Source organism: Artemia sp. Qi Xiang Cuo, chromosome 5, assembly GCF_049724085.1.
Source record: "Artemia sp. Qi Xiang Cuo chromosome 5, ASM4972408v1, whole genome shotgun sequence".
NCBI lineage: Eukaryota > Metazoa > Arthropoda > Branchiopoda > Anostraca > Artemiidae > Artemia > Artemia sp. Qi Xiang Cuo.
In genome coordinates, this window is record NC_142798.1 from 69,492,269 (window position 1) to 69,636,447 (window position 144,179).

At 34.9% G+C, this 144,179-nt stretch overlaps 3 protein-coding genes and 1 pseudogene across 4 annotated transcripts in view; 1 reads left to right on the forward strand and 3 right to left on the reverse strand.

The window, feature by feature from the left end:
• The window catches only part of LOC148952446 (chitinase domain-containing protein 1-like), a 47,894-nt gene extending 36,237 nt beyond the window's left edge, over positions 1 to 11,657 (reverse strand). The window contains exons 1-3 of the mRNA XM_089089884.1: positions 11,552 to 11,657; positions 8,250 to 8,396; positions 2,923 to 3,097 (exon numbers count right to left, since the gene is read on the reverse strand). Coding sequence (XP_088946010.1) covers positions 2,923 to 3,097; positions 8,250 to 8,396; positions 11,552 to 11,641 — 412 coding nt within the window. The 5' untranslated portion in view covers positions 11,642 to 11,657. The remainder of the gene's footprint in view (positions 1 to 2,922; positions 3,098 to 8,249; positions 8,397 to 11,551) is intronic.
• Positions 11,658 to 15,593: 3,936 nt separating this feature from the next.
• On the forward strand, positions 15,594 to 26,116 carry LOC148952447 (uncharacterized; annotated as a pseudogene).
• Positions 26,117 to 62,263: 36,147 nt separating this feature from the next.
• On the reverse strand, positions 62,264 to 113,688 carry LOC148952448 (carboxypeptidase B-like). Its single transcript, XM_089089886.1, has 9 exons — positions 113,570 to 113,688; positions 110,285 to 110,488; positions 107,599 to 107,695; positions 91,568 to 91,715; positions 75,437 to 75,594; positions 71,794 to 71,881; positions 68,936 to 69,138; positions 65,319 to 65,403; positions 62,264 to 62,493 (listed from the first exon to the last, which is right to left on the reverse strand). The coding sequence occupies exons 1-9, from the start codon at positions 113,632 to 113,634 to the stop codon at positions 62,303 to 62,305; spliced, it is 1,239 nt and encodes a 412-aa protein (XP_088946012.1). The 5' UTR covers positions 113,635 to 113,688; the 3' UTR covers positions 62,264 to 62,302.
• A 19,920-nt stretch (positions 113,689 to 133,608) lies between these two features.
• LOC148952449 (protein FAM151B) overlaps positions 133,609 to 144,179 on the reverse strand; it is a 52,920-nt gene continuing 42,349 nt past the window's right edge. For both annotated transcript variants that reach the window (XM_089089889.1, XM_089089888.1), the window contains exons 6-7: positions 139,062 to 139,177; positions 133,609 to 133,729 (exon numbers count right to left, since the gene is read on the reverse strand). In XM_089089889.1, coding sequence (XP_088946015.1) covers positions 133,666 to 133,729; positions 139,062 to 139,177 — 180 coding nt within the window. In that variant the 3' untranslated portion in view covers positions 133,609 to 133,665. The remainder of the gene's footprint in view (positions 133,730 to 139,061; positions 139,178 to 144,179) is intronic.

Here is a 144,179-nt window from a genome sequence, read left to right on the forward strand (position 1 = left end):
TATATAAAGATTAAAATAACATGGTTAATAGCTACATAGAATACTGTCACACTGTGCACTGCTATATTTGGGAAAAATGATTTAATTAGAAAAGGTTATTGACTTTAAAAACAAGGGGAATTAAGAGACAAAAAAAAGGATAACGGGTTATTTCCTATTCCCTGCTTCTATTGTGCCACTCGACACACAAGGGCATGAAAGATTTCCTGTACTTCTAACGGGTTTACACGAAAGGGCAAATAACAGGACCTTTCTGCGTGCATTAGCGGTGATTTTGGGGGCGGGTGAGAATATGAGGAGGAGGGAGAATACCATGTACCCAAGAATCAGCAAAAGTGTTAAACCCAAATCTTCTGCACAAAGCATCCCTCGTTCGTTACCCTATTCGAAATATTACACATTTAGAGGTCATGGTAATAAAATTTAAGAGATAATTAATGGAAAATTCGAGCAGAAAATATATCTGGTTAAAAAATAAAAGTTTAAAAGAAGTTTTTGTTTTAGTTTTTCCTATCAATTCTTCTTGGATTAAATTCTTCTTTTAAAAGTGCCCATGTCTTTATTCTTCTAATTTTAAATTCTTCTTTCGGATTACCTTATATTCACCCTAGTCGAGAGTCAGTCGGTTATTGGGTGCTAAAATTCCAAAAAAGGTCACGAATCGGCTAAGTCAATTTGGTGGTATGCAAATAATCTTTACAAATGATCTCGAAACGTTTAAGAACGCCTAGTTAAATAATATATGCATAACATCCGAAGAGCGGTGGCCCCCTTCATCACCTTGTAGAGGTGGCCATAGCATAATTTTTCAACAAAAGGGTAAGGAGGAGTGTTACTCATACTCAGTAAGGTAGCATCAGACGGATTAGGGCTGGGATAAGTTTTTAGTTGTTGTGCTCAGTCAACTTTCTTAATTCACAGATAAGAGAAGAAAAGCAGAGACAAAATAAGGGTATTTTAGTTACAAATTAATCATTACTCCATTACTCATTGGCTTACTATTTTAAGTATTTAAATAAACAAAACAATATCAAGTTTTCATTTGCAAATACTTGATTACCATTATTTTTACTGCAATATAAAAAATAGGACAAAAGGGCTGTCCTAGCCAAGTGGTTGGCCCATTGAACTTGTAATCCTATTTAATTCAGGAAGGGGTTCAAATTCTAGTGTCGCTGATTATCTAGTTTGAGACAGGGGCCAGTGGTGTAACAATGCAAACTCAGGCAGAGTCGATCCAGATCCAAATTTGTAACTACGTGGAACATTGGCTTAAGGAGAAAAAGTCTTTTATAAGTTTTTAATGTTCAGGAAGTGAAGTAGTCAGCATACTCTCGCCTTTTTGATGTAGCTGCACAAAAAATAACTCAAGATCGTTCAAGCTTCAAATAAATTACATTCTATCATTACTCTCCTTTCCATGGCCTTTGGACTCTTTAGATAGCCACTTTACTGACTATTACTTTAGATAGACTATTACTGAATGACAGAAACGATGACTTACGGACAATTACTGAATGACAGAAACGATTATTTACGGACTATTACTGAATGACAGAAACGATGACTTACGGACTATTACTGAATTACAGAAACGATGACTTACAGACTATTACTGAATGACAAAAACGATGACTTACGGACAATTACTGAATGATAGAAACGATGACTTACGGACTATTACTGAATGACAGAAACGATGACTTACGGACTATTACTGAATGACAGAAACGATGACTTACGGATTATTACTGAATGACAGAAACGATGACTTACGGACCATTACTGAATGACAGAAACGATGAATTACGGACTATTACTGAATGACAGAAACGATGATTTACGGACTATTACTGAATGACAGAAACGATGACTTACGGACTATTACTGAATGACAGAAACAATGATTCACGGACTATTACTGAATGGCAGAAACGATGACTTACGGACTATTACTGAATGACAGAAACGATGACTTACGGACTATTACTGAATGACAGAAACGATGACTTACAGACTATTACTGAATGACAGAAACGATGATTTACGGACTATTACTGAATGACAGAAACGATGACTTACGGACTATTACTGAATGACATAAACGATGACTTACTGACTATTACTGAATGGCAGAAATGATGACTTACAGACTATTACTGAATGACAGAAACGATGATTTACAGACTATTACTGAAAGACAGAAACGATGACTTACGGACTATTACTGAATGACAGAAACGATGACTTACGGAATGACAGAAACGATGACTTACGGACTATTACTGAATGACAGAAACGATGACTTACGAACTATTACTGAATGACAGAAACGATAACTTAGGGACTATTACTAAATGACAGAAACGATGGTTTACGGACTATTACTGAATGACAGAAACGATGACTTACGGAATATTACTGAATGACAGAAACGATGACTTACGGATTATTAATGAATGACAGAAACGATGACGTACGGACTATTACTGAATGACAGAAACGATGATTTACGGACTATTACTGAATGACAGAAACGATGACTTACGGACTATTACTGAATGGCAGAAACGATGACTTACGGACTATTACTGAATGACAGAAACGATGACTTACGGACTATTACTGAATGACAGAAACGATGATTTACGGACTATTACTGAATGACAGAAACGATGACTTACGGACTATTAATGAATTACAGAAACGATGACTTACGGACTATTACTGAATGAAAGAAACGATGACTTACGGACTATTACTGAATGACAGAAACGATGACTTACGGACTAATACTGAATGACAGAAACGATGACTTACGGACTATTACTGAATGACAGAAACGATGACTTACGGACTATTACTGAATGACAGAAACGATGACTCAGGGACTAATACTGAATGACAGATACAATGACTTACTTTTTGGTTTAGGACTGTTTTGTCTAACATCCCTAATCCAGCTTTGATCAACATCATGAGTCCCAGTGATTTCATAGCCAAAACCAGATTTCGGCCTCACTTGTAGCCAGACTGGAGACACCAATGAAAGCTTCGAACCAAAGATTTTGGCGATGTCATAGCCATGATTATTCCACTAGCAAGAATAAAATAACGGCAAAATTAGTAAATACAAAAAATGTTATAGCTGCGTTGTCTAGAGGTCACAATAATCACGCTTTTGAAATTCAGTTGAGAACTTCTCTCAACTCGATATGTTCTTATGTATAGACACAAAAGTAAGTAAAACCAAAGAATGACAGTAATGAAAAATGATTGGTTTTCAATTATTGAATAATTTTTAATTATTGAAATTAAAACATTTGGGTATAGAATATGAAGTACATTAGAAGTTGATTCGACAAAGTTCACACCAAGAGAGAGACAGAGAGACGTTTATAATAAAAGAAAAAATTAAAGCATCAGCTTAACGACTACCCCAAGAGAAAAAACTTATTTTATGGGAGGGTAAATTACACACACCGCTACGATAAAACATGGTTCCAAATAGCTAGGATTTCCCCTTTGGCAACACAAACCTTATAAATAAACGATCATACTAATGCATTGCGATAATACTTGAGAGCTAAAGCCCAAACAAATGAAAAAACAGAGGTAAAAATCATACTTACTAAAAAGAATTTCTTTAATTAATTTCCTAAACAATAGATAGTCTTTTTATATTCCGGTCAATATGGTTCCAAGTTCTGATCATCCTTACGAATGACATAGAACGCTGACCACACTGAAACGGTCAATGGGGTATTAACACCTTTATACACTATGCATCATAGTCATAAACTGAGGATTTTAAGTACACTAAGTTCTCAAAACATGTATGGCGCATATTGCGTTGAAGCCCAAATATGAAATTTAATTAGATAGTGACCTGAAATAGCTAAAGTAGTAGGATGGCGTAAGCAAAATAGTCTAAATACTGAAAAGTAAAAAAAAGAGGAAAAGTCCTGGACTTTTCTCCCAACACTGATCAGTATATCAAAACCCCAGCTGGGAAGACATCTTCCTTCTCTATTTTCCTTGCATTGCTGACATTGAGTTTCAATCTTTCTCTGATGTTAAGGTGTGATATTGAGCTAGCAGTAAGTATTTAATATCACAACCGAAGCAAAGAAATTTCAGAGTGATTGGCAAGGCTCAAGTATTAAACCGCATATTTGAAATTTTGATTTATTTTTAAATTTAAGCCCTTAATTAAATTTAAGCCAAAATTATGGTGTTACATTAATAGCCTCCTAGTGGGTTGGCAAGGGGCCGACAATCCTTCAGATTTTCGAATTTCCACTGTTTCAGGTTTCAGTTAGTTGTTTACTGCTGTGAAGGAGACGTTGTTTATTATTCCATGCATATATACAAAGTTGGACCCAGAAACAACTTGATTGAAAGTCCAGAGCTATTTCAGAGAATAGTAGACAGTTCTCCTGATGGGGACCAAAGTAGAGACTTTCGAATCAGTTGTCCAAGCAGTGTAGACATAGAAGGTAAACGTTTGATGGTAGTGTTATTGTTCTCAAGTCTTCTTGTTTAAAACAAATCGTTAGGCATTGCGGATTTAAAGGAACAAATAGTTTTTGAAATTTTGATTTCTGCTAAAAGCAAAAAAAAAAAAAAAAAAAAAAAACAGAAACAGACTTTCAAAAAGATGTCATGAACTGTATAGGCCTATAAGTTTATTGCCGTCATTTGGACACTATAAACGTGGTGAAATGAGTTTTGACAATCTTGCTCGTTCTGGACAGCCTTTGTCGTCTGGAGACAACGAAATAATTAAAATAATCTTCCAAAAAATTAATTTAGATCATTGCTTCACAATCGAAAAAATTTCAAACGAGATTGGAGTCAGTAAGAACTTATCCCAACAGATTTTGAATAAAAACGTCCATATTAGACGTATTCCAGCAAAGTTTGTTCCTTCCTTGCTTACAGAGGATCACCCTGCTATTTTTCTGAATTCCAGCATGACTTAAAAATTAGATTGAAAATTTTAACCAAAGTCATTGCAAAGGATGAGAGTCGGTGTTGCCAGTATGGTTCCAAGACCAAGTAAGGTTCTAGTCAGTGAAAAACCCCCCAGCTCTCCCAAACCGAAGAAAATAAAATAAGTGGACTCGAATGTTAAAATATTGATCATTGTATCTTTTTATGTTGGTGGAAACGTCCATTGGGAATTTGTGCCCTCTGAACAAATTATTAACCAACACTTTTATTTGGAATTTTTAAGGTCTTTGGAAGGATGTTGAAAGGAAGTAGCCTAACTGCTATTTTGGCTCTTGGATTACTGACCTCTCTACCCCCCTCCCCCAGCAATGTGCAATATAGAAAGTGTAGTGTATGATGTTACACCTAGCTTTATATAAAAAATCATATTTCAAAAGTATCACCTTACTTCAACTTGATTTCTTAGAAAAAGTGGATAGGTACAAAGGACAAAAACTGATTATTAGACCTACCTAAAACTAAAAACAGTTAAAAAAAATGTTTTTTTTTATATTTTAGAAACTTATCTGTATCTTTCAATGGACTAAGAAATGAATAAAACATGATTTCTCCCTGCCGCCATGAAAATCAGAATTTGATGAGACTAAAATCCGTTTTAATGTTTGCATTGGAGGACATGGTGGTGTAAGATCCTTGAATAGTCATATAGGCTATATATGTAAAAAATGTCCCACAATTTCATTTCTTGTCTTAGAAAATTGTTGTTTTTTCCTGATAGCAGAAAAAAATTTACTTTCTGGTGCATTTGGGGATTAAGGATTGTTTAGAAAAAGGCTTGAGCATAAAAGTCATTTAGTCAGAGAAAACTGGAGAGCCTAATATGGTTACCCTATTTCCGCCTTAGTGTATGGAGGCAATAATCAAATTCTTGGTAGAATATGTTTTACAAACTCCTTCTACTAAGGGCCTAAGCCTTGTAAACTGATGCAACTAACAAAATCCCATAGATTTTGTTAAAAAATTATCACCAAAATGCATATCTTGTTTTTTTTATTCTTTTCATCTGAGAAATGTGTCTATAAATCCTTTTATTCTCTTGACGAATCATCTATTCTGTAATGTAAAAGTTCCTACTGAAAGAATTACAAAAATTCTCCCTAGAGCAATTTACGCCCATAACCAACAAAAGAAGTTTAAACATGCTTCTTTAAAAAGCTTGTAGTTTTCTGTATATAATGTGTACAAGTCATAACCGAAAACAAGGCTCTATTAGATTCGTTAGGCCATCTAAAGGAGCACAGGAAACTATCTCGGACATCGCTACCCACCATTTTCACTGGATAGCAGTGACACTGCTATCCAGCAGTGTGTTTAAAAAAAGGTCTTTTTTAACTTTAATAAAAATACAGACTGAATTTTCTTTTTTTTTACATTTAATACATTGGGTTAAACATAAAAGTAGATATGACCACATTTTACACAAGGCTCTCATAACTACAACATTGAAAAACAAGTTTGATGTACCAAGGACAGTGAAAATTAAACATGGTTGCTTGAATTGGTTAAGCAGAAACCTAAGGAAACATATCTAAAATAATTAGTGAAAATCAAGAATGCACTTTTTAATCGAAAAGACATCCATATACGGTTTTTGGTAGTAGTACGTACCTAATTTATAAAAAACATGGGCAAAAAAAACAAGCTGAAAATGTATGGCGCAAAAAAGCTTTAGGAGATGTAGCTTTCCTTTGAAGGTCTAGTTGTCTTTGGGAATGGACAAATTGTTACTGTGTTAACTTTTACAAACAAAAAATGCAGTCAAATTTAATTACAGTAATTCATATGTTTATTTATTTTCACAACTCAACATGGCAACATTGATAAAAAATAGGGTACTGCCCAAAAAACTTCAGAATTTCAAAACATAAAGGAAAAATCTTAAAATTTTTTTGTTTCAGAAAGCAAAAATGTTTTATTTTGATTCCCTTGGTACTTTTAAACAAACAAAAATCTGCTTACTTTATAAAGTCTCAATCAAATCAAAAGACATAAAGTTTTAAGTAAAATGACAATTTCAATACAACTTAAATTCCTACTCAACTTAAGTTGGTCTTAAACTTTCTATTTTGGCTACTGCTTTCTATTTTAGTACTACTGCATTATCATAGTTGCTTGCATTTTTTAGCTCCTTTTTAACTTTTACAGAAATTTCAGCTCCAACTGAAACTTATCAGTTACTAATTTCACAAAAATTGATATGGTTTTTGGGGTAGTTTTCAAGAATATGTGCATATAGACATTGAACTAAATGATTTTATAGCGTTTCTTTGATGTTAAATATTACCCTGGGATTAGCCCTTCTTGGGCAATGCTCTCTCCCCAAAATGCTAGATTCTACACTATTGCATGTTTCTTCTATGTTCCCTGCACCCTCCAAAAAAATTATTTTATATGTGTCTGCCAAGTGGTGAAAGTTTTTACAATTTTAGATCCATTCCTCAAAAAATGTATTGTATTTGATAACCTATGACCCCTCAAGGTTGGAAACTCTTTGACTGTTATAGCTTATAACAGCTTAGTGGGTAATAAACCCTTGTCATAGCATATCTCTTGTTAGTGCTACATTTTTTTGCTTGTGATGACCTTACTTCAAAGTTATACAGCATATGAATGTTTCTAAGGCAAGCTCATGCAAAGGCACATTAGAAGAAAATAATCTCGGTAACAAAATTAGTTTCCAGAAAAAGAGGAATTTGGTTTTAAATACCACACTATTAGGCTTTAGCATCATTGGTTTTTCCTACATTTGCTTGGATTTTGAAAAATCCCAGGAAATTAACCTACTAATTTGCAAAAAATAAACAAATAGCTTTGCCAAAATTTTACCTTCCAATGACTTAAAGACTGTTTTTTCCCTATATTTGGTACAGAAGGTTTCTATAATAAATAAATTTACTTTATTGAGAATTTATAAATTATAACCATTTTAGTAACTGGGAAGGGATTCCCCTAGGATTGATTTAAGATCCCTAAAAAATTGGAATTACATTTAAAACCTATTAGCAAATGCAGTCATTTGCAGCCGATATACAGGGGGGGGGGGTCCAGTTGATTTTCCACGTTGGAAAGGGGTCAAAATCTGAAAAAGTAAACTTTTATGTTACATATTTTTTTGCAGAAGGGGCATTTGGATCAATTCAGATATGACTCCCCCCCCCACACACACCCAAAGCCCAACTACAGGCAGGACTATATTGTACATTGATATATGAGGGTATTGTGCCAATACTCACAGGTGTAACATACCCAAGAGTAGTAAGGTTATGAAGTTGTCTACCAGTATCAACAAAGTATGTCTTGTGATACTTTATTATGTCCTTTGGTTTAGAAGAGACAGCAACCAAACTTCTGTCAAAAACATCATCTTTCTGGTAGCCAGACTGAAAGAAAAAAAGGAAAAAATAAAATAATTGTGTGACTGAAAGGCTGTAGGGTGTAAGAGAAGCAAAATTGGATTAAAGCTGTAGTTTCCAAAGTTAGTGCAGCTCCATATTTCAAAAGCAGTCGGAATTTAGGGGTTGAAGGTTTGGTGAGAAACTTAATTTTATTTTTAAACCATAATTCCATACTTAGCTAAAGGAAACTTACACTAAACAAATAACAGTCGTGTCATTACTTAATAGTTATACACAAGTCTCAGCAATCTCACTAAGGTCCTGTCTTTCAAGGATAAACTTGAGTTTTTACCTCTTCTGCTTCATTTCTATCAATGCAGTTTCTCCTTCTCTTTACAAATTAAAATAGAAAACCAAAATTTCACACAATTCTGCAGTGCTATTTAGTTGTCTAATGCCTAATGTGATCACTTCCCTGAGTGAGCCTTTTTCCAGACTAAAACATTTAAGCTTTTAATAGGGCAGACTATGTAAAGAAAGAAGGGAAATTGCATTTAGAGCTTTTATTTAGTTCTGACAAATGATGAAAACAAAGCTGGTAGTCTTATTCTAAGTCTGAAAGTCTGATAACTAACATTAAAATTTCCAAAGTTAGATAAAAGATAAGAAGAAACAATACTGTAGAGTAGGCTTAATATGCTGGGAGCCATTGCTCTTACCCTAGTGTGAAGCTGAATGTGTCCAACAGTAGTTACAAAATAACATAGCTGTTTAGTATCTGCTTGACAAAAGCCATCAAAGAATGTGCCAAATAAACAGATTTGAATGCAAAGCTACTACTACTACTACTACAGACAACTCACTGACGCACCAACAACTCACTGCAGCCTGAGGTCAACACAGCTATGCTTGCTCCTCCTTCATCCCAATCTATCTAAAACCTCTTTAACCCCTCCAAAGAAGTTCCAATTTCCCTTGGATCTTTCCTTATAACCACCTCCTACCATATTTGGGGACAACTTACTTTTTGTTTCGCTGACCAGGATGATCTTTGTCAATCTGTCATCCTTCATCTGCAAAATATGTTCTAGCCATCTTAACCTTTCTCTACAAATAGCCCTAGAAAGTAGGATAGAACCACATTTTTTTTTGCAGCTTACTGTTTGAAATACAGTCAGTCAGATTGTATCCAGAACAAGTCTGTAGACATTTTCTCTGGAAAACATATATAAAACATCCTTCTCTGTTTTTAGGAATGTCAAGGTTTCAGAACTATACTTGAACACTGTCTTTTCTTCCTATTCTTCCAAAATTTCTTCAACTATGAAAAAAATACCTGGGCCTTGGCTATTCTATCTTTAACATCTTTACTGCACCCGCCATCTGTGCCAATGATACTACCAATGTATGTGAAGATGCCCCCCCCCCGTGGGATGCCCCTTTGGAGTGGAGGTAGATGCTTAAGAATATCTTTCCAGAAAATAGCTTAGGATCTGTAACCATTCTTGAATGTTTTATTCACCTTACTCAACTAGGCCTAATTTCTAAGACAAACAAAACTCCCCTATCTATAATTTTGGGAAAAAGTTAATATGGGGGGTATCTTGAATGGAAACACTAAAAACTTTTAAGAATCACAAATGGTAAAATTCTACATGAGGGGCTCATGTTATATTTTAAAATAATTGCATTAGGAGAATGCAACCTTAAGGGTTGTATTCAGAGACTAAACCATGCCCTGAGGTGATTTTAGGCTCTTGTCAAAACTCTTTTCCTATTTCCAAGACTTAGAAAATCAGGACTTAGCAATATTATGAGGCTCACAACACTTGCCTTGGCCTTCTATGTACTTTTGATACATTTTTCAGATTTTAATTTTATATCACAAAGTTTAAGCCAGCTGACCTAAGATTAATGCCCTTTCAAAAAACAAGGATTGGAGTTAGGCCTAGATATTTCAAATGATCTTCCACCAAAATATTTACTTGTCTTATTCCCAAGGGTGTACTTCTTCACTTTACTTCTACCCTCTGATGGCTAAATATACATATCAATTTATATATTTTAATTATTAGTTTTCACTGCTCCTCTGCTAAAACTATAGCCCATAGGCCTATTATAAATATAGCCTAGGCCTAGTAAGAGTAGACTAAATAAAGTAGACAGTAGACTTTACTTGTCCTTCCAGGGGTTGATGATGATAACCTGAATCAATAGGTAAATATTTACCAAATCATATTATTGAGTAACAACCAAAGTGAATATAGCCTACCATTCAATGCCTTTTTTATGCTGATTACAAATATAATAATCATTTCTATTGGAAATGAATTTAAGCCCCCCCCCCCTCCTATATATTTGCCAATTAAGGGTATATATTTATACATTGGGGGGGTGGGGGGAAAGTTTAAACTTACCTCCCATTTACATCAGAAATAAAATTTGCTGGCAAATATCTACAAAATCATATTATTGATTTATTACTAAATTTAATACACAATTTGATGCATTTTTTTTATTCTTATTACAAATATAATAATAATTTCTATTCGAAATGAATTTTAGCCCCCCCCCCCGATATAGGCTATACCTAACCTAACCTAACCCTGAATTGGCCTATATAGGGGGGGGGGCTGAAACTCATTTCTGATAGAAATGCTTGTTATATTTGTAATCAGCATAAAACAAGGAATCAAATGGTGTATTCACTTTTGTCCTAGGCTAACTCAATAATATGATTTCGTAGATATTGACCATTTACCCCCCCCCCCGAATGTAGAAATATATAGCCTACCCTGAATTGGCATATATAGGGGGGGGGGGGGATAAAATTCATTTCCAATAGAAATGATTACCTATTATATTTGTAATCAGCATAAAAAAGGCATCAAATGGTATATTCACTTTAGTTGTTATTTAGGAGGAGATTAGTGTTTATGACTGCTTTAAGGTAGCCTACTTTTTAGAATTTATCATAATCACTCTTCAAATGCATGCCTGGTCTTAGCCTTTACTGAATATTGCCTACTGTCTGAATTTATGTGCTAAGAGATCAATCTGCCCACAATTTGAGTTTGACAAAAGATCCCCTTCTGTAAAAAAAAAACAAGGATTATTAGATTTATCACTATCAATTGTGGGAATCCATCTTTGATCTAAACAAGACAATCCCTGACAAGCAGCAAACAGCAGTTTTGTACCAATTCATAAGTGCTTTCTTTCGATTTCTCGCTAGAAGATTCTTTTAGCACCAGAATATTAAAAATAACAGTTGAGAGACCAAGGTGCATTCTAGGTGAACATTGATTTTAAAATTTTGATACTTATAAGACAGTGTTGACAATTATAATATTTGGAAATAATTCCATCAATTTTCGTAATGACTTGGAAAATAGATCTGAAACTTTCAGGCACTAATGGAGAAAGGAAGCAGGAGGGTTAGACAAGAGAAATCCAAATTTAATTTTCAGAAGAGAGTAGGAAAGCTATTTAATTTGTGTCTCCAACCTCTAAAATGTCAATAAGAATATGTTTCACCAGATACATTTCTGATACTCAGTGATGATTCCATCTTCAGAATATTTTCAAATCTGATTTTGAACGTATGCCTGAATACCCTCGTCAAGGCATTTTACCTGCGACAAGTTTGAAAACTGGGAAAGTTCAGGGCGATGAGTATTTTGCTTCATAAATTTCAATTTTCCAAGAAAAGCTGTAATTGCACCTTTTTTTTAATGGGGCTGCCCCCTTGTTACCCCACAGTTACCACACTTACCACTGTTACCACACTTACTTGCTACCACACAGAGGACGGTTGTGGGCAACAGCTGCAGTAAATAAATCAGGAAAAAAAACCTTGTTTGCTGCCAGCCATATTTCTGTCTATGATTTTACAGCTGGGATAAATCAAACGGTGGAGAAAACTGTGTGTGCTTCCTAAAAAACCCTGTTGTGGTTAACGGTTGCGGTTATCCAGAACACGGAAAAAGACCCTCATGTTTGCTACTACACGTACCTTGTCGTGGACAACATGGCTGCAGTAATTCAGAAGGTGGTCTGTTACATTGGAAGAAATTTTTTACAAACATTTCAGATTGACCATCGCTCTTTACTTTCAGTTAAAAAAAAAACTTGTTTTTTTTTATTTAATCTAGATATCAAATCTCATATTCAATGACACTTGGACAGAGACTATCTTCCATTTTTGCTTCGTAAAGTTAGTCCAATGTCATTAAATTTTTCTAACGAAACTGTCAAATCCACGATGTCTGCTTTAAAATTGTCAGATTGTGGTTTACATCTCAATCTTTTCTTCCTGTAAACTCTAAAACTGATTAAAAACTTGAGTAAATCGTTTTAAACATGCACCTCTTTTTAACGAGTATTGTTCATTATGTAAAGGCAATAGTTGAAAGTTTTCATCCTTTCAACGCCAAAATTGTTTAAAGAAGGGCGTATTCAACGTAGAGCTTCTTATTTTCTTGACTACATTAATCTTAAATTGAAGCGACTGGTGCAATTCATCACTCAAATCTTTCTTAACTAGGTGTTGTCGGTAAGTCGACACAATAAACTGACATTACCTTTTGTACGTAACAGCTTTTAAACTTCATAAGACACTATCTGCCTAAATTAATAGGTTATCCAGTCAAGCCAGCGTTTTAGATTTTTAGTATCCAAAACAGATATGTTTTCGTTGACCCTCGCTTACGAATCTTGAACTCCTATTTTTTTTATTTTTATTTTTTTCTTTTTTACGCCAACGTAGACCCCGTCAATTTTTTATTGGACTCCTATGGGTCACCTCGTCCAATTTGGTAATCACTGTTCTAGATCATGAAAAAAGTTTATTGAATGCTTTTTTTTGTGAGATAGAAGTGTGTTTATATGTCCTTTTTTTCTTTTTTCTTGTTATGTTGTTACTCCATTTTAACACCTTGTTTGCTTTGGGGAAATAAAACGACTGATTGATAAGGGTGGAATCTATTATTGCATAATGTTTTAAATTGGCAAGTCTCCGAAAGGAGACTTGCCAATTTCATTTTCAGTCTCTTTTCGGTAGTTGACCTGTTAACACCTATGCTGGGTTAAATTTTTGAAACCCGTTTTGAAAGTTATTATAATTTAAATTTAAGTCATTGACCAGTTTCGAGCTATATTAACTGGATTTATTGTTTCATTATCATGTCAAGGCCCATGAAATTCACATGGCCAGAGTGCAGACTTCGTGCTGCTAGTGGAACAGTGCAGTGCAGTCGGTGTCAACAGTGGTTTCATCCAAAGTGTGCAGGCATTTCTATTGAGGAGAGAAAACAATGTGGTGAGTGGCTATGTTTAAACTGCCAGTCCCCCCGTTCTTTGAATGATGACCCTGAACCACCTTTAACACCCCTTTCTCTACCCCCTGGCTCTAAACCACGCTCTACACCCAAGTCTGCCACAAAACCTACAACCCCAAAATCAGTTTAAAAAAATCAAGCTCCCTAAGTCCCCCTTGTGTTGACTGTGTTAAACATATCAAACAGCTGGCTGATCTCCGAGCTAAATACAATTCCCAGTTAGAGAAGAATTCAGAGCATGAAGTAGCCATAGAAGATTTGAAAAAACAGGTTGACATTTTTCTCAATGACCAAAAAGTTGGTAACGATTTACTCCATGAACGCGATAGTGAAATTAAAAAATTAAGTGAAAATATCAACTCCCATAATTCCCACCGCCTCCTTATGGAAGATGAACTCTACAATCTAGAAAACAATCAAGTGACCCTTAAATCGAAAATCACTAAAATACAAGAGGACTTAAAAAACAGCGTAGCAATTATTACTACACTAGGGGATAAATTATTAGAGTTCAGCAAATCCAGCATTAATTGCAGAGTATCCCATGAGAGCATACAAAAACCTACATGTAGTATGACTACTGATGACGCCCTTGAGTTCGTGAGTAGTCCAGTGACTTCCAGTTTTTCACATAAATTATCAGGTGATAATGAACTAAACAAAAGGATTAACAAGGTTATGGAGAAGTCATTACCAGACGATGACATTATTATTATTTTTGGAAAAACTTACGAAAGTGATGGATAAAAGGGAAACAAATTTAAAAATAAGCAGAAAGGAAAATGTGATCTGCAAGCATTTTGATCATGGTTTCTGCAAGTTTCGCAAACAATGCAAGTTTCTACATATTTGTCGTCATTTATTTCGGGAGTTTGTGTGTCTGATAAGTGTATTTTTGACCATGTTGATCTGTGTTCTGTTTTATCTTGTATTGATAAGTCGTGTACTTTTGCTCATGCATCTTCAGTATTGGAGTGCAGGTTTAAAACCCAACGTTTTTTAGAGCGACGCCGAAAGTATTTACGACTCCCCCCCTCCCCTAGTTCGTGTTACAATCGACTGTCAGTCTTATCCCCCTGCATACCCGATACAGAGCAGTATACCTCAGGAATCCATCCCTCGAAACAATCCTCCGCCCCAAGTACTTACGCGTGCCCAGTCAGTCCAACCCCCACAATCACTTCACTCAATTTGGGGCCATCCCCAAACCCCCCTCACTCATATTCCTCCCAAAAATCCACTTCCTTTCGACTCCGTTCTTCTCCGTGCGTCCAAGAAGTTACCGGCCGGTTCTGGACTCCACCCGTTATTTTCCTAGACAAACCCAACCCCAACCCTCCCCTCTCAGACACCCTCGCCGTGCTTCCCTCCCTCAGCATCAGCTTCCCCCCCCACCCCTCCATATAAAGAACACTCCCAATTTCACTTATTCCCAGATCACCAGGAAACCTTTCTCCCTTCCCTTGCACTTTATCCCCCCTGGCTACCCTTCCAGTATGACTCTGGTTTAAGAGTAAGCAGGCAGAACAATCCCCTTGTAACACCTCCCTGCAGAGTTTCTAAGACTTCAAATAGTTACCGCTGTTTAGAGTCTCCACTGGTACCTGCTCAATTAAATGCAATTATATTTTAAAAAGATGGATTTGATCCCCCTGTCCCTTGTTCTCACTATCCAACTTTAGTCCCCGTCAAGAATTCCACTAGAACCCCTGACCCCATCTGTGATATAAAAAAAGTAAAGTGTAAAAACGGTACCTTAACAAGTCGCTTTCGATTCCCCAAACTCTTGTTGAGCAATGCTGAAAACCTTAACTTTGAAAAACTTAATGCGTTAGACACCCTTTCTAAAATATATAGATTAGATGTAATCGCTATTACTGAAGTTCAGGCTCAAAATTTGCACATGTTAAAGATTAACAATTTTTCTCAATTTATTAAACCCAGACCAGAAAACCATCCTCTGGGTAAGAAAGGTGGTGAAATTCTGTTCTTTGTCCGTAATGATTTATACCCAAGTGAAATCCCAATTCCATGTCTTACTCCATTTGATGAAATTATATGGGTGTGTGTTCGACCTAAAGTCTTGCCACGTCCTTTCAATTTAATTGTCCTGTGTTGTTTTTATTACTCCCATAATCAGAGATTCGTTGACAAAATAAATTTTTTCGAAAAATTACATGCAAGTGCTGACTTTGTACTATCAGAATACCCAAATGCAGGAATTTTCCTGATGGGTGAAGCATACAATTTAAGACTTGATTCTACATGTAACGGTTTTAATTTAAAACAGGTCGTTAATGTCCCTACTACAAAAGGCAATACTACTTTTGATTTAATTTGCACTAATCTTTCGAAGTTTTACAAACCCGTCTCCACTCTCCCCCCTCGAGGGGGTAGTTACCACTTTAGCATTTTCCTATCTCCGCTGGCTAAAGTTAAACAGTCGTTTTCTATAACTGAAACCGCTTATAGACCTCTCACTGACTCAGGACTTTTCAATTTTGGCTCCTGGATTAGAACTGAAAATTGGTCCACTGTGTATCAAACAAATGACGTTGACTACATGGCTTTGTCCCTCCAAAATCTATTGAGGAGTAATTATGAATTCCACTTCCCTGAGAAAAAGTTCAAAACGTGTTCTACAGATAAGCCTTATGTCACTAAGTCTTTTAAAAAACTTATAAGAAAAAAAATCATTTTTTTAAAGCAGGTCGCATTACTGAGGCTAATAGTCTAAAGAAGTTCCTATAGAAAAAAAATTAAGAAAAGCATCTTCTAATTATTATAATAGTAAAGTCAAAGATCTATATTCTAACAAGCCCAAGCAATGGTACAGAAAAATTAAAGAAACGTGCGAAAAAAGTCCTTCCGAAGTTGATTTTCATCTCCCTGAACCCCCTAATAAGACTGCCAATGATTTGAACTTGTACCTTGCTTCCATCGTGCAAAGTCTCCCCCATTTCACTGGCTCAAGTCCAACTATTCCTCCCAAAATTCCTTCCCCTTTATTTCTCCCTCTGATGTTATAAACAAAATTCTTAAGCTTAGAAAATCAAGTATTTGTCCCTTGGACATCCCAGTTGACTTAATTAAAGCCTTTTCGGACAAAATTGCTGAGTCTTTATCAAATATTTTCAACCACATCACAAAATTTGGTAAATTCCCAAGTTGCTGGAAACAAGATTTTACAACACCTGTCCCTAAAAAATGTACCAGTCTGACTTTCGCCAACATTCGCCCCATTACACTCACTTCTGTTTTTTCCAAACTTTATGAAGGTTTCCTCTGTGACTGGTTTCAAGTTAAAAATTGTCCACGTATTGACATTCGGCAGTTTGGTAACTTAAAGAAAACTTCCACCACCCATTACCTTGTCCACGTAATACATACCATCGTAAGTAACCTTGATAAACCAAATGTTTGGCTGAACCTTGTCTTAGTTGATTTCCAAAAGGCTTTTGACCTGGTTGACCACACCATCCTAATTCGTTCACTACTGGTTAACTTTAAACTTGATCATTTTTTCGTAAATATTGTTATATCGTTTCTTTCAAATAGATCTCAAGTTGTTAAATACGAAAATATTTTCTCTAACCCCCTCCCTATATATTGTGGATATCCTCGAGGAACCTTATTGGGACCATTTTTATTTCTAGTCATTATAAACGATATTGGTAGGGACTTCCCCCAAAGGTGGAAATACGTGGATGACTTGTCGATCGTTGAAGTATGTCACAGAAATATTAAAAGTGACTCCCTTGAAATTCTAACCCACATTTCGGATGAAGCCAAGAACCTAAATATGAAAGTAAATTCCACTAAATCAAATATTATGACGATAAATTTCTTGAAATGTACTCCCGCCTTCCTTGACCCTATACCCTCAGATCTTTCTGTGTCTTCCTTTAAATTACTTGGGGTTACAATTTCCTCTAATTTAAAGTGGGATATCCAGGTGAAATATATTGTCCGTAGAGCTAATGCGTCCATGTCTCTCCTTCAGCACTTGAATAAATTTAACGTCCCCCATCCCATTCTTTAAGGATTTATACTTCCTTTGTCTGCCCGCATCTTGAATATGCTTGTCCAGTTTGGCATCCTGGCATCTCCCGTGATGAATCAGATAAAATTGAATCTATTCAAAAAAGAGCCCTAAGAATAATTTTTAAAGAAACTTTGGTACCATATTCCCTCCTTCTAAAAAAGTCCAAGCTGGAAACTCTTGAGCACAGGAGAGGAACGCTGTGCCTCCGTTTTGCAAAAAATGCAATAATAAACCCTCGCACGGAAAACATTTTCCCCAAAAGACACTCCGCATCCAGACACCGCCTGCAACGTTCTGTTTCTGAACCCGTCCCTATTTTGTCCCCCATCCGTAGTTTAACCTCCAGATATGAAAAAACCTTTGTCCCCTTCATTTCTGATCAAATAAACAACTAGTTTTTTTTTTTGTACTGGTGATACCCATGCTTGTGTCTGTTTGGTTCTTCCATTCCCTCCCCTTTTTATACGCAAAAGTACTTTGAAGTAGACCTCTGTTTATCGATACATTAAAAATATCCTCATGATAAATAATTAGCCATGGAAAAATATATCCATGAAGAAAATATAGCTTGGAAAAATGATTCATTTGAAAAATATACCCAAAACAACTTGGAATTTGGCCTCTATTTATCGATATATTAAAAATATCCTCGTGAAAAATAATCACTTACGGAAAAATATATCCATGAAAAAAAATATACCTGGAAAAATCATTCATTTGAAAAATATACCATAAACAACTTGGAAGTACACCTCTGTTTATTGATATATTAAAAATATCCCCAAGAAAAATAATAACCATAGAAAAATATATCAATGAAAAAAAATATATCTTAGAAAAATGATTCATTTGAAAAAATATACCCACAACAACTTGGAAGTGGACCTCTGTTTATAGTTATATTAAAAATATCCTTATGAAAAATAATTACCCAAGGGAAAATGTATCTATGAAAAAAAAATCTTGGAAAAATGATTCATTTGAAAAATATCCCTAAAAAACGTGGAAGAAGACCTCTGTTTATCGATATATTACAAATATCCCCATGAAAATAATTACTTATGGAAAAATTTATCTATGAAAAAAAATTTACCTTGGAATAATGATTCATTTGAAAAATATAACCAAAAAACAATATATGCCCCCAGGGCATATCTTACAACGCCTTCTCCCGGGCCCTGGGGGGTTGTTTTGACACCGGAGTTATTGTTATATGATCCTTGAGCTATTTTTATCAAAATAGCTATCTCAAGATTTTTATCGCATGCATTTGGGAAAAAAGGGCGTGGGGGAGTGGCTGGTTACCCTCTGATATCTCTTGATGCTTAAAATGTGAACTAGAACTTTCAATTTCCAATCAAATGCACCCTTTCTGAAGTTTATATGAGCATTCCTTCCATAAGAACCGTATATGCCCTTAGGGCATAACTTATAACCCTTGCCCTGAAGACTGTGGGGGGAGTGTCCTGCTCAAAGGTGTAATTTCCAGAACTTTCAACTACGTTGAACAAAATGGCTATCTCCAAAATTTTGATTGGATGTGTTTTGGAAAAATGGTGGAAGTGGTAGGGGTGTTAGTTGCCTTCTAATTAGTTTCGACTATTAAAAAGGGCACTAGCCATTTAATTTCCAACCTAATAAGCCTTTTTTGAAGTTGCAACGACAACGCTTTCTATATTAACCTTAAAAGTCCCAGAAAATAATTTACAACCCTTGCCCCGAGGGCTGTCAGAGGTTTGTCATCCTCAAAGACCTAATTTCCATAATTTTCAACTACATTGAAAAAAGGGCTATCTCAAATTTTTGATTGGATGTGTTTGGGGAAATGGTGGGCGTGAGAAAGGGATTAGTTGCCCTCCAATCACTTTTGACTATTGAAAAGGGCAGTAGTCCCTTGAATTTTCAATCGAATGAGCGCTTTTTGAAGTTAAAACCTTACTTACAACCCTTATAACCCTTACCTTATTTTACAACCCTTGCCCTGAGGGCTGTGGAGGGTGTGACCCCCTCAAAAACATAATTTCTATTTGGAAATCATCTACGTAGAACAAAAGGGCTATCTCAAAATTTAGATTGGATGTGTTTGGTAAAATGGTGGGCGTGGAAGGGGTGTTAGTTGCCTTCCAATCACTTTTAGCCCATAAAAAGGGCACTAGAACTCTCGATGTACAAACCAATGAGGCCCCTCCGAAGTTTATGCGACGACCCCTTCCATACAAAGTGCCTCTGAGGAAAAATATAAATAATAATAACAAAAAATAAAACATTGGAGCCGTATGGCCTTTACTATAGGGAACGCTATAGTGTTGCCTCTGATATTAAGAATATCGTCATGAAAAATATCCGAAAAAACTTGGAAGTTGACCTCTGTTTATCGATATATTAAAAATATCCCCATGAAAAATAATTACCCATGGAAAAATATATCCATGAAAAAATATATTTTGAAAAAATGATTCATTCGAAAAATATACCCAAAATAACTTGGAAGTAGACCACTGTTTATCTATATAGTGAAAATATCTTCGTGAAAAATAATTATCCATGGAAAAATATATCTACGAAAAAAACTATACCATGTAAAAATGGTTAATTTGGAAAATATATCCAAAACAACTTAGAAGCAGACCTCTGTTTATCGATATATTAAAAATATCCAAATGAAAAACAATTACCCATGGAAAATATGTCAATCAAAATAATATACCTTTGAAAAATGATTCATTTGAAACATATACTCAAAACAACTTGGAAGTAGACCTCTGTTGATCGATATATTAAGAATATACTCCTGAAAAATAGTTACCCATGGAAAAATATATCCAAGTAAAAAAAACTTCCTAAAAAAAGTTCTACTATAAACATTAATTTTCTAATAGTAAGAATTATGACTAACATATCTTTATCATCCTCATTTCGTATTTCGAAAATATCAAATATTATTTTTTTTTGTTTTAAGTATATTTCGCGTCAGTTTGAGACATAAAAAAAGTTGAAAGAAAATTCCAAAAAAAATCCAAGTAAAAAAAGAAGAAAATTTTTACAATAAACATTGTTTTTCTAATAGTAAAAATCGCTACTAACATATCTATCATTCTCATTTCGTAGCCTTTATCAATATATTAAAAATATCCTCATGAAAAATAATTACCCTTGGAAAAATAAGTCCATGAAAAAACATCCTTAAAAACTGATTAATTTGAAAACTATACCCAAAACAACTTGGAAGTAGACCTCTGTTTATCGATATATTAAGAATATACTCATGAAACATAATTACCCATGGAAAAATATATCCAAGTAAAAAAAAACTTCCTTAGAACAGTTCTACTATAAACATTATTTTTCTAATAGTAAGAGTTATGACTACCATATCTATATCATCCTCATTTCGTATTCCGAAAATATCAAATATGATTTTTGTTTTGTTTTAAGTATATTTCGCGTCAGTTTGAGACATAAAAAAGTTGAAAGAAAATTCCAAAAAAATCCTAGTAAAAAAAAGAAGAAAAGTTTTACTACAAACATTGTTTTTCAAATAGTAAAAATCACGACTAACATATCTATATCCTTCTCATTTCTTAGCCTTTTTCGAAAATTTGTATTTTTTTTTATTTTAAGTATGTTTCAGGTCATTTCAAGACATGTAAAAAAAAGTTGAAAAAAAGTTCAAAAAATTTGGCTGCCGTATCATTGCTTAAAATCTATACGACTTTTTGTAAGAAGAACTGGTAATAGCTCCAATAACATACACACTATGGGCCTCACTACATATGGCCTATGGGCCTCAATAACCATCTCACTACTAGAATTCTAGGATTGTACTGGATTTCTAAGGATTGTTCTGGATTTCTCTTTTAAAATGTTTTCTCGGCACCTACGACTTTATTAGTTTCAGCTTTGTGCATACTCCAATACTAAACTCTTTTTCATATTGGCTAAACTTTTGCTTTGAAGGTGTGAAACTTTTGCTAGGGACTCAAAGAATCCCTAGGCACCAGTCTATTTATAAATGGGAAAAAAAGTCCTTTACCGAGTCATGACGTTTCAAAGGTATTACATCATAGATTTCGAAAAACCATCCTTGTGGGCGATTCTCCTCAACAGTGCGAATGTAGAGAAAATTTGGAGCAGAAGGACTGTCAAGCCATTGGTAGTCTTACACGGAAAGCAGTAGTGAGTCATTGCCGACGGGTAAAGGAAATCAATATCCAAGAAAACGGCATTCGACTTTTCACCGGTGCGTTGTCCAGTCGGGTCGGTTTCAAGGATTTGATCCCCGTGGAAAATATACCCTCCCCGCATTGATCTCTCTACAAATTAATTAAAAAAAAACTTTCCGAAAAATAAGTTTTTCAAAGAAAAGTAAAGGCCATTGTATACTTAAGCTCAGAAAATACAAATACCTGCTAAAATTCAAAATCAAAACGACCAGAAATTACTATTAAAGAATAAATTAAACCCAAAACGAACATTAATTAAATAAACAGTCATAGGAAAAAACATACAAGAAGTAATAATATAAATGAATAAATATATCTTAAGCAAGTAATGCTTATATTGAATATGAAAATCAACTTTAAAACGAAAAAAATATTTTGCTATTGAAGTATAAATAAAACTTAAAATGAATAGAAATTAAATAAACAATCAAACAAACAAACATACAATAGATAATAATGTAAATTAATAAATAAATCTTAAAACGAGTGGAACTTAAATTGAATATTCAAATCAAGCTTGAAACGAACAAAAATCACTACAAACAAGAGTTTGAGTATCGCCTCCTTCTCTCACTGAAAAGTCTAAAACCTACTGCGTCATTGGTGCTTAACTGAATACAAATTTTATTACCAATATTTTATTTTGTACTTAATATTGACAATGAAAATTAAAATTATAGTAAAATTTTGAAATGATGAGCTTTCAGCAATTAATATCATTATACACCAAATATTCGGTTTAATTTATTACCTCTTTCTAAAGTTGTTCAAGACGAATATAGTTTCGCTACAAACAAGAGATTGGATACAGCCCCCTTCCTTAACTGTAAATACAAATCAACAACATATTGCGTCAATGGCGCTCCACTGAAAACGAATCATATTAAAAATATTTTCTTTTCCACTTCTTACAGCGTTGAAAAAAATTAGAATGAAATAAATTCTTGAAATGATGTATCTTTCAACAACTGATATCATTATATATCAAATATTCAATTTGGTGTTGTTTATACTTTCCAAGACTGTTCAAGATGCATATAGTTTTCAGTAAAGCGCCAATGACACAGTAGGTTTTAGGCTTTTAAAGTGAGAGAAGGAGGCGATACCCAAAATCTTGTTTGAAGTGATTTTTCTTCGTTTCATGCTTGATTTGCATATTCAATTTAAGTTTCACTTGTTTTAAGATTTATTTATTCATTTACATTAATATCTATTGATAAAAAAAATCTCAAAGTTCTTATCAGATGGATTTGAAAAAAAGGGCTCGGAGGGGTTGGGGCGCTAGGTGCCCTCCAATCTCTTTTGACTTTTAAAAAGTGAACTAGAACTTTCAATTTTCAATCAAATGAGCCCTCTTTGAAGTTTACACGAGCATAGCTTCCATAAGAACCATATTTGCCCCCAGGGCATAATTTACACCGCCTGTCCCCGCGCTCGGGGGGGGGGGGGGGTGTCATCACCACCGTTTTTGTTATATGATCTTTGAACTATTTTTAACAAAATAGCTATCTCAAAGTTTTTATCGGATGCATTTGGGAAAAAAGGACGTAAGGAGGGGCTGGTTACCCTCCAATATCTTTTGACGCTTAAAAATTGAACTAAATTTTTCAATTTCCAATCAAATGAGCCCAGTCTGAAGTTTATACGAGCATTCCTTCCATAAAAACCATATATGCCCCCATGGCATAACTTATAACCCTTGACCTGAGGGCTGTAGGGAGGTCGTCATCCTCAAAGACCTAATTTCCAGGATTTTCAACCACGTTGAACAAAATGGCTATCTCAAAATTTTCGTTGGATGTGTTTGGGGAAAAGGTGGGCATGAGAGGGGGGTTAGTAGCCCTCCAATCACTTTCGAATATTGAAAAGGGCACTAAACCTTGGAATTTCCAACCGAATGAGCCCTTTTTGAAGTTTCTATGAAAACACTTTTTATAAAAAAAAAAACTTATATGCCCTTAGGACATAACTTACAACCCTTGCCCTGAGGCATGTGGGAGGTTGTCATCCTAAAAGATCTAATTCCCTGAATTTTCAACTGCTTTGAACAAAATGACTATCTCAAAATTTTGATTAGATGTGTTTGGATAAAAGGTGGGCTTGAGAGGGGGTTAGTTGCCCTCCAATCACTTTTGACTATCTAAAGGGGCACCAGCCCTTTGAATTTCCAATCGAATGAGTCTGTTTTGAAGTCTCTACGACAAAGTTTTCTATAAAAACCTTATATGTCCCCAGGCCATTTCTTACAACCCTTGCCCTAAAAAACCAACAAATAGAAAAATCTCAAAAAAAAAAAAAAAAACGAGACTGTGGCAAGTGTATATAAAATGAAAAAAAAATAAAAAAAAAAACGCGTTTTTTTCGCATTTATAAAAACAAGGGGTCTTAAGAAATAAAGAAAAAAAGAAAACAAAAAGATAAAAATAAAAACCAATAAAACCACCACCAAAAAAAAAAAAAACAACAAAAATGTACAAACGGCGCAAACAAATCCACGTAGGGAAAAGATGCTAAAATAGAGTTACTAAGTTTGCGCCGTTTTTACATTTTTGTTGTTTTTTTTTTTGGTGGTGGTTTTATTGTTTTTTATTTTTATCTTGTTTTTTTTTTTTTGTGTCTTTCGTGCTTAATACGCCTTGTTTTTATAAATGCGAAATATCCGCGTTTTTTTGTTTCTTTTTTTTTCCTTTTATCTACAAAGGCCACAGTCTCGTTTGTTTGTTTTTTTTTAGAGATTTTTCTATTTGTTGGTTTTTTTTCATTGCTGGCCGGTTCGGCTTAAGATCTTTCAACCCTTGCCCTGAGGGATGGGGGGGAGTGTCCACCTCAAAAACATAATTTTTATCTAAAAATCAACAACGCTGAACAAAATGGCTATCTCAAAACTTTTATTGGATGTGTTTGGGGAACTGGTGGGCGTGGAAGGGGTGTTAGTTGCCTTCTAATCGTTTTGATCCTTAAAAAGGGTACTAGAACTCTCGATTTTCAATCAAATGAGTCCCCTTTGAAGTTTCTACGAAGACCCCTTCTATATGAAGTACCACTGGGGAAAAAAAATAAATAATAAAACATTGGAGCCGTTTGGCCTTTAGTATAGGCAACGCTATAGCCTTGCATCTGATAGGTGATGATCCACGTTGGCAATCAGAACTTTTTCAGCTCCACTAATTTTAAGCATTAAATCCATCACCAGATGTGTAGTTGAAAAATAATGCCCAATATCCAACCCCAATTCTTCATGAATTTTGTCCGTGTTTTTACAGACAATGTCCGACAACGTCAATACAATACTTGGCAGGTACAGCTGTAGTGCTTGTACGGGTATATGCCCTTACGCGTTAATAAATTATACAATTCTTCATCTGGAAAGTGCTGTTTAAGGAGGGGGAAACTATTAAAATCATGACTTATCTGTACTTGAATCAATTGAGATAAAGATACGGGGAAGAAGCTATAGGAATCTAAGAAACAGATTTTATTCAAGCACATTTTACCATTATCAATTGTTTTCAATTTAAATTCTACGACTAGCAACTTTTCAGATGATTTAGGTATGATGTTATATGAAAAATAACCATCTACCCATGCACCATCTACAACATCACCTTTCTGCAAACGTCCCAACGCTGGTAATATGAATTTCAAATCGTAGTTGGAACTGTGCATGTAAACCAGAAGAAAGTATTGCTGCTTGACATTTAAATTACACGATTTATGCGCAAACCTCCCGAAAATTACTCCCTCTTGATGAAATTTCCTTTCACATATGGTCATGAGTGGGCTTTTACTTACCCCTTATCAATTTTACTCTTACATACCCAGCAAATATCTTTGTTTTTAATAGCCAATTCATATTCTGGTGATAGATTCATTGGATAATGTGTATGGCGCAGCCGTGAAATTAACTGATTTGCTGTTTTAATTAGAGCAACCATAGCTGTGACAACACAATCTTCCCCACCCAATGTGTCAACTAAATCTACCCATAGCATGGTATTACTAGAGTCTCTTTGGGCATGCGCAAAAGGGACTTCAATGGCTTCATGTTCTTACCACGATTCAAATTTGATGGATCGGATACATCCATTTGAATCCCAACTTTTGAATCCCAAGGTGGCATTGTCTCCTGAAACCGTCCCCACGGACTGGTATCCATGACACTTGCAGTGTTTCAAATGATGGTTTAGTTTTAATTCACCACGGAATCTTGAAAGATACATTGGACAGTAATAGCAGGTAACCCTTTTGTCCCTTTACCCTTACTTAAAAACCTGCTAAAATGGGGGATGGGAAAGAAATGTTCAATTGACTTTGGATCTTTGGCAGGTTCGCAGAGAAGCCATACCTAGTGCTTCACTAATTCAATAAACGACGCCCTTACAGAACATATCACCCCTTTCTTATAACTTATTTTCCCTTCCTCATATTCTTCGTCAAATTACAAACTGTAAACCAAATATTTAAATGTTCGTTAGCTCTCTCAAAAATGTCAATCCCCTTTAGTGTTACAGGATATTGCCTTTTAAACAATTTAAATCTACTTTCGGAAATTCTGCCCCCTCCCCGCCGCCATTAACTGCCCAATCGTCCAACATTGTCTTGCTAACATCCTTTGCCTCGGGTTTATGTCCTGAAACAAGGACAGAATATTTTAAACACTCCAGGCCCGTATCAAAACGAAAGTGCTATACAACCCTAGTAAGCTTCAAATTTGCATTATATTTTTTAAAGTTATGTTTCCCACTCCCCCTCCCACCTCTTATAACACATTTTCTTTTAAATTTTGTAATATTTACTTCTAATTCTCTTATAAATAAAACTACTAACCAACTCCCATTTTCAATATAACCCTCCATCCTATTAAAAATTTTACCCAACCAATCCGAAAACACTCCTTCATAATTATGCAAGTTCGGATGAAGCGTCTGAATCATTGTTTGTATTTAACGCGGATACAAATCACCCGTAATTGCATTAAAAAAAACATTTTAACTTTAATTGATGCTTTAATACTATCGCGCCCTCCCACCTCCCGCATATGGTTTTCAAGAAGTGCCCGAATCTAGCTGATATACGAGTGCACTAGGCTAATAGGATCCGTATGGATATTACCGCTTGTAAGAGAATTGAACTAGTCCCCGAACTCAGTCCGATACACATGAATGTTACGCAAAGCAGTATCTTCTAAATACAGTTCAGGTAATACTGGAAGTGAGCCAGCTCCACTTTGTTCTCCTAAATCATTGTCAAGGGTGGGCGTTGTCTCGACCTCACTTGATTGTAAATCTTCAACCCATTCATAGTCTATATCAAGGCCGAGACCCCGCGCGAAGGTATCTAAATTAAACACCAGTGCAACTACACTATCCAGACTCACCTTCACACTCGGAGCCCCCTGGCTTTGACTACTCTCTGGGACCTCTTGTGTACTCATAAATGTCTCAATATTCTCAAAGAGCTTGTAGGTCCCTTGAGATTATGGCGTGTAAACTTAGAAGAATAATAAGAGCATATTAGCTCACTGGAACATATTGCCCTATTATATAGATAATAGTTATAGAAGTCATAGACAGCATAATACTCGCTGGAATGCTTCATTGTATTGTGGGCCATGGAAGGATAACATGAGCCCCTGTACTTATAGACAGCATGGTACTTGGTGGAATGCATCATTGCATTATGATGCATAGAAGGTTACCCTCGGTACCGTAGCCACACTTACTACTGACCATATTTCAAGACCACACTACTGCTATAAATGTAATCCTTTTTGGATGTATAATTTTTTCTAAGTCAAGAAAAACTCATCAAGGGGGAATTATGTTGAGCATGTCCTCAATCCATGGCAGTATTTCTTCACTGTTGTTGTCATCCGCTGGTGGAGCTTCTAGAATCTCATCCAATAGATTGTCCATTAATTGGTCAAAATTCTTCTGAAAAAGAAACGTAAGATTTAGGTAGGAATGGTAGATGGTGCTAACATGGGGTGGGAGCCCTAAAGGAGGGCAGATGGGTCTCCCCCAAATCTAGCGAGTACGCACTTATTAGCTTCTAAATTCCCTTCCAAGCTTGAAAATGATAAAAAAACAACCTTATTTCATAGATATCTCTGAGGTGTGGGCCTTTTAAAACTAGGGGGAGGGGGCAACTCACCTGAAAAGATAAGACTAAAGAGTAAGCACTTAAAAGAATAAAAAGTCCTTCAAGGCCTGAAAAGGTTTTCTGACAGTAGACTAGAAAAATTAGCGAAAATCATCATTGTTAGGCTGAAAAAATAGCGAAAAAATGCCTTTATTGGGCTAAGAACATAGGTTGAAAAACAAGAATGAAAAGAATGCCATAATTTTATATCCCTCTTGTGTGCAATGAAGGTCTTTAAGAATGGAGGCCCTCTTGTGGCGATAAATGTCTGTAGTAGGGCAGAGAATATAAAAGATGTCATTAGAAGCTTGAAAAGAAAAATGATGAAAAAGTGGCTTTATAATGTTGAAAAAAAATTACTTGCATCTTCGAACTGTGCCGACAAGGCCACACCAGGGAGAGCAGGCTTGTGCAGGCAACGCAGGTGGGAGTGTGACTTTAGTGGTGCCATCACGGCGTTGCGCAGACGGATCAGCGCCTTGAGTGCGGGCTTGTGCAGGAAGCGCAGGTGGGAGTGTGACTTGAGTGGTGCCGTCACGGGGCTGCGCAGATATATCAACGCCTTTAGTGCGGGCTTGTGCAGGCAGCGCAGGTTCAAGTACAAGTTCTTTATTAATCAATAAAAAATGTTTTGACAAAACTATCAAATTAATGACCCACAGTGAGAATAACTCGTGTGTGGGTTTATATACACTCAACAATAAATAAATAATACTATATCCAGATACTGGAATAAAAAGATTGCTCTTCAACTCTCCGTAAGGTAACAACAAACAAAATCCGCATAACCAAAATAACCAAATAAATAAAGTGAAATGAGGAGCATCCACCCCAGAAAATAAATCAAATTAATAATTACTGATTAAGTGATTCATTAATCTAATTTTATTATTAACCAACGAATTATTCAAATCTATAAAACTATGAAATTTATTCCAATTTTATATAATACTATGCCTTGGTGAAAAACGGGACCTTTCAGATTTTATTAAAGCCTAACGGACAACAGAACTGCCACGGGTCCAATATGCATGCAAAACCTGATTATAATCCTGAAAAAAATTATTATGCAAATTAAAATACTCAGGCAAAAGACCTTGAACGTGTTTAATCATATAAAGAACAGAATGGAAAGAAGAGAAAAGATCCAGTGGAAGGATATTTAAAATTTGATACATACTTTTTGTTTACGATTTACCAGGGTAAGATAACGGGCTAGGCAGGCAATTTTTCAATAGACGCAGAGCTTTATTTTTTTGACTCTGAAGAGGAAGAATATGAGTTTTAAAAATATTAAAAAAGTGACTTGAGTTAAGGCACCGTCACGGCGTTGTGCAGATGGACCAGCGCCTTGAGTGAGGGCTTGTGCTGGTCTTGAAAAGTGGGCATGGGAGTTGGATGCCCCAGCCATCTCCATTCGTTGCACAGGATTGCTGTCGTTCCCTCTTGCCCTCTTGCTTGGAGAGGGGAGGGTGGGGAACTCCTAGAAAAGAAAATTTATTATAAATCTTATGAAATAACTCTAGCCACCTTAATGGAGGGTCCCATACATGGGAAATATGTGCCGATTTGAAAATTCGATGCGCAACTCCATTTCTCTAGGAGGAACTTCAACTTTCTTAACCTTAGTAAGGCAGAATAATTTGAAGTGACGACTATCATAGGTCGCTTTTTACTATACTATAGTTACGAATTTTTATATAAGTATGTTTAAATGCAATATTTAAACCCTACCCCTTCTTTAACATTTTCAGAAACCAGCATTCGACTTTTAAGCTTTTAAAAATGTTATTATTCATCTAAAGAGCAGATAAATAGGTCCCTCCACCCTTTCCTGGAAAGAAAAACTACAATTTTTAAATAAATATACTTGTGAAAATGGAAAGAACCCTTCTAGGAGGGATAGATTTCCCATAACTCAGGACTGATGACATATCATCAAAGCTTAGGGGCTAGAAATCAACTTATAAAATAATAGGCAATAGCACTCGAGCTATAAACATGCTCTTCATTTGCCTCCCTTATACACAGGTATTTACAAAAAAAGTATTATTCGGCCAAGAATTCGAAATTGAGGCCATTTAAATGTATCCCACCTTAAAATACCTTCTCAAGGCAAGTTTGTCTCATTTTCCTGCCCCCCCCCCCTTCGGATATAGCATAAAAAAGAGTTTTATTTACAAAGTATACTATAATTAAAAGCTAACCAATCACTAAACTCAGAGTTGCATGTAGGAAAGGGTACACTATTTCTTTTGTCAAAGGGACGCATGTTTGCATAATAAATCCATCCCTTTACATTTTACATGAAGGAACAGTTTGTTTCACTTACAACGAAGCAGTTAGAAGCACCCTTTATCTTACGCACAGTCCCCACTCTCCTTCCTCGAATAAATATGTTCCACTTAAAAGGTAAACAATAACATTTTCCGTGTGGAAATATTAATCATAACTAACACCACCCCCCACTGTAAGTCAATAGATTTACTGTATTAACAAACTCGTTAATTTGATGAGGAAAAACAACTTTTTGTGAAACCATCTTGCTTGATAAATCGGACAATAGGGAGGATCTGTCTATTTAAATCACAGTTCATATAATTATTCAGTATGATCATTCCCTATCTCACCCATTATAAAAACCCGGACCGGGATGCGAGTGCTCCGGAGAACGTTTTTGCAGATAGAAACATAGGCGGAATCAGATCTTTTCATGGGTCGACAAGTCAGACTGTGATCTAATCGGAAACAAGTGGAAACCCGCTATTACGAATAATGCACTTTGTTGGAAACAATCGGAAACAGACTAACCTGCATTCCCGCTAATGCAGAAAGAAGTGGGAGGAGCTTTTTGTTCGCACCGAGAACGAAGACCAGGAATGATCTGCGATAAGCTTACTGGATAATTATATGAACTGTGATTTAAATGATTAACGCAGGATGAGCATTTGATGGCTTGCAATAAATAAGATTTAAGCCAACGCATCTGTTTATAGAATTTTAATCCACCTGTCAGCTTGGCAATAAAGAATAGGATTTTAATCCCATTTGTCAGAAATAAGCTTCAATTAGCGGAAAAGTGTATCAAAATTGCAGATTGGGGGAAAAGTACATATTTTAACGCAGTAAATTACATAAATTTCATCCTTGATAGGAGAGGCGAAAAGGGCTTTTAAAGGCGAGTTTCATGTAGAGAATCATACTAATCGAAAAACAAATATGTAAATTTTAATATGGGCGAGGGGGATTGGGGGTGCTACATGGAAAATAGGAGAAAAGAAGAGCTTTAAAATGAGTGTAAGCAAAACGATGTGTGTGTGTGTGTCGAGGGGGCTTAGAAGAGGGGTAAGGTTAGGAAATAGTAGAGACTCACCTTTTGATAATTTGAACTATCCATTATTTTTTTCTTAGAATGTGACCTTCAAAATCTGAACGATACTGATGTAGAATGGCCCTTCTCTGAGCTATTTATAGCGATGTGGGACAAAATTGGCGCGCTGCTAGAGAAACACCTGGGCATCTTCCATGAAAAATCAATATATAGCTGTTGAGGCCTTGCTAGGGGAACACCTGGCCGTCTTACAGGGAAATCAACAGATATACGGCTTCTGTTTTTTCGATGGAAAAACAAAGGGAGGACAACTTACAGGGAAATCAATAGATATGAGACTTCTATTTTAGATGGAAAAACAAAGGGGGGATACCTGAGCGTCTACCAGTGAAATCAATAGAAATAGGGCTTCTATTTTTTCGAGGGCAAAACAATAGGGAGAAGTCTGCCAGTTGGACACAGGGCTTCTTTTGAAATTCTATGCTACTTTTCCTATATTACCTGCAGAAATCCCATGTTATTTTTTCTGTGGATAGCATTAAAGGCGAATATGGATCATGTTCCTTTTAATAGAACCCGTGACCACATTACACTGGTGTTAGTAGCCGCTATTATTACTACTTCTGTATTATATCCACCACACTCCAATTACTCATATAAAAAAATGGGACACCTGGAATTCCGGGAATCTTGGCAGCTGAAAAAAGGGATGCCGTGACGTCAGAGGGCTGCGGTCGGAACCCTATGGAAAAAGGGAGGGCATGCGTTTGAAATCCTGGAAGGGCATGCGTTTGACGCCTTAATGGCACACTACTAATATATTATGCAAAATAACATGGCAAGAAAAGTGATGACAAGAACGTTTTAATTAAGGAATTGGATTCGATTCCAATAAAAAGTAAATTATTTCTGGGTATACTTCATGGGCGATACAAACGACATTTTTGAGGCAGAAATTCAGGGGGTTCTAATCGCTCTGGAGTACCTTTTGCAAGTAATGAAAGATCGGGCCAATATTAAGGGCCTAATCTGTAGCGACTCCCTTGCCCTAATAAATCATAGGCAGCGCAATAGCGCTGCCTAAGTAAAGAACGATGTTGGCCCAATTTATTTATTTATTTTTTTGGGTTTTAGACCAGGGCACTTCGTATCGAAGGAGTGGTCGAAACTTCGAAAAGGGCTCATTCGATTGGAAATTGGAGTGGCTTGTGCCCTTTTTAATAGTCGAAAGTGATTGGAAGGCAACTAACACCTCTTCCACGCCCACAATTTCCGCAAACACATCAAATATAAATTTTGAGATAGCCATTTTGTTCCGCGTAGTTGATTTCCAGATAGAAATTATGCTTTCGAGGAGGACACTCCCCCACAACCCTCAGGGCAAGCATTGTAAGTTATGCCCTGGAGGCATATAAAAATTTTATAGAAAGTGTTGTCGTATAAACTTCAAAAAGCACTCATTCGATTGGAAATTGAAAGGGTTAGTGCCCTTTTTAATGGTCAAGAGTGATTGGGGGGGACACTAGACCCCCTCTCACGCCCACCTTTTCCCCAAACACATTCAATCAAAATTTTTAGATAGTCATTTGGTTCAACGTAGTTGAAAGCTCTGAAAATTAGGTCTTTGAGGATGAACCCCCCCCTCCCCCCACAGCCCTCAGGGCAATAGTTATAAGTTATGCTCTGAGGGCATATAAGGTTTTAATAGAAAGTGTTGTCTTAGAAACTTCGAAAAGGGCTCATTCGATTAGATATTGACATGGCTAGTGCCCTTTTTAATAGTCGAAAGAGATTGGGAGGCAACTAACACCCTTTCCACGCCCACCAAATCCCCAAACACATCCGATCAAAATTTTGCGATAGCCATTTTGTTCAATGTAGTTGAAAGTTTTGGAAATTATATCGTTTTTGGAGGACACTCACCCCCAGAGTCTTCAGGGCAAGAGTTATAATTTATGCCCGGGGGGAATATAAGGTTTTCATTGAAAGCTTTGTGGTAGAAAATTCAAAAAGGGCTCATTCTATCGGAAATTCAAAGGGCTAGTGCTCTTTTTAATAGTCTAAAGTAAATGGAGGAAAACTACCCCCCCCCCCTCTCACGACCACCTTTCCCCAGACAAATCCAATCAAAATTTTTAGACAGCCATTTTGTTCAACATAGTAGACAGTTTTGGAAATTAGGTCTTTCAGGATGAGACACCCCCTCCACAGCCCTCAGGGCAAGGGTTGTAATTTATGCCCTGGGGGCATATAAGATTTTTGTACAAAGTGTTGTCGTAGAGACTTCAAAAAGGGCTTATTCGATTGGAAATTGTTATTGCCCTTTTTATAGTAGAAAGTAATTATAGGACAACTAACCCCCCTCTCATGCCCACCATTTCCCCAAACACATACAATCAGTATTTTGAAATAGCTATTTTTTTTAACGTAGTTCAAAGTTCTGTAAATTAGGTCTTTGAGGATAACAACCCCCACAACCCTCAGGGCAAGAGTTGTAAGTTATGCCCTGGGGGCATATGAAGTTTTCGTAGAAGGAGTTGTCGTAGAAACTTCAAAAAGAGATCATTCGATTGGAAATTGGAAGGGCTAGAGCCCTTTTTTATAGTCAAAAGTGATTGAAAAACAAATAAGCCCCCTCTCACGCCCACCATTTACCCAAACACTTCCAATCAAAATTCTGAGATATTCATTTTTTTCAACGTAGTTGAAAGTTCTGGAAATTAGGTCTTTGAGAATTACAACCCTCCTCGCCACGCCCGTAAGTGCAAGGGTTGTAAGTTATGCCCTGGGGGCATATATGGTTTTTATAGAAAGTGTGATCATATAAAGTTTTAAATGGGGCTCATTAGATATGTAATCAGACGCCCTAGTGCCATTTTTAAGAGTCAAAGTGATCAGAGGGCACCTACCCTCTCCCCCATCACACACGTCATATTGGCGTGTGGAAGAAACTTCAAAAACAAACTTCAAAAATGTCTCATCTGATTGGAAATTGCGAGGGTTAGCCTCCTTTTTACTAGTCGAAAGTGAATGGAGAGCAACTGACCCCCCTCTCAAGCGCACCATTTCCCCAAATACATTCGATCAAATTTTTGAGATGGCCATTTTGTTCAACGTAGTTTTAAGTTCTGGAAATTATGTATTTGAGGATGAAAAACCCCCGATAGCCCCTAAGGCAAATGTTATAAGTTATGCCCTGGGGGAATGTAAGGTTTTTTTTTAAATAGCGTTGTCGTAGAAAGTTCGAAAGGGGCTAATTCAATTGAAAATTGAGAGAGCTAGTTCCCTTTTTAAAAGTCAAAAGTGATTGAAGGGTAATTAACCCCCCTGTCACGCTCACCGTTTCACCAAACACATCGAATCAAAGTTTTCAGATAGCCATTTTTTTCAACGTAGTTGAAAGTTCTGGAAATTAGGTCTTCGAGGACTACACTCCCGCCAGAGCCCTCAGGGCTGAGGTTGTAAGTTATACACTGGGAGCATATAAGGTTTTTATTGAAATTCCTGTCGTAGAAACTTGAAAATGGCTCATTCGGTTGGAAATTCAAAGGGCGAGTGCCATTTTCAAAAGTCGAAAGTGATTGGAGGGCAATTAACCCCCCTCCCATGCCCCCATATCCCCAAAGACATCTAATCGAAAATTTGATATAGTCATTTTTTTCAACGTAGTTGAAAGTGTTTTAAATTTGGTCTTTGAAGATTACAACCCCCCCCCCCCACAGCCCTCAGGGTTGTAAGTTATGCCCTGGGGCATATATGGTTTTTATAGAAAGTGTTGTTATAGAAACTTCAAAAAGGGCTCATTCAATTGGAAATTGAAAGGACTAGTATCCTTTTTAATAGTCGTAAATGATTGAAGGGTAACTAGCCCCCCCCCCCCCTCTTACACCCACCATTTCCCTAAACACTTTCAATCAAAATTTTGAGATGACCGTTTTGTTTAACGTAGTTTCAAGCTCTGAAAATTAGGTTTTTGAGGATGACAACACCCCATAGCCCTCAGGACAAGGGTTCTAAGATGTGCCCTGGGAGCTACAAGGTTTTTACTATTGGGAATTGAGAGGGCTAGTGACCTTATTAATAGTCAAAAGCGATTGGAAAGTGAATGCCCCCCATACCCATCATTTCCCCAAACACTTCCGATCAACATTTTGATATAGTCATTTTATTGAACGTAGTTGAAGGCTCCGGAAATTATGTGTTTGAGTATGACAATCCCCCGCAGCTCTTAGGGCTAAGGTTGTAAGTTATACCCTGTGGGCATAAAATGTCTTATAGAAAGTATTGTCGTAAAAACCTCAAATGGGCTATTTGGATTGGAGATTGAGAGGGATATTGCCCTTTTTAACAGTCAAAAGTACCCAGAGGGAGAACCCCCCCATATCCACCATTTCCCAAAACATATCCGATCAAAATTTTAATATGGTCATTTTGTTCAACGTAGTTGAAAGATCTGGAAATTATATCTTTAAGGATAACCATCCTTTCCCCATAGCCCTCAGGACAAGGGTCGTAAGTTCTACCCTTGGGGCATTTACGTTTTTATAGAAATTTTGTCGTAAAGGCTTCTAAAAGGGCTCATTCGATTGGAAATTGGGATTAATAGTGCCTTTTTTATTAGTCGAAAGGGATTAGAGGGGAAATATCTTAATCCACTCCTATCCTTTACTCAAACACTTTTCCCCAATCCAAATTTTGATATAGCCATTTTGATAATCCTATCAGAAAGATCTGGAAATTATGTCTTTGAGGATAACAAATCCCCCCAGCCCTCAGGGCAAGGGTTGTAAGTTTTGCCCTAGGGACAAATAGGGTTTTTATAGAGAGTTTGGTCATATAAACTTCAAAGTGGGGTCATTGGATTGGTTATAAGACGACGCTCTAGTGCCCTTTTTAAGAGTCAAAAGGATCAGAGGGCAGCTACCCTCTCCCCCCTACACAGACGTCATATTTGGCCCGAAATGCATCTAATAAAAATTCTGAGATAGCCATTTTATTTAAAATAGTCAAAATATCACATAACAAGGCTTTTGGGGTTGAAACAAACCCCAGAGATTAGGGGCAAGGGTTGTAAGTTATGCCTAGAGGATATTAAAGTTTTTTTTTATAGAAGGGATGGTTTTTTAACTTCAGAAGATGCTCCGTTTTTCTCCTCGAAAAAGACTATGTCAATATAAAACGAACAAAAATCAATCAAATAACCTTTTTGCACAAAATAAGTTTTTCAAAAAAAGTAAAGAGCTTCATTAAAGCAAAAATAAACAAAAATAGAATAAAAAAATCTAACAAACATACAGCTACCAAAAATCAGTATCAATAAATAAATGCAACCCAAAACAAGCAGAAATTAAAAAAGTCAAACTCAAAACGAGCAGAAATTAATCTGAGCAGGGTTCAAAACCCTATGCTGTCTAAAAGCCAGAATATAAGTTGTACTTTGCTGAAAAAACTCTTTTAATTGTTTTCACTTTTATAACTTTAAGAAATGAAAAATTAATTAAAATTTTAAGGAATGAATATCAGCATATATATATTAAACTGACAATGCACTTTTTTCAGTAAATTCATTCGATTTTTTTTTCAGTAGAGTACAAATTATATTCTGTTTTTTAGAATGCGTAATGTTTAGAACCCTACTCAGATTAATTTCTACTCGTTTTGAGTTTGACTTATTTTAATTTCTGCTTGCTCTGGGTTTTACTTATTTATTGATGCTGACTTGTGGTAGTTGTATGCTTGATAGGCTATTTGATTCTATTTTTGTTCATTTTTGGTTTAATGGGGTTCTCTACTTTTCTTTGAAAAACTTATTTTGCGGAAAATTTTTTTTGATTCATTCTATTAAGGATAGAAAAACAGATAACAAAGCGTTAAGCGTTAATATGGCGTCTAAGAAGTAATAAAAATGTGAAATTCGCACTTCTATATTAGCTTTCGAGTTTGACTCGACTCAATATGGTTCATTGGAGCTAAGAATCTTTTGATTCAAATGTCCTTTGTGTTTAAAATCATACAAATAACGCAAAATCTAACAGCCGTTACAACTGTCTTCACACTTGCCAATATTATTCGTGAGGTATTAATCGCACTGCAATACCTTTTGAAAGTTGTGAAAGATCGGGCCAGTACTAAGGCCTTAATCTCTAGCGACTCCCTTGCCACAATAAGTTCTATTAAAGATAGAAAAACAGACAACAAAACGGTAATACACCTTCAAAATAAAATAGAAGATCTGAATAAGGTCATAAAAGACCTGAAATTCCTTTGGTCCTCAGCCCATACTGGGATTAAATGAAATGAAATGGCCGATTACGGCGCAATAATTGGTCGGAACCTTCTATTATTGAAGATCGGCCGTTACCACAGAGAGTTTTTGAGCTCAAATCCTTCGTAGCTGAAAGACAAGTCCATCTCCATAGGATCGTGGTAAATTCTAATGTAAATTTACCATTCATTTTATGATGTCTAAGATGTAATAAAAATGTGAAATTCGGGTTCCTATATTGGCTTTTGAGTTTGAATTGGCTAAAGATGGTTCATTGGATCTAGAAATGTTTTGATTCAGATGTCCTTTGTCTTAAAAAAAATACAAATAGCGCAAAATCTAATAGCTGCTACAACTGTCTTCATACTTTCCAAGATTATTCGTATAAGGCCCAGTTATGTATATTTTTTTAGAACTTGGCCCCCTCTCAAGTGTTGCACCCGTAGCAAAATATGTTCCTCCGAACCTAAGAAGTTACAATTTTTCACAAGAACAAACATATTTTAGGGGGTTGGTACACTAGTGATGAGTAGTAACCAAGGTACTATTTTGCGCGAAGCTATAGCAATTTAATGTTATTCTGGACCTTGTATACACCTTTTCAAAGAGATTCAGAGCTCCCTCACATTGCGTTATACTATATTCCATCTTGTACTAGTTAGGGCTTTGCATAACATGTTATGAAGGACAAGTTGTTCTGACGCAATTTACATAGAAGAGATTTCTAGCTCATATATTTTTTGATAACTTCATAGGTGATTTGAATAAAAGGAATTCAAATATTTTGCCTATGAAATAGAAGCTAACTCAATTTGCGAAAAAGATATTCCATTTGCACAACTCTGATCTGATTGAATCATCGCCTGACAATGAGATGCAATCACTCCTAAGCCTTTTTTTATTGCGAGAGGGTTACCCAATTTACATCTTAGTGTTAACTGACAGAGTTCCAAATACGAACATTTTAAAAAGCAGACAAAAAAAATCGGACACTATAATCAGAACTATTTGATTAACATTTAAAAAGGGTGAATGAGATATATGATCTGTATAATACGCAAGTAATTTTTAATAACTACTGTCAATTAAAATTGTATCTAAACTTCCCTTCGTTCCCCCTTTTCCGTGGGCTGGGTGGGGTAGGGTTAATTTTAGAGGCCCAAAGGAGTTGCTAACTCAGATAATTTGTTCTATATTTGAAAAATGCCTAACGACGAATCTGAAATGTTTGATTAACATTTTCAAAAAAAAAGGAGTAATGGGATTTGTGAATTGGAAGAGATGGGGTGCTTATGTACTGCATAATACACAAGTGATGTTTTGGAGAGTATTGTCAATTTAAAATAGTTTTAGAAATGAAAAAATTTAACAACAAATAGTTGAAAAGTGTTTTGATGGAGCTGGGGTGCATGGAGGGTTGAATTGCACGATGGGTTAAGTTAAAGGGAGTACAGTTACATGGAGGTTTAGTTAAATAGGGATCGAATTGCTTGAGTGTTCAGTAGCACGAGGGTTTAGTCGCACGGGGATTCAGTTGTCCGGGGTTTCGGTTATACAGGAGTTCAGTTACATGGGGGGAGGGTTCAGTTGCAGGTGGGTTCAGTGAAATGCGGATTCAGTTACATGGGGATTAATAAAATGTGGTTGAGTTGCATAGTCTCATTGGAAAAAATTGGAGGTCATACTTAAACAGTTGTATTAAGAGCTATTTTTAGGGACATGGTTAATTTTTGAATTGAAGCTATGGTTTTCTGACTGAAGATAAACATTTGAATCAGAAAATGTGAAAATGTACAGAATTGAAACAGAGAAGTGTGTTATGACGATATTTTCTACAATTTCGTCTGAAAAAAAGGAGTTCACGCTTAAAAAGTTCTATTAAGAACTATTTTTATGGAAATGGTTCATTTTTGAACCAAAACCACACTTTTCTAATTGAAAATATACATTATAATCATAGAATCGTGTATTGAAGATATTTTCTATAATTTCGTCTGAAAAGTAGGAGTTCACGCTGAAAAAGCTCTGTTAACAGCTATTTTTATGGAAAAGCTTCATGTCTTTAGCAAAGTTAGCCATAGATAGTTGAAACTTTGAATAAATATCTTCATTTTTAGTCTAATTGTGTAGGTAGTCAAAGAGCATTGAACATTTTTTCTGATTTTGTGTGTTTTTGCAAGAAAATCGCTGGTCATTAGCAAACTTAGCCATAGCTAGTTAAAACTCTGCATAAATATCTTCATTTTTAGCCTAATTGCGTAGGTTCTAAAGGAACATTGAACATTTTTCTGATTTTGCGTGTTTTCGCAAGAAAATAGCTGGTCTTTAGCAAACTTAGCCATAGCTAGTTGAAACTCTGCATTAATATCTTCATTTTTAGCCTAATTGCGTAGCTACTAAAGGAACATTGAACATTTTTTCTGATTTTGTGTGTTTTCGCAAGAAAATAGCTTGTCTTTAGCAAACTTAGCCATAGCTAGTTGAAACTCTACATAAATATCTTCATTTTTATCATAATTGCGTAGGTACTAAAGGAACATTGAACATTTTTCCTGATTTTGTGTGTTTTCGCAAGAAAATAACTGGTCTTTAGCAAACTTAGTCATAGCTAGTTGAAACTCTAAATAAATATCTTCATTTTTAGCCTAATTGCGTAGGTACTAAAGCAACATTGAACATTTTTTTCTGATTTTGTGTGTTTTCGCAAGAAAATAGCTTGCCTTTAGCAAACTTAGCCATAGCTAGTTGAAACTCTGCATAAATATCTTCATTTTTAGCCTAATTGCGAAGGTAGTAAAGGAACATTGAACATTTTTTCTGATTGTGTGTGTTTTTTTGCAAGAAAATAGCTGGTCCGTAGCAAACTTAGCCATAGCTAGTTGAAACTCAACATACATATCTTAATTTTTAGCATAATTGCGTAGCTACTAAAGGAACATAGGAAATTTTTTTATGATTTTGTGTGTTTTCGAAATAAAATATCTGGTCTTTCGCAAAATTATCCATAGCTAGTTTAAACTCTGCATAAATATCTTAATTTTTAGCCTAATTGCGTAGGTACTAAAGGAACATTGAACTTTTTTTCTGATTTTATGTGTTTTTGCAAGAAAATAGCTTGGGTTTAGCAAACTTAGCCACAGCTATTTGAAACTCTGCATAAACATTTTCATTTTTAGCCTACTTGCGTAGCTAAAACAAGAGCATTTTTGTTGTATCTATTGGTATCAATATTCTGTTTTTTAGAGTTTCGGTTACTATTGAGCCTTACGTGCCTGAAATCATGAATTAGAATATTTAATTAGCTGTTTTGGTTTTCAGACATAGTTTTTAGATGTTCATGGGTGTTAGGTTCCTGGAGGGTTTTATGACTCCTTCCTCCAATGAATTCAGATGGTTTTAGGACTCATCCCCCTAGCCATAAATCCATTCAACCTTGAGCGAAGATATAAAAGTTTGATGAAGTATTTTTCTACTTAACAACTACATTAATAACTTCCAAGATGATGGGACTGTATGAAACAGATTTTATCAGTTACCGAGAGTTCAATGACTCCTCCCCGCAATGACTTCCAAGGGTATTATGACTCCTCCACACAATGAATTCAGATTGTTTTAGGACTCATCCCCCTAGCCATAACTCCATTCAACGTTGAGCGAAGATATAAAAGTTTAATGAAGTATTCTTCTACTTAAAAACTACATTAATAACTTCCAAGATGATAGGATTGTATGACACAGAATTTATGAGTTTGAAAAAATCATCTTGTGGTGTTATATTTGAATCTGTATTTTTATTATTGTCTATGGAACTCGAAGAAATTGACTGTTATCATTGGATAGTGAACTATCACATGTTTGAGTATGATAAAAGCTTTTGGAGTACTACATTACGTTATATAAACAGACTGGGATTCTATGATAGAGTGATTACACCACTTAATAATACTGGTCAGGAACTGAGAAATGTTCAAGAGGGAGTCAGTGAAATTTGCAGCTTTTTCGGGGTTGAAGCACTCTACGTAAAGGGTAATGTACCTACAGATAAAGTTTTAATTCAAAAGTGTGACCCTAGGATTCCACTTTTCAATCTAGAAGAGTTTAAGTGTCCTAAATTTGAAGGGGGTTATCACCGTCCTGAAGACGAGGTTAGGTTCTTCGCGCAGTGGATACCTAAGGACATACCTGATCGTGATAAATCCATAAGACATGGTAAAAAAACTATTCTATATCATGGGATCATCGTTTCTGGATGTTTAAGTGTGAACTCTAAGTACTATTTTTATGTAAATATGTGGTGTTTTTTTATTCTCAAAAAAATCTGTTAATATCTTTAAGCAATAAATATCTTTAAGCTTAATCCGTCTTTATTCTTTAGAATAGTTTTATTCATTTCATTAAATTATGAAGAAATTGTAAGTAAGAAACAATAGCTTTCTTGAATTCGCGTCCTGGACACAATACAGATATTTAATTCAAGAAATCATAATAAAATCACAAGTAAGTAATAAAGTCTTTATTGTTTTCACCTATTGGATACAAAATACTGAAATTTCATTCAAGAAATTATGAAGGAATTGTAAATAGGTAACACACTCATTCTTGAGGTAACATCTTGTATACACAATGCAGAAATTTCATTTAAGAAATTATCAAAATTGTAAGTAAGTAGCAAATTCTTTCTTGAATTCGCCTCCTGGGTAAATAAAAAGGACAGTTCATTAAAGAAATTACGAAAAAATTGTAAGTAAGTAGCAAATTCTTTCTTGAATTCACCTGCTGGATAAACAAAAAAAACATTTTGTTCAAGAAATTATGACAAAATTCCAAGTAAGTAACAAACTCTTTATTGTTTTCATGACTTAGATACACGGTGTAGAAATTTAATTCAAGAAATTATGAAAAAATTATATTACCCTATAACCTCGTCTAAATTAACCTTAAAAAAATGAAATAAAGCTATGTCGACTTTGCATATTTTATTCAACATATCCGAGAAAGCGCTGGAGGGGAGCACTCCTTTCGAATTTTGGAGGATGTTTCCCCCATTTTTCGATAATCAGGCAATTTTCTCAAGCTCTTTTCTCAAGGTCATAGCTTTTGACTGACAACACTAACATCAAAACTTCGGTCAGAAATAGAGGTTGTTTCCAAAGATTTAGCTAAAAAACCAGTCTGGTTGAAAACGTGGAGTTTTCGTACCGCTCACTTTTTTGCAATGTGTAGGAACCGGTGGGGAATTCCTGCTCATTTGGAAAGGTGCCAAGGAAAGGCAAGCAAATAGCATGTAGTTTCAAAACGTGTTTAATCGCGTTTCTTGAATGAAGTATCTGTATTGTGTATTCAAGAGGTGAAATCAATAAAGAGCTTGTTACTTACTTACAAATATTTTCACAATTTCTTGAATGAAATTTCCGTATTGTGTATCCAAGAGTAGACTTCAAGAAAGAAATTGTTTCTTACGGAAAATTTTTTCATAATTTTTTGAATTAAATTTCTACATCGTGTAGCTAAGTGAAAATTGTTTGTGATAAAGAGAGAAAGAAAAAAAAGTTACTTACTTGCGATTTTTTCATAATTTCTTGAATGAGGTATCTGTACTGTATATCCAAGAGGTGAAATAATCCCCGCTCATTTGGAAAGGTGCCAAGCAAAAGGCAAGCAAATAGCATGTAGTTTCAAAACGTGTTTAATTACGTTTCTTGAATGAAGTATCTGTACCGTATATTCAAGAGGTGAAATCAATAAAGAGCTTGTTGCTTACTTACAAATATTTTCATAATTTCTTGAATGAAATTTCCGTATTGTGTATCCAAGAGTTGACTTCAAGAAAGAAATTGTTACTTACTGAGAAGTTTTTCATAATTTCTTGAATTAAATTTCTACATCGTGTAGCTAAGTGGAAATTGTTTGTGACAAAGAGAAAACAAAAGTTACTTACTTGCGATTTTTTCATAATTTCTTGAATGAAGTATCTGTACTGTATATCTAAGAGGTGAAATCAAAAAAAAAGAGTTTGTTACTTACTTACAAATATTTTCATAATCTCCTGAATGAAATTTCCGTATTGTGTATCCAAGAGTTGACTTCAAGAAAGAAATTGTTACTTACTGAGAATTTCTTCATAATTTCTTGAATTAAATTTCTACGTCGTATATCTAAGTCGTGAAAACAATTAAGAGTTTGTTACTTACCTAGAATTTTGTCATACTTTCTTGAACGAAATGTCTTTTCGTTTATCCAGCAGGTGAATTCAAGAAAGAATTTGCTACTTACTTACAATTTTTTCATAATTTCTTTAATGTAATTTGTGTATTGTGTATCCAAGAGGTGACTTCAAGAAAGAATTTGTTACTTACTTACAATTTTTTCATAGTTTCTTAAATGAAGTTTCTGCATTGTGAATCCAAGGGGTGACTTCAGGAAAGAGTTTGTTACTTGCTTACAATTTTTCCATAATTTCTTAAATGAAATTTCCGTATTGTGTATCCAAGAGTTGACTTCAAGAACGAAATTGTTACTTTCTGAGAATTTCTTCATAATTTCTTGAATTAAATTTCTACATCGTATATCTAAGTCATGAAATTCTTGAATGAAATTTCCATATTGTCTATCCAAGAGTTGACTTCAAGAAAGAAATTGTTACTTACTGAGAATTTTCTCATAATTTCTTGAATTAAATTTCTCTATCGTGTAGCTAAGTGAAAATTGTTTGTGATAAAGAGAAAAAAAAGTTACTTACTTGCGATTTTTTCATAATTTCTTTAATTAAGTATCTGTACTGTATATCAAAGAGTTGAAATCAATAAAGAGTTTGTTACTTACTTACAAATATTTTCACAATTTCTTGAATGAAATTTCCCTATTGTGTATCCAAGAGTTGACTTCAAGAAAGAAATTGTTACTTACTGAGAATTTCTTCATAATTTCTTGAATTAAATTTCTACATCGTATATCTAAGTCGTGAAAATAATTAAGAGTTTGTTACTTACTTAGAATTTTGTCATAATTTCTTGAACGAAATGTCTTTTTGTTTATCCAGCAGGTGAATTAAAGAAAGAATTTGCTACTTACTTACAATTTTTTCATAATTTCTTTAATGAAATTTCTGTATTGTGTATCCAAGAGGTGACTTCAAGAAAGAATTTGTTACTTACTTACAATTTTTTCATAGTTTCTTAGATGAATTTTCTGCATTGTGTATCCAAGAGGTGCCTTCAAGAAAGAGTTTGTTACTTGGTTAAAATTTATTTTCATAATTTCTTAAATGAAATTTCCGTATTGTGTATCCAAGAGTTGACTTCAAGAAAGAAATTGTTACTTACTGAGAATTTTTTCATAATTTCTTGAATTAAATTTCTACATCGTGTATCTAAGTCATGAAAACAATAAAGAGTTTGTTACTTACTTGGAATTTTGTCATAATTTCTTGAACAAAATGTTTTTTATGTTTATCCAGCAGGTGAATTCAAGAAAGAATTTGCTACTTACTTACAATTTTTTTGTTATTTATTTAATGAACTGTCCTTTTTATTTACCCAGGAGGCGAGTTCAAGAAAGAATTTTCTACTTACTTACAATTTTTGATAATTTCTTAAATGAAATTTCTGCATTGTGTATCCATGAGGTAACTTCAAGAAAGAGTTTGTTGCTTACTTAGAATTTTGTCATAATTTCTTGAATGAAATGTCTTTTTTATTTATCCAGGAAGCGAATTCAAGAAAGCTATTGTTACTTACTTGCAATTTCTTCATAATTTAATGAAATGAATAAAACTATTCTAAAGAACAGAGACGGGTTAAGCTTAAAGATATTTATTGCTTAAACGTATCAACATATTTTTTTGAGAAAAAAAAACACCACATATTTACATAAAAATAGTACTTAGAGTTCACACTTGAACATCCAGAAACGATGATCCCATGATATAGAATAGTTTTTTTTACCATGTCTTATGGATTTATCACGATCAGGTATGTCCTTAGGTATCCACTTTGAGAAGAACCTAACCTCGTCTTCAGGACGGTGATAACCCCCTTCAAATTTAGGACACTTAAACTCTTCTAGATTGAAAAGTGGAATCCTAGGGTCACACTTTTGAATTAAAACTTTATATGTAGGTACATTACCCTTTACGTAGAGTGCTTCAACCCCGAAAAAGCTGCCAATTTCACTGACTTCCTCCTGAACATTTCTCAGTTCCTGACCAGTATTATTAAGTGGCGTAATCACTCTATCGTAGAATCCCAGTCTGTTTATATAGCGTAATGTAGTACTCCACAAGCTTTTATCATACTCAAACGTGTTATAGTTCACTATCCAATGATAACAGTCAATTCTTTCGAGTTCCATAGACAATAATGAAAATACACATTCAAATATAACACCACAAAATGATTTTTTTACATTGATAAATTCTGTGTCATACAGTCCTAAACAGCTAAGTCCTGAAAACCCAAACAGCTAATTAATTATTCTAATTCATGATTTCAGGCACGTAAGGCTCAAGAGTAACCGAAACTCTAAAAAACGGAATATTGATACCAATAGATACAACAAAAATGTTCCTTTAGTAGCTACGCAATTAGGCTAAAAATGAAGATGTTTATGCAGAGTTTCAACTAGCTATGGCTAAGTTTGCTAAAGACTAGCTATTTTCTTGCGAAAACACATAAAATCAGAAAAAATGTTCAATGTTCCTTTAGTACCTACGCAATTAGGCTACAAATTAAGATATTTATGCAGAGTTTCAACTAGCTATGGCTAAGTTTGCTAAATACCAGCTATTTTCTTGCGAAAACACACAAATATGAAAAAAATTTTCAATGTTCCTTTAGTAGCTACTCAATTAGGCTAAAAATTAAGATATTTATGCGGAGTTTCAACTAGCTATGGTTAAGTTTGCTAAAGACCAGCTATTTTCTTGCAAAAACACACAAAATCAGAAAAAATGTTCAATGTTCCTTTAGTACCTTCGCAATTAGGCTAAAAATGAAGATGGCTAAGTTTGCTAAAGACCAGCTATTTTCTTGCGAAAGCACACAAAATCAGAAAAAAATTTTCAATGTTCCTTTAGTAGCTGCGCAATTAGGCTAAAAATTAAGATATTTATGCGGAGTTTCAACTAGCTATGGCTAAGTTTGCTAAAGACCAGCTATTTTCTTGCGAAAACACACAAAATCAGAAAAAATGTTCAATTTTCCTTTAGTAACTACGCAATTAGGCTAAAAATGAAGATATTTATGCAGAGTTTCAACTAGCTATGGCTAAGTTTGCTAAAGACCAGCTATTTTCTTGCGAAAACACACAAAATCAGAAAAAAATGTTCAATGTTCCTTTAGTACCTACGCAATTAGACTAAAAATGAAGATATTTATGCAGAGTTTCAACTAGCTATGGCTTAGTTTGCTAAAGGCCAGCAATTTTCTTGCGAAAACACACAAAATCAGAAAAAAATGTACAATGTTCCTTTAGTACATACGCAATTAGGCTAAAAATTAAGATATTTATTTAGAGTTTCAACTAGCTATGGCTGAGTTTGCTAAAGACATGAACTATTTCCATAAAAATAGCTCTTAATAGAACTTTTTAAGCGTAAACTCCCATTTTTCAGACGAAATTATAGAAAATGTCTTCAATACACGATTCTCTGATTATAATGTATATTTTCAATCAGAAAAGCGTGGTTTTGGTTCAAAAATGAACCATTTCCATATAAATAGCTCTTAATAGAACTTTTTAAGCGTGAACTCCTATTTTTTAGACGAAATTATAGAAAATATCATCAAAACACACTTCTCTGTTTCAATTGTTTACATTTTCACATTATCTGACTAAAATGTTTATCTTCAGTCAGAAAAGCATAGCTTCAATTCTAAAATGAACCATTTCCCTTAAAATAGCTCTTAATAGAACTGTTTAAGTATGACCTCCAATTTTTTCCAATGAGACTATGCAACTCAATCGCATTTAACTAATCTCCATGTAACTGACTCTGAATATAACTGAATCCCCATGCACCTGAGCCCCCCCCCTCCCATGTAACTGAACTCCTGTATAACCGAAGCCCCGTACAACTGAACCCCCGTGCTACTGAACCCTCGTGCTACTGAACCCTCAAGCAACTCGATCCCCATTTAACTAAACCTCCATGTAACTGTACTCCCTTTAACTGAACCCATCGTGCAACACAACCCTCCACGCAACCCATCTCCCTCAAAACACTTTTCAACCATTTCTTGTTAATTTTTTTTATTTCTAAAACTATTTTAAATTGACAATACTCTCCAAAAAAACACTTGTGTATTATACTGTACATAACCACCCCATCTTCTCCAATTCGCAAATCCCATTACTCCTTTTTTTTGCAAATGTTAATCAAACATTTCCGATTCGTCGTTAGGCATTTTTCAAATTTATAACAAATTACCTGAGTTAACAACTCCTTCGGGCCTCTAAAATTGACCCCTCCCCTCCCTTCCCTAGGAAATGGGGGAACGAAGGGAACGTTAGATCCTATTTTAAATTGACAATACTTATCAAACATCACTTGTGTATTATACAGATCATATATCTCATTACCCCTTTTTAAATGTTAATCAAATAATTCTGATTATAGTGTCCGATTTTTTTGTCTGCTTTTCAAAATGTTCGTATTTGGAACTATATCTGTTAACACTAAGATGTAAATTGGGTAACCCTCTCGCAATAAAAAAAGGCTTAGCATCGATTACATCTCATTGTCGGGCGATGATTCAATCAGATCAGAGTTGTGCAAATGGAATATCTTTTTCGCAAATTGAGTTAGCTTCTATTTCATAGGCAAAATATTTGAATTCCTTTTATTCAAATCACCTATGAAGTTATCAAAAAATATATGAACTAGAAATCTGGTCTATGTAAATTGCGTCAGAACAACTTGTCCTTCATAACACGTTATGCAAAGCCCTAACTAGTACAAGATGGAACATAGTATAACGCAATGTGAGGGAGCTCTGAATCTCTTTGAAAAGGTGTATACAAGGTCCAGAATAACATTGAAATTGCTATAGCTTCGCGCAAAATAGTACCTTGGTTACTACTGTGATGGCCTTTAAAGAAAAAAGAAAATAGTGAAAACTCAGGTAAAATTAAGCTAAAGAATATATTATGCCAAATAACATGGCAGGAAAAGTGATTCATGAACGCCTTCATTAAGGAATTGGCTTTCATTCCAATAATAAGTAAATTATTTCTTGGTACGCTTCATGGGTGATACGAACGACATTTTAAAGGCAGAAATTCATGGGGTATTAATCGTTCTGCAGTACCTTTCGAAGGCTGTGAAAGAGCGGGCCAATACTAAGGCCCCAATCTTAGTATTGGCCCGCTAGGCACAAGCAAAAAGTTAGGTTAATTTAGGTTAACTTAGCATGGTGCGCCATGCTAAGTTAACCTAACTTTTTGCCTATCCCTCTTCTCCCTCTGCATGTGTATCTCGGCGGGTTTGCTGCCATCTATAAGTAGAGTTGAAAAAGGTGTAATCACTCTAAGTTAACCTAAATGAAACCAACTTTTTGCATGTCTCTCTATGACAATGTGTTTGAGTGGGTGTGCTGGCATCTATAGCTGGATGTGAAAAAAAACAATATAAGACTCGCTCTCTTGCTGGTTATCGAATAAAAAAAAACAAAAAAAACATGTATTTTTCAAAATCTAGGGAGGGGGGGGAGGAAATTTGTCATTTTTCAATTTATTAAATAAAAATACCAAAAAGGGGGATTTTAATAATAACATTCTTTTAAATTCTAGGTAGGGTCGAAATAAACTAAATATAAACTAAATAATAAACTAAATATAAAAAAAAAAATAAAAATAAAAATAAGAAAAAATTATCTATATAAACATATATAAATTAAAAAAAATTAAAAAAAATATGAAAAATAAAATTAAAAAAAAATATAAAAAATACTAACTAAAACTCTAAACTAAAACTCTAAACTAATATTCTAAAATAAAGCTCTACATTAAAACTTATAAACTAAAACTCTAAATTAAAATTCTTAACTTTAAGCTAAAGCTCTAAACTAATAAGCTAAACTAAAACTCTAAACTGAAAATTAAAAGTAGACTAAAACACTAAACTTAAACTAAACTAAACTAAAAACTAAATTGAAAGTCTAAACTAAAACTATTCCAACACACTAATTTAAAACTAAACTAAAACTCTAAACTAAAAATGCTAAACTAAAACGAAACTAAACTAAAAACCTAAACTGAAACTAAAACTCTGACTAAAACTTTTAAGTAAAACTAGACTAAAACTAAACTACAGCTCTAACTAAAACTCTAAACTAAAATTAAACTAAAACTCTAAATTAGAACGTTAAACTAACACTCTAAACTGAAAATAAACTAAAACTCTAAATTAGAAACGCAAAACGAAAACCAAACTAGACTAAAACTCTAAACTAATATTCCTTAAATAAAACTCTACATTAAATTCTAAACTAAAACTCTAATTTAAAATTCTAATATTTAACTCAAAATAAAAATTCTAAACCAAACTAATTTTATATTGCCAACACTCCTCGATTGGTACTTCTGTATTATGCAGAACACATCCAAAAAGTAAAGCTAGGTCAAGCCACAAGATCATCTTGGCACCTAGGACTCTATTATATATTGCCTCCATCCCTCATTACGTACTTGTGTTTATGTCAAAGTATAATCACCTACGGAACAAGTACTGACAAAACCTATCCTCTCCACACAAAAAAAGTGACCCTTTGTATACCTATGCGAACCTGGCAACTAAAAACCGTAGTTACACAATTCATCCCGGTCACTCGTCGCCTGAACCACGCTCTAGCATAATTTATTGGCTCGGAGCAAAGTATTTTGGCTCGGAGCGATTAAGTAGTATAGCACTTTGCGTGTAGAGGCGCTGAGGTACGCGGGGTCACTTTTGGGGAGTTTTGTCAGTACTTGTTCCGGAGGTGATTATACTTTGGTTTATGTACTTGCATTATACAGAACACAGGCAAGAAGTATAGCTAAGTCAAGTCGCAGAATCTTCTTGTCATCACTAACCGTTACCATAGACTGGTACATATGACGTAATTCTAACATTTATTTCACGTTGCATACGACATACCAACCCCTCAGACTCACCTTAATTGATAAATAATTTTAATATCTTTTACCACTCTCATTCTATCCAAATAAAATGATATTCGTATTATTCCCATCTTGGCTTCATCCTATCATTCAAATCATCAATTAATATCATTCAGACCATAGTTATGCAAATGGAATGACTTTTTGTAAATTTAGATATTCAACTCACAATATGGTGTGCCGTTAGTAGAAACATGTCTGATTGGCCCAGAAATGGGTGTAGCTGCAGAAAGCTGTCTGACAGGTTTTATGCAATTGATACTTCATACAATCCCACTATCTACACGAACGCTTTCATTAAGGAATTTGCTTCGGTTCCAAAAAAAAGTAAAATATTTCTGGGTATGCTACATGGGCGATCCAAGCGATAAATTTGAGGCAGAAATTCATGGGTTATTATTCGCACTGCAGCACCTTTTAGAAGTTGTGAAAGATCGGGCCAATACTAAGGCCCTAATCTGTAGCATCTCCTTTGCCACAATAAATTCTATTAAAGATAGAAAAAAAGAAAACAAAAGGGTAGTGCACCTACAAAATAAAATAGAAGACGTGAAAAATGTCATAAAAGACCTGAAATTCCTTTGGTCCCCAGCCCATATTGGGATCGAAGGAAATGAAATTGCCGATTACGGTGAAATAATTGGTCGGAACCTTCTATCATTTGAAAAAATGACAACAAATGTGTTTCAGTAAGCTAACCCAAAATTCATTTGGTTGTTTTAAAGTATTAACATTTTTAAATAGTATTAACAAGAATTAACATGCTCATAGTATCAAAATAGTATTAACAGGTGTTGAAACAGTTATTTTAAATGCATCCTAACAATTGTTGGATAATTTAATAAATAGGAACTTTTGAAGGAGATAATTATTTAAGAACTTGGGAGGCAACTAAAGTAATTGTTACCTGATCGGTGGTTTGAAGAAATAAATTTATATTTTGAAATTGAAAATAAATCGTTCATTCATCTTCTGTTTTCTTCAGTTTTAGGGTTTTTCTTATCATTGACACTGGAAGACTGATACACTCCTTTCTCTACAAATTTGTTAAAATAGGCAAAAAAAAAAAAAAAAATATAAAACACTTTAATACATTCTAAGACCACACTGGCTATACATGACAAATGAATTTCAGGGAGGAAAGAAAATAACAAAATGAAAAATAAAATAAAAAAAGATGAAAAAATAAGGATTTTGTGAGCCAGTGGCGAACTAAGTTCGCCACTGGCTGACGCAAATTTTCACTCTATGAGGGTTAACATCTCAGGAAATGTAAATTCAAAAATAATCAGTGCATTTGTCATGGTCCAAGGTCTTTTTTAAAATAAGTTTTTAAACTTTCGTTTACTATATGCCGTGATTCCCTCTTTACTAGATTGCAGCTATTGCTGTACTCGATTTTTTAAAACAACCCATATGTATTATAAGGCGTAAGAAATTATAGTAAGGGGAATGTAAATTACGGAAAACAATTACGTGTCGATGTTATGACTGTCGACGTTCTGAAGGTTAACGCTTCCGACGGATTTTCGTTATGTAAACAAATTAAGAAGTTTATATAATAATAATAAATATGTAATAGTTAAGAAACAAATTTCGGCTATACATTTGCACATCAGGAGGGTGGGGGTAAAGCACAGCGTATATTAAACATATAACCTAACCTAGGTACCTGTCCCCCCTAAACCCCAAAAAACTAAAGTTTCAAAACTTTAGATGTTTTGCAAAAATCTTAGATGTTATGACGTGTCGATGTTATTACTGTCGACATTCTGACGGGTAGCGATTAAGACTGTCTATGTACTGACGTGTCGATGTTATGACTGTCAATGTCCTGACAGGTAGCAATTATGACTGTCGATGTCCTGACGCGTCAAAGTTATGAATGTCGATGTTCTGATGTGTCGATGTTCTGACGGATTGTTTGTCGATGTTATGACAGATTTTTAACGATGTCCTGACGGTAGCAGTCCTGACATGTCGGGCATGGGCACCCATAATGGGGAGGGGGGAGGGGGCGCCAGCCCTCCTGGCTGAATGACGGTGTCATATATTTGTATTAATGAAAAAAAACTTTTTCCACAGAATAAGTTTTCAAAGAAAAGTAGAGCTCTATTAAGTCAAAAATGGGCAGAAATAAAGTCAAATAATCTTCCAAGCATAAAACTACCACAAATCACCATCAACAATTAAATGAAACTCAAAACAAACAGAAATTATAATAAATAGCCGAGTCAAACTCAAAACTAGCAAAAATTAACATTACTAGGGCTGACAACCCCCATGCCTTCTCAAGATCAGAACATAACTTAGGCTTTACTGAAAAAAAACAAAAACAAAAAAACAAATGACTGTGGATTATCAGTTTGATATACCTATAAACACAAAACGAAGTGCCGATTAGACCAGGTAAGCCCCCCTAAAATTCAGCCTGTGGGTCCCCATGGTGTCGATGTCCTGACGCCTTTCCAAAACAGGCTATCCGGGTATAATGCATAGTAGAAATAGTAGCAATAGTAGTAATAGCAGTAGTAATAGTATGAAAGGAATTTTAGCGCATATCAGCCTGATGGAACTTGATTGATATTACAAAATATAATCGTATTAATTTCAAGAGCTTTTGTTAATGCATTTATTTCTGGAACTTATAATGATAGAAAAGAAATCATTAAAAACATATATATATATATATATATCGCTTTCAGTTGGGGTGCAAAGGGGACGACCTCCCAGTGCATATATCTTGTAAGATATTGCAGATATGCCTTTTGATAACCTGCTTATCCACTCAAGTTTTAATTTAGTTGAAGTTCCCTTTCAATACTTCCTGAAACTTTCATCTTAGTACTCTTAGCGTTATTAGTAGCTGCAATACAAGTCGTAGTTTAAGCAGTTGTAGCAGTGGTAGTAGTATTGGTAGTAGCGTGCAAGCTTTGCCTTTTAGTCAATTGATCTTTCCCCTTAAGCATTGCCTAAGAGTTCCAAATTAATTCCCTAATCTGTTATTGAGATTAGCCCTTTTGAACGTCTGCATGCACATATCATCTTTTGATTTAGTCCAAATTACCGGTCTAGATTCTCTAAAATTTTCAATTTCATACCCCTAGTATTAATAACACTAGCATCATGGTAGCAGTGGTAGTAGTAGGAACAGTAGTAGCAGTAGTAGCAGTAGTAGTGTTGTTATAGGAGCAGTAGTGACAGTAGCAGCCGCAGTATTAACAGCAGTAGTAGTAGTGACATGTTACCTTTTGGCCAATGGAACCTCCTTCTCATAATGTCCTGGAGGTTTCAGCTTGATACGTTAAGTCCTTCTGAAGGTATTACTGGGAGGCCCCTTTGAGAACCTGTAATTACATAGAATTTTCTGATTTTGTTCAACTTTTTCCTCAAGATTTCTTCAAATTTTAACTTCAATATCCTTAGCCTTGGAAGTCCTCGCTACAAAAGCAGTAATTGTATTGGCAGTACTGATAGTAGTAGTAGTGGTAGTAGTTGTTTTAGTATCTATAAATAATTTTTCAATTTTGACTCTTAAAAAGGGCACTAGAACTTTTGATTTCGAATCAAGCCCAAACAAAACTTTTTCACTTTTGACTCTTAAAAAAGTCACTAGAACTTCCGATTTCTAATCAAGCCCAAACAAATTAAGAGTATTAAGATGATAATACTCTCAGTCTTACAAGTAGCTGCAATTGAAGTAGCAGTTGGAGTAGTTTAGTAGCAGTAGTAGTAGTAGTAGTAGTTGTAGTAATAACAGTACAAGTAGCTGTGATGGTAGTGCTAGTAGTAGCATGCATGTATTACCTTTTGGTCAACGGATCTTCCCCCTTAAACATTCTCTGACAGTTTCAACTTAATACCTAAATCCTTTCTTGAGATGTTCCCTTTTGACAATCTGCATGCACATAGTGTGTTTTGATTTAGTTGAAATTAGCCTTCAATGTTTTGTCAAATTTTGACCTTTATGAACATAGTATTAAGTACTAGTATCATAGTAGTAGTGGTAGTAGTAGGAGCAGTAGTAGCAGTTATAGTGTTGTATTAGTAGTAGTAGCAGTAGCAGCAATAATAGCAGTAGTAATAGGTGCATGTTGTCTTTTGGTTAGTTGAACATTCTCCTCATCATGCCCCTGAATTTTAATCTTGTTATGGTAAGACATTCCAAAAATACTGCTTGTACGCCTGTATGAGTGATCTGTATGCACATAATATCTTTAAATTTAGTTAAACTTTCCCCTCAACGTTTCCTCAGATGTTCATTTCAATATCCTTTGCCATGGTAGAACTGGCTACAGAAGCAGCAGCATCAGTGGTAGTAGCAGAAGTAGTAGCTGTAGCAGGATTATTAGTGGTAGTTGCAGTAGTAGTAGCGTGCTAATATTACCTTTTTGATCATTTTCTTATCACTTCCTGAAAGTTTCAAACTAATAAATACTTAGTCAATCCTGGGTCACGCCCTTTTGACAACCCGTATGCACATATCGTGTATTGACTTAGTTCAATACTGCTCTCAACATTCTCTGAAAGGCTGAATGCCCTGAAAGACCTGAAAACGCTTCGTCCTTTTGGGGAGTAAAGGTTAAACATGCCCATCATTCTAAACAACATATACTGTATGTGAGCAATGGACACATTGCCTCACTTACATCCCTTGCTCTGGGGGCTGAGGGGGTTGACATCCCCAGAGACATTATTACTGGACCTTTCAAAAAAGCTGTACAAATAACTATAGTAAAATCTTGATTCGATGTGTTCTGGGAAATGATAGGCCTGGGGGGGGGGGGCTAGTCACCCCCAATCACTTTTGACTCTTAAAAGGTTACTAGAACCTTCTACTTCCAATGAAATGCTCCTCCTCTAATGTCAAGATGACCACCCCTTTCCATAAAAACCTTTTATGTCCCGGGGCATAGCTTAGAACCCTGGCCCCATGGCTCTGGGAGGTTTTGCAAGCCTTGAAGGCCCTGTTATATGACCTTGGGACTACTTTGAACAAAATAGCTCGCAATCACAAAATTTCTATCAGATGTATTTGGGGAAAAGGGGAGGGGGGGGGGGGGTTGCTTTCCGAACAATTTTGACTGAGCTTCTCACTAGAGCTTCTGATTTCCAATCAAATGACCCCCTTCTAAAATTTATACTACTACCCCTTCCTTGAAAACCTTATATGTTAATAATGAAAAAATATTATAACTTACATCCCTCTTCCTGAGGGATGGGGGGGGGGGGGTGTCACCGACAAAGACATAATTAGTGGATCGTTAAACTAGGCTGACAAAGTGGCTATCTCAAAATTTTGATTGGATCTGTTTAGGGAAATGATGGGTATGGGGGGTTGGTTGCCCTCCAATCACTTTAAATTCTTAAAAAAGGCAGTAGAACTATCAATTTTCAATCGAATAAGCTCCGTTAGAAGTTGCTGCGACAACTCCTTCTATACGAAGTGCTTCGGTCAGAAAAAAAATACATTGTGCCCACATCGCTCTTTCGTTAGGCAGGGCTTTGGTGTTATCTGTGATTTCCGTTCATTTTGGGTTTCATTTATTTATTAATGGTACTTTCCAAACGTAGTTTTACGCTTGGTCAGTGGGTATTATGTCATCCCCGAAAGTAAATGTACTGGACCTTCTGAATAAAATGCCATTCTCAAAATTCTGATTAAATATAATCGAAAAGGAGGGAGAGGGTAACGGAGCGAGGCTAGTCACTGTCTTATCGGTTTTGACTTGTAAAAACGGTCCAATAACTGTCGTTTTTCAATCGAATAAGCCTTCTTTGTTTGGAAAAAAGAAGTTTTTGTGTGTAACCTGATCAATTGAGATCAGTCCAGGAATCCATATTCATTATCGAATGAAAATCAGAGATCACGAACAGGATCACTACTCCAACGAAATTAATGGTACTACTCAGGGTCTCTAAAAAATACTATTACAGTACAAAAAGTGCTACCTCCCAAAAGATATACCGAAACGAGCTTTAAAGAGTACAAATTATTTGAGTACCATAGTTTCTCTTTGGCCCATTATAAAATCAAGGTTTAGTTTTCTATAGCTAGGTGCCCTCAACTGACTTCTGATATGACAGAAAAGAGCAAATTATAAGGGATGTAACTACTAGCAAGATCACCGTGCCTCTGGATGTCCACTTTAAGAGACCCATGATTTCCTAGTAGTAGTGGGGACCCTTTGGATTCTACGACAGACGCTACTCTTTTCTTTTTCACTGTTAATCAAAAAGGAGTTTAATTGCGATTCCCTAAGGGCATGACGCATGTATTATTGATTATGTACACCTGGTTGCTATATAATAGTTTTTTATCTATGCAAAGCCCTAGCAACCGATTCCAACGAGGCCATAGCAACCAATTCCAACAGGACCCTAGCAACTAGCAAGTATGATTGATTATTAATGTTTTACACACACGTTGTTGCTATATTTTAGTTTAGGGGATAATATTGTTTACTTATGCAAAGCCCTAACAATGAGTTCCGAAGGGGCCCTAGTAACCAATAAGTGTTATTTATTATTGATCTATTAGAAACAGTTTGGTTGTTACGTAATAATTTAGGGAGTGTTTTTCTTCTAGATTCCTTTTGCAAGATGTTTTCCTCTCAGGCCTTTCTTCAAGAATCCAGGCCCTAGTGACCAGTTCCCTTGACACCCTAGCAACCAATTCCAACGGGGACCCTAGCAACCAATAGGTATTATTGATTATTCATCTATTGCGCTTACCTGATTGTTACGTAATACTATAGGATATGGTTTTTTCTTCAAGAATTCTTTTTTTCAAGATATTTTCCCTCAAGACACTATTTATGTGGAGACCCCCACCCCCAATTTAACTGAGGATGACGTATTGCGCACACGTCGGGTTAACGTAATACGAGGGGACATTTTTAAGGGGACGAGGAGACTCGTACTTAAGGGGACATTTTTTCTTCACGATTAATTTTTTTTCGATTTATTTTTTCTTCCTTCAGACATTTCCTTCAAGATGATTTTTTCTTCGAGTTTTTTTTCTTCAATAATTTTTTTTCTTCCAGATGTATTTTTCTTCAAGACATTTTCTTTGAGATGGTTTTTTATTCGAGATGTTATTGTTTTTTAAGGCTTTTCATTAAGATGTTTACCCCCCTCAGTGTATTCCCCAGCCGCTTACGTAAGACGTGTTTTGATTCATTGAACCCTTATAATCTGTCATCAAAGGTTTTTTCTGGTGTAGGAATCGAGCGTAATAGCAGAGATTTCCTAATGAAGTGACGCCTTGGTCAACTGAACTGGCAAGCAGTTGTCAACATTATGTTCTCGGAAATAGATTCCATGTAATAGGCTTCCTGATCTTAATGACAATTTCCCCCTATTCCCTTTCTCTGCAAGCTATGGATCGCGTATTCCTATTCGCTAGAAAATATTTCACATGGAAGGGGGAAATCGATTACTGGAAATATGTTTAGGTCAAACATTATTGCCTTACATTTAACTCACACGTGGGTGTTATATCATAGTTATGTAAATTTAAATGAGAGTGATGGTTTGCGATACTATTGTTTATTTGGTCTATTACCCACACCCGCTCTGGAAATTGGAAACTAGCCCCCCCCCCACACACACACCCTTTTTTCCCCAAGCCCATCCGATAAAATTTTATAATAGCCATTTCATCAAAAATAGTTCAAAGGTCAGATATGAAAAATTCCTGTGTAAACAGAACCTGCCAGGGCCCGGAGGCAGGCGTTGTGAGTAATGCTCTAAGGGCATATGTAGTTCTTATGGAAGGGATGCTCGTATAAACTTCGGAGAGGCCTAATTTTATTTGAAATGGAAAGTTCTTGTTCACTTTTAAGACTCAAAAGAGATCCGAGGGCAACTAGCCCCCCCCCCTCTCCTCCACGCCCGAAATAAATCAGATACAAATTTTGAGATAGAAATTTTGTTAAAAATAGTTGAAAGTTCAGATAACAAAAAACTCCGGTGTCGACACAGCCCCCAGGGCCCGGGGGTAGGCGGTGTAAGTTATGCCCTGGGGGCATATATGGTTGATATGGAAGGGATGCTCGAATAAAGTTCCTAGAGGACTCATTTGATTGGAAATTGGTTGGCGCTTTACTGCGTCATTGGTGCTTTACTGAAAACTATATGCATCTTGAATAGTCATGGAAAGTATAAACAACATCAAATTGAATATTTGATGTGTAATCAATTTAATTGTTGAAAGATCCATCAGTTCAAAAATATATTTCACTGTAATTGTATTTTTATTTTCAATACTTTAAGAACTGAAAAGAAAATATTTGTAAAATAATCCGTTTTCAGTTAAGCTCCAATGACGCAGTAGGCTTTCGGTTTTTATTTACAGTTAGGAAAGAAGGCAGTATCCAAACACTTGTTTGTAGGGAAACTAAATTCGTCTTTAACAACTTTAAAAAGAGCTAATAAATTAAACTGAATATTTGATGTATAATAATATTAACTGCTGAAAGCTCATCAGTTCGAAATGTTACAATAATTTTAATGTTTATTTTCAATATTAAGTACAAAAAAATTATTTGTCATATAATTGGTTTTCAGTAAAGCGCCAATGACGCAATAGGTTTTAGACTTTTACAGTGAGAGAAGGAGGTCATACCCAAACTCCTGTCTGTAGTGATTTTAGTTCGTTTCAAGCTTGATGTGCATATTCAATTTTAGTTTCACTCGTTTTAAGATTTATTTATTAACTTACAGTAATGTCTATTTTATGTTTGTTTGCATGGATTGTTTATTTAATTTCTGTTCGTTTTAAGTTTCATTTATACTTCAATAGGAAAATATTTTTTTCGTTTTAAGCCTGATATTCATACTCAATCTAAGCATTACTCGCTTTAAGATCTGTTTATTTATTTATATTATTACTTGCTGTATGTTTTTGCTATGATTTTTTATTTAATTTCTGTTCGTTTTGGGTTTCATTTATTCTTTAATAGTAATTTCTGGTCGTTTTGAGTTTGCATTTTAAAAGGTATTTGTATCTACTGAGCTCAAGTTTAAAATGGCCTTTACTTTTCTTTGAAAAACTTGTTTTTCGGAAAGTTTTTTTTAATTAATATTTTGTAATATCAATCAAGTTCCATCAGGCTGATTTGCGCTAAAATTTCTCTCATACTACTACTACTGTTATTACTACTACTACTACTATTTCTACTATGCATTATACCCTGATAGCCTGTTTTGGGAAGGCGTCAGGACATCGACACTTCAGGACCACTACCGTCAGGACATCGACAAAATCCGTCATAACATTAGCAAGCAATCTGTCAGAACTTCGACATGTCAGGACATCGACAGTCACAATCGCTACCCGTCAGGACATTAACAGTCATAACATCGACAAGTTAGTTCATCGACAGTCACAAGCGCTACCCGTCAGAACTTCAACAGTCATAACATCGACACGTCATAGCATCAAATTTTTTTTCATAACGTAAATCCGTCAGAACCACTAACCGTCATAACGTCGACAGTCATAACATCGACACGTCATAGCATCAAAATTTTTTTCATAACATAAATCCGTCAGAACCACCAACCGTCATAACGTCGACAGTCGTAACATCGACACATCATAATATCAAAAATTTTTTCATAACATCTAAAGTTTTAAAACTTAAGTTTTTGGGGGTTTAGGGGCGAAAGGTACCTAGGTTAGGCTACATATTCAATATATGCTTTGCTTTACCCCCACCCCCCTGATTTTAAAATATATAGCCTAAATTTGTTTCTAAAATATTATATACTTATTACTATTATATAAACTTCTAAATTTTTTTACATAACGAAAATCCGTCTGAACCACTAACCTTCAGAACGTCGACAGTCACAACATCGACAGTTCATAACATCTAGAAATGTTTAGACTTAATGACGTGTCGATGTTAGGACTGTCGACGTTCTGACGGGTAGCGATTGTGATTGTCGATGAACTGACGTGTCGATGTTATGACTGTCAACGTTCTGACGGGTAGCGATTGTGATTGTCGATGAACTGACGTGTCGATGTTATGACTGTTGATGTTCTGACGGGTAGCGATTGTGACAGTCGATGAACTGACGTGTTGATGTTATGACTGTCGATGTTCTAACGTGTAGCGATTCTGACAGTCGCTGTCCTGACGTGTCGATGTTATGACTGTCGATGTCCTGACGTGTCGAAGTTATGACTGTGGATCTCCTGAAGTGTTGATGTTATGACTGTCGATGTCCTGACGTGTCGATGTTGTGAAGGATTTTCCTTGTCGACGAAATGACGTTTAGGGCTTGTGACGGTTAGATGAAACGGTAGCACCCCTCTGTTTTTCGTAATTTACGTTCCTCTTGCTATGATTTCATACGCCTTATAATACATATGGGTCGTTTTAAAAAACGAGTACAGCAATAGCTGCAATCTAGTAAGAGGGAATCACGGCATATAGTAAACGAAAGTTTAAAAACGCATTTAAAAAAAAACCCTGGACCATGACAAACTCATTGATTATTTTTGAAGTTACATTTCCTGATATGTTGACCCCCATAGAGTGAAAAGTAAAATTCTATGGAACAGATGATAGAATGTCTTCCATTTTAGGCTAAAAATTACCATGCATTAAAGGACTGGAGATCCCACTCTGAGACCCACTGAGAGTACAAGGCTGTAATTTACGCTTGGCTTCAAGTTGTTGAAACAGGTTTTAAACTTTTCGGTTACTAAGGGCTAGAGTTCGCTCTTTACTAGGTTGCGGCGGGCAGCCATGAAAAGCTACATAGTTATGAAAACGTACAAGATTTGGAACTCAATTTGATACCATAGTTTTTATTTTTAGCTTAGGATTTGAAGAATATCCTTGTGGGTGTGAGGGGGCCTTCTTCCCTCACCCTCTCTAATGGATGTTTGTAACATTGATTTCTTTTCTTAATTTTTATCGTTCTTTTATTGTTCAGAAGAGATTAAGGCCTAAATAAACCGAAAAGATTTCATGTTGGCTGTTTGCTTCAGAAAGATTCAATTTCTTTAAATTGTCTTTAACAAATCTTATCTTTTTTTTATCTCTGTTGTTTTAATCTTTTATCCATTTTGTTGTCTGTCAAAATATTATTAAGTTGGAAAATCATTAAAAAAATAATTAAACAAAAATTTTTGCATTTGAAAAGATAATGACAGAATTTGCGCACAAATACTCTTAAAACTATCCACAAAAAAACTTGTCAATTAATTTCTGGAAAGCTCTGTTAGTGTTATCGCTGTAAAACTCAACAGCAAACAAAATTCACCAGAAATGTAAATGTTTTCTATTTTTATTTTTATTTTTTATAGCTTATTTTAACAGTTTCGTAGAGAAAGAAGTATATCAGTCTTCCAGTGTCAATGATAGGAAAAAAAAACTAAAAATGAAGAAAAGATGAATTAACGATTTATTTTCAATTTGAAAATTAAAATTTATTTCTTTAAACCACCGATGAAGTTACCAACTACTTTAATTGCCTCCCAAGTTTCAACGGCAGTAGGGATAATGAGTCTAGCTGGCAGCTGGAAACCATAGAAGCCAGTATCTCTTAATTCAAGCGTATATGAGTATTTTACACCAGCACCTCCTTTGGCCCAATCGTCAGATCCACCAGTAGCCATGTCTAAAAATAAAAAACAAATACCAAACCATATTTTCTTAAGTAATAATCGCCGTCAAAAGTTCCTATTTCTTAAATTATCTAACAATTGTTAGGATGAATTTAAAATAACTGTGTTAGCACCTGCTAAGACTATTTTGATACTTTGAGCATGTAAATACTTGTTAATACTAGTTTAAAATGTTAAAACTTTAAAAGAACCAAATGAATTTTGGGTTAGCTTACTGAAACACATTTGTTGTCATTTTTCCAGATCCACACCATAGTCACATCTATTGATAATAAAACTATGATGTAGAAATAAAATATTTTTTCTTGATTTCAAAGTGACCCTTGTACTACAGAAGCGGAAAATGGAAACTGCAAGAAACTGGTTTGGAAAGTTTATATCAACATTAAGTATTGAAAAGCCTTAACGACTTTTTGAAATAAACTGAACCAGTTTTCAGACACAAGTTGTCCCAATAAAGACTAATTTGTATCATCGAACCACTAGGTTCAGAATCGTACCGCGTTTACAATGCTGGTATTGTCTACTAATACACTGTTGTTTTTTTTTATATTTTATTATACTTTATTATTCCTAAAGATAAAAATTTTGAATTTTATTTGATTTTAAATATTTCAAAATCAAAATTTTGAACTTGAAAGATTTTCGAATCTTTTGTCTTGTCTTATTTTAAAAAATTATGCCTAAAATACCCAATTTAATCGGTCAGTAATAAAGATTACGCCTGAAACTTGAACATAGCTCAACTCCAAAAATTAAGCACGAGATACGCTACCAGTGCTGTAATCGTGCATAATTTAATTTTGTCCAAAAGTCTGGCTATACTTTAGCGCTGATATAATTGCTGCACGGATTTCTTTTGTGAGGATTTCTTTAATGATAGTATCAAATTTTTACTCATCCTTTGCAATAATGGAATACCTAGAAATTTGGTTTTTTTTTTGCTATTCTTCGAAATTATATGGTTCGGATGCCAAAAAAAATGCACTTGTGGCTGTCGGAAGATTTGGCAGCGATACAATGATACTACATTTCCCCAAGTTATTCATTCTCTGCACTCAACATTCACCTCTAAACCTATCTTATTTTCTCCGCAAAATGTCATTCCGTTTCATAGTTAATTCTCTGAACAAATGTAAATAATGAATCATTAATTTACTATAGGATTAAAGAAAGGACTTGAAATCTTTGTGGATTTCTTAGGGTTTATTTAAGCAAAATGTTTAAAACAAGTCGCACAGAGGAGGAAAGCTTAAAGCAAAAAATATCTGTGGTGACCACTGAAAACCTGCATTTATTTTCAAATTGTTGTGGAGAACAGTAAAACTTCACAAACGGAAAGTAGAACTTGGAGTTGCAGTGTTTTCAGGGACCAGGAATTCTGAACCTACGATGTCCCTTACTATTATTTTGGGACCAAAGCAAGGATATCTGGAACAGTTGTGCAAAAATGAATCGAAGTGATTTTTACAAAAAAAGGCAAATGAGTACTATCATTACAATTTATATTCGACATCTAAGACCTTAGATGTCAACCTTAGAAGACGTTAGATGTTCTTAAGATCTTGTCGTCATGCACAAAAAGAAGGCCGACCTAGTTTTTAATCTATTATGAATGTAACATATTCCTGTAAAAGCCTATTTGACATTTTCTGTTCTCGACTATTTAAGAAACCGCCAGGAAAACTCAGGGCATTTTGTCTACCACACCAGTGGGATGTCAAAATACAGCCCAAAAATTAGTCTTCCTTTGACTTTTTTCTATTCTCAACTGTTTAAGAAACCACCAGGAAAACTCAGGGCATTTTGTCTACCAGACCAGTGGGATGTCAAAGTACAGCCCAAAAATTAGTCTTCCTTTGACTTTTTCTATTCTCAACTATCTAAGAAACTACCAGGAAAACTCGGGGCATTTTGTCTACTAGACTAGTGGGATGTCAAAATACAGCCCAAAAATTAAACCTTTGACTTTTTCTTCTGAAGTTTAGGCTATGGTAATCCAAAAGACATTATAGCACAACAGTAAATTATTTTACTGAGTGTTAACTTGATACTACTGATAAAAAACGATAAAGCAAATACAGGTAGATCATCTACGTCAAATATTATATACGAATCTTTTTTCTTATAAGAAAAGCAACCATTAAAAATATCATGGCTGAACTCACAATAAACAATAGCTAGTTGTCTTATCTGCCATTTTGTTATCCGTAGCAGTATTAATACTTTCTATGGGGATATTTAAGTTCTTGGGGCTATTTAAAAATAAGAAACACCAGGGAAATCTAGTTTTTTATCTACCACATGATTGGAATTTCAATTTATAACCTAAAAATAAATCTTAACTTTATTTATTCTAAAGTTTAGACAGCGGTAATTCAAAAGATGTTATGTTACAAGACGTAAATTCTTGAAGAGAACCGAAAAGCAAACAGATTTTTGGGGGTTTTACAGTTTTTAATGACGAGTATTTAATTGAATAAACAAGCTTTTTTAAGGATCGAAGATACGGCAAAATAATTTTAAGTAAATTATTCAATTTACTAAATACATTTATGACTGTGAAAAAAAATGTATTTTGACAAAAATAGTACATAATATGATACAGGAGTGTGGATTGAACCCATTGATAGAGCATACAAATAATATTGGTATATATTGGTTTGGCAAAAAATGGCACATAAAACCTCTTGAATTAGCGCAGCTGATTTATTAAATGAAGATGATAAAACATCCTCTGAATGATTTATCTGTCCAGTCAATTCTTATACACTGTTCATGATGGTATCAAAATAACAACAACAGCAGAATTACTTACATAGAGCATTTGTAGAAGTTTCAATGGTATAGCGGGTACCTTCAACGGCTGTAAGGGCATTGACGGCGTCACTAGCAAGCGCAAACTAAAAATAATAATAATAACATTTTATTGGTAATCTAGGTTATAAGATTTTAAATATACAACGCATAACAAATTTAAAAGATATTATTCAGTCAATTTTAAAGAGAGGATAACGCGATCACCTCCCCCCCCCTCCATACCCAAAATCACAAAATTTTTATAATTTATTCTCCAAATTTGAATGTTCTCTCTACAGTTGGTCCAGCTTTACGGAGGTTTACAAATTTGGAATCCCTTAAATCTCACTCTCTACCCCTCCCCCCTAAAAAAGAAATTCTATTTATGTAGGATACATAGAATATTTAAGAAACACATAGAATATATAGTGATAAAAGCAAAGTAAGAGCTAAACTTCATATTACACAAAACTATTTTAATGATTCTTAAGTATGCATCAGCTATTAGAAAGAAAGAGAGGTTGATCATTTTGTAGGTGGGGGGAAACAGATGCCCTAGAGAGTGAATTTTAAAGCCTAAGCATCTTAACTGTCATTGAACCTTCTAATAAATATAGATAGATTTTAAGGGAAGGGGTGAGGTAGAATTGGTATTTAATCCCTCTTGAGCTCCACAAACATTTCTGGTCTACGGATTTATTATTAGTGATGGGAGAGGGAAGGAGGTAATAGCTCTCGCTATAGCGACAAACTTTTTCTATATAACATAAAATATTACATGCATAGGTCTAACGGTAAAAGGATGAAAAAGGCAAGACAGGGCATCATGAGCCTTGCTAGGAAATTTCATAGATTAGGGGTGGGAATTTTGGGGTAGCAAAATATACTAGAAGCTTTGTTTTCAGCGATTTTTAATGGTAATGTTTCTCCTTTCCTTTTTATAAGTAATTTTTCATGTATTTAAACATATATATACAATGTACTTAAGCATAAGAGAACCCTATTGTAGAAGTTACGATGGCTTGAGCTGCACAGAAGATGAAAAGTCACCCAGATTTTCAATCCATGCGAACAATAATGCCCTCTCTGTTCACCTGAAATACTGTAGCAAAAGCACTATTAAGAACTTAGACATCAAAACTACTATTCATCGGAAATCTTGACTAAATATTCAAATTGTCCTAAATAAGAACAACTAATGAAACACAAGGGCTGTTGAATTGGTATCGCAAACTTTCTGAAAGCACTAAGAACTTTCGCATAACGACCGAGGTGCTGAGGAAGGGGTGGCCTCCCTCCTATACGGAATTCATTTTAAGTTTTAATGTCACTTCTTACTTTCAGTTGAAAAAAAAACTTTTCTTTTAATTTATCCCATAGGATTTGGTTTTTATTACTTATTTGTTTTAATTTTTATTTTGTGTTTTTCGGAGGAGCTGGGAGTTGAGTGATCATAGCAGGGTAAGTTAAATCTTAAAGAAATTAATTTGCTTGCTTATTTGAAATAAAGAGTTCTATTCATCTTTATCTTTCTTGATTCTTGCTTGGAGTTCGGCTCAATGTTACTAAAATAAAATTAAAAAAAAAACACCCTTTAAAGGCACTTTAGATTTTTTTGATAACAGGGAGTTTTGTCAATTTTAAATTTGCTTGTTTCTTACTTATAGTTAGGATCTATATTACTTGATTTAAAATTGGGAATAAGGAATTCTCTCAATTTCAGACTTGCTTGGTTTTGAGTTAGAGTTTGACTCCATGAATTTGAGGTCCAATTGACACCCAACACTCCTAGCAAGTTTACACTCAATCTCCCAAACGGTTCGTGGGAATGGTGGACGTGCAAAGCGTCTTATGATTTATCTTCAAATGAAAAGAACTAATTTAGAACTCGGGAGAGGGCTCATTTGATTAAAAATTTAAAATTGTACTGTTGTTGTTAAAGGCCGAAAGCTACTTAAGGGCAGTCAAATTCCCTCTCGGTTCTTTTTCTGCCATCTGGCCTTCCTCTAACTACAGTGTTAACCTTTAACTTACTCTTTTGTATTAACTCTACCATCCAAAACCCTGTGAATTAAACCCAATAAAAATGTAAAATTAAATGCTGTAGGATATTCTATCCCCATATTCTGTCTATGTTTTGGAAGATTGGAAGAATCTTCCAATCTTCCAGGATTTTGCAGGGGGGATTTTCTTTTTTAGAGAAATTTTCAAGGGGTATTCATCATAGAAGGAGATTTTCTGGGGGTGACTTTCTGCGGAGGAATTTTGCCGGGGGTAAATTTCGCTGGAAGGGGGATTTTCCGGGGGGATAAGCCTAGTAACTTTTTTTTTAGTGTCTGTTAGGACTAAAAGATCTACAGTAGCCATGAAATATTTATTCAACTTGAAAAATTATGATATCTAAAAACAAGAATTTTATAAATAAATAAGAAAACATTAATTAGAATTTCTGAAAATTTAAAGTTACTATCATTGTAGCCATCAGACAACGGAATGGGCATCATACATTTTTTCAGCTCTGTTTAACTGACGTATTTTACGAGGACTATTTAAGTATACGCTCTGTCAGAGGCATGAAATCAGAACAATGTAGAGGGGCCCCCGGGAGAATGGGATTTTTAAATGAAATTATAAAGAAAATACCAAGAAGGTATTTTCTCAAAATCCAGAGAGAGGAGGATACTTTTTTGTGCTTTTTTGTCAATAAAAATAACAAAAATATTTTGTTTTAAATCTGGTGGGTAATTTCTCTCTCCACTTTTTATTGGCATCCCTTCACTTTGCTAGGTACAAAAGGACAAAATTTTAATTTAAAAATTTTTTGTTCAGAATATTATTATTTTGAATGTTCTGCAACACTTGCAAAATGTTTTTCTACTATATTCATTATCTAGCTCTGAACCAGGGATATTTATGCTTCTTGTCAAACGTTGGTTATTACTTGCCTTATTTTCCTGAAATATTCAACTATTGATCAAAAAGAATAGCATATCAAATTTAATTGAGAAATTACAAGGAGAGGAGCATCATAAACAAGATTATAAAAAAGCTTATAGAAAATAGTGGAAACTTAAAATTACCTTGCCGAAAAAAGACTATGAACAAATATACAAGCAGCTGAATTTTGTAAAAACTAAAAACCTATGAGGATAAAAAATAAAAGAAAGCAAACTAAAACAAAATAAGGTACTTTCCCATTATGTGGACACCTCTAAAAAGTTAAGTTTGGTTAATGCTAATGAAATAAAATAAAATTTAATGAATATATAGTATTTTATAAACAAATTTGGGTTTTATGTATACACATTAGGGGGTGGGGGGTGTAAAGCATAGCATATATTAAGGACGTAACCTAACCTTACCTAGATACCTTTCCCTCCCCTACACCCCAAAAAATAACAGTTTAAATATAGTTCCCCGAGTGGGAAACCCCTAAATACTTGTTTATACAACATCAGATAGCGTCAAATCGTTGCTTTTGTCGAGTGGACACCTCGGGTTTTCGTGACTGGTTTTTAGAGGTGTCCACACAATGGGAAAGTACCCAAAATAATAACGATTCACAAGCTACTAAATTCAAAGGTCCCAGCTTTTTCTGACATTTTTTTGTATAAACAACTTGGGCTCAGTACTTACCAATTCAGGGTAATCTTCAGGATAATCGCTAGTCCAGCCCCATGGCGTAAGCCAGTACTGACCATAACTGTGGACGGTCAAGTATGCTTGGATTTGATCGGCGTTTGCTAAAATAACGTCACGAACCACTTGGGATTCAACCTCGGAAAACGGGGCACCCCCGTGGTAAGTGTCATAGCATCCATAGCCACTTGAGCCACCCTCTGTAGAAAGTATTGGTCATGAAAGTCAGTTATTCATTGTGTTTTGTATAACATTGGCATATATATATATATATATATATATATATATATATATATATATATATATATATATATATATATATATAACTGCAATGTGTTTCCTTACTCATAGTACTGCAGATGGTGAAAATCTGGCTGTTTGAACTGGTGAAGCGGAAAGTTGCAGAGACATGTGTATCTTGAAAAATTTGAAAACATTTGGAATTTAAATTTAAGGAAAAAGACTGCCATAGGTAGTTATGTAGCTTTTGGTAGTAACTAGTCAAACTAAAAAAAAAAAAAAAAAAAAAAAAAAAAAAAAAAAAAAAAATCTGGATGAAAAATCAGCCAAAAATCAACAAATTGCTTGAATGTTTTCGGAAATTAAGCGTTGACAGATTTAACTTTATTATTTTTGCTTACTTGTTCTCATGGTTTAATGTGACAACGGTGACGTAAACAGGGTACTGTCTTAACAAATTCATAACTTTGAATTAACCAAAAGAAAAAATCATAGAAAGCTATGGTTTTCAGGTATGGAAAAACATAAAGCGGGGCTAGGGGACAAACATTTTTTATGTTGCTGTGCTTGGCACCTTAAGTAGTTTTCGTCATACCGGCCAAAACAATTGTGGCCGGTGTTGCTTTGTAGAACACGACAACACCTAGTTGACCATCACTTTAAGATCTTCTACTTTTCAACAAGAACAAAAATTGCGCCATTGTTAGAAAAATATGGCACAATTTTCGAAATATATGAAACCATCCGGTATTGTTATCTGAAAGCCCCAATGCCTTGCTCTGGTCTATATTGTACTTCCAACTATGAAAAGATATACCAAATTCAAAGCAAAGTGAACTGCCTTTGGTCTTCTAAAATTGATTACACATATAAACTGTCTTTCCATATGTTTTAATTTTAAATCTCTAATTTATTCGACATACAATAGAAAGAACATTTTTTTTCAACAGTAGGCCACTTTCATCGACTAGTGTTGGTCACAAGCAATTTCTTGGCAACGGTAGCACAACTGTTGATCAATAGTATTTCGGCGGAAAAGATTGCAGGTCAATATTAACCAACAGTGCCACGAGCAAACCCCTATCGAAATCAATTGAAAATTTGACTAACCCAGAATAACGGCAGCGTCAATAAGACTGAGCTACTGTGGTGTCAATTCACGAACATTAGAGGGGGTGGGAGCAAAATCTATTTTGCGATATCTAAGGGGGCAAATATATTGCTTTCCCGTTTTTTTTCAATGAAAATAACGAAATGACAATTAAAAAATGTAGGGAGGACAGACCTGATTCTAGGGGCACAGACCCCCTACCCTTCTCCCAGATTGACGTCACTGGTAAACTAACTTGCTAGAAGCTACAAAGTGGTAAGCAGCCTGAAGGCTAGAGAGCATTTTAGAACAGGTCATAGTAGGTTTGGGTTTTTATAAACCTGTTATTCTTGAAGACAAAATTTCTAGTAAAAATTGATAGTAACAATTTTTTTTAATCTTGGAGTAAATGAGCTTCGAGTCCTTACTGAGTAGGTGTTATTATCAAACAACTATTATAAAAAGAATATTTTCAGGGTGTGATTAAAATAGGAAAACTCCAGATATTTCAGCTGAAATCTCTATTTTGTCAGCTAGCTTTGGTAGAGAAAGGAAATATTAAAATAACACCAAAAAATAGGGAAACACAAAAGCCGTGAGAAAATGATAGAAAAAATAATCTGAATAAAAAGGAAACAAAAAAAATCAATAAGGACAAAGAATCAGAAACTTGGAACTAAAAAACTGGACAAATCAGATGCAAAAATTAAAATTGCAACTCTCTCATACAAAGTGCATAAAGTAAACAGATATGAGGAGGTCGAAAGGAATGTATTAAAAAAAAATAGTACCTACTACCCATTTTTTACTACCCATCTTACCAATTTTTTAAGGTATAAAAATTTCAAAATAACAAGTGAGAAAAGTATTAGCTACCAGCTTGAGCCAAAACGAGAAAAATTTAACAGTGTCATCTATATTTTGTCTCCAGTAAATAGCATTAGCGACACGAAAAAAAAAAATACCACAAAAGGCTTAGGTGGGTGGAGGTGGAAATACTCATAGTTTGCCTTTTTTCTGTTTTGGCAGTTCAGTACACAAATATTGCTTTCAATGTAGCTGAGCAAACCTACTTTGCATTTGAAAAAACATAAGCATGTTGAAAACAGCCCTTTTTGAAATTGTCTATATTAAATGATTTTGCTGGTTAAATGTCTGGTTGGATTTAGAACAAAAGGTTCATAGAAGTCAATATGCTGAAATTAAACTTGAAAACTGTTACTTGGTAAGTGTTTGAAAAAAAAAATCTAAATTTAACTGAAGATACCATTAAGCAATTTAAAACCGTTAATTAAAAAAAAATAACTTTATTATATCAGCTAGTCCATTTAGAATTAGGTAAAAATGATGGAAGAGAGGGAGGTAAAAAAGGTAGGAACGAAGTGGGAGAGATGGGAAAATAGACGGATACGGAGGGATAGAGAAAGCAACAGAGAGAGAGAGAGAGAGAGAGAGAGAGAGAGAGAGAGAGAGAGAGAGAGAGAGAGAGAGAGAGAGAGAGAGAGAGAGAGAGAGAGAAACTGACCATTCCAGTGGAAGCCGAAGTTACGGTTCATGTCTGTACCGCGACACCCATCTTCGTTTGGACGACGATTCTTTCTCCACAAGCGATCCTGGAAGAAATACCAGTTACAGGATAATCAAATAAAGTGACTTAATTTAAAAAACACTTAGAATATAAAAGGCTAAAAAATGTGGCCTAAAACAAAATTATTTTGTGCTTCATTCCAGCCGGAGTGGTCACCCAATTTCTTAGATTTGAGATCTGAATATTTTTTTGGCAAGGAAAAATATTGACAAGGAAAATAAATAATAAGCCTTTAGCGGTTTAAATTAATTGAAAATGCAGTGTGGCATCAAAGAATATGTGCTGGCACAACAAAGCTCAATCACCTTTCATTATGAACCAAATGGCATAAATAGCACTAATGTGCAGATTCCACTATCTTAGACTTGAAACAGCGGGCAATTTAGTGTTTAATTATATATAAAAAAAACAAAATAGAAAAACAAAAAGAGTGATCCAAACACGTAAAGAACTCAATTTTGTACCAAATCTAAATAAAAAAATATCTCATACACAGCTAAAAAAATAACTATTTACACCTATGTCGAGGGACTGCCCACATTCCGTCTCCTGGTGTCCACTTCAATGTGCTTCGTGTTCTACACAGTTCTGCCCCCCAAACAGTGGAAGCACTCAATAGTAGTTGTAACATAGATCTTCTTGATTATTGGTTGGATGTACATAAAGGAAAATTCAAAAATAGCCACCTAATTTCTTTTTTTTGCATTTTCGACACATACTCCCTGAGATTACAACGCATGTAAGGGTAATTGTATGTCAGACTGTACATTCAGGTTTTTTTCTGATTCAGTGTTTATTCAATCATTTTCATTAACCTATTCAAAAAGACAACAAACAAACAGAAAATCATTCGTAAAATTCAGCAAGCACGACGTGATTAAGACCAGTAATTAGAAACATGATGGATCGTATTGACTGCAAAAGAAAATTGAGTAAAACGTTGGGTTTGGATTTCCTATACTGTATAAAAGATCATACGCAATGAAAATCTAGTGTATCTTATGTTAAATAATTTTTTTTTAAATGAAAGTAATGAACGACACTGAAACTTAAATAAGATGAAATTATTCCGTATATGAATAGAGCTGCCTCCTCCTCAGCCCCCTGTTCTTTACACCAAAATTCAACTTTTGTTCTAATTCTTTAAGATTGACTGCTTCGACACAAGGGCCACTGGGTTAGAATAAAAAATATTTTTAAAATACTATAAAACTTCAGCGTTAAGAGCATGGGGCAGCCCTCCTCATGTATGGAATGATTCCTGTTCGTTTAAGCATTAATGTCGTCCTAACTTTCATTTGAATCAATTATGGTGTTAATTTTTGATGTTTTTCCAATTACACCCTGGCCTATGTAAGATATGATGGGGGTTGCCGCCCTGGTAAATTCCCCACATAAAAATTTTCTTAAAAATTAATACCATTTCTCTGGCACATAATTTCTTTTATGTGAAAACAAGTGACCAAAGTGATCGAAAGCATTGGAAAAAAATGAATGGCGGAAGACTAGTTAAGATGAATTTGAATCTTAGAAACTAAGAATTCGCTTGAATTTGAAACTGAGGCCAATTCGCGGCTTGTGACTTTTGTTGGGTAACTTTAGATTTAATGAATTCTATATCTTTTGAAATACCATAAAAATTCAATTATGTTAATGTATATATTGCTATTAAATCTTTTGTTTAAAGTTCAGTTTACTACAAGCACCAGTCGCACCTTACTTAATGTTTGTTGCCACTGTTTCATGTCTAAAAAATAAACACACGCCCAATATTTCCGATGAAACGTCAAATAAAAAAAGTCCCCGGTAACACATTGCTTCTCCCTTTTTGAAAAATCCCTGACACCACTCAAGATACTTCTCCACCTTTCCACGATGTGTGCCGGTAAGGTATGTATGTTTTCTTTTATGCTGCAAAGAAAAACATTTTTCTGCAATAAGAAGGGAGGTATTTCCTAGCATTATGTATATTCGGTTTAAATAAAAAGAAAGAGACCTTAGAAAGTAATTTGTACCTCCTAAGCCCCTATCCTTTAGGAACCCCTCTCCTTCTATATTTAACTAAAAGCTAACCAAAAGTTAGAAAAGTTGGATTCAAAAATGTACTTTTTGAGGCACCAGGCACTCCCTCACTTGCGCACTGTTCCACTGGACTCCTTTATTGTAATTGATACTAAATTATAGTTCGCATAATTTTCCACAACATCAAGTGAATCAACTTGGTCAAATAAAACTTTAAAACATTAAAACGGTTTATATTAGCCGTTTATTTCATATGGACTACGTGACTCTTAAGGAATGAATGTGTAACCCTGTGGTATTACTGCCTCTGAAACTGGGGAGCTCAGTGCATAGTTTTTTCATAATTCTAAATTGATCGAGAATTTCCAATCGTAAAGCTTTGTCCTCTTCGGGTCAAGATTGTAGCTTGGTACCAAAAAATTGCAAAAAAAAAGCCACTTTGCTGTGGCACAATTTTTTTGCTGGCATGAAAAGAGCGCTAGAACCTTTGATTTCCATTTGAATGAACCTTCTTCCAATTTTCAAGAACCACTGGCTTGGTGAGATAACCCCTGAGAAAAAAGAAAACAAACAAACTGCAGAATTTGGAAAATGTGGAATACGGAAAAAATATATAATTCCATTTTTCTGCAGATGAGACCTTGAAAACCCTACAACAGGGTATTGTCATGTGCATCGTTCAATTTTTGTCAAGATAACTTGCCCTCGTGAAGGTGTGCCCCCCTGTTTTGAAAATCAGACAAATTTTTTGGGGCTCTGCTTTTGATGAACATCTTTAAACCCATTGAATCTTGTCTATCTGGGATCACTATAAGAAATAAATTCCTTTCGTGTATATTTTGTAATCAAAAATCTTGTTTCGAGTTGCTGGTATTATTAGCCCAAGTGCTCCTTACTCGCAGTTCGTTACTATGACAGTTTTCAAAACCACTATGCCCCTTCAAGGAGTATTCTCTTCAAAATAAAATAAACATAGCCAATTATTTATAAATCCCTTTTTATGTCTATTTTTTCGCAATTTATATATACTGTTTTATGAATGTCCCTTTTGCATGTCGTTTTTGCATGTCCATGAAAATAAACACTCAATGTAAATAAAACCTAAAATCTATCAATTGGATAGAGGAGTTATGGGTACAAATAGCATCAGTTAATTGTTAAAAAACAATCTATGGAATTAGGACAACTATAGTTAATAAATTATATTTCACGAAAAAAAATGATTTTTTGAAAATTCACTGGTGCAAAATAGCTGAAACCTAGCTATTGGCTGATATCAAATTTATATTGATAGAGGGTCAATAAACTTTAATGAAGTTGAAAAATTTGCTGTCATAATAATTCACCTCCATATCCTGACATATATCCCAACCCAAAATGTTAATTTTTTTGATTTTCTGGGCCTTTCTTAGTCAATTTATCAAATGAAATTAGTTTTTTTTATTATCCCCCCCCCCCCAAAAAAAAACAACATTATAGTGTACGTGTCTGGCCTGATCTACCTTCCTTTCTTCCACTCTGCAGAAATTGCACAAAAGGATTGGAAAAAAATATTTACGGAATCATGGCTAAATTGATATCCATCAGGATTAATTACGGGCATGAAGTACCAATCGACATTGTTGACTAGTTCAGGATGAGCAGCATAGTTTTCAACAAGTTCTCTCATAAAGTAGGTCACTGAAGCGGGACTTATCCATTCTCGAGCATGGATGCCTGAAAAAGATGGTAGAGATGTATGATACCAAGGGATATTAATGTCACAACCTGACAATGCCTAATTTTGGTAGTACTCCAGTAACTACACAAGAGTTGGTGATCATGCAGATTTTCGGCTATTTTTTTCCATTTCTAGTTAGGACATCAGTAAATTTTTTGAACTACTCTCGTCATTTATTCACGAGTTAGCAACTATACTGAGCTTGAGTCTGGTCCAGGATCCTAAGGTACCGGTTGACTCCCAACCACTTCTTCGGATATACACTCGGTGTAGGAGCTTGGTATATCAGTTACCCATTGAAAACCAGTCGGCAAATTGGATGACACGATAGCATCTCCCTTGGTAACTTTTTAGTAAAAACCAAATATTTAATTTTCAAGACTTTGCATATTTGTTTCTGGGGGGTAGGGTGGAGGTAATAAATCAGTTGCCTATTTTCTTCTGTATACTATTGACTTTTGTTTTCACGATGTGACAGTTTTAGCAAGAAACGATTCCACTAGCACCCTGTATATATGGAAGCACTAATTTCATAAAGAAAGAAAATGATCAAAAATGGGCTTTTTTAAAGGCCAAACGAAAATAATAAAGGAACAAACAAAGCGAATATTTCGAGAGAACCACTGCTTCTCTTTTTCAGTGCGAAAAAAAAAATAATGTAAACAAGGAAAATGCAGAAGAAAAAAACAAAAAACCAACTCGGAAAGTCAACAAAACCGATTAAAAACCAATGAAAAAACCAGCCGAAACATTGATAGATAAATAAAATTGAATAAAAGACAAAATTATAAGAATTTAAATCAAATACCTAACAACCATAAAATGAGTCATTCGCTAATATCTGCGGTTTTATGACTCGTTGGCTACTAGCCGACTTTATATCCAAAGAGGTTCGACCCGGGAAGCGAAGAGCCGGCTTTAGTTTCATCGATGACGTGACATCAAGCAATTGATTGTTGGGCAAATCTCATTTTTTTTATCATGGTGTAGTTAAGTGTTTTTTTTTACACTTCAGAGTGTAAAAATAAGTATTAAATAGGGTATAGATGCAGACATTTATCAAACTCTCTTGGTGTATAGCCTACACAAACCAACTATTTGCGTAGCGTTTTTTGTGCATTTAATTCTTCTAGCTGATTATTATTCCACTTGATCTTGTTCCTTTGGTTTAGAAGTTTGTGAACAAGCCGAAACTCAGTAATAATCAGGGGCAACAATTAGGAGGGATGTGGGGTATGTATTCTCATTTAGGAGTATACTTGATTTCCAAGTGCGAATGGAGAAGATATTGTTTTATTTTATTTTTTGTTACTGAAGTGCTCTTGTTTTCTTTTTCTATTACTCCACTTTTCTCTTTCACTTTTCCGCTTTTCTATTATTTAAAAGAACAGAAACAGCCTCCTCCCACCACAAAAAATTGATATCTAAGATTTTTGAGAAGGAAAAAGTGAAAATCACCACTTTAAAGCGAACTGTGTTCCGCTTGCCAAAACCCTAAATAAAATCATGGTACATTACTTGTACATAATTCAACCAATTTGAAGACAGACAATTTGAACACGAATTTATTTTTTAATGACTTTGAACGGGGAGGGGCACAAACTGTTCAAATAAAAAAGCAGAGTAAATGTAACAAGTCCATCTTATGAGAAATTTGTTTTATCAATTAATTTTAATTTTCCTCATTATAATTCTAACTGTTTTAGAATATTTTATCAATATTTAAATCACTTGAGTAGAGGTCTAAGTACCATTTCTGAGCCTTTATGTTCCTTCCTTTGCTATTCTGGTCCTTTATGTTCCTTGGCACCTTTCCCGAGCATGTACTTATGGATTCTGGGACTTTATGTTCCTTCCTGTGCTATTGATAAGAATTTAACAGTTTGACGAGATTACGTTCCTTGGCACCTTTTCAGAGCATGTACTTATGCAACGTGATTAAACATGCTTTTACAATCGGAATTCATTGATTGACATTTGCAGAAAAGGGGTAATTAGTGATTGGATAATTTTTTAACATGAAATCTCTGAATAAAATATTTTTGGAGCATTTACTTGACGATGGAGAAAAAGGATTAAAGTGATTAGAAATTAAGAGCGGGGGGGGGATTCCCCCACGGGTTCCTGGCACTAGGCTACACATATCAAGTTGAAAATTTGACAGAATGAGGTACTTGAGGTGGAACTTGAACTAAATCAAAATACACTATGTGCACGCAAATTTTCAAAATGGCATAACTCAAAAAGGGATTTGTGTATTAAGTTGGAACTTTCAGAGAGTGCTTAAAGGGAAAGTCAATTCACCAAAAGGAAATATGTGCACGCTCAGACCTGGATTTACTACTAGGTCCATAGGCTCGGACCTAGAAGCGCATAATGCTAGCGGGAGCAATAAATTATCACTGTGTAATTTTTTTTTCATGACAACAACTGGACTGATGTGTTTTTTATCATCGCCACGCAAACTCTGCCTATTCACAGAAAAGTGACTTTAAAACAACACAGGAATTCCATGGTCACTTATAAACTGTCAGATGTCTCCCAAGAATGGTAGCTGAGAGTTCGATATTACCCCTCTCTTTCATCACTTTTCGCTCATCAGTTGTGTTCTGTTAACACACAGTTACATGGTTACACACAGTTACAGTTACATGGGGGTACAGTTACACGGGGGTTTAGTTAAATGGGGTCGAGTTGCACGAGGGTTCAGTAGCACGAGGGTTCAGTTGCAAGGGGGTTCAGTTGTACTGGGTTTCGGTTAGACAGGGGTTCAGTTACATGGGGGTTCAGTTACACGGGGGTTTAGTTAAATGGGGTCGAGTTGCACGAGGGTTCAGTAGCACGAGGGTTCAGTTGCACGGGGGTTCAGTTGTACGGGGCTTCGGTTATACAGGGGTTCAGTTACATGGGGTTCAATTGCACGGGGATTTAGTTAAATGGGGCTGAGTTGCACGGGATTTGAGTTGCACGAGGGTTCAGTTGCACGAGGGTTCAGGCGCACGCGGGTTCAGTTGCACGGGGGTCCAGTTGCACACGGGGTTCAGTTACATGGGGGTACAGTTACCCGGGGTTTAGTTAAATGTGGTTGAGTTGCACGGGGGTTAAGTTGCACGAGGGTTCGGTTGCAAGGGGGTTTGAGTCATTTGTGAATTGGAGTGTAGGTTTGACATCACCAGGCACGTGCGAGGGAAATTTTTTGTTGGTGGGGGGGGGCTTAAAAAGGTAAAAATGGGTGAACTACATTATTTTATAAGACGGATTGTGAAAATGCCAAGGTTTTATGTACCAAGACTGGACCGGAGGTAGCCTCCCCTACATGCATGAATTGATATCGCTAGAATATTTTAACTTGGTGCCCATTAAAAACGAAATTTTTGTGTTAAATAAGTAGTTCTTGTGTCTTTTAAAAGAGCTTTTCGGGGTTTGAGAGACTCGGTTGCCAGATTCCGTGTGGTTTTTCTTTACTTGTTGCCCATTAAAAAAGATTTTTTTGTTAAAAAAGTAGTTAAGGTATCTTTTAAAAGAGCTTTACGGGGTTTGAGAGACTCGGTTGCCTAATTCCGTGTGGTTTTTCTTTACTTGGTGCCCATTTAAAACGAAATTTTTGTGTTAAATAAGTGGTTATTGTATCTATTAAAAGAGCTTTACGGGGTTTGAGAGACTCGGTTGCCTGATTCCGTGTGGTTTTTTTTACTTGGTGCCCATTAAAAACGAAATTTTTGTGTTAAATAAGTAGTTTTTGTATCTTTTAAAAGAGCTTTAAGGGGTTTGAGAGACTCAGTTGCCTGATTCCGTGTGGTTTTTCTTTACTTAGTGCTCATTAAAAATGAAGTTTTTGTGTTAAATAAGTAGTTCTTGTATCTGTTAAAAGAGCTTTAAGGGGTTTGAGAGACTCTGTTGCCTGATTCCGTGTGGTTTTTCTTTACTTGGTGCTCATTAAAAACGACATTTTTGTGTTAAATAAGTAGTTTTTGTATCTGTTAAAAGAGCTCTACGGGGTTTGAGAGACTCGGTTGCATTGTATTTTCCATAATTTTCTTACAAGAAACTAGAGTTTACGGCCAAAAACCCTTATTAGCTCAGATTTTATAGAAATAGTTTTATTTTTCGATCCGAAAACAGACTAAAGTTTCAGATTTGAACCAGAGAATTGTATTTTCCATAATTTTCTTACATCTTTGGAAATCATTAACGATAACAAATATGTTTTTCGACCAGATGGGTTTTTGAAAGCACATTCAGCATGGCGTGAGCTATTTTTTTTTTATCATGAACCCTTTAGATACAAACTGACAAAAAATATCCAGAACTTTTTTTGTTCTAGCCTTGACTTTGAAAACGATTCTTCATCTTAATTGGGTTTAGAAATATCATGCAAAATAAAACTAGCCAAACCGTCGTTGCTTTCTCAAATTTTGAGGAAAAAAAAGGATTGTAACACATGATTGGCTCGTTTGTATGCAATTTCAAGCCAGTGAAAAGAACGAAACGTCTTTGAGTCACATTTAAAAAAAAAGTAAATTCGATGTTTCTCTATGATTCAATCCCAATGCCCCCTGCTCTGAGTGTTGAAAATGATTTCACGACATTATTTTAGTTTTTTTTCATGCCCCAAACTATTTTTTTTTATCATGAACCCTTTAGAGATCAATTTGATCAACTTCGAGAAAGTTCAAAATAGAATCGTTACTGATATTGATATTAGTGCGTAAACGACAAACTGACAAAAATATCCAGAACTTTTTTTCTTAAGCTATGAGTTTGAGAAAATTGCCTGATTATCGAAAAATGAAGAAACACCCTCCAAAAGTCGACAGGAATGGGATTGTCTTGAAGGGGGAATTTTCCATGGATGAGGTGGAGGGTATTTTTACATGAAAACAACTTCAACCATGCCCAGCCCCCCGCGATCAGAAATTAAATTATAAGAAAGTTTCTTCAACTGAAAGTAAGAAGCAACATCAAAACTTAAACGGGTAAAATAAGAGGTTGTTTCCAAAGATTTAGGATTCATTCAAAAGCTATGAGTTTGAGAAAATTGCCTGATTATCGAAAAATGAAAAAAACACCCTCCAAAAGTCGACAGGAATGGGATTTTCTTGAGGGGGGAATTTTCCATGGAAGAGGTGGAGGGTATTTTTACGTGAAAACAACTTTAACCGTGCTCAGCCCCCCGCGATCAGAAATTAAATTATAAAAAAGTTTCTTCATCTGAAAGTAAGGATCAACATCAAAACTTAAACGGGCAGAAATAGAGGCTGTTTCGAAAGATTTAGGATTTATTAACTTTTGTGTTGCCAGTCAAAAGCTATGAGCTTGAGAAAATTGCCTGATTATCGAAAAAGGAAAAAACATCCTCCAAAAGTCGACAGGAATGGGATTGTCTTGAGGGGGGAATTTTCCATGGAAGAGGGGGGGGGTAATTTTACGTGAAAACAACTTCAACCGTGCCCAGCCCCCTGCATTTCTAACATGAAATGGCTGAAAAGTGTTTTGGGGGAATGGGTATTAGTCTCTCATAGGCGTGTGTTGTCTGAAACCTATAAAAATAAACTATTTCCGTAAAATCTGAGCTAATAAGGGTTTTGACCGTGAGCTCTAGTTTGTTTTTTTGTAAGAAAATTATGGAAAATAAAATTCTCTGGTACAGGTGTGAAACTTAAGTCTATTTTTGGATTTAAAAATAAAACTATATCCATAAAATCTGAACTAATAATTCAATATTTTTTTTTCATAAAAACAAACTTTTTTTTTAAACTTCGAAATTTTTCAAATTTGTTTATTTTTTTTTGTACATATTTTAAACTTTCAAAATATGCTTACTGTTCTAACAATTGTGCTCTATGATTGGTCAGAGACATGATTTGGCTTTCCCACTGGTATTCTATGACCGGTTATCGACACTACCTAGTCTATAACATGTATTAAATCAGTATTTTTTCGCAGTGGAACGATAAACACATAAGTCATATCTTTAAAAAAAAGTGAAGATGGAACATTTTAATAGAGTGTGTTCACATAACAAGGTTATTGTAGCATTGAATGCCGACAAGGAGAAGTATTTAAACTATGAAACAAGTAAAAGTGGTAGCACTATCGGAAACGTATGCGTGCGTTGGCATGACAGTGAGAGTTTAGATTTCTTTGGAGCACCCAAGAATTTCTATTATACAAATGCTGGATATACGAAATTATCATTTCCAGAGATGATTGCACTCAAAAAGAATGCTAACATAAAAATAATTGTTGATGATAGAGGACAACTCCTTGCTACTGCTGCAGGTAACACATTACCTACGGATACATCCAATCATGAGCTTTCGGGTATTAGCATTCAACGGAAGGCTAATAAAAGAAAGGCCTACTCTGCTACTAATATTGTAAACCATATCTTGTTTACGTACCGAAACTGTTACCTGTGTAAAAACAATGTGTTAATAGACAGCGAAATTGTCAGAAAAATAAAAATGGCATTGTCAGAAAATATCACTACGGAATCTAAAGATAAAACGATGAAAAAAAAAGCACCAGCAAACGTTACTGGCATTGATCAAACAGTCTATGAATCAAATAATACCAAAGCTGAAAAGTATATTGAGCCTGTCGATGACATACCGGTAAAAATTGTGTCTGATTCAAAATTGAATAATGATTATTCTACTGATTACGAACTAACAGAAGACTACAGCTATAGTATCAAGAGAAAAAATGATGAACCATTTTATGGAAGAGATTCAAAATGTCCAAAGTTGATCATTGATGTTAATAATATATCATAATATATTTTTGTATTAATATTCTACATTACATTATTTCATTAAAAATTTATTATGCATTACATTATTATGTGTTCATTATTTTTAGAGTAGGCTAGTATATCGAACATTTTTTTTTCAAGCAGACTGTTTTTCGAGCCAAAAAAAGACTAAAGTTTATGATTTGAACCAGAGAATTGTATTTTCCATAATTTTCTTACAAAAAACTAGAGTTTACGGCCAAAAACCCTTATTAGCTCAGATTTTATAGAAATAGTTTTATTTTTCAATCCGAAAATAGACTAAAATTTCAGATTTGAACCAGAGAATTGTATTTTCCATAATTTTCTTACAAGAAACTAGAGTTTACGGCCAAAAACCCTTATTAGCTCAGATTTTATAGAAATAGTTTTATTTTTCGATCCGAAAATAGACTAAAGTTTCAGATTTGAACCAGAGAATTGTATTTTCCATAATTTTCTTACATCTTTGGAAATGGTTAACGATAACAAACATGTTTTCGACCAGATGGGTTTTTGAAAGCACATTCAGCATGGCGTGCGCTATTTTTTTTATCAAAACTTAAACTGGCAGAAATAGAGGCTGTTTCCAAAGATTTAGAATTCATTAACTTTAGTGTTGTCAGTCAAAAGCTATGAGCTTGAGAAAATAGCCTGAATATCGAAAAATGGGGAAACACCTTCCAAAAGTCGACAGGAATGGCATTGTCTTGCGGGGGGGGGCGGAATTTTCCATGGAATAGGGGAAGGGTATTTTTTATATTAAAACGACTTCAACCGTGGCCCGCAATCAGAAATTAAATTATAAAAAAGTTTCTTCAACTGAAAGTAAGGAGCAATATCAAAACTTAAACGCGCAGAAATAGAGGCTGTTTCCAAAGATTTAGGATTCATTAACTTTAGTGTGTAAGCCGTCACTTTGTGTGTGCGTCGTCTCTCTCTGTGTGTGTGTGTGTGTGTGTGTCCTCTCTGTGCATGTGTCGTCACTATGTGTGTGTCGTCTCTCTGTGTGTGTTTGTGTCGTCTCTGTGTGTATGTCGTCTCTGTGCATGTGTCCTCGCTATGTGTGTGTAGTCTGTGTGTGTGTGTGTGTGTGTGTGTGAGACGACACACACATAGCAAGGACACATGCACAGAGACGACATACACACAGAGACGACACACACACACAGAGACGACACACACAAAGCGACGACACATGCACAGAGAGGACACACACACACAGAGACGACGCACACACAAAGTGACGACTTACACACTAAAGTTAATGAGCACCAGAGGGGGGCATTAAATAGTGGAATTTATGCTGACACACACATACACACAAACAGAGACGACATACACATAGCGAGGACACATGCACAGATACGACAGACACACAGAGACGACACAAACATAGCGACGACACATGCACAGAGAGGACGCACACACACAGAGACCACGCACACACAAAGTGACGACTTACAAACTAAAGTTAATGAGCACCGGAGGGGGGCATTAAATAGTGGAATTTATGCTGATGCACACACACACACATAGAGAGACGACACACACATAGCAAGGACACATGCACAGAGATGACACACACACAGAGACGACACACACGTACACGCACACACAGAGAGACGACACACGCATAGTAACGACACATGCACAGAGAGGACACACACTCACAGGGACGACGCGCACACAAAGTGACGAATTACACACTAAAGTTAATGAATCCTAAATCTTTAAAAACGATCTCTATTTCTGACCGTTTAAGTTTTGATGTTGCTCCTTACTTTCAGTTAAAGAAACTTTTTTATAATTTAATTTCTGATTGTGGGCCACGGTTGAAGTTGTTTTCATGCAAAAAATACCCTTCCCCTCTTCCATGGAAAATTCCCCTCCCCCCCTCAAGACAATGCCATTCCTGTCGACTTTTGGAAGGTGTTTCCCCATTTTTCGATAATCAGGTAATTTTCTCAAGCTCATAGCTTTTGACTGACAACATTAAAGTTAATGAATTCTAAATCTTTGGAAACAGCCTCTATATCTGCCCGTTTATGTTTTGATAAAAAAAAATAGCGCAAGCCATGCTGAATGTGCTTTCAAAAACCCATCTGGTCGAAAAAATGTTTGTTATCGTTAACCATTTCCAAAGGTGTAAGAAAATTATGGACAATACAATTCTCTGGTTCAAATCTTAAACTTTAGTCTATTTTCGGATCGAAAAATAAAACTATTTCTATAAAATTTGAGCTAATATGGCTTTTTGGCCGTAAACTCTAGGTTCTTGTAAGAAAATTATGGAAAATACAATTGTTTGGTTCAAATATGAAATTTTAGTCTATTTTCGCATTGAAAAATAAAACTATTTCTATAAAATCTGAGCTAATAAGGGTTTTTGGTCGTAAACTCTAGTTTTTTGTAAGAAAATTATGGAAAATACAATTCTCTGGTTCAAATCTGAAACTTTAGTCTATTTTTTGGCTCAAAAAACAGTCTGCTTGAAAAACGAATGTTCGATATGCTAGCTTACTGTACAAAAAATGAACACATAACAATGTAATGCATAATATATTTTTAATGAAATTATGTCATGTAGAATATTAATACAAAAAATATATATTATTATACATTATTAATATCAATGAACAACTTTGGACATTTTGAATCTGTTCCATAAAATGGTTCACCATGTTCTATCTTGATACTATAGCTATTGTCTTCTCTTAGTTCGTAATCTTTAGAATAATCATTATTCCATTTTGAATCATACACAATTTTTACTGGTGTGTCATCGACAGGCTCAATATGTTTTTCGTCTTTGGTATTATTTGATTCATTGACTGTTTGATCAATGCCAGTAACGTTTGCTGGTGCTTTTTTTTCATCGTTTCATCTTTATATTCCGTACTGATATTTTCTGACAATGCCATTTTTATTTTTCTGACAATTTCACTGTCTATTAACACATTATTTTTACACAGGTTTCGGCACGTAAACAAGATATAGTTTACGATATTAGCAGCAGAGTAGGCCTTTCTTTTATTAGCCTTCCGTTGAATGCTAATACCCGAAAGCTGATGATTGGATGTATCCGTAGGTAATGTGTTACCTGCAGCAGTAGCAAGGAGTTGTCCTCTATCATCAACAATTATTTTTATGTTAGCATTCTCTTTGAGTGTAATCATCTCTAGAAATGATAATTTCACATATCCAGCTATCGCGTAATAGAACTTCTTGGAAGCTCCAAAGAAATATAAACTCTCACTGTCATGATAACGCACACTTACGTTTCCGATAGTGCTACCACTTGTACTTGTTTCATAGTTTAAATACTTCTCCTTGTCGACATTCAATGCTACAATAACCTTGTCATGTGAACACACTTTATTAAAATGTTCCATCTTCACTTTTTTTTAAAGATATGACTTATGTGTTTATCGTTCCACTGCGTAAAAAAATACTGATTTAATACATGCAATAGACTAGATAGTGTCGGTAACCGGACATAGAATACCAGTGGGAAAGCCAAATCATGTCTCTGACCAATCATAGAGCACAATTGTTAGAACAGTAAGCATATTTTAACATTTTAAGATATGTACAAAAAGAAAAAAAATAAATAAAGTTGAAAAATTTCGAAGTTTTAAAAAAAAGTTTGTTTTTATGAAAAAAAAAATTGAATTATTAGCTCAGATTTTACGGATATACTTTTATGTTTAAATCTAAAAATAGACTTAAGTTTCAGACCTGAAGCAGAGAATTGTATTTTCCATAATTTTCTTACAAAAAAAAACAAACTAGAGTTTACGGTCAAAACCCTTATTAGCTCAGATTTTACGGATATAGTTTATTTTTATAGGTTTCAGACAACACACGCTTATGAGAGACTAATACTCATCCCCCCCCCAAAACACTTTTCAGTCATTTCATGTTAAAAATGCGGGGGGCTGAGCACGGTTGAAGTTGTTTTCACGTAAAAATACCCTCCCCCTTTTCCATGGAAAATTCCCCCCCCCTCAATACAATCCCATTCCTGTCGAGTTTTGGAGGGTTTTTCTTCATTTTTCGATAATCAGGCAATTTTCTCAAACTCATAGCTGTTTACTGGTAACACTAAAGTTAATGAATCCTAAATCTTTGGAAACAGCTTCTATTTCTGCCAGTTTAAGTTTTGGTGTTGCTTCTTACATTCAGTTGAAGAATCTTTATGATAATTTAATTTCTGATCGCGGGGGGCGGGCCACGGTTGAAGTTGTTTTCACGTAAAAATACCCTCCACCTCTTCCATGGAAAATTCCCCCCTCAAGACAATCCCATTCCTGTCGACCGTTGGAGGGTGTTTTTTCATTTTTCGATAATCAGGCAATTTTCTCAAACTCATAGCTTTTGACTGGCAACACTAAAGTTAATGAATCCTAAATCTTTGGAAATAGCCTCTATTTCTGCCCGTTTAAGTTTGGATGTTGCTCCTTACTTTCAGCTGAAGAAACTTTTTTATAATTTAATTTCTAATCGCGGGGGGCTGGGCACGGTTGAAGTTGTTTTCACGTAAAAATACCCTCCGCCTCTTCCATGGAAAATTCTCCCCTCAAGACAATCCCATTCCTGTCGACTTTTGGAGGGTGTTTTTTTCATTTTTCGATAATTAGGCAATGTTCTCAAACTCATAGCTTTTGACTGGCAACACTAAAGTTAATGAATCCTAAATCTTTGGAAACAGCCTCTATTTCTGCCCCTTTAAGTTTTGATGTTGCTCCTTACTTTCAGTTGAAGAAAATATTTTATAATTTAATTTCTGATCGCGGGGGGCTGGGCATGGTTGAAGCTGTTTTCATGTAAGAATACCCTCCACCTCTTCCATGGAAAATTCCCCCTTCAAGACAATCCCATTCCTGTCGACTGTTGGGGGGTGTTTCTTCATTTTTCGATAATCAAGCATTTTTCTCAAACTCATAGCTTAAGAAAAAAAGTTCTGGATATTTTGTCAGTTTGTAGTTTACGCACTAATATCAATATCAGTAACGATTCTATTTTGAACTTTATCCAAGTTGATCAAATTGATCTCTAAAGGGTTCATGATAAAAAAAGTTTGGGGCAAGAAAAAAACTAAAATAATGTCGTGAAATCATTTTCAACACTCAGAGCAGGGGGACGTTGGGATTGAATCATAGAGAAGCATCGAATTTACTTTTTTTTTTTTAAATGTGACTCAAATACGTTTCGTTCTTTTCACAGGCTTGAAATTGCATAAAAACGAGCCAGTCAGGTGTTACAATCCTTTTGTTTGCTCAAAATTCGACAAAGCAACGACGGTTTGGCTAGTTTTATTTTGCATGATATTTCTAAAGCCAATTAAGATGAAGAAATGTCTTCAAACTCAAGGCTATAAGAAAAAAAGTTCTGGATATATTTTTTCAGTTTGTAGTGTACGCACTAATATCAATATCAGTAACGATTCTATTTGAACTTTCTCTAAGTTGATCAAATTGGTCTCTAAAGGGTTCATGTTAAAAAAAAAATAGCGCACGCCATGCTGAATGTGCTTTCAAAAACCCATCTGGTCGAAAAACATGTTTGTTATCGTTAATGATTTCCAAAGATGTAAGAAAATTATGGAAAATACAATTCTCTGGTTCAAATCTGAAACTTTAGTCTATTTTCGGATCGAAAAATAAAACTATTTCGATAAAATCTGAGCTAATAAGGGTTTTTGGCCGTAAACTCTAGTTTCTTGTAAGAAAATTATGGAAAATACAATGCAACCGAGTCTCTCAAACCCCGTAAAGCTCTTTTAACATATACAAGAACAACTTATTTAACACAAAAATTTCGTTTTTAATGGGCACCAAGTAAAGAAAAACCACACGGAATCAGGCAATCGAATCTCTCAAACCCCTTAAAGCTCTTTTAACAGATACAAGAACTACTTATTTAACACAAAACCTTCGTTTTTAATGAGCACTAAGTAAAGAAAAACCACACGGAAACAGGAAACTGAGTCTCTCAAACCCCTTAAAGCTCTTTTAAAAGATACAAAAACTACTTATTTAACACAAAAATTTCGTTTTTAATGCGCACCAAGTAAAGAAAAACCACACAGAATCAGGCAATCGAGTCTCTCAAACCCCGTAAAGCTCTTTTAAAAGATACAATAACTACTTATTTAAAAAAAAAATTCGTTTTTAATGGGCACAAAGTAAATAAAAACCACACGCAATCAGGAAACCGAGTCTCTCAAACCCCTTAAAGCTCTTTTAAAAGATACAAGAACTACTTATTTAACACAAAAATTTTGTTATTAATGGGCAGAAAGTAAAGAAAAACCACATGGAATCAGGCAACAAAGTCTCTCAAACCCCGTAAAGCTCTTTTAAAAGATACAAGAACTACTTATTTAACACAAAAATTTCGTTTTTAATGGGCACCAAGTTAAAATATTCTAGCGATATCCATTCGTGTATGTAGGGGAGGCTACCTCCGGTCCATTCTTGGTACACAAAACCTTGGGATTTTCACAATCCGTATTATAAACTAATGTAGTTCACCCATTTTTACCTTTTTAAACCCCCCCCCCCCTACCAACAAAAAATTTTTCTCGCACGTGCCTGGTGATGTCAAACCTACACTCCAATTCACAAATGACTCAAACCCCCGTGCAACTGAACCCCCTTTAACTGAACCCTCGTGCAACTCAACCCCCGTGCAACTCAACCACATTTAACTAAACGCCGTGTAACTGAACCCGCATGTAACTGAACCCCCCGAGCAACTGAACCCCCGTGCAACTGAACCCTCGTGCTACTGAACCCCCGTGCAACTGAACCCTCGTGCAACTCAACTCCCGTGCAACTCAACCCCATTTAACTAAACCCCCGTGCAACTGAACCCCAATGTAATTGAACCCCTGTATAACCGAACCCCCGTACAACTGAACCCCCGTGCTACTGAACCCTCGTGCTACTGAACCCTCGTGCAACTCGACCCCATTTAACTAAACCCCCGTGTAACTGTACCCCCATGTAACTGAACCTCTGTCTAACCGAAACCCAGTACAACTCAACCCCCGTGCAACTGAACCCTCGTGCTACTGAACCCACGTGCAACTCGACCCCATTTAACTAAACCCCCGTGTAACTGTACCCCCATGTAACTGTAACTGTGTGTAACCATGTTACTGTGTGTTAACAGAACACAACTGATGAGCGAAAAGTGATGAAAGAGAAGGGTAATACCAAACTCTCAGCTACCATTCTTGGGAGACATCTGACAGTTTATAAGTGACCATGGAATTCCTGCGTTGTTTTAAAGTCAGTTTTCTGTGAATAGGCAGAGTTTGCGTGGCGATGATAAAAAACACATCAGTCCAGTTGTTGTCATGAAAAAAAAATTACACAGTGATAATTTATTGCTCCCGCTAGCATTATGCACTTCTAGGTCCGAGCCTAGGGACCTAGTAGTAAATCCAGGTCTGAGCGTGCACATATTTCCTTTTGGTGAATTGACTTTCCCTTTAAGCACTCTCTGAAAGTTCCAACTTAATACACAAATCCCTTTTTGAGTTATGCCATTTTGAAAATTTGCTTGCACATAGTGTATTTTGATTTAGTTCAAGTTCCACCTCAAATACCTCATTCTGTCCAATTTTCAACTTGATATGTGTAGCCTAGTGCCAGGAACCCGTGGGGGAATCCCCCCCCCCGCTCGTAATTGCTAATCACTTTAACCCTTTTTCTCCATCATCAAGTAAATGCTCCAAAAATATTTTATTCAGAGATTTCATGTTAAAAAATTATCCAATCACTAATTACCCCTTTTCTGCAAATGTCAATCAATGAATTCCGATTGTAAAAGCATGTTTAATCACGTTGCATAAGTACATGCTCTGAAAAGATGCCAAGGAACGTAATCTCGTCAAACTGTGAAATTCTTATCAATAGCAGAGGATGGAACATAAAGTCCCAGAATCCATAAGTACATGCTCTGGAAAGGTGCCAAGGAACATAAAGGACCAGAATAGCATAGGAAGGAAGATAAAGGCTCAGAAATGGTACTTAGACCTCTACTCACTTGGTCCCGTTGAAGAAACATTTATTTTTGTTGATCTTTCAACTGCTTTACTGCTTTACGACCCCCTAGTCAATACCTCGCTCTTTACGCTAAAGTTTGTTTTTAGTACTTTCAAAAGAGCTATCTGTTCTAATTAAACGGCCTTTGTGATTCAGGGATTTGTGATTCGAAAAAAACTTGAACTTTAGCATAAAGAGGGAGGTATTGACTAGAGGACAAAGCCCCTAATATATGTAATAATTTCTGTTCGTTTTAAGTTTTAATGTTACTCCTTACTTTCAGTTAAAAAAACCTGTTTTATTTTATTTATTGAATATAACCAACATAACCCTGAATATTGTAAACGGAACTTCCAAGTAATGCCCATTTGAAATATATTGAGAAAATATTTAAAGATAATCTTTTCAAGATCTGAAAAAAATTTCATATGCAGATATATAGCGAAAATGGAAAAAGGAGCCATATACTACCATAAAGGTGAAGATATACGAAAGAAAACTGACCAGTTTCTGTGAATGCTTGAATTATGCAGACTTATCTTAGTTTTGAGAAGATTTTAGATGAAACTAAATTTCAGCTAGGCTGGGGCCAGGGGAGTAGCTCCAGCATTTTTATTTCAGAGAGGAAAGAGGGGTCCATATCTGGATAGTCAAGGAGCATGGGCTATATAATAGTTTATTCTCCAAATTTTTTGGAGGGTAATCGCACCCTTGCCCCCCTCCCCCCCCCCAAAAAAAACAACTATATCCCTGGGGGGCGAACTGGAGTATGGGGGTGGGGGTGATACATTTTCTGTGTTACATCAAATACTCTGTATTTCTTAACGATCAAGGCAAATCTAAAGCCAAAATGAGGTATGGTATGTGTAGTTCCCTCCCTGTTCCACGGAAAATTACACCCCTGCTGTACACTAAGCCGGTTTGATCTTCAAAGGTTAATGTCAAGAAATTTCACAGCCGCTTCACTCGCAGCAGTTGGAGAAATGAGTCTGTATCTCTGATCTTAGTTGACTGTATTTTACATTATAAATCGCAGCTACACAGCAAATATAATCGCAGACTTACAGTAATACATAATATGTTACAGATTGCGGATTCAAGGAATTCGGAGAATTATTAAAATACATTACTTACCACCGTCAACAAAAACTGCGGGTTTAGATGCACCACCATTGGAAATTTTAACAAGAATCATATCACGGCCTTCGTGACTTTGTCCTTCAACAGTTGTTGTAACCATTTGTGGGTAAGACGCAGCAAGCTCGAAACAAAATTCTTTAATCTGTAAGAAAATATTATATAACTTAGCAATGCTTTACCAAACACAAGACACTTGGAGCAAAGAGCTGAGATACTCAACCCAGAACCTTACCGAGCTATGGTGACAGAAACAAAATCTTTTTCCAGATTTTTCAAATCTTTCAAGAATATATTTTTTTACACATTACACATCCCTTTTTTTCTTTATTTCTTCTCCTGATCTTACTGTTGTTTTGGTTTGTTTGCTTTCGTTGTCCTGCCCTTTTCTTGTTTAAACTTATATTCTATTTAATTTTACAAGCATTTTTGTAGTATAGCGGATATGTTGAAGGTGGAAAATCTTAAAATCCAGAACAAAGCAGGTTTCAAAGATTCTGGATAAATCATCGATAGAAATAGCAAGTTATTTGAAAATTGACCACGCTACATTGTCCTAACTAAATTATCTCAGTAAGCTAACATTACTTTTTGAGTTTCAGTTATGAGTATGAGTTCTTTTCAAGAATATTATTGATTTCATGAAGTCATTGATTTCCAGAATGAAGTAAATAGCGAATTTTGTAGGTTATCTAAAATCATGTGTAAGATGATTTGCATTTGGCGGTAAGATGCACTATGAATAAAAACGTTCTACTTGGGGCAGGTTTTCACTTCCTAAGTCAAGCCACCTATTGTCTCCTCGTGAATATCAGTTTTGTACCTTTTTACTAGTCACGAGTATCAGATGAAAAGCTAGGACTCCTCTGCAACCCAGCTAGTAGTCTAGAGTAGTAACTTATATGCTGGTTTCACGCCTACAAGAATATACAGTGTGGTTTGACGATTACATTGCAAAAAGCGACCAATCCTTTTATATTACATACCTATTAAGTGATCAAACACATTTTGAGAGTATAATTGAGATTATATAACGCGACCAGGCTGGTTTTTGAGGCACTTTCATCATAACATGTTTTTATTTATCTTGAAGCATCATAACAGTTTATACAGCCAAATTGTATTCAAAATATTTTCTTGGAAAGAAATTTAAGTTTTGTATTAATTTTGGGTATCTATGGATATTCATTGAGTTACATAATTAAGGAAGTTGCTAATTAAAGAATAGTAGGCTAAACTCAGAATTGATTGATTGACATATGCTGTTAAAAGCTAAATCTATTTTCAAAAAAGGATATAACATTCTCCCAGTAATGGGTTAAATTGCATGGTGATGCAGAACACCATCGCGGGAGGATCCTCTATAGGAGGACAACTGTGACAGGGCGTAAGATCCAGATCTATGGAAAACGGCCTCTGGAAAGTGTTGCCTCGACCTTTTCGTGGTACCTGCAAGACTGGGGACCTTGCGGTCAACTCTATTCCCACTTGAGTCTGTGGCGCCCCTCGAGGAAATTATAGCCTAGTAAACGACACAGCATTCGCACGGGATTCTGACTAATGGACAATTCTTCTGGCTTGGTATGTTCTGATGGGTATGTTCGGGCTTAAAAATCTCCTCTTAGCAAGTTTATCTATTATGGATCGCCTGCCCGTAGAAGCATACTATTTGTAGGCATGAATATGTAATGATTCGGAGTTAATAGTCTGGAGAATTTCCTGTACAGGATTTTGAGTCTTGTTGATAAGAGAGCATCGCCAAGTGCTGAAAACCATGTTGTGACCAAGATGGGCCCAGGATTGCACAAAGCCTCCATTCATGGAGGTCCCAGGGACTTCTTGCTGTCCGGTTCTAAGCCGGCTTAAGCACTTCGGTGTAGACTTGAGAAGATATGTGATCCCCGTCCTGCACTGGTATCCGGGATCATTGCTTTTCCTGAGGCGAAAATAATTTCATTGATTTAAAACATGAAAATTGGAATGTTACGACATTAAAAAATGACTATCGTATCGACATTTTGACTGACGAATTCAGACGATTCGAACTGGATTTATTAGGAGTTTCAGAAACTCATATCCCAGGGGTAGGAAGCAAGAAAATAGGTGATATAGAATTTGTTTACTCAGGCAGGGAGTATTGAGTACATAGACAGGGAGTAGGGCTCATGATGAATAAGGAAGCTGCTAAGTCTTGTTTAGGCTGAGAAAGTATTAATAATAGAATACTAATTGCTCATTTTATGACTAAAAAGTTCAGGGTATCAGTTATGGTAGTATACGCCCCTGTAGAACCGACTGACGGAGATACTAGGGACTCAGATGAATTTTACTTAAAGTTACCGGAGCAAATAGACAAGGTCCCAGGTAGAAATATGATGTTATTACTGGGAGATTTTAACGCCCAGGTTGGTAGAAATAGGGATAGATGGTATCCCAGCCTAGGTAAATTTGGTGTAGGAAAAGAAAACAGTAATGGATACAGACTTTTGCAATTTTGTAGGTATAACAATCTAGATATAACCAATACGGTGTTTGGTCATAAAATGGCTCATAAGTTAACATGGTATTCACGTGATGGTAAGCCAGCAAACCTTATTGATTTTATTATAGTAAACCGAAGACTGGCAGGATCAATACAAGATACTAGGGTATATAGGAGTGCTGTTATTGATGTTAAAAGTAAAGATCACCATCTAGTAGTGTCAAGGGTTAATTTAAAACTGAAATATCGGAAGGGTAACTACGTCCCGGGAAGTTATGATGTTGGTAGACTCCAGGATGAGAATTTGAGAGAAACTTTCCAGGTACAGTTGAATGCTAAGTTTGAGAGTTTGAAATTTGATAATGTGGAAGATAGCTGGAATCATTTTATAAAAATGATTTGTGAAGTTGCTGAAGGTGTATTAGGGAAGAAAGCTAGAACTGCAGCTAAGAATATTAGTGAAAAAGCTTTTTGTTTAATAGAAAGGAGAAAGGACTTGTACAAGAATTATCTGAGTGATAAATCGTATGAAAACAAAAGAAATGTAAAGAATCGGAGAAAGCATTAAAATATGAACTAAGGATGTGTGAAGTGGAGGCCATGGATAAAATTGCCGAGGATCTGGAAGATGCAGCTAGACGGCATAATAGTAAAATTTTGTACTGGCACGTTAACAAATTGAGAGGGACTAGTGAATCCGGACTTGTCCCAGTTAAAGATAGGAATGGGGTCGCAATTAGCGATAAGGAAAAAACTAAAGAGAGATGAGCCGAACACTTTGAGAACTTGCTTAACCGAGATAGAGTTGCAGGATAAAATATAGAGGAAAATGAAAAAGTTTGTGATACTGTGAAGGAAGATTTGTTTTGTGAGGAGGAATTAGCAACAGTACTAAAAGGATTAAAAAATAATAAGGCCCCAGGTGCTGATATGAGGTGCTGATACGGTGGTAAATGAGTTTCTTAAATATGGTGGCTCTGAGGTCAAAAATATGTTATTGAAGATTATGAATATGATTTTTGAAAAAGGGGAAGTACCTAATGATTTTAGTAAAACCTTAATTAAGCCACTTTATAAGAAAGGTGATAAAATTGAGTGTGGTAATTATCGAGGCATTAGTCTGGTGTCTGTAGGTAGTAAATTACTTAGTAATATGATACTTTTTAGACTGAGAGATGCCGTAGACAAAGTTTTAAGAGAAGAGCAGTGCGGTTTTAGAAAATGTAGAGGATGTGTCGACCAAATTTTCACTCTTAGGCTAATAATTGAGAAGTGCCTGAATTTTCAAACACCTTTGGTCCTCAGTTTTATAGATTACGAGCAAGCGTTCGATTATGTTGATAGAAGAGCCTTAGTAAAGGTTTTATCCTTGTATGGTATGCCAAACAAATACATTAAAGTGATTAGTGCGAGAATAACCCTGCTGCAGTTAAGGTAGGAAATGAGGTTAGCAGCTGGTTTTGTATTAAATTAAATAAAAAAAACAAGTTTTTTAAACTGAAAGTAAGGAGCGACATTAAAACTTAAAACGAACAGAAATTATTCCGTATATGATAGGGGCTGTCCCCTCCTCAACGCCTCGCTCGTGGATATGCAAGATTGAGATCTCCAGAGATGAGTACACTCAAAGAAAATGTCAACATAAAAATAATCGTTGATGATACGGGACAACTCCTTGCTACTGTTGCAGGTAACACATTACCTTCTGATACAGCCTATCGTCAGCTTTCGGGTATTAGCATTCAACGGAAGATAAAAAAAAGAAAGGCCTACTCTTCTACTAATATCATAAACAATATCTTGTCTACGTGTCGAAACTGTTACCTGTGTAAAAATAATGAGATAATAGACAGTGAAATTGCCAGAAAAATAAAAAGGGCATTGGCAGAAAATATCACTATGGAATATAAAGATGAATCGGTGAAAAACAAAGTACCAGCAACGTTACTACCATTGATCAAACAGTCAATGAACCAAATAATACCAAAGACGAAAAGCATATTGAGCCTGTCGATGACACACCAGTAAAACTTGTGTATGACTCAAAATGGAATAATGATTATGCTACTGATTACGAACTAAGAGAAGACAATAACTACAATATCAAGAGAGAACATGGTGAACTATCTTATGGAACAGGTTTAAAATGTCCAAAGTTGATCATTGATATTAATAATGTATCATAATATATTTTTGTATTAATATTCTACATAGCATTATTTCGTTGAAAATATATTATGCATTACATTGTTATGTGTTCATAATTTTTAGAGTAAGCTAGCATATCAAACTTTTAGAATGTCTATTAAAACATCGGAGATGTAAGAAAAGGAATTTGCATACATTGACAAAATATAGGTATCAGAATGAATAAATTCTTTATTAACATCAGTTGTTGGATACGTCATTATGAAACAATTGTAAGTAAGTAAGTAACAAACTCTTTCTTGAATTCACCTCTTGGATACACAATACAGAGATTTAATTCAGGAAAGTATGAAAAAAATTGAACAAATTCTTTATTAACATTCTTTATGGATTGAATCCGCTTCCATCAACATCCTTTGTCAGATACATCGAACAAAATTAACAAAATGTAAATATCAGAGTGAATAAATACTTTATCAACATCCTTTATCAGATATGTCACATAAAATTGACTAAATCTAAGTATCAGAGTGATTAAAATATAAGTATCAGAGTGATTAAATTCCATATCAACATCCCTTTCTCGGATACATGGGATAAAATTTACTAAATCTAAGTATCAGAGTGAATAAATGCTTTATCAACATCATGTGTCGGGTATATCGGATAAAATTGACTAAATCTAAGTATCAGAGTGATTAAAATATAAGTATCAGAGAGATTAGATTCTATATCAACATCCATTTCTCGAATAAATGGGATAAAACTGACAAAAGCTAAGCGTCAGAGTGAATATTTTTTTTTATTAACAGCTTTTGTCAGATACAACGAATATAGTTGACAAAATCTAAGTATCAGAGTGAATAAATGCTATATCAACATCCTTTGTCAGATATATTAGATAAAATTGACAAAATATAAGTGTCAGAGTGAATAAATTTTTTTTATCAACACCTTTTTTCAGATACATCAAATATAATTGACAAAATTTAAGTATCAGCGTGAATAAATGCATTATCAACATCATTTTTCGGGTATATCGGATAAAATTGACAAAATCTAAGTATAAGATTGATTAAATTCTCTATCAACTCCCATTTCTCGGATACAAGGGATAAAATTGACAAAATCTAATTTCCAGAGTGAATAATTTTTTTATCAACATCTTTTGTCAGATATAACGAATATAATTGACAAAATCTAAATATCAGATTGATCAAGTTCCTTATAAGCATCCTTTGTCGGATATGCTGGATAAAATTGACAAAATCTAAGTGTCAGAGTGAATAATTTTGTTTGTCAACATCTTTTGTCAAATACATCAAATATAATTGACAAAATCTAAGTATCAGAGTGATTAAATGCTTTATCAGCATACTCTGCCGGATATCTCGGATAAAATCTAAGTATCAGAGTGAATAATTTTTTTTTATCAACATCTTTTGTCAGATACAATGAATATAATTGACAAAATCTAAATATCAGATTGATTAAATTCTATATCAGCATCCTTTGTCGGATATGCTGGATAAAATTGATAAAAGCTAAGTGTCAGAGTGAATAAATTTTTTTTGTCAACATCTTTTGTCAAATAAATCAAATATATTTGACAAAATCTAGATATCAGATTGATTAAATGCTTTATCAGCATCCTTTGTCGGATATCTCGGATAAAATCTATGTATCAGAGTGATTAAACTATATATCAACATCTTTTGTCCGATATAACGAATATAATTGACAAAATCTAAATATCAGAGTGAATAAATACTTTATCAACATCCTTTATCGGAAATGTCGGATAAAATTGACAGAATCTAAGTATCAGAGTGATTAAATTCCATATCAGAATCCCTTTTCTCGGATACATGGGATAAAATTAACAAAATCTAAGTATTAGAGTAAACAAATGCTTTATCCACATCCCTTAAATGCATTATAACATTATTTATCGGTTATATCAGATGAAATTGACGAAATCTAAGTATCAGATTGATTAAATTCTATATCAACATCCCTTTCTCGAATACATGGGATAAAACTGACAAAATCTAAGTGTTGGAGTGAATAAATTTTTTATCAACATCCTTTGTCAGATACATCGAATATAATTGACAAAATCTAAACATCAGATTGATTAAATTCTATATCAGCATCCTTTATCGGATATGCTGGATAAAATTGACAAAAGTTAAGTATCAGAGTGAATACATTTTTTTTATCAACATTTTTTGTCAAATACATCAAATATAATTGACAAAATCTAAGTATCAGAGTGATTAAATGCTTTATCAGCATCCTTTGTCGGATATCTTGGGAAAAAATCTAAGTATCAGAGTAATTAAATTCTATATCAACATTTTTTGTCCGATACAACGAATATAATTGACAAAATATAAATACCAGAGTGAATAAATACTTTATCAACATCTTTTATCGGATATGTCGGATAAGAGTGATTAAATTCCATATCAAAATCCCTTTCTCGGATACATGGGATACATTTGACAAAATATAAGTATCAGAGTGAACAAATGCTTTATCAACATCCTTTAAATGCATTATCAACATCATTTGTCGGCTATATCGGATAAAACTGAAAAAATCTAAGTATCAGATTGATTAAATTCTATATCAACATCCCTTTCTTGAATACATGGGATACAATTGACAAAATCTAAGTGTTGGAGTGAATACATTTTTTTTATCAACATCCTTTTTTTATCCAACATCCTAAAATTTGACAAAATCTAAATATCAGAGTGAATAAATGCTTTAACAGCATCCTTTTATAGGATATGTATGATAAAACTGAAAAAATCTAAGTATCAGAGTGATTAAATTCTATATCAACATCCTTTTCTCGGATACATAGGATAAAATTTACAAAATCTAAGTGTTAGAGTGAATAAATTTTTTTATCAACATCCTTTGCCAGATACATTTGATAAAATTGACAAAATCTAAGTATCAGAGTGTAAATAAATACTTTATCAGCATCCTTTGTCGGATATGTTGAATGAAATTGACAAAATCTAAGTACCAGAGCGAATAAATGCTTTATCACCATCCTCTGTCGGATATGTTGGATAAAATTGAAAAAAATCTAAGTGTCAGAGTGTAAATAAATACTTTATCAGCATCCTTTGTCGGACATGTTGAATAAAATTGACAAAAACTAAGTATCAGAGTGAATAAATGCTTTATCAGGATGCTTTGTCGGACATGTCGGATAAAACTGAAAAATTATATGTGTTAGAGTGAATAAATTTTTCTTATTACCAGAGCGAGTACATTCCTTATCAACATCCTTTGTTGGGTATATCAGATAAAATTGAAAAAATCTATGTATCAGATCGAATGAATGCTTTATCAACATCCATTTATCGGATAAAGTGGATAAAATTGACAAAGTCTAACTACCAGAGTGAATAAATGCTTTATCAACATCCTCTAAATGCATTATCAACATCATTTGTCGGATATATTGGATAAAATTGACAAAATCTAAGTATCGGATTGATTAAATTCTATATCAACAGCCCTTTCTCGAATACATGGGATAAAATTGAAAAAATATAAGCGTCAGAGTGAGTAAATTTTTTATATCAACACCTATTGTCAGATACATCGAATATAATTGACAAAATCTAAGTATCAGAGTGAATAATTGCTTTATCAGCATCCTTTGTCAAATATATCGGATAAAAGGGACAAAATCTAAGTACCAGAGTGAATAAATGAATTATCAACATCATTTGTCGGATATGTCAGATAAAATTGACATGTCGGATAAAATTGAGAAAATCTAAGTGTCAGAGTGAATAATTTTTTTATCAACATCTTTTGTCTGATACATCGAATATAATTGACAAAATCTAAGTGTTAGAGTGAATAATTTTTTTTTATCAACATCCTATGTCAGATACATCGGATAAAATTGACAAAATCTAAGTATCAGACTGAATAAATGCTTTATCAACATCATTTGTTGGATATGTCGGACAAAATTGATACGTAGATTCAGTCAAACAGAGAAAGACATGCATTGGAATAAGCAAACACCCGCCCAGACACGTGGCAAAAAGAGTGAGATAGACAAAAAAACACATACAAATACTTAGATTCAGACACACAAACCGAGAAAGGCATGCATTGGAATAAGCAAACACTCGTCCAGACACACAGGCAAAAAGAGTGAGAGACACAAAAACACATACAAATACGTAGATTCAGACACAAAAACCGAAAAAGACACAGACAAAAGAGTATACCCTGTGACGGCGCATACATAGTGAGAGAGACATGCAAAGTCGACATAGCTTTATTTAATTTTTAAGGTTAATTTAGACTAGGTTACGTGCACGCACGTAACCTAGTCTAAATTAACCTTGGTTACGTACCAGAGTGTGAATAAATTTACGTGCTACGTCAATTTTGTCAATTTTATCCAACATATCCGACGAAGGATGCTGATTTAGCATTTATTCACTCTGATACTTAGATTTTGTCAACTATATTCGTTGTATCTGACATAAGATATTAATAAAAAAATTATTCACTATGACGCTTAGCATTGTCAATTTTATCCCATGTATTCGAGAAATGGATGTTGATATAGAATTAAATCAATCTGATACTTAGATTTTGTCAATTTTATCCGATATACCGAAAAAATGATGTTGATAAAGCATTTATTCACTCTAATACTTAGATTTAGTAAATTTTATCCCATGTATCCGAGAAAGGGATGTTGATATGGAATTTAATCACTCTGATACTTAGATTTTAATCACTCTGATACTTAGATTTTGTCCGACAAAATCTTAGATTAGATTCAGATTAGAACTTAGATTAAATTTTATCCGACATATCCGATAAAGGAAGTTGATAAAGTATTTATTCACTCTGAAATTTACATTTTGTCAATTTTATTCGATGTATCTGACAAAGGATGTTGATGGAAGCAGATTCAATCGACAAAGAATGTTAATAAAGAATTTGTTCAATTTTTTTCATAATTTCCTGAATTAAATTTCTGTATTGTGTATCCAAGAGGTGAATTCAAGAAAGAGTTTGTTACTTACTTACTTACAATTTTTCATAATGACATATCCAACAACTGATGATAATAAAGAATTTATTAATTCTGATACCTAGATTTTGTCAATGTTATCCCATGTGTCTGACAATAGATGTATGCAAGTTCCTTTTCTTACATCTCCGATATTTTAATAGACATTCAAAACGTTTGATATACTAGCTTAGTCTAAAAATAATGAACACATAGCAATGTAATGAATAATATATTTTTAATGAAATAATGCTATGTAGAATATTAATACAAAAATATATTATGATACATTATTAATATCAATGATCAACTTTGGACATTTTGAATCTGTTCCATAAAATGGTTCACCATGTTCTCTCTTGATATTTTAGATATTGTCTTATCTTAGTTCGTAATCAGTAGAATAATCATTATTCCATTTTGAGTCATATACAATTTTTACTGGTGTGTCATCGACAGCCTCAATATGCTTTTCGTATTTGGTATTATTTGGTTCTTTGACTGTCGGATCAATGGTAGTAACGTTTGTTGGTACTTTGTTTTTCACTGATTCATCTTTATATTCCTTAGTGATATTTTCTGACAATGCCCTTTTTATTTTTCCGTCAATTTCACTGTCTATTATCTCATTATTTTTACACAGGTAACAGTATCGGCACGCAGACAAGATATGGTTTATGATATTAGTAGAAGAGTAGGTCTTTCCTTTTTTGATCTTCAATTTAATGCTAATACCCGAAAGCTGACGATAGGATGTATCAGTAGGTAATGTGTTACCTGCAACAGTAGCAAGGAGTTGTCCTCTATCATCAAAGATTATTTTTGTGTTGACATTCTCTTTGAGTGTAATCATCTCTGGAGATCTCAATCTTGCATATCCACCAATATAAGAGTTGAATTTTTTTGGTACTCCAAAGAAATTTAATTCCTTACTGTTATGACAATGCAGGCATACATTTCCAATAGTGCTACCACTTGTACTTGTTTCATAGTTTAAATAGTTCTCCTTGTCGACAATCAATGCTACAATAACACTGTCATGTGAACACACTTTATGAAAATGCTCCATCTTCACTTTTTTTTAAGATATGACTTATGTGTTTATCGTTCCACTGCGTAAAAAATACTGATTTAATACATGCAATAAACTAGGTTGTGTCGAAAACCCGCCATAAAGTACCAGTGGGAAAGCCGCATCGTGTCTCTGAGCAAGCATAGAATACAATTGTTTGAGCCATAAGCATATTTTATGTCATTTTAAGATACGTAAAAAAAGTTGAATAATTTCGAAGTCAGAAAAAAAATTTTCAGTCCAAATAAAAAAAAGTGCTACTACAAACATTATTTTTCTAATAGTAAAGGTCATGACTAACATGTCTATACCATTCTCATTTTGAGTTTGGAAAATAGTAAATGTGATTTTTTTGTTTTGTGTTTCATCTCATTCGAAGACATGTAAAAAAAAGTTGAAAAATATATGTTAAAAAAATAATAAAAAAAGGTTTAAAAAATCTTTAAAAAATGGGGGGAGGGGGCCCCCCTTCGAGTTTGGGGATAGAGGACATTTGGGGGTTGTGGTTTCTCGTGGTTAGGGTCGTTGGTGCTTATGATCCTTTGCGGTTCGTACTCACATACACCTTACTACTTGAATTGCAAGGTTTTCTAAGGTTTGTTCTAAATTTCATTATTAGAATTCTTCTCTTGCCATCTACATCTCTCTTAGTATCAACTTTTTAGTATACTATAACGTTAGACCCTATTTTAAATTGACAACACTGTTCAAATACCACTTGTGTATTATACAGACCACATCGGAAAGGTAAATCTAGGTCAACTCATAATGTCATTCAATCATCGTTAGCCATTTTCATAGATTGATGTTGTTCCAAATTTATAACAAATTACCTGAGTTAACAAGCCCTTCGGGGTTACCTTAACTGCTAATCAGTTTAACCCTTTTTCTCCATCTTCATATGATCCAATTTGCAAATGTTATCTAGCTCTGTTTTTTCCCTATTATTCAAATAAGATCGTTCATACAGTTCAATTCGCGAATGTTATATCCTTTTTTGCAAATATAGTTAGCTTTTAACAGCATATGTTAATCAATCAATTCTGAGTTTAGCCTACTATTCTTTAATTAACAACTCCCTTAATTATATAACTCAATGAATATCCATAGATACCCAAAATTAAAAAAAAACATAAATTTCTTTCCAAGAAAATATTTTGAATACAATTTGGCTGTTATGATGCTTCAAGATAAATAACAACATGTTATGATGAAAGTTCCTCAAAAACCAGTCTGGTTGCGTTATATAATCTCAATTATACCCTCAAAACGTGTTTGATCACTTTATAGGTATATAATATAAAGGGTTTGGTCGCTTTTTGCAATGTAATCATCAAACCACACAGTATATTCTTGTAGGCGTGAAACCAGCATATAAATCACTACTGTCTAGTTTTAACCTGGAAAGCAATGGAACAATAAGGGAGCAACTTATTAATAATTCATATTAATTAAATAATATGAAACAACGAAAATGAAATGACAATAGAAAAATAATAGAGTAATTGCGAGGAATAGAAATGCGTAGTAATAACATAGAAATAATACAGAGTAATAAGGCAAGAAGAATGGGACAATAATTGGAACATATAATGGAATAATTTTGAAGGATTACAATGGATTAGTGATGGAGAAACAATACAGAAAAATAATGGAATGAAAGATGACGTATATTTAGCGGATTTACAACTAGATGCCCAAATAGCGATTGACTCTCTGGAGTCAAATTTGCACTTTGCATAGAAATTGTTATTTAAACTTCCCTTAACTTATTTCCAGGAGAGTATCTAGGATTTTTATTCAGGGGAGTATTTTCTTTCGTAGGGGAGTTACAAAAATCTGCAAAACTCAAACTCATCAGAAACTAATCTTAATATGTTTTGCTACTTGTTTACGGGTCTGACAACTGATTTCAGAAGTAGGGGAGGGGAAGGGGGTTCAAACCCAGTAACTACATCGGATAAAGCCTTAGTTGTATGGCCCCCTTTTTGGAGAAAACTAAGTTCAGGTTCAGCTCTTTCCCTAGGTAACCAGGTTGGTAATTTCCTATTTGCTCACAAAAACACAATTACTTATTAGCAAACAATGATAAAAATTCGAGAGAACAAATTGATTGGGTTGGAAGTTTGGTACTGGACCATAACGTGCAAAGAAAATTAAAATAGAATTTCAAACCTTAAAAGAAACAGAAAAATCAAATACAAAATAGTGAAAGAAAAATATTGTACCTTTTCATTTCTAAAATTTTAGAATCTGTAATTCAATGATATTTAATGATAGCTCGTGGAAACCTAATCTTTAGTGAAATATGTGTGAATAGTTTTTGTAGGACTGCGGAAATGAGCTTTTATTCTAAAATTGAGGAATTATAGGAATAGAACTAAATTTTGATGAGCTTTGGCAAGGCAGCTTTCCTATGCGGGGGGGGGGGCTATAGTTTATTTACAATTCGTATAACCAACGATAATATATATTTCTATGAGTTCCCTGTGCATATCTTTCTCTGGCACTAGGATAGTATCCTAAGGTGTTTAAAGTGAACAAAACGGCTTATTACACCGGCATTTCTATTGCCATCTTTGGTTACCCCCATTCGTGTTAGATTCACGGTGGTTGTTTCTCAACTCACGTTTTACAATACTTTTTCTGTATTATCTGGTATGGGTTCAGTTAATAAATCATAGAAGTTAGCATACTAAACAGCAAAATATGAATTGATGATTCAAATAAGCCATTAATTTCTGGGGAATACTCTTCAAAGAAAATCCAAAGAATTTGATTTAATAAAGCTTATTATGAAAGAGATATAAGACAGGGCTTATGAAAGGGACATGGTCATAAATAAAAACAAGGTAGCAGCTAGCAGCCAAGGTCTGTGCCCAGAATTTTTATTCGAGGGCTAGGAATCAACAAAACCCTTATTTGTGGTAATTTATGGTTAATTTAAGTATACTCACAATATATGTGTTTCAAGTTTCAGTTGCAAAAACGTACTTAGCTCATCATGAATTTGGGCGTCTCTACTCCAATCTTAACTCAAGATTTGTTGTCATTAAACTTCAAAATCTTTATAAATCAATTATGATGGAAATTAAATACCATTTCTGAAACATATTGACTATATAAAGAAAAGTTTCCATACCAGTCTAAGGTATCTGAAACTTAATCTGTGGTTTGACGTATTTTTTTACAATAATAATAGTATTTATTTATAGCCCTCATACATCCAAAAGATAAATAGTGGAGCATTTAGAAAGAAAAAAATCACAATAGCAAAAATCAAACAAAAAAAAACAGTTTGTTTTTAATTTGCCCTTTATTTGTACTTTCCTTAAAAGATACTTCTTTCATACGTATCTGTCTACTAATACTACTACTAACAACTCATCGCAGCACCAAGCCTCCTGAGGTCAACACAGCTACGCACGCTCCTCCTCCACCCGAATCGATTCAAAGCCTCCCTTTTTACACCCGCCCACGAAGTTCCCATTTCCTTTAAATCTTTCTTTATGACGTCCTCCCACCCCAGACGGGGACGACTTGCTTTCTGTTTAGCCCTAGATGGTTGGCCGAAAAGAACAATCTTCGGCAATCTGTCATCCTTCATCCGCACAACATGTCCTAACCACCTCAACCTTTCTTTCATTATAGACCTAGAAAGCGGTATTGAACCACGTTTTTCGTATAGCCTATTGTTTGAAATACGGTCAGTCAGCCGGGTACCCAGAACAATCCTTAAGCAATTTCTCTGGAAAACATCTAGCAGATCTTCATCCCCTTTTCGGAGCGTCCATGCTTCATAGCCATATTTGACTACTGTCATCACTGTAGCTTCTAAGATTCTATTCTTCGTTTGCAGACTTATCTTCCTATTCTTCCAGACTTTTTTTAACTGTGAAAAAACACCCTGAGCCTTGGCTATTCTATTTTAACATCTTCACTGCTCCCACCATCTTTACTAATAATACTACCAAGGTAAGTGAAGCTGCCCACCTGATCAATCTTTTCATTACCCAACGTCACCTTTTCATCTTCACTTATTCTTAGCCTTAGTGACTTAGTCTTCCTAACATTAATTTTCAAACCAATACTAGCACCCTGAACTCGCAAAACCTCTAAAACTTCATTCATTTTGCTCACACTTGCATCTAGGATGCTTAAATCATCAGCATAATCCAAGTCCAGGAGACTTTTTCCTCCCCATTTGGTTCCGTGGTCTCCCATTGCCTTTCCTGTGCTCCTTAAAACAAAGTCCATCAAAATAATCCATATAAAGGGGGATAGAACACAATCCTGCTTAACTCCTGATTTAATACAAAACCAGCTGCTAACCTCATTTCCTACCTTAACCGCAGCAGTGTTACTCTCGTACATAACATTAATCACTTTATTGTAATTGTCTGGTTTACCATACAAGGATAAGACCTTTACTAAAGCTCATCTATCAACAGAATCTAACGCTTGCTCATAATCTATAAAACTGAGGACCAAAGGTGTTTGATAACTTAGGCACTTCTCAAATATTAACCTAAGAGTGAAAATTTGGTCAACATATCCTCTATCTTTTCTAAAACCGCACTGTTCTTCTCTTAAAACCTTGTCTACGGCATCTGTCAGTCTAAAAACGTATCATACTACTAAGCAATTTGCTACCTACAGAGATCAGACTAATGTCTCGATAATTACCACACTCACTTTTATCACTTTTGTTATAAAGTGGCTTAATTAAGGTCTTCCTAAAATCGTTAGGTACTTCCACTTTTTCAAAAATCATAGTCATAATCTTCAATAACTTATTTCTAACCTCAGAGCCACCATATTTAAGAAACTCATTTACCACCCTATCAGCACCTGGAGCCTTATATTTTTTAATCCTTTTAGTACTGTTGTTAATACTTCCTTGCAAAACAAATCTTCCTTTACATCCAAGGTATCACAAACTTTTTCATTTTCCTCTATATTTTTTCCTGCAACTCTATATCGGTTAAGCAAGTTCTCAAAATGTTCGGCCCATCTCCCTTTAGCTTTTTCCTTATCGCTAATTGCCACCCCATTCCTATCTTTAACTGGGACAAGTCCGGATTGACTACTACCTCTCAATTTTCTACCGTGCCAGTACAATATTTTACTATTATGCCGTCTAGCTGCATCGTCTAAATCCTCTGTCTATAGTCATCTGTCCTCTGTCTAAATCTTCTAAAAGAGACGTATCTGTCTATATTGTATTAAATTAGTGAGTTACAAACACTTACCGTATCAAAATCATAGTAGTTGTCCCAGGTCAGGGCGTATCGAGTTGACCGAGGTCCTTGAGAGACTTTTGGCTCTTGGGCTGCTTTCATGATCATACTGTAAAGTAAAGTAATATAAAATATGGAGTTTTTAAGAGACTTTTGGCTCTTGGGCTGCTTTCATGATCATGCTATAAAGTAAAGAAAATATAAAAATATGAGATCATTGAAAGACTTTTGGCTGTTGTGCTGCTTTCGAGATCATACTATAATGTAAGAATATATAAATATGAGCTTACAGATTTAAATAGGGAGGATAAAAGGTAGTTGTAGTAAATATTTATTAATAAAAATAGGAGTAACATTTATTTTACCTTTAACCAACGGTGAGCAGAACTCGATGTATTGCCTTAATAAATACGAAGTGATTTGTCTAAGATCGATACAAATAACACCCGAGAGGTTTTAAGCCTAGAAACTATTTTTGTTTATGTTTTCAACCCGTTCTAGATAAAAATTCCAGTAGAACCACCCAACGGCCTCTTTGGCTGTGGCTTTTCGGCTTTTTATGGCTGTAAAATCGCAACACATTTCCTACAACAATGAGCAGGAATAAACACACCGTAAAAAATTGTTCCTACTCTCTTGCTTAATGTTTTTACTTTGTAATTTACTGCCCATCTGTATTTTATTTACAAATGTTGTGAAGGCACGTGAAATGTTTGTCTTTCTTTTATTCTAAAGTTTTTTTTGAAGATTCTTTGCAATTTTGTTTTGTTTTTTACATTTATTTTAAGTTCTTATTATTTTCTGTCAAAGATGCTTAGTTTTTTTTAAAGTAAATAGAATTTTAATAATCATTTTAACATATTTTTTATTTCTTGTGAAGAAATGCACAAATAATTTCGGTGCGCAGGAAAATCAACACAATTATTTCACTGAAACTAAAGCACCTTTATATGCGCAGTAGATCAGTGGGATCACTTACTAAAATTACCTACTAAAATTGTTGCATCCCCAAATGAATGCGACTCCATATGTAGAGAAAATCCTTGGGGTCAATACTTAATAAAACAATTAAATTTAGAAAATCAGAAGTTAAAAGTATGAAAGGAAACAGGAACAAGCTCTCATTTGATATTCTGGGGAGAAAGTATCCATGGCTGCTCTATCTCTTGTATAGCAGGAGACTGTCAAGTCTTCTATTTTATCTGTTGGTTTTAAAGGATGCTTAGTAAGCCAATCTTCATTTGGCAGATTCTGCCATTCTGCCATCTTGCAGAAAAAGCAACGTTGAAGGTTGCAGTATCTGCAAACTGCTAATACGGAGCCGGAAAAGAAATCTCCATTAAAATAAAATTTGCAGATTGGCGGTGCAGATTTGCAGAATCTGACAAATGGAGACTGGCTTTTACTCTTACTATTGCAGTTACTGTTTCTATAGCATAAAAGTTACTTTTGCACATCAAGATGTCAATCTCGAGACAGGAAAGTCTCAAGACTATTTAAATGCAATTTTTAAACCGTATTTTAGTAAGCGCAGATATTTTTCTTCATTTGTAAATAAGGGTAATAAGGATCTTTCACTTTCTTCCAATTGAGTTAAAAAGGTGACTAGCACTAATAATGCTAAAGTAAACAGCATCTTATTTTCTTAGTTCATCTTAGTATGAAAGAAATACCCGATTGTATACCCGATTGAAATCCAGTTGCAGGCTTGGAATGGTCATTGGTTCAGAAGAGCCATCGGGCATCACCAAAATGCCCAGAGGCTATACCCTGCTAGGGACTAAACACAATATAACATTAACAAAAACAATTAAAAAAAATATGAAGAGAGGAAGAAAATACAGAAAAAAAAACGAAAGAAGCTTGACTCACGAAACCTCAGACACCCGAACTACTCAAAAACATCAAAATCTCCTCACAAACATACTGCCAGTCATAAGAAAATGCAAGAACTTAGATGGCTGAAAACAACGTATGAAATTCCCAAGGCCTTACCCAGGATTTTTTTTCAGAGGGGGCTTTACTCATAAAAATTGGGGGGGGGGGTTACACAAAAAAAACTAAAAAAACGCATACATAATTTTTTTATATCCATTTTTGTTACGCTTTTACGAGTCAGACAAACATTTCGGCGGGGGGGGGGGGGTTCAAACCCCTTCCCCCCCCCCCCCTGGATACGGCCTCACCAATTCCTAAACTTCAAACAATGCAATTTTGAACAATTTCCGGAGTTTTGATAAACAAAAAAAAAATACACGATTTGAATTCCCTTTGTCAAATCATCCCTAATTAGAGTCCCAACTTATCTATTACTAAATCTTGATATAGTTGCTGTGACCAATGATCCATGGATCAAAACGAAAATTATAGTTCTATAATTATGAAGAGATGATGCACATGTGAAAAGCAGAGAATTAAACAGTGTCATTACTTTTGGTGATGATTGTGCAGAAGCCATCTTATAACTACCAAATAACAGAATTAATAAGGCTGGAAAGCGTGTTGTCTCTTCTAATTGTCTTATACAAGAGTTAAGGCAGGACGAAATCCACTCTCTACAATCCCCGCCTTATAATCTTCCTATATGCCCCTTGTCACGTTTTCCCCGTAAATCCGTATGCCCCTTGTCACGTTTACTAAGATTGGATTTAGATATACCAGGGCATGAAGATAGATATTATTAGCTTTCCATACTTACTCTTCCACATCTGGAACAATTCTCTCATATGGAATTGATCTCTCCTCCAGGAAGTTTCTCAATACTTCAATACGAGTGGGAGAAGCCATAATATCTGCATGTTTTCCTCTAATTTTCCAGAAGTCGAATTTGCCGCCATTTTCTAAATCTTGAATTGCTTTCCAATGAGCTTCTCCTTTCGGTAGTGCTCGAAAAACTTGAAACCTAGTAAAAATTAATAAGTTTTTGGAAAAGCCACATATCCAGAGGGCATACTATTCTCCTAAGAAAGAGAGTTGGAAATTTGGTTCAAAATCTCGAAACTAAGGAAAACAGCCTTTAATGGTACCCAAATAACTTTTATTCACATTTTCTTTGAGGGGAAAGGAGGTAGGATTTCTTTTTCATATCACACGCTTAGGGAAAACTTGAAACCTAGTAAAAAATTATCTCTGTGAGCTCTATTGGGTTCATAATAAGGTCTAATGTATAAGAGAAAAAGTTATTGATCCCAATGAAACACGAAACTTGGTTCAGAGTTCAATTTATGTCTATTATTGGCTGCATATGATCCGGTAATAACTGTATCTATTATAGTATGCCCTTGCATTTTCGATATCTGGGGGGGGGGTGTAGGGTTCTCAAAATGTCGTTTGATCAACCTATTTACTAGTAGTACTTTTTTTTGTTTTCCGTTTCTAATACCATTTTCACTAATTGCTTTGAGCGGATTATTAATATGCAAATTTGGTTTTAATTATTCATGTACGGTGAGCCAAAATCAAAGCTGCATTAATTCAAAAACGTTCGGAAATTGATTAAAAAAAACAAGTTTTTTTTACTGAAAGTAAGGAGCGACATTAAAACTTAAAACGAACAGAAATTATTCTGTATGTGAAAGAGGCGGTCCCCTCCTCAACGCCTCGCTCTTTACGCTAAAGTTTTTTATTGTTTTAAAAAATAAAGTTATGAGACAGAGTCAAACTTTAGCGTAAAGAGCGAGGCATTGAGGAGGGGACCGCCTCTTTCACATACGGAATAATTTCTCTTCGTTTTAAGTTTTAATGTCGCTCCTTACTTTCAGTAAAAAAAACTTGTTTTTTTTAATCAATTTCCGAACGTTTTTGAATTAATGCAGCTTTGATTTTGGCTCACCGTACACGAATAATTAAAACCAAATTTGCATATTAATTTTTCTTTTTTTTACTAAATGGCTTTCTCGAATTTTTTTTTTCTGACGTAACTTATGAATTAAATTACATAACGAACTTCTATATTAGTATGTTTCTATTACGTATATTAGGGAGTTCGCCTCCCTAATCAATACCTCACTCTTTACGCTAAATTTCGAATTTTGTTCGAATCACAAATTCCTGAATAACAAAGGCCGGTTAATTAGAATACATAGCTCTTTTGAAAGTGCTAAAAAAAAACTTAGCGTAAAGTGCGAGGTATTGACTAGGGGGTGAACCCCCTAACATACGCAATAATTTCTGTTCGTTTTAAGTTTTAATGTTGCTCCTTACTTTCAGTTGAAAAAAGTTGTTTTTTTTATTTAATTTCTGATCGTTTTTTAAATAATGCTGGGAAATCCGACGCCCTCTTCTATTGGTATCAAATCCATTAGTATAAAAAAGTTTTTTAGAGTTTCGGTTACTATTGAGCCAGGTCGCTCCTTACTTACAGTTCGTTACCACGAACTGTTTGATAACTTGCATACATTTACCTGAAACCGAACATATACGAAGCACAATTTCAGCGAAAAATTGCAGCCTGTTCTAAAGCAAGGTTAATTTTTGACTTTTTGACTTTTATTTACATAGATTATTTACATAATAAACAAAAATATAAACTATCACAGATAATATAAACTATTACACTACGCTAGGGAAAAATTTAACTTTACTCTATAGTAGGGTTCTCTAATACGCTGAAACTGATAGTGTGATTTTCATTAAGTTCTACGACTTTTAGTGGTTGTTTTCCCCTTTTTTCAAAAATAAGGCAATTTTTCTCAGGCGCATAACTTTTGATAGGTAAAAATAAACTTGATGAAACTTATATATTTGAAATCAGCATAAAAATATTATTCTTTTGATGCATCTATTGGTATCAAAACTCCGTTTTTTAGAGTTTTGGTTACTATTGAGCCGGGTTGCTCCTTACTTAAAGTTCGTTACCACGAACTGTTAGATAAATTGCATAAATTTACCTGAAACCGCGCATATACAAAGCACAATTTCAGAGAAAAATTGCAGCCTGTTCTAAAGCAAGGTTACTTTGTGACTTTTTGACTTTTATTTACATTGATTATTTACAGAATAAAAAATTTTTAATACTACAGATATTAATCACTACGCTAGGGAAAACTTTAAATTTTGCTAACGCGTAGCGATTAACTACATAAAGATTCCTAGAGGCATCCTAAATTAATAAAATAAAAAAAACATAAGTATTCCTAGAAGCATCCTAGACTAATTAAAATCATAATATAAAAGGAAAAAAAGACAATCACCTTCTCTCAAACACCCCCAGGGCAACAACCACCATCCAAATACAACTCCATCCATCTTTTGGACTCCAGACATCTTTATCTTTTGGGACCAGAGTTTCGAAATATACAAAAAAGGGACACTTTTACTATTTTTCCGGAAAAATGGTCAAATTCAACTTCAATACTGTTCTGTTCAAGTTGATTTCTTAAGTCTTTTGACTGTCTAGTCATATGAGTCCAAGTTGAAATTATTGTACAGGGTTGTCATTTTACACAATGCCAAGAAAATCAGCCTGCCATCAAAATGGGAAGTATCTCTAGGTATTAAGAAAATTTAAGAAACCAAACGGCGCAAGCTCAGTTTTTAACATTAAAAGACCAAAAATCAAAATTAACAAGCCTCAACTGAATTAGCGACTGTCAAAGGTGGCTATTTTCGTTTTTAAGGTAGGAGAACATTATGCGAAAAAGAGCTGTGCAACCAAAGGTGCTGTCAGGGACAATTGTTGGAGACGAAGGCCTCCCTGTGAAGCAAAAACATATTTGAAAACAAATACTAATGGTAAACTGACATAATTTGAAAAAAAATCAATTATTCCAATTTAAATTAGGATAAGAATGCAAATCCTTGAGGTACCCTCCCCCCGTGAGAAAATTTTTTGATTGTGCTCTTGAAGGCCATAAAGATACGTATCTAGAAAGAAAACTATTTGGTAGTTTAGGAAGAAATGAAGTAGAGAAATGTGCAATTGAAACAAGGAAAGAAACAACTGTAACCTGATAAATAGAATAAAAATAAAAGAGTAACTAACCCATTGTAATGCTTTACAGTGGCGAATGCTAGCCCAAACAGGGCCAAAAACACTAAAGTCTTCATGTTTGAAGTATGAACAATGAGAAAATCTTATATTTCCAAGACTTAATACCTATATTTTGCGACCTTTAATATTTGTTTAAGATAAATTCAGTCAAACAGAGTATTCCTGCTAAATATTTGCTTTAAGTCGTCTTATCTGTTCATATTTAAACATGTCAAGCTTTTTATTCTGGTTTAATATATTATAGATACTCAAAAACGATAATTAAGCGGGGTTTTCAAATTAATCTTTTAATTGAAAAGGTTCTGATGAATTTTACCTTTTTTTGCTTTTATTTCGTAAAAGTAAAATTACAATATTAATTTGAATAAATTAATGAAAAAAAGTCAAACTACATTGACAGTAAGAATTTCCTAAGGGGCGAAAATCCAGCCAGGTCCAAATTAAAATTTTTGTCAATTTGGCCATTGGCCATTGAAATTCTCCCTAAATGAGAAAATTTTATCAAGAAATTGAATTGTGCGTATGACCAACCCTGACTTGAGTTCTCTCATGGAAAATATAATTCATCAGACTGAGGTCCCTTTGTCCGTTGGCATTTCAACAAAACGCCAAAATTTGGACCCCTTTTCGCTTTGATTCTTGAAATCGATTGGGTTTTGTAGAGCAAGATGTTGCTACAGTTTCAATATTTCTTGAAACTGTTTTGTTTTACTTTTTTATGTTCTCTTATAAATCTTATATATTTTTTGTTTTGTTTTTTGGATGTAAGGAAGCTTGAATGATCTCATTGCCAGGCGATGCTTGTTTACGGATCTGTTATGCTGAAGCCTTTTGGGTGTTCAAATAGCTTTTAGAAGGGAGAGATTTAGTCTGAATATTTCAAAAAGGAAGGGAGAACAGGTTGAAAAATAGTTTTTTCTTCCTTTTTTTAAGAAAAGACTCAGTTTTATTCTGAATATTAAGAAAAGTTACAATTTGTGTCTGTTCTTAGTCACATTAGAAGATGACTCTCCTTAGGAAAATTATCTCTGAGGATACAAATCGTAGAAAATGACAAAGACATCTTAGGATCTGTTCTTAGGACAGTATCCCTTAGGATTTTCATCTTTGAAAATGAATAAGAGTCATCGTTGGACCTACCCTGACACGGGCGGATCCAGCATTGTTTTTAGGGGGGCACAAAATAGGTTGATCCGATAAACTTGCGTTAGGAGCAAGCTTAATTAACACAAACTTGCGTTAATTAAGTAAACCAAACTACTTTAGACTGCGTTAGCGGGGGGAGGGCCCTCGCCCCCTGGTTCCACCCCTGTACCCTGTGACAATATTAATTTTCAGAGCCTTTGAAAAAATGGTACCCGTTAGGAGACGCGGGGAGTAAATGTAGCAATATTTTAAAAGTTTACTTGCTTGCCATTCTCCCCCCTGAATGAAGAAACCTGAGTGGGAGATTTAGATTGGGAATACTATTTATTCCGGAATTTTAGTTATGCTTTAAATTCGTTAAATTTCCTAGGCAAATATACCGTATATTTTATAATAAAGATTAAATATTTTTTGAAAACTTTCTAAAAATTACAAATATGCAACTGTTTTTAAGTATTTATTTATATTTTGTTAAGGTGATCTTTAGTATAAGCATAAACTTGCTTGTCAAGAACAATATTCAAATCACCAAGATATGTTAAACTTAATTTTTCATTTACATGATTCTGTGAATAAACAAAATTTTTATGTAAATAATGTAAATAAGCCTTAAAACTTCAGAGCTCTAGATCAAAATTAGTTTTCCAGGCTAATTTACTGCGGAGCATAATTTAATGTCTAAGAAAACCCGGTCACTAACATAAAATCCATTTTATTTCAGAAGCTCACTTGTATCTGGAAGGGGGCTGGGCTTATTCCCCGCAGAAAGTCCTACCCGCGGAAAATCCCGTCCAGCTGGAAATTTCCCTGGAAAATTCCCCAGAAGACTCCCCCCACGGAAATTCCCCTGCAGAAAATTCCCTACGGACAATTTTCTCCGCAGAAATTTGCTCATCATAAAATTTCGCCCCCCCCCCAAATGTAAAATTGTGCTGCTATGGCTCATAAAATAATGGAGAAAATAAAAAAAAAGAAAATTATAAGATTCTTCATTAATTCCAAATATAGGCAGAATGTATGATGTTGAATATAATATAGGCTTGTATTTAGGATATTTGGGTGATGTTGCAATTAAAATTACTTCATTCTTTACCGACTCCGAGTGGTCTTCTCTCATTGATTTAATGTTATATATTTCCATTTTACCACTTACCGTAATAAAGAAAATTTGAGCTATTAAAATATTATATCCGACTAGCTGAAGCACTTCTGGAGTGTGACGCCCCTGCCAACAACTATTGTACATTATACCAGTTTAGGCCTTTCACTCGAGAACGCGTCCACAAGGCGTGCATATAAAAAATAAGAAGTCAAACTCAAAGTAAGAATGAAAGTAAATTTAAGATGGATAGGTCTTCCTATTCCAAATAAGCAAGCAATAGCTAAATTAAAAAAAAGTTTTCAAAAATTCATCAAGCCCTGTTCAAAAAAGATATCATTTATCGTTTCCCGTCTGAAGTAGCTTTGCTTGTATGAACTACATAACTTTTCAGGAACTAACGCGCAATCGTGCACCATCACTTTCTCCGCAGTTTCCGGGGAAGGATTTTTCCGGGGAAGAATTTTTGAGGGATTTCTCCCCCCAAAAAAACATCCCCAGGGGGGATCTTTTGCGGGAGGAGCTTTCCATGGAGGAAATATTCCGGGTGACTTCTTGGGGAGCCCACCGAACTCCTTGCACACGATGAATTGTAGCTTTGTCAAAATGACAAAATAACTTTGAAACGAAGCTTAGTAAGGTTTTTATCAAAGGGTATTCGTGATGATTTTTACTGTTATGTTCAATTCAGGGATATACACAGAAGCTAGGGGTTTGGATCCCAGTGCCCCCTGAATTCCAATATTTTCTTTAATTTTTGGGCACTTCTTATTCAAATTATAATACAAAATTTCTTTTTTATTATTCACCCCCCCCCAAAAAAAAAATTCTTGGGTACGTGCCTGGTTGTAATGTTATCTTACCTTAGATTTTAGTTCCTTTTTTAGTACCAGAAGCAACCAGGGCATCCAGAAATATCCTGACCACCTCTCGTCAGGGTTGCCAACCGGTGAAAAAAAAATAACTAGATTCTCTAAAAAATTCACTAGATCAGCAAACAAATCACTAGATAATTGACTAGAAATCACTAGAATTATAATACTCTCTTTATTTGTGCAATTAACAATTTTTTTTTCTTTACCATGTTTTATACAGGTGCACTTACAGTAAGGGGGTAAAATTACCCCCCCCCCCCTAGGTCTGGAAAATAACTTTAGATTGATGTTCTGTTTTTTCTCAAGCGAAAAATACTGTTGAAACTTTGAAAAATGTCTTTCCGCATCTTTGTGCAGAGAATAGAACAAAATCCTTGCTTCCTCCACGTACTTTCCCAAATTGGTAACCTTGGCTTATAACCAGATCACTGAATATTTCTTATCGGTGATGTAATTGAAATATCTACTTTTCTTTTTAATTTTTTTTTCTTGTCGATTCAAAACCCCAGTTTTTTCCCCAAAAACATAGAAACTGTTTTATTTTTACTCTAGCTGAGCTAGTGTAATCATTGGGACACCAATGACAATTTTTAAAATGACATTTTTACATTTTCATGTAAAAGATTTGTCCCACCCTTCCCAAATTTCAAAAATTTTGATATTACATCTTTAATAAAACAGATCCAGAGAAAATCTTTTTCTCCCAATACGTTTTTGTTTATTGGTAACGATTGTTCATTCTATTACTTAAGCTATAAGAGAACCTGGGCTCCTCACCAGGATCTACGTCACTGTCAAACAACATAGTTTCAATTATATATTCATTCATTTTAAAATATCATAGGCTACAAACTGCAATCAGATACAATAAAGGCAGGTTCTCACAAAGTTTAAATTGTTGTCATATTTTGGTCTTGTACATCCTGTTTCCACTTTTTTGTAGAAGCCACAAAAGCACGAGGAATTTCCTGTTTGGAGGGATCGTTGATACATCGATTTACATGCATTAGTGAAGAAATTATTTCTTCTTCCAGTCTGTTTCTCAAAGGTGATGTATTTAACTTCAGCAAGGAGAACTGTCTCTCAGCTGATGCGCTTAAATGTGGAAGTGCCATAAGCAACTTCATCATTTGTGTCACAACTGGGGACATAAAATCATCCGCACCATTTTTGCACTTCCCAAGGAAGTTCCACAACAAAACAGGATTACTGTTATTTTGTGCATGCACTCGAATCAGTTCTCCTGCATGTGGAATTAGCCAACAGTCCCTGTTCAAAGCTTTTACTTCCAGATCTATTGTCTGCGAGAACTGATCATACAATCCAGTAATTGATGAGACAGAGCCAGAAACTGCAAAATTAGGGCCCAAGCACTTTAGCTGATGTAAAAGATCGTCTTGATCGCTAATTTGGAATCGGATCTGCTTACAAAGCATTTGGTAAAATCTAACACATTTGTTGCGAACTCCATCAACTAATTCGGCGTCACAGTTTTTCGTAAACGATTCAAATTTGCACTAAAATACATACTCTCATAATTTTTTAGGTTGTTTGGGTGTTTAAAGTCAACTTTCCAAGGTCCCAAGCATCTCAAATTTTCCGTTTTTACAAAGCAACACATTATTTTTTTCAGTCCTCCTTCGACCTTTTCCAAAAGGACATATACTTGAACTTTTTCACTCCGGAACTCTTTGTTGAGGCTGTTCACCATTGGCAAAATCTTTCCAAGGAACAAATAATGTAACCGCACTGTATTGTTATTTAGAGCAGCATATAGAGCATGAGTGGATAGTACGCTGTCAGCCAGCATGGATTGAAAATATAAGATTAAAGCTTTCCACTGTTCGAGCAAACGCTCAGTTACGTTTTTTATTGCCAGCCAACTTGTTTTACTGGAATACAGAAGCTAATGTTGAGCAATACTAACACACCCTTGACACTCCGCAAAACTCTTGCTTTCTTTTTGGACTATAAGCAATGAAATTATATATATATATATATATATATATATATATATATATATATATATATATATATATATATATATATTTTTTTTTTTTTTTTTTATATATATATATATATATATATATATATATATATATATATATATATATATATATATATATATATATATATATATATATATATATATATATATATATATATATATATATATATATATATATATATATATATATATATATATATATATATATATATATATATATATATATATATATATATATGTTATATATATATATTATATGTATATATCTTTATATATATATATATATATATATATATATATATATATATATATATATATATATATATATATATATATATATATATATATATATATATATATATGTATCATGGATGAACTGGAAAATTGACTGGTATAAATTTTCCAGTGCATCTGCTGAACACAACGCAAAAGAGTGACAAATACACCCAAAAATTGAAAGCCAAGGCAGATCTCGTTTCAAAAGTGTAGCTCGACCATTCTTTGATCCAATCGTAACGCTGGCATTGCCTGACATGAATCCGATCACGTTTTTCAATGAAATCCCATTTGAGTCAAATTCATTCACTATGAACTTTTTTAGTCCTTGTGCAGAGGCATCAGTGACAACCGACATGGAAAAAAACACTCGACTATATCTTTATCACTCACTGAGAAAAATCGCACCATTATAACTAAAAATTGGGTTGTTGTTCGTTCTGTGGCCTCGTCCACAATTATGGACAACTTTGTATTTTTTAGTATTTCTTAAGGATCGTTAGCCCCAGTTCTCCCCACTTGTTTAATCAAAACAGTGGTCTTCGTTCTTCCAAAGTTCAAATTATTACTGGCTTGAAAAAAACACTTGGAAAACTTGGAAAAAAAAAGAACAATCGCTACAAAAGAATAAGATAAACAATACTGAATCGAAAATTGGAAAGATTGAGAATGAAACCTCTAGCCTCAAAATGCAAATAAAAACTTGCACGGATGAAATAATGGAATTAAGAAGGAAAAATGAAGATTATATGTTTCGGATTGTGAGAATGGAAGCTGCAAAGCTAGAAAATAATGTCATCATATGGAACGCAGCTTGTAAGGATAATAACCACGCTCAAGTTCTTTTCACAGAGGTAGTTCGTCACGGGCTGGAAATGCCCGAAGTAAATTTCACAGTTACTCATTATGATAGCAACCGTAAATTTTTGAAGGTGACACTGAATAAAAAAGACGATAAGTTTGCCATATTGAAGAATGCTAGCAAGCTTAAGGATAAGACATTCCCTTGAAACAACAGCAACCTGTTCATCAGCGATGATGTCCCAACTGAAATCCGTAAAGTGCGAAAGCTGCTTCTAGTGAAACGTGACAAATTACGAAAAGATCATGGATGTGATGCCTGGATATCGAAGGGGATTCAGCCGAATCTGCTAGTGAAAAGACCAGACGGCTCGATTACCAAATACACATTCAATGATGCCATACCGGAGATTGACGATTTTCATAAAATTTTTTCCATCGCCCGAAGGGAAGTGCCTGTTATATTCCCTGTCGATGTTCAAATGTCGTAATGTCGTGGGTTGCAGTAATAGTTCATGTGCCCAAGTAATATGAATGAAAACATTTAAATTGAAAGTGTTTTTTTATGTTTAGTTTATATAAGGTGTATTATTATTATTTTTTTTCCTTTTTTATTGTTTAGATCCACATAGAGGTTAAATTAAAAGTTGCGCAGATTAGTCGTACTGAGGGAAAACGACTTGGAATGGAGATTATTTTTTTTTTTTTTTTTTAATTGTTATTTTTTATTATGGTTTGCTGGTCTTTTGGGGCATGGTGTGGTTTCTCTTAACGTGGGATTAATATTTGATAATGGATAGAGATAATCGTGAAATTCCATCATCAATGTTAAAAGAATTTGAGCGGAATTCTCTTTCATTTCAGTCAATTTTTCAAACTATTGTAGCTGGTGATGATGAAGATACTTCTAGTAATTTTGATATCCCAAAAAATCAATATATATTTATGAATGAGCTGGTAAGAAAAAATGTAAATACAAGTAGGATGTCGTTTTGGAATTGCCGGGGTTGGAGGACTGCGCAGGATGTGATTGAAACTTTTTTGTCGGATTCAGATACAGATATATTAGGCCTATGTGAAACTTTTTTAGATGATTTTTCAATTGAAAATATACATGTAAAAGATTACCAATTTTTTCACATCGGTCGGAAAAGACAAAAACAAGGGGGTCTAGGTGTTTTGATTAAAAATTGCATACCAGCACGTATAAGGATTGATTTTTTGCCAATGAATATTGAAATGATTTTTGAATCTTGTGTAGTTGAATGCTCTTTTCCAAATAATCGGAAGTTTTTAATTGCAGTTATTTACTGTACTCCGTCATCCAGCCAGATAGAATTTAAAAATCATTTTGAAAGTATGTTGGATAAATTAGCTAGTCTTAATACTCCTTATTTAGTTATGGGTGATTTTAATATTGATTTAATGAAACTCCTATCGGCAGATCAGAATAGAATAGATAGAAATATTTTGCAGTTTTTGGAGGGCCCACTATCTTATGGACTAAGCTCCGTATGTTTTGTGCCCTCTAGAATAGCTGATACATCATTTTCACTTATTGATAATATTTTTCACCTTATAGTGCTGTTAATACATTTATTATTCCTGATGATTCATCTGAACAATGTATAATTATGTCTGATTTTCTTATAAATTTTCAGCATAATAAAAAAAATCAAACAAAGCGTAGAGATTTTTCACATAAAAATGTGTTAATGTTAAAAGAAGGGCTTGGTGATGTTGATTTGAGTCCTGTAATTGATGAGAAGGATCCGAACCAATCATTAGATAAATTTTATTATATTATGAATGAAAAGCTTGATCTTTTTTGCCCATATAAGAGCCCGAGAGGAAAGAAACTTACCCCAAAAAAACCTTGGATAAATGAATCACTTTTGAGATCTATTAATGAGAAAAATCATTTATATAAAATTAGAATAAAATATCCCACGGAAATAAATATAACGCGTTTTAAAAATTATAAGAATATACTGGTAAGGATCCTTAGAGTAAGTGAAAGACTTTATTATGAAAAATCTTTTCGAAATTCAGATTCCCCTAGAAAAACTTGGAGTTTGATTAAAGATAAAATTGGAAGAAATAAAAAGTTGTTACACCCTGAAGTGTTATTTGATATTAATGGTAAAGAATTTAGAGGACCGCAAGCTGTTGCTAAGAAGTTTAGTGAATATTTTGCTAGTATTGGATCATCTGTTGTTTCAGGAGAAGTTGATCTTTCTTCCCCAAGGTCGCATAAAAAATATCTACCGCCCACTGAAGATACGAGCATATTTATGGCCCCGGCTACTTTTGCAGAATTTCAAAAGGTCATTAAGAATTTAAAAAATGGTAATTCATTGGGATATGATGAACTTTCAACTAATTTGCTAAAAAATATTGCAGGTGTAATTTTTGAACCATTGCTTCATATTTTAAATTTATGTATTTTCTCAGGTACATTTCCTAAAAGATGGAAAATTGCACGTGTAATACCATTGCATAAAAAAGGAGATAAATCTGATACAAATAATTATCGTCCTATTGCAATTTTATCACCATTGTCTAAAGTATTGGAAAAAATATTAAAAGGAAGGATTACTAATTATCTAGATAAAATAAATTTTTTTTACCAAATATCAGTTTCGATTTAGGGCAGGCCATTCGACGGAACAAGCAGTTGCAGCTCTTGTATTAGAAATAAATGACTGCTTAGATAGTAATTATCATGTATCGACTGTTTTTTATGATGTTAAAAAAGCATTTGACACTTTAAACCATGAAATTCTTTTTGATAAAATTGAAAATTCCTGTATAAGAGGGAAAGGACTAGATATAATAAGATCATACCTTTATGGACGTAAAATCGTGGTAGATGTTGATGGACATTTGTCTAGTTTAAATGATCTTGAAGATATTGGTGTCCCACAAGGATCGGTATTAGGTCCGCTTTTATTTTTGATGTATATTAATGATCTTCTACGATGTTTGTAGGGAAATAATGGTATTGCAATTTTATTTGCAGATGACACAGCTGTTTCTGTTAAAGCGAAGGATTCATCTACATTAATTCAAAATTTGTTTAACACTGTTAGTTCAGTTAATCGATGGTTTGTTTCTAATTATTTAGTACCGAATTTTAAGAAGACTGAATTTATGGTTTTTGGTCATTCAAAACGTGCTACTAAAAAAATTTCATGTCAGGAGCTTCAAGTTGGTGAGCATAAAATACGTAGAGTCCAATCATATCGTTATTTAGGAGTTTTTATTAATCCCTTTTTGTCATTTCAAACTCATATTGATCATTTAAGGGTGAAACTTTCGCAAAATATTGGGTCTATGTATCGTTTGCAACATATTTTTCCATTTTCAATTTTAAAAATAATTTATCATTCGTTGATTGCTCCTTATTTAAATTATTGCACAATTATTTATTTAAATACTTTTTGGACGCATATAAAACCCCTACAGATCCTTCAAAATAAAGCAGTGAGAATACTTGGAAATTTTTTACATCGTCCATCAAAACTTAGAGATGCAACGGAAAATGAAACATTATTTCTTTTCTTGAATTTATTAGATCTGAAACATATAAGAGAACTTAATATATCAATATGGCATTTTAAAATACAAGATCCTAGTAGTTATTTTTATGAAAAATCTCTGTTGATTCTGCCCCCTCCTTCGGCTCTTAGGTGTTCTGGAACATATCGAATTCCCTTTGTTAATTGTGAAAGATCTAGATTTTCAATTAGATACCAAATACCATTTATTTCAAATAAATATAGGCTGAAAGATAGAATTCAAATTGAGTCATTTCGGCAAATATCAGTTCTAAGGAAGAAAATATTAAAATTATGTATTGACCTGTGATGGTGGAATAGAAATTTTTTTTATTATTATTATTATTTTTTTTGTTTATATTTGTTACCCATGTTGGGATAGCCTTCCGTGTCCCACTTGTCCAGCGTTTGTTTTCTTTATGTTTGTTATGTTTTTTGTTTTTTTATTTAACCAGGTTTTTTTTTCTTTCTCTCTTTTGTTTTGATGATAAAATGTTTTTTTTTGTTTTGTTTTTTTTTATTTTTTTTTTTATTATTAATACCCAATTTTACGAGCTTCGCTCTATGTTGGGGGTATATGTTTTTTGTTATTTTTAATTAATCAAATAAAAAGTTAAACAGTTAAACAGTTTTGAGAGTTGAGAGTCTTTGACATGAAGCTTGAGAATTTGCGAAAGTGTGTCCATTACTGAAACAGGAAGATTATCTTTGGCAACCCACGCAGACAAGGCCAATAGACAGATTTATACTCTAGTCACGATAACTTTTATGTTCGTGCACTCTTTCAGAAAAGCTTGTTGGGTCGGACACTGAATCCTATTTGTTTTTAACATTCATGGCTTTCGCATGCTCTGATTCTGGACCTCTATTAGCGTAGGGGTTTTAACCCTTTAACACCTTGCAGCAGTACTTGCAGTATGTTATGCTTGGATCTATTTGGTTTGGGACTAGCCAGTCCCAAATGTTTCAAAAACATAATCACTGCACTCACAGTTCTATGTCAGGCCATCTAATGCCTGCATATAGCTTTAGCCTATAAATCATACAAAAATTTCCTGTTTTTCTTTCAACTAGCATTATTTGGATTATTAACGTACGATTCTTGAGAAATAAGTCTAAAAACAAAATAAAACTTCACAGACTAGAAAAAACACAACACTTTTATTGCCACAGGAAAATATCCACGAACAAATTTTCCCCGGAAATTTACCTCCCCCCTCCACGTCTGTGGATAGTCTCCTCCGCGGTATATTCTCCCCTGGAAATTGTTTAATTATTCCCCATTTATTTACTTTCTCACAATTAACTACATCCTATTTTCAGTTTTCGAAAAATAAAGTTAAAAATTATTTACTTACCTATCTGACATAGTTTAATAAAGAATATCCAGAGAATCTGAAAATTCTTGGCACCATTGTGGCAGAAACCTTGCATTAATTAAAACTTGCCAGGTATGCCGATCAGAGTTTGAAAATTGTCTCCCCCTTCTTTTCTTGGTGAGAAAACTTAATCTACAAATATTGCACAGAAGTGTTTTATTAAGTGAATCAGGCTGTTGGGGGTATACATTTCTGGAGGCTCCGGGGTATATTGAATATAATTTTTATGCATAAAATTCCTTGTACCAAGCAAAGCTTGGTCTCCTTATACTGCTTGTGATACAATAGAACTGATAACAATAGAAAAAGAGTATAATAGTATAGGTTGATACCGCTTATACGTGCACACTAAATTTCTAAATGTGAGAAACATATACATATATTGTTCGAATCTACTTTATCATACTTGTAGCAGGTAGTCCGTGCAGCCAGAAGCATACCAATACAGTGATTAATGCCCCACAAGTAGTGCTGGTGTTGCGTGAAATACGATTAATCTTGGTAATAATTTTTAGAACATTTATGACAACTATTTTTTTAGGACTGGTTAAAAGAAATGTATAGAAAAGCGAAAATAACGAGAGAAGTCAGCATGGTATTATTAATAGAGGTAATTCTACATGTGTTAAAAAAACAAGTCTTTTCAACTGAAAGTAAGGAGCAATATTAAAACTCAAAACAAACAGAAATTATTCCGTATATGAAGGAGTTTCCCCTGTCTCCTCAATACCTTGCTCTTCACCCTAAAGTTTTTAGCACTTTAAAAAATCTTCCTATTCTAATTAAGCAGCCCTTGTGTTTCAGGAGTTGTTCTTAAAATTTTAGACAAGCAGTCAAACTTTAGCGTAAAGAGCAAGGTATTGAGGAGGGGGGAAACCTCTTCATATACGGAATAATTTTTGTTCGTTTTGAGCTTAAATGTTGCTCCTTACTTCCAGTTGAAAAAATTTGTTTTTGATGTTTAATTTAGGATTATTTTTCAAATAATGCCGGTAAATCTGGCTCACCCTGCATAAAAAGTCCCCTTTCCCTCCTGGTAAACTCCTCCGTGGAAAGTTAATTCCACGAAAATACCCCCCCCCCCCCCATCTTAAGAATTCCTCGAGGACAGCTCAATACTTGCTGAAAATCCCCCTCCCCTCTGTAAAATTTCTTGCCGACAATTAAGCCTGAAAAATTATCCTTAGCATACTTTAATTCCCAGACCTATCCCCAGGGGCTTTGGGGGGTCATGTTAGACCTAAGGTATAGTTTTGGAACCTTTCAACCATGCTAAGCCAAATGGCTATCTTAAACTTTTAACCGAGCAATTTTAGGGAAAAGATGGGCGTGAGAGGGGGGATAGTAACCCTCTGATCTTTTTGGTCAAATAAAAGGTGCACTAGAAATTTTGGCTTCCGTTAAATGAGCCCTCTCCCGATGTTCTGGGAATGTTGGTTCCATTATACGAAATTAAATAAAAAAAGTGTTTTTTAACTGAAAGTAAGGAACGACGTTAAAACTTAAAACGAACAGAAATTATTCCGTATATGAAGGGGGCTGTCGCCTCCTCAACGCCGCGCTCTTTACGCTAAAGTTTTTTTATTGTTTAAAAAAACAAAGTTGTGAGAAAGTCAAAATTTAGCGTAAAGAGCGAGGCGCTGAGGAGGGGACAGCCCCCTTCATATACGGAATAATTTCTGTTTGTTTTAATTTTAACTTTTGATGGGTAAGACTAAACTTGATGAAACTTATAAATTTGAAATCAGCATTAAAATCTGATTCTTTTGATGTATCTATTGGTATCAAAATTCCGTTTTATAGAGTTTTGGTTACCATTGAGCCGGGTCGCTCCTTACTTACAGTGCGTTACCACGAACTGTTTGATCCCCCCTGGGAAAAAATGACACACATCCGTGATTTTTCTTCTGGCAAAAAAAAATACAAAATTAAAAGTTTTGCAGATAGGACCTTGAAACCTGTACAATAGGGTTCTCTGATACACTGTTGCTCATGTTGTGATTTTATTTAAAATTATTTTACTTTCAGGGGTGTTTCCTCCCTCTTAAGAATATCAGGCAAATTTTTGCAGACTCGTAGCTTTTAATGGGTATCACTAAGCTTAATGAATCTTATATTCATTATCCGATGATGTATAATTTTACATCAAATTTCGATTTTTAGAGTTTCAGTTACTATTGAGCCGTGTCCCTCAATTCTTATAGTTCGTTGCCACCAACTATTTGATATGTTAGCACATGAATCCAAAACCTTAAGTAATAGGACGTTATTTGCGTTTATTAGTTGTTACATTAACAAATAAGAGAATTTGAAGAATTACTGGAGTTTCAATTAGATATTAGAAGTAAAAAATAAAAATTAAAAAACTCTCGGACTAGATATCCGCCCCCCTTTTACCCCCAGCCGTGTTCAATCATCAAACTACAATCGATTTAATCTATCCAGCTATGTTATAAATCTTATTATAAAAAGCACTGAGTCCTATTTTCTTTTTTCATTCAAAAAATTATATCTAATATTCTAATGTATAACTTTGGTATTTTTCCATGACTCTTTTTCTGTTCTATCTGTAGATGTAGAGGGTGTATTTATACCCACTATCCACTCTACTTTCAAAGATTTTAACAAATGAAAATCTAATTTGGAAGTGATAGATTAACCAGCCTGAAGTAATAGCCAATCGCCCTCTGTTCAGTGTTGCCAAATTTTGAAGAAAACATCCCTCGCCGATCGCCCAATCTTTCAATTGATTACAGTGTTGCCAAATTTTGTCTCCTTTAACCTAAAGGACTATTAAAAATACTTTAACACAATTGACTCAAAGCAGAGAAAATTCTAAGAGATCAGGCACTACTTTTTGGGACTAAACCTTATCTGCTTGACTAGTAGCTCATTTTAAAGCCCATTTTTCTCTTATTCATAATATAAATGTCTTACCGTTTTTAAAAGTCTTGAATTTAATTTAGTTCCCAAATAATTTTTTTTTTTTAAGTAATTCAAAATCCTTGTCTTACAAAAAAGCGGGCGATGGCCTTGCTTTATCTTATTATGTCCTATACAGTGTTTTTATGAAGTGAAAAAACAATTTACCATAACATTACCATAACATTTAGTACTTCCTTCATTGCTACAACTCTTTGTGACTTTTTTATTTAACCAGGGCGATTTTCTTATCGCCCTAGTCTTAAAATTCCAGCCATAAGGTCAAAGAATGAGAAAAAGGTTCCTATTTTTCTCAAATGTGTAGTGCTATCATCAGACGGATGAGACATTTCAAATGAGCTGTCAATCACCAAAAATCGGAGCATAATCACAATTGACTCACAGCAGAGGAGATTCTAAGGGGTCAGACACTATTTTTTGGGACTAAACCTTATCTGCTTGACTAGTAGCTCATTTTAAAGCCCATTTTGTTCTTATTAATAATATATACGTCTTACCGCGTTTAAAAGTCTTGAATTCAATTTAGTTCACAAATAAAGTTTTTTTTTAAGAAATTCAAAATCCTTGTCTTACAATAAAGTGGGCGATGGCGTTGTTTTGCCTTGCTTTGGTTTATTATGTCCTATACAGTGTTTTTATGAAACGAAAAACAATTTACCATAACATTCAACATTTCCTTCATTGCTACAACTCTTTGTGACTTTTTCATTTAACAGGGCGATTTTCTTATCGCCCTAGTCTTAAAATTCCAGCCATAAGGTCAAAGAATCAGAAAAAGGTTCCTATTCTTCTCAAAACGTGGAGTGCTATCATCAGACAGATGAGATGTTTCAAATGAGCTGTCACTCGCCACAAATCGCAGCACATTTACAATTGACTCATAGCAGAGGAGATTCTAAGGGGTCAGACACTACTTTTTGGAACTAAACCTTATCTGCCTGACTAGCAGCTCATTTTAAAGCCCATTTTTCTCTGATTCATGATATATACGTCTTACCGCGTTTAAAATTCTTGAATTCAATTTAATTCCCAAATAAAGTTTTTTTTTATGAAATTCAAAATCCTTGTCTTACGAAAAAGCGGGCGATGGCGATGCTTTGCCTTGCTTTGGCTTATTATGTCCTATACAGTGTTTTTATCAAGCGAAAAACAATAGGCTTTACATTTAACATAACAATAATATTTTAATCATTGCTACAACTCTTTATTGCTTTTTCATTTAACCAGGACAATTTTCTTATTGCTCTAGTCTCAAGATTCCTGCCATAAAGTTGAAGAATGTGAAAAAGGTTCCTATTCTTCTCAAAAAGGTGGAGTGCTATCATCAGACGGATGAGACGTTTCAAATGATTTGTCAGTCGCCACAAATCAGAACACAATCACAATTGACTCACAGCAGAGGAGATTCTAAGGGGTCGGACACTACTTTTTGGGACTAAACCTTATATGCTTGACTAGTAGCTCATTTTAAAGCCAATTTTTCGCTGATTCATCATATATACGACTTACCGCGTTTAAAAGTCTTTAAGTCAATTTAGTTCCCAAATAAAGTTTTTTTTTAAGAAATTCAAAATCCTTGTCTTACAAAAAAGCGGGCGAAGGCCTTGCTTTGGCTTATTATGTCCTATACAGTGTTTTTATGAAACGAAAAACAATTTACCATAACATTACCATAACATTTAGTATTTCCTTCATTGTTGCAGCTCTTTGTGACTTTTTTATTTAACCAGCGCGGTTTTCATATCGCACTAGTCTTAAAATTCTAGCCATAAGATCAAAGAATGAGGAAAAGGTTCTTATTCTTCTCAAAACGTGGAGTGCTATCATCAGACGGATGATACGTTTCAAATGAGCTGTCAATCACCAGAAATCGGAGCATAATCACAATTGACTCACAGCAGAGGAGATTCTAAGGGGTCAGACACTATTTTTTGAGACTAAACCTTATCTGCTTGACTAGTAGCTCAATTTAAAGGCCATTTTTCTCTGATTCATAATATATACGTCTTACCGCGTTTAAAAGTCTTGAATTCCATTTTGTTCCCAAATAAAGTTTTTTTTTATGAAATTTAAAATCCTTGTCTTACAAAAAAGCGGTTTGACCGTTTTGAAACGTTTTGAGAAGAATAGGAACCTTTTTCTCATTCTTTGACCTTATGGCTGGAATTTTAAGACTAGGGCGATAAGAAAATCGCCCTGGTTACATTAAAAAGTCACAAATAGTTGTAGTAATGAAGGAAATATTGAATGTTATGGTAATGTTGTGGTAAATTGTTTTTCGTTTCATAAAAACACTGTATAGGACACAATAAACCAAAGCAAGGTAAAGCAACGCCATCGCCCGCTTTTTCGTAAGACAAGGATTTTGAATTTCATAAAAAAAAACTTTATTTGGGAATTAAATTGAATTCAAGAATTTTAAACGCGGTAAGACGTATATATCATGAATCAGAGAAAAATGGGCTTTAAAATGAGCTGCTAGTCAGGCAGATAAGGTTTAGTTCCAAAAAGTAGTGTCTGACCCCTTAGAATCTCCTCTGCTATGAGTCAATTGTGATTGTGCTCTGATTTGTGGTGAGTGACAGCTCATTTGAAACGTCTCATCCGTCTGTTGATAGCACTACACGTTTTGAGAAGAATAGGATTCTTTTTCTCATTCTTTAACATTATGGCTGGAATTTTAAGACTAGGGCGATGAGAAAATCCCCCTGGTTATATAAAAAAGTCACAAAGAGTTGTAGCAATGAAGGAAATACTAAATGTTATGGTAATGTTATGGTAAATTGTTTTTCAATTCATAAGAACACTGTATAGGACATAATAAGCCAAAGCAAGGCCATCGCCCACTTTTTTGTACGACAAGGATTTTGAATTTCTTAAAAAAAAAACTGTATTTGGGAACTAAATTGATTTCAAGAATTTTAAACGCGGTAAGACGTATATATTATGAATCAGCAAAAATGGGCTTTAAAATGAGCTACTAGTCAAGCAGATAAGGTTTAGTCCTAAAAAGTAGTGTCTGACCCCTTAGAATCTCCTCTGCTGTGAGTCAATTGTGATTGTGCTCTGATTGTGTGCTCTGATTTGTGGATTTGACTTAAAATGCTGTATTTTCGACATTACTAAATTTAAAAGCATTTACATTACTTCACTTCCCCTTGAAAAGGAGAACTCGTAGAAGTTTCCCTTTACTAATTTTTATTTCTATAAAAAAAACTTCTTCTTTTTATTTTTCTTGATTAGCCTATAGTTTAATTGTAAGTCTGCGTATTGAGTCGTAAATAGAAAACACACACACAAAAAAATTTTCTATAAGCCCATCGTGATTTGTACATCGGAATCACGCGCGCGCTGAGACGGGGTATGAATTTTGTTTGGTTTTAGATCTTAGTCCTATATTTTTAATGGAGAGTATGGCAGTGTTTCCATTCTAGGGATTTCCCCCCTATAATAAGGAATTTTGAGGTTTATTAGAGGCAAACTTTTTCATTTAGGGATTTTTAAATAAATTTTTAAAAAAAATTCCCAAATTCCCTCATAAAGGGAGTTAAGGATCTTTTGCACAGTCGATCGGAACCGTGTTATGTTTTAATGCATCCCTATGCTGGATAGAGCCTTCTAGGAGACGGAGACAACATCTAAATTGACCCAGAAGTCAAGAGAAAAGGGGCCCAAAATTCTTTCAACACTACTAATTATTTGAAACAAAACCTGGTAAAGGTGCAAATTAGAGACCCCTGCAGTCAAAGTTGCAGAGGTACTGCTCAATTAAACCAGGACTTGCAGTAAGAAAATAATTATGTATTTCCTCCTTCTACTGGACAGCCCTCTGTACCTGTAGAGCCCATTAGATTTAATAATATATAGTAATAAATAAGATGTTTTCATCAGGAGTCCCTTTTCCTAACCTTTTTTGCACCTTTACCGAAAACTTGGTTAGTTATCCAGTTAAGAGAAATTTGAGTGTGATTGTAATTAAAACTTCCCTGCCTTCTCCTGTTTCCACTGCCTCCTTGCCTCTTTTTCTGATTCTTGATAATTGAACTCCAATCAATAGTTACTGCTACCGTCTTATGATACCAAAAATTGTATAAATTTTGGCATACCAGGTGATCTTTTCAAATATCTTTTTTCTTTCTATAAGATCATGCCTTTCTTGTCAATAAGGAATGTTTTCATTTACAAGATGATTATTTTAAGGTGATTAAAAGTAAAACTAAACCAAAAGTTTCTTTTCGAATTAAAGGATCACTTTTGACAACTCCAAAACAATACATAACAATAAACATATAAAAACCAATACGGTGTTTAGTCGTAAAATGGCCCATAAGTTAGCATGGTATTCACAAGATGGTAAGACCTTTTTGATTATGTTATTGTAAACCGAAGACGGACAGGATCAATACAAGATACAAGGGTATATAGAAGTACTGTTATTGATGTTAAAAGTAAAGATCCCCATCTAGTAGTGTCTAGGGTTAATTTAAATGTGAAATTTTTGAAGGATAACTATCTCTCGCGAAGTTATGATGTTAGTAGACTCCAGGATGGGAATTTGAGAGAAATTTTCAAGGAAAAGTTGAATACTAAATTGGAGAATTTAAAATTTGCCGATGTGGACGATGGATGGAATAATTTTAGAAAAATAATTTGTGAAGTGGCTGATGGTGTCTTAGGGAAGAAAGTTAGGAGCGCAGCCAGGAATATTAGTGAAAAAGCTTTATGTTTAATAGAGAGGAGAAGAGGCTTGTACAAGAATCATCTCAATGATACATCATATGAACACAAAAGGATTGTAAAGAAAGTGGAGAAAGCATTAAAATATGAACTTATGAGGTGTGAAGTGGAGGCCATGGATAAAATTACCGAGGATCTGGAAGATACAGCTAGACGGCATAATAGTAAAATATTGGGTTGGCATGTTCATAAATTGAGAGAGAGTAGTCAATTCAGACTTGTCCCAGTTAAAGATAGGAACGGGGCCACAATTAATGATAAGAAAAAAGTTTAAGGGAGATGGGCAGAACATTTTGAGAATGTACTAAACCGAGATAGAGCAGCAGGAAAAGAGATAGAGGAAAATGAAAAGTTTGTGGTGCCTTGGAAGTGAAGGAAGATTAGAGCAGAGAAGAACAGAGCGGTTTTAGGAAAGGAAGAGGGTGTGTCGACCAAATTTTCACTATTAGGTTAATAATTGAAGAGTGCCTGAGTTATCTTGCACCTTTGGTCCTCAGTCTTATCAAAGTTTTAGCGAAGGTCCTATTCTTTATGGTATACCAGACAAATACATTAAAGTAATTAGCGTTATGCACGAGAATAACACTGCTGCCGTTAAGGTAGGAAATGAGGTTAGGAGCTGGTTTCGTATTACACCAGGAGTTAAGCGTGGTTGTGTTCTATCCCTCTTTATATGGATCATTTTGATGGACTTTGTCTTAAGAAAGTCACAAGAAAGACAATGGTAGAACACGAAATCAAATGGGGAGGAAAAACTCTTCTGGGCTTAGATTATGCTGATGATTTAAGCATCCTTGATGAAAGTGTGATCAAAATGATCGAGCTTTTAGAGTTTTTACGAGTTCAGTGTGCTAGAATAGGTTTGAAAATTAATGTTAAGAAGACCAAGTCACCAAGGATAGGAATAAATAAAGATTTGAAATCCAATAAATAAAATCAATCAAACGTTAACTCAAACACACTGAAATGGATTTTTTTTGTCCTTAGGTTTTTCATTTTTTATTTATTTTTTTCAAAATATGGAACATTTTTTTGGACATGATTTGAAATCCAAAAAATACAATCAATTCCAGCTTAACCTAAACACACTCCAAGAGGATATCTTGGATATTAAGAAATACGTTGGAATTTCAACTACTTCTTCCAAAAAGAGATTAGTGGGACATCACACCTAACAATAGAAAAAAAATAAGAATTATTTCATACGCTTAAAATAGTTCTATATGTCAAATAAATATATTAGATTTAGAACCACCAAAAAGATTAGCTTAAGTATCTCAAAATCTTGTCTCTTTGATTCGCAGGAACATCAATGTAACTTTTCGACCTGGAAAAAATTGAACAATCTGTCAGTAAATTTAAAAAGTAGTGAGAAAAAACTAAAAAAAACATTTTTTGTCTTCTTAAAATATTTAAAAATCATACTCCCTCGATTTATCCCTTTTGAATCACCCCAAGAGGACTGCAATGAATCAAATATTTATTTAGAATTGTTTTTATCGCTGCACGTTGTAACTTGTTGAATTTGCCATTTCACTGTCTGGTAGCTTATTTTTCAGTGGTAAGGATTGATGTCTGGTAAATTCCTTTTATCGATTAATTGCAAGCACATTATTTACTTTAAAACAGTGTTTTACAGCGCCAAGTACATCCATGTATACCATCAAGTAGCACCAATGCCGAATATGCTGCCAGTTGCGAAAAAATATTAAAAAAATACCATATCGAGTACCTTTTTTCTATGGCAAAGGTCCTGAAAAATGGGTTTCAGAACGTAGCAATTATTATCTTAGGAAATTGCCTCATAGATTCAACATGCTGCTTAGCTAGGATATTCTATGTGAAGAGATCTTTCCAGGTGACTTTTCAGCGCTGAACGGAGCTGATTTCCGCGATGAGTGATGGCTATTATAGAAAAACTGATACACAATTTGCAATTAGGGGAAAGGGTGAATTCCAGGTGAGAATCCAAACGGTAGAGGCCTGACGTACCTGTTGGCAACGTGATCAGACCGCATACTGATTTACCTCTTAGACCCAAGAAGGTCCAACCTGGATACCAAAGCACCGACTTTAGTTTTTATAATGTATCCCATATACAAAATAATATAAAGGTGTATCAACAATAAAAAAAAAATAATAAAAAAAAATAGTCACGGAACAATTGGATGACCATGGGGAGATAAATGCGTATGAGCTGTACCTGAGAGTTTCCTATGCCATATCTCCAACTATGAAATCGTATCGGAAAGGCCTAACTTATTCACAAGAAACTTTCACAAAGTTAAAGGTGGAAGATAAAGAAGAACTTAAAAAAACGTAAAATATCAATAATATGTATTATACTTAAATTACCGTTCTTAAGAATTGGAAAATGCCTGAAGCCAAAAACGACAGAATAGTCACAGAAAGTGAAATAAAATTTTTCAGAGCACCTCTATTTTGTTTCTCACGGTTTGCAGAAATCTTTCCATAGCCAGTCTTAATCATCTAATATTGATCTCTAGTATCTAATATTACTAATATTGGCAAAAATGCACCTACGCAAACTCGGACGACTGCTAAGATACCAAGGCGCCGTATAAAATATACACTAGGGACGGTGAAATTATTGCAATGAATAATTATTTACACTGAACTCATTGAAAAAATTCGGGACGTCGAATGTAGTCTACATGTCTCATTTGCGTAACCTCCAGTCTTGCGATTTTTCACCAGTGCTCTTGCGCACTGAAAAGATTTTCGAAACTGTACCATACGTCCAAACATTGGAACCAACAGCCCATGAAATTCTGACTTTTTTTCTGGAAAATAAGCATATTTCTTCCTACTTTTCTCTTCAGGTTCTTAACAGTCAAGGAGGCACACTTCTGCCTCTATAAAGAGGCGACCCACCACAATGTTAAGCGATTTCAGGTCCTAGACGTCACAGAGAAACGGCGGTGATCGTATTTTGTAGCTCAAGCTCAAACTAAGAAACGTGCAAAATTTCATCCTCCTCCAACTTTATCTTCATGGGGTAAACTGGGCCGGAAGTTTTGACCCTCTCACCACAGCCCCCCTTTAACGTTGTCCGATTGGGCTGAAATTTAGAGGTTAAGCTTTCCTAGGGCCCGGGACCTTATCCTCGAAATTTCAGCTCAATCCGATCACTCCTTCCCTGTTTTCAAAAAACCAAATATAGCCACTTAAAGTTCATTTCTCTTTTTTTTTGTTATCCACGCCTACAGGCCACAGTTGGCAACTGATCCGGGTGAATGAGGACTCATTCAAAGCAGAATTTGACCTGTTAGGGCCTTTTGATATTTTCAGACCGAAAAAATTATCCCCCGAATTTACATTTACGAAAAACCTCGTTTTCCTATAATAGCCCATGTTAATTTTTCCCACCACAACCCCCCTTTAACGCTGTCTGATCAGGCTGAAATTTAGAGGATAAGCTTTCCTGGGGCCTGGAAGCTTATCCTCGAAATTGCAGCTCAATCTGATCACTCCTTCCCTGTTTTCCAAAAACCAAATATCAAGTTTTGTGGGTATTTGCTTGCGTCAAAAATTTACATTTACGAAAAACCTCGTTTACCTATAAGAGCCCGCAAGGGATTTCCGGTCCTAGCGGTCGCAGAGACACAGCGGTAATTGCATTTTGTAGCCCAAGCTCAAACTAAGAAACGTGCAAAATTTCACCCCCCTCCGACTTTATCTTCATGGATAAAAGTGGGCCGGAAGTTTCGACCCTCCGACCACAGCCCCCCTTTAACGTTGTCCGATTGGGCTGAAATTTAGAGGTTAAGCTTTCCTAGGGCCCGGGAGCTTATCCTCGAAATTTCAGCTCAATCCGATCACTGCTTCCCTGTTTTCAAAAAACCAAATATAGCCACTTAAAGTTCATTTCTCTTTCTTTTTGTTATCCACGCCTACAGGCCAAAGTTGGCAACTGATCCGGGTGAATGAGGACTCATTCGAAGCAGAATTCGACCTGTTAGGGCCTTTTGATATTTTCAGACCGAAAAAATCATCCCCCGAATTTACATTTACGAAAAACCTCGTTTTCCTATAAGAGCCAGCTATAAGCGGGCTCGTATCGTTTTCCTCTCAGAGCCCGCGAAAACGCGGGCTCGTATTCCTATAAGAGCCCGCAAGTGATTTCTGGTCCTAGCGGTCGCAGAGAGACAGCGGTAATCACATTTTGTAGCCCAAGCTCAAACTAAGAAACGTGCAAAATTTCCCCCCCCCCCCCCCCGACTTTATCTTCATGGGTAAAAGTGGGCCGGAAGTTTCGACTCTCCGACCACAGCCCCCCTTTAACGTTGTCCTATTGGGCTAAGATTTAGAGGTTAAGCTTTCCTAGGGCCCGGGAGCTTATCCTCAAAATTTCAGCTCAATCCAATCACTCCTTCCCTGTTTTCCAAAGACCAAATATAGCCACTTAAAGTTCAAATTTTTTTTTGTTATCCACGCCTACAGGGCACAGTTGGCAACTGATCCGGGTGAATGAGGACTCATTCGAAGCAGAATTTGACCTGTTAGGGCCTTTTGATATTTTTAGACCGAAAAAAGTATCCCCCGAATTTACATTTACGAAAAACCTCGTTTTCCTATAAGAGCCCATGTTAATTTTTCCCACCACATCCCCCCTTTAACGTTGTCTGATTGGGATGAAATTTAGAGGATAAGCTTTCCTGGGGCCTGGGAGCTTATCCTCGAAATTTCAGCTCAATCTGATCACTCCTTCCCTGTTTTCCAAAAACCAAATATCAAGTTTTGTGGGTATTTGCTTGCGTCAAAAATAGATTACTAAAAAACAATTACAATTGTGTCTCTTTAGTACAGCGGTCGATACTCCTGACTGTCAGGCGGAAGACCATGGTTCGATTCACCGTCAGAGGAACTTTTTTATATACTGAATTTAAAGTTTAAAAAAGAAACTCAGTTTCTTTTTTAAATTATTTGAAAAAATTACGTTTTCTAAAGAGTTAAAGAGGCTGAGTTACAAGGTCGACCCTTAAAACACCCTGTCGAGAAAGAAAAGAATAATACACAATCATCTAACAGTTAGTCAAGCAATAATAAGTAATAAACTGTACAAAAACATGCAGAAATTATTTGAAAAAAACTACGTTTTCTAAAGAGTTAAAGAGGCTGAGTTACAAGGTCGAACCTTAAAACGTACAGGGATTAGGAGGCACAGTTGGGGGGCTGCCGCCTCCCAAACTTCCCGCTTTCGCAGCCTTTAAATAAAAAAAAAGTTTTTTAAACTGAAAGTAAGGAGCGACATTAAATCTTAAAACGAACAGAAATTATTCCGTATATGAAAGGAGCTGTGCCCTCCTCAACGCCTCGCTCTTTACGCTAAAGTTTGACTTTTTCACAACTCTTTTTTTAAACAATAAAACTTTAGCGTAAAGAGCGAGGTGTTGAGGAGGGCACAGCCCTTTTCATATACGGAATAATATCTGTTCGTTTTAAGATTTAATGTCGCTCCCTACTTTCAGTTTAAAAAACTTTTTTTTTTATTTAAAGGCTGCGAAAGCGGGGGTTTGGGGGGCGGCAGCCCCCCAACTGTGCCTCCTAATCCCTGTACGTTTTGAGTTTCGACCTTGTAACTCAGCCTCTTTAACTCTTTAGAAAACGTAGTTTTTTTCAAATAATTTAGAATAGGGTCTTGAGATTAGATCGAATGAAAGCTTTAATTTTCACAGATATGCTAGTTTTGACCATAAGTTTATTATGGGACAAGAATAGACAGGCATACGTATTTAAGTGTAATCAAACAGTTCGTGGTAACGAACTGTAAGTAAGGAGCGACCCGGCTCAATGGTAACCGAAACTCTAAAAAACGGAATTTTGACACCAATAGATACATCAAAAGAATCAAATTTTAATGCTGATTTCAAATATACAAGTTTCATCAAGTTTAATCTTACCCATCAAAAGTTAAGCGCATGTGGAAATCCAGCTGAGTTTTGGAATAAGGGAGAAATACCCCCCTCAGAATACAAAACCTTAATTAAAATCAAAATACCAGATTCCGCATATAATAAAACCCTACTGTAGAGGTTTCAAGCTCCTATCTAAAAAAATGTGGAATTTTCCATTTTTTGCCAGAAGAAAGATCACGGATGCGTGTTTATTTGTTTTTTTTTTGCTTTTTCCCAGGGGTGATCGTATCGACCCAGTGGTTCTAGAATATCGTGGGAGGGCTCATGGGAACGGAAATTAAAAGTTCTAGTGCCCTTATTAAGTGACCAAAAAAATGGAGGGCAACTAGGCCCCCTCCCACGCTCATTTTTTTCTCAAAGTCACACAATCAAAATTTTGAGATAGCCATTTTGTTCAGCATGGTCTAAAATATTATAACTATGTCTTTTAGGATGACTTAATCCCCCACAGTTCCCAGGGGAAGGGCTGCAAGTTATGAACTTTGCCCACTGCATACACATTGTATTGGTTATTGGGAAGCATACAGACATTTTCAGGAAGGATTTTTTCTGGTGGGGGGGGGGCTGGAGGAGGGGGTTACTCGGGAGAATCTTTCCGTGGAGGATGTTTCTTTGGGGTAAGGGATATTTCTATGAAGGGGGCGCCGGATTTTACCGGCGCCCCCGCGCCGCAGGGTTTTACCGCAGGGTTTTACCAGGCAATAAATAGAAGTTACTTACCTTCCAATGGAATTTATGAGGCTTGCTACCCCATAATAATCAACACAGTCGTGAGAGGCAGACCAGAACGTCAATGTACTGCCTGAAATTTGACTTAGAAGGTAAGGTAAAGTCTTCTATAAAGAAAAAAGGAAGTTATTAAAAAAAATATTAGCCCATCCTGAGGCTAAAAATGGTAATTTCTTTATTTAGTACCTATAATTGTCAAGTTGAGCCAAAAATTTGTACTTAAGCATAAGGTTTCGAAGTATAAGCCCACGTTTAGGATACAATGGGTAATTTCTTTATTTAGTAACTATAATTGCCCAGTAGAGCCAAAAAAAACTTTGGCTACAAAGGGTAATCTTTTTATTTAGTAATTCTAATATATCAGTTAAGGCAAAAATTTGTGCTTAGGTATAAGATTTTCAAATATTGGCCCAACCTTAGGATACAAAGGGTAATTTCTTTATTTAGTCACTAGAATTGCCCAGTTGAACCAGTGGCGGATCCAGAGGGGGCGAGGGGTTACGCTCCCTAATTTAGTCTTAAGAAGTGTAATTTACTTAATTAACGCAAGTTTGCGTTAATTAACTTGCTCCTAACGCAAGTATATTGGATCAACCTATTTTGCCCCCGCCCCTAAAAAAATCCTGGATCCGCCCCTGAGTTAAACTAAAAATTTGTGCCTAAGCATAATATTTCAAAAGTTGGAATAGCAGCTTGCTGATTTCGGTTCCTATTTCTAAACCAAGCAATATAATAAATGACATGATAGTTTCTCCCTGTATATAACGTAAAATAGCCATCGATGCTTACTAGTAAATTGAATAGAAAAAATCCTGTTTTTGACTGAAATTACGGAGCAACATTAAAATGTAAAACGAACAAAAACTATTCCTTATATGAGGGGGGGAGGGGGCTGCCCCTTCCTAAGCCGTCACTTTTTTACACTAAAATATTAGTTTTTTTTTTAATACCTCTCATTCAAATCTCACGGCCCTTGCCAGCAGTGTCGTGTAAAAAATTCTGACAAACTACTGGCTCCTATTCTGACTATACTACTGACTATACATACTGACTATACAGAATAAAAATTCTGACTATACTACTGGCTCCTATTCTCCTCGCCTTAGAGTTTTAGAAAATAATGGATCCCCTAGAACCGAATATCAAGGCTCTATTTTCATATCTGCATTCTACTATGGATTTTCCAGAACTAACAACTGGTATCCCAGTGTATAAATACCTTCAAATTTTTTTGGGGCCCGATTCAAAAAGGTCTGACAGAGATACAGAAAAGCGACTTTACTTTTGACCTTACATGATTTCAGTTGTAAAGCTAGCAATAGGAGATAATAGCAGAATAATAGTAAAGGTACTTAATAGTGGTATACTTTCTCAGTTTTTAGCCGTTATAATGCAGGTCATTTAGTCTTCATTTTGTAGTTTTTCCTTATATTTCCTCTTTTACGTTCTGAAGATTGAGCTTGAGCATCCATGTAGAATATTTGCCATTTTGTGCCGCAATTATTGGTCTTGTCACATTGTTCTTTATTCTATTAAATAAAAAACAAGTTTTTTTTAAACTGAAAATAAGGAGCGACATTAAAGCTTAAAACGAACAGAAATCATTCCGTATATGAAAGGGGCTGTCCCATCCTCAACGCCTCGCTCTTTACGTTAAATTTTTTTATTGTTTGGAAAAATAGAGTTGTAAGAAAGAGTCAAACTATAGCGTAAAAAGCGAGGCGTTGAGGAGGGGACAGCCTCTTTCTTTTTTTTAAGTTTTAATGTCGCTCCTTACTTTCAGTTAAAAAAAAAACTTGTTTTTTTATTTAATTTCTGAACATTTTTGAATTAATGCAGGTTTTAATTGTGGCTCACCGCACATGAATAATTAAAACGAAATTTGAATATGAATTTTATTTTTTTTTGGTTAAATGGTTTTCTCGAAAGTTGTTTGATTTTATTTACGAACGTTTTTATTAGCAATAAATATACGTTACTTACGAATTAACTTACGTAACGAACTTCTATATTCATACATTTTTAATACATATATTAGGGGGTTCGCCCCTTAGTGAATACCTCGCTCTTACCGCTAAAATTCGGATTTTGTTCCAATTCTTTAAAAATGACCCTTTAATCACAAAGGCCGTTAATTAGAATAAATAGCTCTTATGAAAGCACTAAAAAAAAATTTAGCGTAAAGAGCGAGGTAGCAATGTCCCTTCCCCCATGAAAACTCCCTCCATGGAAAGATCCTCCCACATAACCTCCGAACCTCCCCCCCTACTACTAGGAAAAATACCCCCTGAAAACGTATGTATGCTTCCCAATAACCAATGCAATGGGCAAATATGTAAACATTGGGCAAAGTTCATAGCTTACAGCCCTTCTCCCGGGGACTGTGGGGGATTAAGTCATCCTCAAAGACATAGTTATTATATTTTTCGGCCCTGCTGAACAAAATGGCTGTATCAACATTTTTATCGGGTGACTTTGGGATGAAAATGAGCGTGGGAGGGGGTCTAGTTGCCCTCCATTTTTCGGTCACTGAAAAAGGGCACTACAAGTTTTAATTTTCATTCGAATGAGCCCTCCCTTGACATTCTAGTACCACTCGGTCGATACGATCACCCTTCTGGCAAAAAATACAAAATTCCACATTTTTGCAGATTGGAGCTTGGAACATCATCAGTAGGGTTAACAGGTACGGTGAATCTGATGGTGCGATTTCCATTAAGGTTCTATGTCTTTTAGGGGATATTTCCCCCTTTTTCGAAAATCAGGCAAATTTTCTCAGGTGCGTAACTTTTGATGGGTAAGACTAAACTTGATGAAACTTATATATCTGAAATCGGTATAACAGTTTGATTCTTTTGATGTATATATTGGTATCAAATTCACTTTTTTAGAGTTTCGGTTACTATTGAGCCGGGTAGCTCCTTACTTATAGTTCGTTACCACGAACTGTTTAATATTGTTATTCGTTTCATTATTCGAATGGCATTAATTTTTCTTTATTTGGGTTGTGAATTTTATCTGAGAAACAGAAAATACTGCCGTTCCAGTACAAACTGGAAATGTCGGCGGCTAAGTTATGTTGTAATACTAAAGCACGTCAATTATCTTGATCTACACATTGGGTACTATCTTGATGCCTCCGCAGGGGTATGAATCCACGAATATGAAGGAGGAGGCATGGGCGTAGGCAGCATCTTGTGTAGAGGGGGGCAGCCGCTTCTGTGATGGAGGGGGGAGGGGTCTTACTAATACTTCCCGAGGTCCTATGAATATAGGTTTTTAGAAACTGGTCATTCTATATTTCGCCAAAACTCGGCCTTTAACATTTTCCAGGTTCTACTTTTCCTGCAACAGTATAATATAAGAGACCCACTTTCCTATTTCCAATTTCCAGAAAACATTAACACCACAAAAGCGATTTGACACAAATCACATTATGGTTAGATAACAGCTTCTTCTAAGAATTCAATTCAAAAGTTTACACATGGGCAAAATTAAATATCAAAATTGGTATAGGGGAGATCGGCCCACGTTTAGCCAAAGCAAACAGTTTCAATATAAAAACCTATGGGGCTTCTGGTGGATTATAAAAGCTCTGACAGATGGAAGTGTATGTTTTTAAAATGTCTGACCTTAATTAATACTTTTACCAAAAATATCAGATTGGATCATGTTTTATGGTGATTAACTCTGGAATGTTGTTCAATTTTGTCTGAAAGCCTACGCCTAATTACGAATACTAGAAAACTCACGTTGTAAACTCACATTGTATTCTCTTATTATTTGCCTGTTTTTGGCAGCTTCCGAGACGTGCCATCTTCACCAGTTTGCTGTTAGTATTTTTTCATCCTGCGGGATAGCGAACTCCCATGTTCGGCCACAATTCCCGGGGTAAATTCGACATGCCGTACCAACGCGCCCAAAAATGGGCTATGCTTATAAAAGCTGTGTAAACAGCATATGTAAAGGTTGAATGCCTTAAAACCCAAAACTGTGTTAATTCTGGCATTGTTTAATCCTGTCAGAACAGTATCTGAACTGAAGTTCTATTCTTTCCTGTTAAATTTCATTCAAGATAAAATGCTTAAAAGTAAAACAGAAGAGAAAAGAACCCTTTCTTGGTGGCTGTGATCCAGAAGAAATACGATTCTGACGTAGATGCTCCTGTATACATTAACTCTTCAGACCCCAGCATAGACATTGAAGACGAGCCCCCAACCAGCAACTTCTAATTTGACGCTTAGAAAGTCAAGGCATGTCATTACTTTCTGATTGAGCTGAAGAGCAAGAAATTGAATTCTGTTCACAATATTATCATTATCAAAAAGTAGCAACTGAAGAACTTAAGGTCCACTTTTGGAAAGCGACTAGAGCAAGAGACTTTGCGCTAACTGACGAGATGGATAGTGTCTTACAGACAGAAATTGAAATAAAACTGCCACCACTGACAGGTAGAACACCAAAATTAGCGGAACGGCTTAGTTTTGGTGTTGATCAGTCGATGTATAATTTGAAACAATACTATTTAGTTTTTTTTTAAACCTTAATGAAATTCATTTTGTAGTTTTTTATCCTGACAAGATTCTTTCTGAATTTTATAGCCGAAAAACGAGCTTTAATGTTCCCCTGGTTACTTTTCTTTTTCTTTTGTCCGATGGCCAAACATGAGCCAAAGACGGCCGAACCAGTGCCGCGGTGGCCCCGGTTTGGCACTCTTGACCACTTGGATAGAGAGGCATCCAGGTGGAAAAATGGCGGAGTATTTCTAATTGTCTTTTTCAAGGATTGTATTCAATGAGTTGCTTTTGCTTTGGCATGCTCAGCAACTTCTTATCGCTTGAATCAATTCATGGAGGATTAAACAAGTCAAAATCAGCTGATCGTGGGCCAGTCTCCTATCTATATATCAGACCGAAAATCAATATTGAAGATCGAAACGTAAATGTTGATATCGCAAATGATATTTGGAAATTTCTGTTTATGTCCAGCTTTTTTAACCATCTACCAGGTAACATCCAACAAAAAATTCCAACATAATATCTAGCGTAAATTTGAAGTTCTAGGGGGGGGCATCTGCCCGCCCCTGCCCCCCCCCCTCCCTTCCCTGCG

Excerpts from the sequence above, each read along its gene's own strand:
- LOC148952448 (XM_089089886.1), bottom strand. The coding sequence starts at position 113,634 with ATGAAGACTTTAGTGTTTTTGGCCCTGTTTGGGCTAGCATTCGCCACT. Across the intron at positions 107,696-110,284 it reads ATTGTTCCAGATGTGGAAGA|TATGATCATGAAAGCAGCCC; the intron begins GTAAGTATGGAA and ends TTTACTTTACAG. Across the intron at positions 62,494-65,318 it reads AACTTCTACAAATGCTCTAT|ACATGGCTACTGGTGGATCT; the intron begins GTAAGTAATTCT and ends TTTTATTTTTAG.